The sequence below is a fragment of the Dermacentor albipictus genome, chromosome 8 (assembly GCF_038994185.2).
Source record: "Dermacentor albipictus isolate Rhodes 1998 colony chromosome 8, USDA_Dalb.pri_finalv2, whole genome shotgun sequence".
Classification (NCBI taxonomy): Eukaryota; Metazoa; Arthropoda; class Arachnida; order Ixodida; family Ixodidae; genus Dermacentor; species Dermacentor albipictus.
The window spans coordinates 56,099,802-56,221,697 of record NC_091828.1 but is presented as its reverse complement, the minus strand read 5'-3'; the positions used below and the strand labels follow the sequence as shown (position 1 = coordinate 56,221,697).

Below are 121,896 nucleotides of genomic sequence, written 5' to 3'. Positions count from 1 at the left end.
GCCCTGCTCTTCAATCTGGCCCTGCTGCCCCTGCCCGATCAACTCAAGCAGATCGAAGGCGTGGACCACGCGTTCTACGCCGACGATATTACGGTGTCCTCAGAGTCCTCTACGCGGACGCCTCGCTCCGAAAACGCAGCGACCGTGCAGCGGTGGTGGTTACATCAAAAGACAGACTGATCGTCAGCGCGTCCCTGAAGACAACAGACCCCGTAGTTGCCGAAGAAGCGGCTTGGCCCTCGCACTCGCACAGCCGAGCGTGGACACCGTAGTCACCGACTCCAAGGCAGCCTACAGACGCTTCCGCAGGGAGGTAATCTCGAGCAATAAAAAGAGCGCTAAACGACGGGACGAGTGAAAGGACACAGACAACTGCGCTGTGTCTGTGTCCTTTCACTCGTCCCGTCGTTTAGCGCTGTTTTTATTGCTCGTAATCATGAACCAACCAGCCCAAATGCGTACTCTTTTGAGGTAATCTCCTCCGCGGCCCGAGCCATTCTAGCCAAGCACAAGCCTCCGGGAAGAGCCATAATGCTCCTGTGGGTCCCGGCTCACTCGCAGGTAGCAGGCAACACCATCGCCGACTACCATGCCCGAGAAATGTCAATCCGGGCCGAGCCCGAGCTGCAAAAGGTACCGCACCCGGTTACCAGCTTTCGGGACATTACCCGGATGTACCGAGAGGAAAGGTGTAGACTGCCAGAACCGCACCCCAAGCTCACCAGCCAACAACAGACGATCCTGCGTCGAGCGCAGGCGGGATCGCTTGCGCATCCTGCACTCATGAACCGCATGTACCCTGTGGAATACGATATGCTCTGTCTTTTTTGCAGAAGAGAAAAGAGCACCCTGCCGCACGTCTTGGCAGAGTGCACAGAACTCAAGACCCTCCCTCCTCCGCTTCCCACCAACACCCCCAATCTCCAGCCCCTTGAGCGATGGGAGACCTTGTTATCCAGCTCCGCCCTACCGATTCAGCTCGCATTGACGGGCAGGCGCCAGGAGCTGCTGCGAACATATGGGTCTCGTAACTAGGGAACCACTCCGTCTGGTGCCTGCGTACACCACCGATTTATTTCGGGCCCAGTAAATGTTGCTTCATCATAATCATGCAATGTACGTTTTAGCTTCTAAACAAGAAGTAGCAGCAATTATAGACAATTTCGTTTCCGGTTCTAAGAATTTACAACAGCTTCCAAAGACTGCTGCATGCATGTTGATTTATGTACCTCTCAAAATTATCACTCCATGCCTACACTCACCACCATGTTGCCTCAAAGTGCCTGACCGAATGGCCAAAGAGATAGAAAGAGAAAACAAACGTTTAGGAATTGTAATCAGTGAGAGTCAGTTTTCACCCAAGGCAGCCCAACAACCATAACCACGATAAAGTTTTTGCAACTTTGCTACTTTTCTCATTCATTTCATGTTGCCCAGGGCTGCCTGCCTAAGCATTTCCCACTTATGCCCAAGACTGTCCTTGTCACATAATTATCTCCGACCGTATAGGTGCTGCCCTTTTTTTTCATCTTTAAATGCCTACACATTCTTTGGCAAGTAACTCAGCCCCGTCACGCGCAAAGTGTAATGCCTTTTAACTGCACAAACATCTTTGCAAATTTAAGACATTTAATCGTTAGAATAGTGTATATTTAGATTGTTTGTACCTTTTCAAGCTATAATGAACAATTTACGCCAAACAAACATTAAAAGACATTACCCATATAGATACATAGTGCTCCTTAGAAAAAGAAGGTGGTAGCCTATGGTCCAATGGGCCAACTATGGTCCAACTATGGGCCCTATGGTACAAATGGGCCAACTGAAATTTCGGGGTGGGCCAGCTTGTACGCTCCTGGTGGCCCAAGTTAGGTATGGGAGTGAGCGAACTTAGATTTGGTGCTGAGCTAACTTGAAGTCTGGATGTGGCACAACTTAAATTTGAAGGTGGGCCAACTGAAGATTTGGGTCTGAGCCAACTTCAAATTTGAGGGGGGGCGGGCGCGACTTAAATTTGCGAATATTCTTAAGCAGAATTAGACAATTATAGAGGAGTTTCTACGTTCCTTTTCTTTTTGAAATGCAAGGTAGTATGATAGCAGAATGCTACCCTGGTGCATTTATAATTTCTGGTGGTGCCTCTTTGCGAGCCATCGAAAACGGTTCAAGTCTCGTAAGTGATGACATGTCTCATTTAAACAGGTGCATGACCTAGTAGGTGCTCTTCTGCATTCCCTTATTTATGCATGAAAAAAGGCAAATCGGCACTCTAATAAACAAGGTTTAGCATTAGAGAAAGCATGTTTCATTACTTGGAAAAAAAGCGGCCGATCCCATCTCATGATGATTGTCGACGGTTCTGCATTCAGACTTGAATCAACATAGCGAGACAACGTATTACCACTGTGAAAACGAGTTATGTATAAAGCTCGTAGAGCAGCACGATTCCTCTTTCGCGACTCCCCAAGAACACCCAGCGCCATCAAGCGCCATCTGTACGAAGCCTGCACATAGCTTCCAAAATACCTGGCGCGCCGGTGCGTGCGAATGCTGAGAAACGCGTAAGCGGCAACAGTGCTCCTCTCTCGCGCTTCTTTCTAGACATACTGCACCATCTATTGGCATTTCTGAGAAATACGTGCGTGGCCTCCGAGACGAGAAGTGTAGCGCGCCGGTGCCTGCGAAGGCGGAGAATTGTTCCCTCGGTAACCGGTACACTCAGTAGTACGGACGTAGGGACCCAAGTTGACAAAGTGTTCAGGTTTGATTGCACTTTGCATCGGATAAGTTTAATGGATGTTTTTCGTCATTGTTGAACGGCATATTCCCAGTGGCACATGCCTAACTACCCAGGTTGGCGTCCAAGACGTTCTGTGGAGAGCGGCACGTACCTACCTAGTTCCGCATCTACAGTGAGCTATGTCGGAATAAAATATGTTCCTTGAAGAACGGTGTGTATGTCAACATACGGACAGGCGCAGTCACCCAAGTTTGTCCGATGGATGGTTTCGAATCCACAGCACAGCAGCCTGATGCGTTAGCCATTTGTGCACAGATTACCGAGTGAACCAGGAAGGTGAGATACAAACATACACGGAATACATATATGGATACACAGATACCAACATGCGCAGACCCCCAAGAAGTGTGCGAATACCCTAAAAATGCTATCCTATTAAAATCGCCAGTGTAGCTTTAGACAGTTTTGCACAAGTCTAGCTCGCTGACATGCACTTTGCCCTATATTTGAGGCAGAGTCATCCAGCACTCCGCTTTGAGGAAGCGCATATTCTAGTGACAATGATACATAAGGTGACGCAATCACATCGTCCACTTTCACCTACAAAAATGTCGTCCTAGACCGACGCTTTAATTGCAGAAGCAGGTCGTTATGACCAGGGCAGACAGCGCTCGCTCTACACAGTAATTCATTGGCATGCTCTTTGAAACGGGGTGGTGGCAAATGATAACTCAGCCTGCTTGAGAGACAGAGAGAGAGAAGAAACATCTTTGTGAATGTAGCTTCGGAGAGGCGCACTCATTACAGGATGCCCTGAGCTCGGGCCGCCTCCTTGGCCCTCGTGATGAGCCGTTACTAATCCTCGAGGTCAGAGCTGGCCAACGCTCTCGCCCAAACCTCGTTAATGCGATACGTATTTGGAGGCTTTAGTGGGGTCTGTACCCTACTATATGCCTAAGCGAAACGGCTTCTCCACATAAGCGGCATTGCGGAGAAAATGGCGTACGACCTACGATACGATTGCTGGTTGGGTCGCGGAATGTATTCACTTATAGAGCCAGGAAGAATATCTCCAGCTCTCTACGTAGGGACTTGTCTGGGGGACAGTATGTTCTGCGGGTTAGCTTGCAATGTTTTGTGATGTCTTGGTACGAGAATATAGGGTGCATGCTCTCTCACTCAGATTCTTAGGTGTCAGCTAGGCGGGTCAAATCTCGAGCTACGAAGTTGGCGATCTCGGGGGAATATTTTGTAAAAGTCCACATAGTGTACTATCCCTTTCGGCCACTGCTGCCTGGGTAAGGCGTCTCCTCCTCGCTCGTACAGCCGCATCCAATCAGCAGCGAACGAAATGGGCAGTCCACCAGGTCCATTGTTACAGAATAACACCCTCCCCTGGTTGCCTGGAATTCCTTGGTTAGCTAGTGGCCAAGTGGTCATCACTGGTCTCGTTGGCGGCCTTTGATTGATGATTCTGAGAGTGCTGGTATGTATTCTACCGTTAGCGAAGCTGCGACACGCTTGTGGAGAGTCGATCACTATGACTCCAACTTCTGTTTCGGAGAGCGCGAGGGCTATGGCCACCTTTTCGGCTTGAAGGGGATTGATTCGAGGGAAGGAAATGCAACTCCTATGTTGTTTGTTCGCGATTACCGCGACTGTTGTGGCTGCCTGTCCGCGGTAAAACGACGTATCCGTGTAGGCTGTAGAGCGTTGCCTCGTGTATTGCTTCAGTCCGGCGCCCGCTTCCCTTCGCTGCGCCTGGTGAACTGGGTGCATGTTGCGAGGTAGGGGAGGTACGGTAAGGTGGCGAGTGGATGTACGGGGCAGAGAGCCCCAGGCATGAGAGGATGGACCTCCACGTTTCTTTGACTACCACCGTTGACCGCTGGATGGACAGATGAGCCCCGATCAGCTCCTCGGCCGTATTGTTCGGTCCTAGCCAGAGTAGGTGCTCTGTGGACGCATATGTTGGCAGACCCATCGCCTGCTTGAGTTAATGAAATATGCTGTACACGCTTTATTTTCAAACCCCATTTTCCTGTACACCTTCATTTCCTTTTTATCTTCCTGAACCTTCTATATCTACGTTGTACCGCTACCGATACTTGTAACAGATCCGGTCGTATCAATATCTTCCCTCCTTTTTTTCAACCAAAACTAAATGTCCCTTGCTTCATGATGATGATAACGATTTATTGGCATTCCCTTCGGAATGGGGCGGTAACAAATAGTTACCTAGCCTGCTTAGCACATCTTCAAACAACACCTCTATCGGCCGCCCCTGCAAGGATGTGCGTTTTCTAGGAGAAAGCGTTATTTTTCGCGAATAACTAATCATAGAGGCCATCTCTCAAAACGTCCCGAAGAAATAGGCTGTCCCTAGCCTGACATCTCATTCAAGCCGTACCAATTTTTACGGTCGCAAACGCGTTGCAAATTGCATGCGAAAGTTAAAGTAAATGAGTAAATGATAACGCTAAAGATTTTGAGGTCTTTCTGGCGAGTAAAAACTGATGTACGCTAAAATTATTCCGTCGATTGGTATATTGTTGGAAGCCTATAGACTCAAATGACTCAGTTTTCAGCTCGTTGCCGCAACAGCTCTTGAAATGTCGGAAAGGTTCTTGCAATATCATAGTTTTTATATACAGGTCGCAGAATTCAGCGTGGTATACCTATGAACGTCGCTTCCCCTGCAGCAGCGCATCAAAGCGATAGGCCAGCGCTCCTGATCACCATAGACCTTAATCGCTGAAACCACGTCCGCAAGTATGGAAATTCGAGGTCGGCCGCATCTTTATTTCTTTCATCGCCGCAGCCTAATTTGGCGACTTTTCACCAGAAAGCATGTCACGAAATGCACGTCATTTAGTTACAGTTCTTGCCTTATTTCTTTCTAAGCACACTAAAGTTTTCGAGAAATATATTTGCTGAATCGTTTCATGAACTACGAACGCGCTTACAAACTTTAGCATATTAGATATAATGTATCTTAGAGAGCAAATTCAGATAACTTGTGTTTGAAGCTTGTTTCTTTCTAAAGAAGATTTATTACTGAGCAATATTTCTTGCCCCTGGAGCCATGTTCTGTGAAAACGTGTTTCTGCGACTCTACGTTGTTTGAAACATACTAGAAGAATGATTAGCGTTCAATGTTCGTAATTAAAATACACAAAAGTAGAAAACCACCAGCACTCGCAGACGTATTATTCGTGCAAAGCAATACAGTTTAAGCTACTTGACGCAGTTCAGTTGGGTTAAATAAAGCAACATTTTTGCGCCCATGGTCTTGGCGCAAATGAACGCTATGTGAATGATTGCAGAAGTGTGTTCGCGCAGTACGGACCTGTACTTTGAAAACTAAAATTATATTTTCAGTATGCGGCGTACGTGTCTAATCATTGGAAGTATTGCCATATTGTTTCACAAAATTTTAGAAATAATACAAGTGTTCATATTTTTCAACACGACGAATGCAGAGGAGTATATATGATTAAATCATGGGAAAAGACAACTGAGCCGGTTAATGTAGCTTGTCTTGCAAGAAGAGGCTATGACTCCAATGGCAGATGTTTTCTTTAGGTTACACTCACAAAGTTTTGCAAGACGTTGCCCTCGGCTACAGATATCACAATAGCTGTAGCATTCTGCTATTCTGTTCTTGACGCACCCTGTTGCAGAGTCAGGTCACGTCACCCTGATACAACTACTTGTTCATTTCTTTCGTACTTGTGGGAATGTGCGCCAGCCCTTATTTTAATGTTTTGGATCAATTGAAGAAACGTAGGAATGAAACCTGACGGTTTTCTAGAAACACTCTCTTATTAGAATTGCGTACTTCCTGTATCGCTACGGTGATTTTGTCGCGATCATACAACCACCCACCGAACGCCATAGAATTTTTTTTCCTCTGTCTAAATAAACCTCAGTTTTCCAGTCGGCAGTGCGTGAGTAGAGAAACGGCAGCTGAGCCTTCAATATGGTACCACTAAGCTACACATTTCTTCTTCTGCCATGGCGCCACAAGAAATGAGTAATTCGCGCTTGAATACTAATCTATCAATATCCCAGGAAGCTTAAATATGTACACGTTCTGAGCCGGCCTACTTTTGAAACGTTCATGACATTTAGATAAGACTTCATGGGCAATATCATTGTTACTTATTGCTCACATATTCATTACACCTCAGTTGCACTAATAATGGTGTAGTACACAAGATTTGATTGGTTCTACATTAGGCAGAATGTCTGCAATGATTGTCCTGAAACATAGCCAGGTTGAAGTACTACATGACTTTGACTCGAAGGCCACTCATTCAAAAAATTAATGCGTGAGCAATAAAAGAAAACAGGTGCTTAATGGCCCAGTCACTATCAAGAGTTTAGAAGGCCGAGGTTTTGCGAAAATGTTAAATTTTTCTACCCTGCTAGGCCAGTAGCCAGCAAAAATACGCAAAAGTGTTGCGCACTGTGGACCAGCTCATGCTGCAAATCCGAATACCACGCTTTGATTGCATAGCACGTGTTGTATAGTGTGCGGAAATATCAAGCTTTTCTCAGATTCTGCGGTCACTAAGCTTTCGACGCTGACTATACGTTCCGAAGGCAGTAGACTGCTTTCTGGCTGATAGGTGATGTGAGGAGCCGACCTCTTGATGATCCAATATTCGATCTTAGAATGGTAGAACTTTCATGCAAGGCCAGGCGACATTGCGACGCGGATTTAGCGATAGAAACTCAGCATGCTTTTACAGCGAAGCTCTATACCCCTACCGCCCAAGGAAATTTTTGTGTCGTTGTAAGCGAAAAACTCCCCATGCGTGGGCCGATCCCGGAGATAGTGCAATACTGGCCCGACCCTGGTGTTAAGCCGGAGACACACGGTCCGATTTCGTGTCCAATCCAGCGTCCGACGCACCGGAACGGCAGCGGGAACCGAGGTGTTTTGCCGTGCAGAAGCGCCGGATCGGACGTCCAGCGTGCGACAAGCTGGGCAGATTAGAGAGTTTTAGTTTAGGGGACGCAAGCGGCTTGCGTACGCAAGAACTAGGGCTCACGGTACTGTGCATGCGCAGACCCATACGTAGAGGTCGGCGCATGCGCAGTACCGTGGTTCCTAGCTCTTGTTTACGCAAGCCGCTTGCGTCCCCTAAACTAATGGCGTTTTAGAGCGCAGCTCTTTGGCGTCCGTTCCTGGGTTTCGCGTCGTCGTCGGCGTTGTCGTCGGCCTCGTAACCAGCTCCGCCCCCCTTTCATCCCCCCAGCGCTAGCAGCGACCGACTGATACCGCTGGATGCCGCTGACGCCGCTAGAGAGTCAAGATAACGTGACTGCATAGAACACCGTCGCCGCCATGCAGAAAGAGGAGGAAAGGGTCCCCCCCCCCCCTTGTTCTTGTGTGGCGGATAGGGTGCTCTTCAGTTGCCGACGCGCCGGTTATTTCACGTAGGCCCCGGCACGTCGACGAATACGTGACCACCTTCCCACGGCTAGACCTGGTTCTTAGCGCTGCGGAAGCGAGGGTATCATATTGTTTGTGTCGGCATCGGCGGCGTTGTCCCTGAAACCAACTCCGCAGCTGGGGTTGACTCACTATCGGCGTCAGCGGCATCAGTCAGTCGCTGCTATCTCTTCCCTCCTCCCTTTATCGTGTTGTCCGCTTGCTGCGCGCGCTTCTGCCCCCATCTTTTGCCGCTGGGTGTACACGCCGCCCCCCTCCCCCCTCTTCCTGCGAGTCTCCGGTTGTCAAAGCGCCGGCTCGAACTTAATTCCTTTCTTCGCTCCTCCTCCAATGCAACCCCTGTGCGGTGGCAATCAGAGAGCCAGATCGGTGGCGGCGGATCTGTATATGTGCACCGCCCGAGCCGAAATTGCCGCTGCCGTTCGCCCTATGCGGTGGCAATCAGAGAGCCAGATCGGTGGCGGCGGATCTGTATATGTGCACCGCCCAAGCCGAAATTGCCGCTGATACATGTGTTGCTCGATTTCTTTGCCTCAATCTATCGAAAAGGTGAAACAGCTTATTTGCTGCGCTCAAATTCCGCATTAGGAAGTAACGTAATCGTCGGTAATTTTTTTCACTGGTCGATTTGGAGCATGATTTTTTGCTCCGCGGCAACGAATCCGAATTTCACTGGTTGATCTGGAGCGGGTTCGCGCGTCCCACTGGTCGTTTCGAATCAACTCGCTCCGCGCCGGATCGCTCTCACTTGCTCCGCCGCCGAGACGCGGATTCGGGCGGAAATAGAACGCGTCACATGGCGTCACTTCCGTCTTCAAGCGAAATCGGTACCCGGTCGGTACGCACAACATTGTGTTGGGCATAGTTTGCGGAACCGGTTTGTGTCACGTGCACGCAGACTTCCTGTGTGATCTCCCGCGGAGCGTTCGTGCGCTCCACTGCCAGACTCGGATTGGTGAAAGCCGAGCGCTCGCTCGAGGATTCAGGCGGCTGCTCCAGATCGACCAGTGAAAAACGCCATAAAACTCTCTATTTTCATCGTCCGACGCGTCCGACAACCGCACCGTCGTCTGGCCGCAGCCAATGACAGCGCGGCTGGCATGTGACGTTCTCTGACGTTCCCACCACGGAGGCGGCGCTGGCCGGCTGGTTTCTCGCAGTCTTTTTTTTTTTCTTGCCTGCTGCAGTTTGTTTCCGGCACGATATAGTTACCAGTTCAGTAAAATTATCTCGAACGTATGCCTGGTATGCAAAGCAGCGCCTAGCACACTAGCGCTAAGCTACTGGCGAGATCGGGAGCCGCGACGCGAGGACATTTCGCGGGCAGGCATCACACACAAGGCTGCTCGCTTCGCTTGCACGTTTGCCCTTCGCAACGACTGCGTCGAGTAAACCGGTTGTATTTAATTACGGGTGACCTAAGTGTACAGTGTTAATTGTTTTGGCAAACATAAGCGCTCTTCAACGAGCTCGGGTTGGATCATAAGCGTCATCGGCCGCGGCGTCCGCCTAGCTAGGCCTACCGGCCCTATCGATGGCTCTTAGCGGAGTCGCCAGTGGACAACGCGCCGTCGTAAAGTGTGCTGTCACTCGCAGGGGCATAATTTGATTGGCAATGTTCGCGTAAAGTAAAGCAGTGTTGTGCAGAGTGGTTTATATTGCGTTTCTCGACGTGGATATGAACTCAAGCTGGGGAGCTGGATGTGGGCGGAGCTTACGCGCCGCTCATGCCCAACGTTGCTCATGCCGTAGCATGCAGCGCCGCACGTCGGATCAGACGCCGAATCGTAGCGTGTGTCTCCTGCTTTAAAAGCGCAAAACGTAGACGGGACACGAGACGAGAAGGCGACACCACAAGCGCTGACTTTCAACAACCGCTTTGGGATCGGCCCACGGCTTCCGGATGAGCCTTCCCCATACGTGGGCCGCCCCAAAATTAGTGCAATGCCAGGTCGACCCGCGGCGGAGGCGAAGCAGGCGTTAAGCACTCCTCATACGTGGGCCGATACCGAATATAGTGCGATGCCGCGCCGACCCGCGGCGGAGGTGCTGTTCGCCATTAAGGGGCCGACAGATTCAGCTTCCCTGGTCATCCTTCTTCACAGAGGGCAAGGGCACTGAGATTTTTTCTTTGGTAACACTGGTGATATACAAATACTGAAATGAAATTATTTTTACCGTGGTATTCCGGACAGACGGAGTGTACTGCACATGTTATATATCGCTGAACATTGTCATCATCACGTTCCGTGATACAGAGTCTGTGCATTTCATACTACGGATTCATATTCTACCTTTGGCCTGTCCCATGTGTCCTAACTTTTTAGGCATCAGATTAGATAGACGGTTGCTTCTTGACGTGTAGCCGAGGCTCCGAGAAGAAGACCCATGCAAAATAAAAATCTCGGAAGAAGTCGTTAGGTTTTTACAAGAAGGGGTGTATCCAGCATGCACTGCGTTCAGCGTTGCCGTAACAGACTTATATAATTCCTTTCCAAAAAATCAGCTTTTGAAGACAATCAAAGTTTGCCTGATGGATAACAATGAGTTAAAATTTAGGAGTAAGAGTTGCGTCCCGGTTCTGTCATTCCTCGAGCTCTTGGTATTTTATTCAAACTCCACATTCGTTTCTTGGGATAGTGAAGTTATGATTCCGAACCAGGGGTCTGCATTGGCTCTCAGGTGGCAGCAATTATTAGCGAGATTTTTCTCAGCAGTGTTGACCCGGCGCTCGAGAGCGTCTTGACGAGAACGTTGATGAAATGTTTCAGGTTTGTTGACACCTAGTTGATAATTAACCGCTCGCAAAACAATTCCAAAGATATTGGCGTTATTCTCGCTACATTTGATAAAGATGGAATGGGCCTCGGGTTTGCTCACGAGCTGCCGACTAATAATGAAATTCAAGTTTTGGATTTAAAGTTAAAATTAACGGCACGGCATATTTGTTGGCAATATAACTCCAGGAAAGCAAACCAATTTTAGATGACGCGTCGGCACACTAAAAACTATTGAAAAGATACATTGCTACGACAGGCTTAGGTTCCGCACTTAGAAAGTCATGCCACCACTTTACCAATCTTAGCTTTTCGCAACAACTAAATCGTCTAGAGAAGGCCGGTTATCCGAAATCCATTGTTGTATAATTATATGAAGGGCTAGTGAAGAAACAAAAATTTTGCTCTTCCACTCTGTGAATAAGAATAACCGGCGAAGCTCTATTGGGATGACGATATTGATAACTATATTGATTTATATTGAATGCTATAGGATTTCTATACTGATTGAATGAAGACACATACACATAAATTAGTGGGTTTTATTGTCTTTATCTTATTCGTTACCACAGTAACCATAGCTTTGTGCTCGTTTTCGTACACCGCGACCGGTTGTACATTTATAATAGACAAGTTCTTATAGTAGGTTACATCTATGCGCAACCGCGTGCTCGGCACATTCACGTCCGTATCGCACTCAATCCCAAACCCTTCCAACAAGAACGATACAATCCACTTGCCGTCAACGCGCTCTAGGTCATCACTAAAGTCGATGATTGATGGGTACACTATTGCGTTTTATTATGCTTTTCGACCCTCCAATGGGAGCGAAGGCGCACAACCATCCCACGTTTTCTATATGGCCATTAAGTTCGTGCGTCATAACATGATCCATCACATAACATTCAGAGCGACTGCCGTGACTGACAACATCACGCGGAAATGGTAATGCCCTTTATACATAGACGGAAGGTGATAACATACAGAGCAAGTGAAGCTACTTGTTCTTTCTTTTTTTACGCATGCGCATGGGGTTGCGCTGGAGGAGCTTTCGGCATACAGAGCCGCTATTTTGTAGCGATGCCTTACGCCGTATTCTATGCTATTCTTATCATCCACCACACACGGCCGCCTGATACCGTTGATAATGCGGGCAGACCGTCGCTCTGACCACTGGCCAAGCGGAAATAGCCTGAAAAAGCATAGAATCAGAAAAGGCATCGCTGCAAAATACCGGCCCAGGCGACACACGGACGGACAGATGGACGGTATAATCGGCTTGCCATATACATTTTCGCTGTAAAAAGCGAATAACCCCAGAAACAGATCGAAATGGCAAAAAAGTATGCAGTCATCCCTTATGTACATGAGATGGGGAATGGTTTAAAAAAGGCAGCCATGAGATAAGATGTCCAAGCGGCCTTTTCAGGTAAAAACTCGTTAAACAAGATATGCAATCATGTCAATAGACCTAAGCAGGCGTCCACGGCCGTGTGCACCATCAAGCACACGGGGCAGCTCGTGGCGTGCTCCGTAGGTGTTGTGTACGTCATGCGACTTTCGTGCCGGAAAACGTACTTTGTTCAGACGCGACGCTGCCTTAACATCCGCCTCCAGGAGCATCAAGGTGCTATCAAGAATTCAACGAGCTCGAATCTGGCCGCACATATTGTCGAATTTTCTAATTCAAACATATGTTTGAAAAAACTGAAATATTGTGTAAAAAAGTAAATCTAATCAACCGCAAGAGTGTAGAAGCTTAATTTAAGCGTGTCAACTCAGGATCATGCGTCAGCGAGACTTTTCTCTGCATGATAAAGAAACGAAGTTCTTAAAAATTTAATTATGGGGTTTAACGTGCCAAAACCACTTTCTGGTTATGAGGCACGCCGTAGTGTAGGACTCCGGAAATATCGACCCCCTGGGGATCTTTAACGTGCACCTAAATCTAAGTACACGGGTGTTTTCGCATTTCGCCCCCATCGAAATGCGGCCGCCGTGGCCGGGATTCGATCCCGCGACCTCGTGCTCAGCAGCCCAACACCATAGCCATTTAGCAACCACGGCGGGTAACGAAGTTTTTGAATGGCAAAATATGGTGACGCCCTTTCGCCACCGGCACACGTCACTTCGTCACATGATCCCATTCTTCGTATATTTAATCCCTTGTTCGAAAAAAAAAATAAACCAGTTGTTAGCCTGCGCTCGTATCGTGCACATGTTTTTGTCCTTTGTGGGGGAGGCCCTGCACTCCCCTGGGAATGTGTTCATCTTTAACAGACGCCTCCGGAACTGGGTTTGTAAATTAATTTAAATTCAGCGGTTATACTTACCAATACCACGATATGATTAGGAGGCACGCCATAGTGGGGCACATCAGAGTGATAATTAGGACCTTGGTTTCTTTAACGTGCATGTGCCCCACACAAATGCGGCTGCCGACGCCGGGGTCAAACGCGTGACGTCAAGATAAGCAGCGCAATGCCATAGCCACTAAGCTACCACTAAGCTATCAACTGTGTTTGTAATAGGATTTCGTGTAAAGGGCACGTGGACATTTTTTTTTATTTCTTAACGTGTACGGCCAATTCTATTGCTGGACACGTTCAACGGCCACTACACTCTATTTGTTGAAGTACGTGGGATTCCTGGAGCCCAGTTATGGAACTTGCTCTTATCAGTGTATCAGCAGCCGGCGGTTGATTCGGAAGCAACAATTGGAATTCTCGGCGTTGGCACCTGACGGCAGCGCAGTCCTCTCTCTCCCCCCTCCCATCCACGCACCCTTTAGAGTCGACCCCATTGTTACTGCAAATCGTCTGTCTTCTTTTCTTGCAAGATAAGGCCGAAACTTATCGTCCCTCTTCGACCGTATGCGTTCAATACCAGGCTGCGCAACGAAGGAACATACATGCCGGACGGTCTGCACCGTCACTGAAGAGCCTCTAGGATTGTCGTGGTGCTCCCGTGCTGCAGCGTTTACAAGCATTACAAAGGTATTTCGCGTATTACTGCACATGTCCCCACTGTTTGTTGTCGTGATGCGTTGTTTACTTCTTGCCTAATACTGCAACTTCGAAAGCTAATGCTTCCATGCCCTAAACGTAGTGTAGCGGGACGCGGAAGAGAAGCACGTTCCTTGTTCATTCTTTCTTGAATACAGTAAACGAAAACGTTCCCAGTAAATCAGGCTTTACATTAATAGGCAAACTTTAGTTTTTCGAGTTCTTAAAACTGCGCCTAACTCGCGCGTAGCGGACACATCTCCAGTAAACACTATTTTCTGCTCTTGAAATATATATGCTTGGACAACTCCGAAGACATGGGACGACGGTTCTTATTAAAGAAATTGATCCTCTTTTACAAACAAAAGCCGGTGTTGGCAAATTAGAAGTAAAGCCTCTATATTTAGCAAATTTTTAGTCACTTTAATGACATCTGCGACCTTCTTGGACACTTATAGGGAGTTTCAGTTACATATTAGTGACCAAATTATTCACACGCGTACTTGTTCATCTTTTTCTGCTGACCGCCATTTCACGGGCTAACAAATTATAAATGCTATCGCACAGCGCAAAAAAGCGTCTTCCTCTATTTGAAGTTTCTGGACTGTTATCGCTCGCTCTACATCATTTGCGTATGTTGTCGCCGAGCCTTGTGTAATCAGAGTGCGTGCGCAAAGAAAATAGTGATGTAGATTGTAGAACAGATGCGAGCACTAGCAGTTACGCAGGAAGGTTCATGGAGCGATGCATAAAGAGCCCGTGCATTTGATCTGCGTGCAGATGTCAGCGATCAATGCATGTGCTCGTCACTGTCGTTCTGCCCGGGTGCAGCTTGTCCTCGTTGGTACAGGGTCACCCAGTAAAGAGTTTATTGACTCACTCTTGTCGTCATTGCCTTGCGCCTCACCGTCACTACAACGTGTCGATGTCCATGAAGTGGACCCATTATACTGCCTCACGGGACTCTGGGTCAATTCAGTGCCTCACTTCCATTTTATCAGAAGATGGACATATACGCATCAATTTGAAGCTACTTCTCAAGGCACATGAAAGATGTTATATTATTGAGCCCCGTCTGGGTTCATCAAAGCTGTTTCTTTAGGCGAAGGAAAATATTGAAATATGGTACCTGTTTGGAACTGGTGCGTTGTTCAGCGATCAAATTACAATAACTGATTCGCCAACGCCGTAAATAACCTAAAACTATACGAAAAACATGAAACACATCTTTGAATTACAGAAAATGATTATTACCTATATCATCATCATCATTCAGTGACTTGTTGCTAGAGCTAAAGTGTTGACCATGTGTTAGGCCGCAACCTGGCGACTTCGACTCAAAAAAAGGTTACCAACACTAGTAATAACGTGCAGGCTACTTTCAATGTTGACAAGATCTAGCTAGAATTTTCCCGAGCGTGTGCCTTCTAGATAAATTTTTAACTGTGCTTAATAGGTTTGCAGGCCAGGCCAGGATTGTAAGCGAAAATTTTGCCCAATTTCTTATGCTTAATTGACCAGCGATGCGAGCTCTGAGACACGTGTTTATATGGTTAGAATTACCCAATCCTCGAATTGAAACATATCTCGTACCATTGCCTTCATTTGAGAGAAAGTATGCTTGATTATTATAAGTAAGAAATAACCTGAACGAGACTTGTTCCAATCGGCGTTATGGCAGCATTAACGTATACTCTATATTTCAAGCATCCATGCATCTAAAGATTTGCATTTGAGCTTTCAAGTCGCCACCGGCTCACTTTTCTTTTGACGGCAGTATTGTTCGTCCGATGCATGGAAACTTCAGCCACGCTCGCTAAGACAACATTTTGTCCGTCTGCAATGACACTTCAGCTGCATTTTCGAACATATAATGAAGTGCTTTGAACACACCGGCAAGGTCAAACTATGACTACCAGTTACATCTGCTTTTCATTTGTATTGGTGGTTTCTAAATGGAAGTAGCCTGCGCATATCAAATATTCCACAATGGGACAGGCCTTTGGAAATCAGGGTTTTGCCACAGAACTTTGAGTACTTCGATGTTGTGTTCTCTTACATGTGACTTCCGTCTTCCCTAAGTCATTCCGGCGCAGTATAACTCCACAATATTCCAATGTGTTTTTACTCCAATCTCCAGACGTCAAATTTACGTCAGCGCCGATGGAAGCATCGATCGGTGACTCGCTTCATTAAAAGTTTTCCTTGTTTATAGGAGGTCGCCTTTATTTGCCTTGAAAGCGAATGGCCTTGCCTACCTTGACAGGTTTTCGTTGTCTAATTGGCTGAAAAAAATGTGAGGAGCACACGGAAGTAGAGACGGTTTCGGTGGGGCCGAGTTAGCGCAGGGCCAGTAGATAACCCGATGAGGAGGCTGGCTGTGGTACCTCCGTCGGCTATTGGCCCTCGTCCCCTTGCCTAGCATGTCAGCGTAGAAAATCGTCGCAGCGTGCAACCGAAGGTTAAAAATGCCGCTAAAACGGACTCTCAGCGACAAAGAATTGATAAAGCCACGTCGCATACGTTGCGAAAGAGCCCGACAACTTTACACTTTCACGCCCAAATTTTTGTTATACACATTTCATTCTCCTCGGGACCTCCAAGTAGCCAGTTACAGAACGATCAGTAACTGAAGAGAAGGAATAATCTATTCCTTTCGTAACGGGGCAGTCTCCATCTATTACGAATAAAATGCAGTTTTGTTCGGCATACGAATGCCACTTTTATCTTTTAGCCGGTAAGTTTTCGTGGTTTTGGGACGTCGCGTGACAGGCAGGTGAAGTGGGTGCAGCCCAAAAACATTTTCAGCACTCGCTGGAAGCTCATGGTGAGAGAGGCGTATAATCGCAAAGAAATGTTTCTCTTTTAATTGGTTTAGGTTACCTCGCGTGACAAACAGGCAAAGTGGTGGTGTCGCGAAATATTTTAACCTATTGCGGAGAGCTTATTGCATAAGTGGAATAGAAAAAGTTTTGAATAGTTTTACGTAATAGCGGTCCGGAAAACGTTGAAAGCCATAGTTATGCTATTTGACTATTACACTGTCGACATCGTTATTATGCCACTGTCAAGCGTCGATATAGTGGTCATAATGAAGATTGTGCATCAACGTTCTTGCACAATACATATATTCTGTTCAAAAGTTTAGTACACGTGTAAGAAGATAAAGAAATTGAAGCAGCAGTGACAGAAATGTGGACGAGAGCCCGTGCTCGGTAGTGAAGGTGTATAGCCAGTGGAAAAAATGAAAGCCTTTGTGAATTCGGCCTCTAGACTCGTATTCACGAAACCGATATTGCATAAGATACACTCATTAGAACAGCTCCCAGCCAATCGTAGTGTTCGACGTTACAGAGAACGCGGGAAAACAATGACGAACAGCGTTTAACTCGTAAAATACATACCAATTCACTAGTAGAGCCAAATTTATCTAGCTTTCATTTCGGAAACTAACGCTGCTTGCAACTGGCCGGTCGCCTTCACTAAATATGAAGTTAGTTACACAACTGGCAGGTATCTGCGGTTCCGAACCCGTCTAATGTAAGAATATTTTTTTAATAAAGGCCTTGATCTTCATATGCTAAAGTACGCACAGCTTTCTGAAGCTTTACCACTGAAGTTTGTAACTATAATTTTAATTGTTTCCTTCAGCCGTGTATCGGAAGACAATATAAGAGTGGTATCAACAGTACAATCAGCCAGCTGGCCTGGAATGTATGCACATTCACTAATGTGGTCTTTCCCCTTCTCCTGCGGCATCTTTGTGCCTTACGAAAACGCATCAGCGCATGATATACACACGCTTCCATGGACATTGTTCCTCGCAAAATTTCGGTACCGCTGAGGCAATGTAGAAGACATGCCCTTAAAGAGGAAACGGGCCGGTCAATGCATTTTGTCTCGTAATGGCCCAGACAAATGTCATGCAAAACTTAACATAGCCGCTACAGAGCTAATGCCACCATAATTAACTTCCCATTGAACAACCGGGCTACAATTTCGCGAATTTGGTTGCAAATATTACGTGGCAAAGTCGGTCCTACCTGGTCATGCAATGCATCGGGAAAACACCTGGCCTGTTGAAAACAGTATGCTTTAGTGCTAAGGTGTACCTATTGCAAGATGAGCTAAAATTCGCAAGGCGCGCGATTTAAGGCACGAGGATCAAAGTTCGGATAAATGGGGACTGTATCACGTCCAAGTAGCTACGATACCGTACTTGCGAGTACTGCACATGTAGGTACAGGAACAGGTCTGTAAGCTGCAATGAAGGCTTGGGTAATGTTGCTCCTTTCATACGCGCGGCAGGAAATCTGCCCAGTCGTGCCGCTGCTTTGATGAAAGGCTTCCAAAGCATACTCCTAAAACTTATAGCCCTGCGTCTGGTCACTCGAGTTATCGCATCTGTGCTTGTGGAACCGATGCCTGTCGTACACGTTGGTAAACTTACTTGGAAAAAATTTCCGCGCGAATTCACAAGGACAAGAGGGAGACATAGGCACACGAAGCGCTTAATTCAACAATTTATTCTCAGTAAATTCGCACGCTTGTATTACCAAGTGTTGTTACGCATCACTATACTACTATAAACGGCACGTTTCCCTTTGCAAGAAAATCTCCTCATGAGAACACCGACAAACACTTCGCTTACGCACATTCCGCTACTACTTCAGACAGCTTCGGCTTCTATGGCCTTCAGTGTCGTGCCACATGACTGAGTGTTCATGAGATGCATATTTTCTGAAAACAGGTTGCAAAAATTGTAGAAAAATGTTCAGCCTATAGCGTGAATATTTATGACACGCCAGGAGAGTCGTCGTAATTACGATGATTATTTGGTTATGGATATTGAGGCCTTATGGATGATGCGTTATGTCACTAGAAAATTTAACTGTCCCTTAAGAGAAGACGCAGTAGCTATCATTCAGATTACGGCCTTATGATGCAAGAAGAAACAGCGTGAACAGTGATACAGATTGACATTTCAACTTTCTCGTAATACGTGGCAGTGCATTTTCTAACATAAGATTTTTTTGCTATAATTTCCATCCGAAAGTTTTCTATGAGATTGGCTTTCAATAGCAGATTATTGCGTTTTCATTCAGTTCTGCTTTTAAAATTTTTTTCTCATCGTCACCAGCCGGTACACCAAAAGTAAATAGCGTTTTCATACGTAGAGAGAGTGACCCAAAAGGCTACTATTTTTTTTAAAGCGTTACCTTAGTGTTTTCGCGGAATGGCTCACTCTTAAGACAACGAGGCGCAGCCACATTTCTGGCTGCGCTGATGAGTTTTGCCAATTCTTAAATTTCAGGCCGTGCTTTCAATATAGGCAAATATCCCTTCAAACAGGGTTTCAGTGCATCATTTGGCCAAGAAATAAAAACTAATGTGCACATAAACTTGTAAAGGTCGCAGAAATTTGCCACTAGGCGACTTGCATGTCAGACTTACATGTGTAGCCTTAACTGCCAGGGATCTGTCAGTTTTTTTTTAGATCATACAGGTGTAATAGATTAGTGTATTTATTTTATCGATTATGCATGCGCTGGTGCAATTACCTGCATTTCTCCAGTTTATACTTCGCTACTACCAGGTCGCCATTGTTCTTCTTGACAGGCTTTTTCACGTTTCTTACTTAAAAATAGCAGATAATTGTCATTTGGTGTAGCACACGGCATCCTGCGCACTACGTCTGTGTCATGTTCATGTGTATCTTGATTAAAATGTTTCTTAATGAAGGTGATTAATACTGGCATTTGAATAATTGTTTTGTAGGCACTACCAAGCTATGTTTTCTCATGTTTAGGCTGTCCATGCTTTAGTCCACATTTTCTTTTCTCCAGCCTCCATTTTTACCCGACTCGCACTGAAGTATACGCTAACAGACGTATACTGATATTTCAATTACTGAATCGCGAATTCTTCGTTCTCATGAAACCTTCCCGCCTTCCTTGCATGGTGTAAGAACGTTGGTACTTAAAAGTGCAGTGTTTTATTTATACAGTTCATTGCGTTTTATTGCCATGACTGCTACAATTTCGTTAGTGAATTACGTTAATGATGCCCCTTAGTAAAATCGATCCTGCTCCGCATTTTATATTTAACGAGCAAAAAAACAGTGCACCTGTAAATGTCACCATCACTCTGTACGCTCCGTTCTTCATCAAAACACCTTATTTTGCTAGCATTATCCCTGTTATTTTTTATCATTGCACAAACAACTCTGCTAAGGGAGTTTAATTGGAGATGGCTCGCATGTTTAGAACGGTTGCCCGGTTCCATATCTTTAATCCATGCGGGGCAACCTCTGTATGCCTCAGATTGGCCACGTCAAATACTGTCACGATAACGTCAGGCTTGCGGTAAGTGCCAAATCCTCCCCTAGTATTGGATGGTGCAAAAGGTAAATCACAAAGACAAGAAAAGTGAGCGTCACGTCACACTCACCTCATTTCGCAATAGAGTTTCCCACAGTTACCAGAGGGAACTCCACCCACCCTGGTTTCTCAGTGGCTATGGTGCTGCGCCGCTGAGCACGAGGTCGCGGGATTCAATACCGGCCACGGCGGCTTCAACTCGATGGGGGCGAAATACGCAAACAGCCGTGTACATAGATTAAGGTACACGTTAAAGAACCCCAGGTTGTCCAAATTTCCGGAGTTCCTCACTACGGCATGCCTCGTAATCAGATCGTGGTTTCGGCTCATAAAACCCCATAATTTAATTTAAATAATTTAGAGGGAACTCTGGCGCTGCGATCAGTGGCGTAGCTAGGCCGTCTGGCATCCGGGGCCCATAGGTCTTCTGTCACCCCCCCCCCCCCCCGCTATAGTCGAGGAAGGCGAGGATATCAACAAGTTTCGGGTGTCTTCAGACGTATACGACACCCCCCCCCCCTCCCACTGGCCCCTTGCACCCGGGGCCCACGGCCCCCCGGCCCCCCCTGTTGCTACGCCACTGGCTGCGATCTTTTTGCCACCATAATGATGCGTAGTATACGGATTTGTCTGACATCCGTGCTTTGGGCTTCAGACATTCTTGTGGCTTCGTTTATTACGCTCCCTCTGGGCCTAAGTTGGCCTAGATGTCAAAGCGAAATATACTTTTTTGATAAACGACTTTTAATTTTTTATAATAGACTTTCTTCACAATTTTAAAAATGTTTGTTTAGTTGTTTGTAACACACTACATTTACAAAAATTATTACTTTTTCAAAGTCACGAAGCTATTTAAAGCCAGAAGGACGAGCTGTAGGCAAATCCATTTACTACCCAACATTCCCGTACTGCATGAACGGCCCTGATTGCAGCTCTCGTAGACACTAGCGCCAGAGTTTCATCTCTGGTAATTGTGTGAAACTGCACACCTTTCGCCATCCGCCCTGCCTCCTCTGCCGGCTACGCCCCCCTTTCCCCAGACCACTCGTCCGCCTTATCTTTGCTTCGGCGGCCGATCGCCGGTTAGCCAGCGCAGCCGCCCAGCCTCACTGCTCGAGTGTCGCTACGCGGAGCGCTGGCTTCTGCGTGTTATTGGACAGTTTTAGAATAGCGCTTGCACTCAAACGTACGCGGATTACGTACGTAAAGGAATAGTGCTATCCTCTCTGTGCGTGTTCAGTACGTTATTTGGTTTCAGTGGCTTACGAGCGCTATGATAACATACGTTATCTGGCGAGTTTAACGAACCTGTTGTTTACGCATGCTAAGAAATAGAGTTGTAGAACATGGAGGAGTAGGGGGGGGGGGGGGGGCAGCATCCATGGCTCCCACCTCAGCGTGAATTCTCGTCATCGCTGCGCTCCCACGTTCTTTGATCACCATTAACTATAGAAATAAGCTCTCCCTTCCTCTAAACTCACCTGAACGTTAGTCTATGAGTGCATAGCACGTTCCATTTCTGCGATCATTCGGCAGTTCCGACGTCCGTAAGCATAACGACAAAGCAATGATAGGATGGTTCCTAATGAATCGTGTTGGCTAGTGCTGCATGGCGTGCGTACTCGCCAGTCGTCGTAGGTAGTGAAAAGAATCGAATTCTAAATAGTTGAGCGTGAGAACTAACCTAAGGAGCGATAAGTAAACTTCAGGAGCGTGCCCTTGGGGATTGATTGCGAGGGATCTATAAACGGCTTCAATTCCTTCACTCATGGGAATGTTGGTGTAAATGGCAGAAACATCCAAAGTGACTAGAATAGCGCGGTTGGGAAGGATTTAGTTGGCGTTGATGCAGTGAATAATTCGAAGGAAGTGTGGCGTGTCTTGAACGAAAGACGGGAGGGTGGTGGGTATGTTGGACAGGTGGTGATTTAAGAATTTAGATAGTGACTCAGTAGGCGTGTTATTAGACACAATAGGCCGACCTGGGATCTCTGCTGCAAATATTTTTTTCACCGGAAGTTTATGTATTTTAGGAAGAAGATAAAAGCCGCCTGCTGTTTTGTTCTTGGGCATCATGAAGCGATATTCAGATTGCGTGATTAGTTCCCTGGACAGGAGCTCTTCTATTGTGTTCATCACAATATTGCTGTAATCTTAAGTTGGGTTAGAGTCGAGTTTTCTGTAATGGGTGTAGTTGCTCAGTTGCTTAGAGGCCTCATTCTTGTACTTTTCAATAGGCCAGATTACGATGCTGCCGCCTTTGTCTTCTGGTTTTATTACAATATCATTCCTTTTCACAAGTTCTTTAAGGACTAGGTGTTGAGCGGGGGTCAAATTTTTGCGTTTCCGGCAATGCCGCGTTGACTCTAGAATTTCCTTTAATATCAGTTTTATGTATAAATCCAGGTCTTCCCCCTATTCGGTGTCCACGTGCTAGGTGGTCTAAGAGAGTCTCTGTCTTGTTTTCCTACATCTGGTCTATCGAAAAAGAACTCCTTGATGCGCATGCGTCGTGAAAACACTGTTATATTTTTGTGGAGTTCGTATTCGTTTACTGCGTTGTTAGTCGCACAAAACGTTAGATCACGTCTCAGGAGATCAACTTCTTCGGGGCTGAGACTCTGGGATATGTCTACTACATTGCTGCAGTGCTCTGGATGCTCGCCTGTAGGACTGTCGGTAGAGCTACGTGCTGCAGGTCTTACATTAGTTTCTTTGGGTGGATCTGCAGCTCTAATATCTTTGGGTTGGTATTTATCTAGTAATTCTTCCTCCTTAGTTCGGACGAATTGTTGAAGCCTCTAAATATTGTTACGTGTGGAAGGACACAGACGAAAGATGCTATTTACACGCTATTTACACTGGAGCCAGGCAGCCAGGCTGACACTCGCTCGTGCCAAGGGCACCGACCAACTTCGTCGTTTTCGCGGCGGCTCGTCTCTTGAGCATCGCTCGATGATATCGTAATAATATAAAGCGTGAATATAAGAATATTCCTAATATGTAGAAAACAATAGGAAACTCTTTATATGAGTGCGGTCCTTTTCCAACGGGCATAGAGCTCGTATTGCTACGCTTCGAGGTTGCTACATTCTCCCCTAGAGCAGATTCACCTTTACGCTACATCTCTGAGGCTGCAGTGTCTTCCACTGTCCTCAGTGATGTAGGCTGGTAATGTCCGTAATTTAAAGATGTAGTAGCATTCGCGCTGTTCCGGCTCACGATTGTTGCGAAAACCGGACTGTAGTAGAGTTACTGAGATTTGGTCAAAATCATGTTTCGGCAAACGTAGGCGCCTTGATAAAGACAAGTTCGGTAGCGAAGGGGTGTGACAGTGTTTTTGGTTAGTAAAGCGCAAGCAAAATCACGTGTCAGTTTGTCAAATGTATTCTTGCCCATGGATGTTGCAGTGCAAGCTTAATACCGCATAATTTTGGGCACCCTTGCGATTGTTGTGATGATGGCTGCTTCTTTTTTTATGATATTACCTGCGCAGAAGTGAAGGTCCCATATATGCCTTAGTGTGCTGCTGTCGATTTAAGAGCTGTCTCCAATGGAGTCAAGTGAAGTTCTTCGCGCAGGCACGTCTTCAACTCATCGTGTGTTTCCGGTGAGACAACCATTTGTTTTTAGAGAGGGCATATTAGTTTTATTCGGTTCAGTTTATCAGAACGCCTTATGCCTTCATTGCAGGACTGTATGTGGCATGGCATATGCATGCCACATCCTGTTTATGGGATGCTACCTCAAGATGAGAAACCAAACTGTGAAGTAGCGTTGGTGGTCTGGAGACCTCAGCCTCAGCAGGGCCGGAAAGGCAGATCTTGGTTCTCGCGCGGCAAGACGGCCAGCTGCGATGAGTCATGGCGCTCGTTCCGGCACTGGGCGGTGCTCTGCAGCATCGAAGGGGACAGAAATTTTTTGCTCGACGCCGTAGAGAAAAACGGAGTACTTGTCGGACGCATGCAAAACCATGATTCCAACGTCAAACCACACGAAAAGGTAAACAATTTGGAGCTCGTTTTTGAAAGCACAATAGTTTTGTCGCACGCTTACGCCTAAATGGGTTATAATACAGTATATTTTTGCAACGCTGGAGAAAATATCATTTGAAAGCATTCAAGACAAGGCGTCGAAACGGAACGTCTTTTGTTCTGCTTTTACTTTCGTTCTGCTGAAAAGAGTTTCTGTTTTGGTTCTGCTCCGCAACGAAAGAAAAAGATCCGTCACTGTTTATAACGGTTTCGGTTCACATGCAGAAATTTTTTGAAGTACCGATGAAGAATCCAGTAGTAATAATAATAAAAATATTAAAATATTAGTAAAAATAGATCATGCTCAGTGCTTGGCACTGCCAGTGCACGTAGCGGCAGCCTTCTTCAGTGGAGTGCTCGGGTGGCTATCGCTCGCACTATCCCTGCCTGAGGTACGCGCTTATGCGGACCCCTGAAGCTGGCGCTAATTCTGACGTTGCCTGACATTGGTTGTTTCGGATTGCCGACTGTTCCCTTGAGCCTAAAAGCGATGAAAAATATTTCACTTTCACTCCGAAACAAAATAATAAATAACGTTCCGGTTCTTTTCTTCTTTCCGGTCAAAAATGTCCTTTTGTTTCGTCTTTGTATTCGTTCCGTTCCGACACATTGATTGAAGATGGCATATAAAGTGACTTTAGGGGGTCAATAAATGCGAATCGCAGTGGCAGTGTAGTTTTTACGTCCCAATATTGTGCGTAGCCATAGCCATAAATCCTGCATTCGTCTTGATCTAACATCACTACTCACTCTTTGTGATATTGTAAAGCGCCCCTCACCAGGCCACATAGCAAATTTCGGTTATACGCTGGAAGTTGTTACGAGCCATCTACAGGGCGTTCTGCCACATGATTTTTTGAAATTGGTTCGTTGATAGCCGAGATAGAAATATTTGGGTGCCGCGAACCCATGATTTCAGGAGGCGAGGGCCAAGAGAGACAGACGCTCTCTCCACTTGCCCAGTCTAGCCTCAACGCCACCTGGAGGAGTTGCTGGCCTTCGCAAGCGACATTCTTTCCCTGCGTTCTCCTATATCGGAGCACGAGGATCGCGTGACGCATACGCCTTCATTGCTTTTTGTTGCGTTTGTCTCATTTCGTGGGGCACACAATCTTGCGCGCTGTGCACGAGAACACCTAACTAGCAGCATAAATTAGCGCTACGCGAATACTGACGCGCACACAGGCGGATAATAGAGCATGATCGCGCGCTGGAACACGCTAGAAAATGACATACTAGCGTTGTCTGCGCGCGCGGCTCCACGATGTGGAAACAAGCAGACAACACGGAAGTACATCTCTCTTGCTGCGGTGCGAAGTAAAACAAGAACACGCAGACATTCGGTTTTCTATTTTTATGCGAAGCATATTACGAGAGCTCAACCCAGCTCCTCAGGCGCGGCGGTGTCGCCTTGAAACCACGTGACACCGTGACGTCACGACAGAGGAGAAGTGGCTTTGGCTCAACTCTTGCAAGACGGGCTGGGTGGGAATCGAACCAGGGTCTCCGGAGTGTGGGACGGAGACGCTACCACTGAGCCACGAGTACGATGCTTCAAAGCGGTACAAAAGCGCCTCTAGTGAATGCGGTGTTGCCTTAGAAACGAGCTGTTTCTAAGGCGTGCGTCTCTTGCTCAGGCGCACATTTCGTTGCCGCACCGAACGCTGCTTTGCTCGACGCTCACCGCGTCCAATGCGGGGCGCGTAGTCGCTGCCCTGTAGCCCATTGTCTTACACCCCTTGGCGGGTCGACGGGAACGCTGTCGCGTTCCACTCTTGAAGGCGAAGCAGTAATGCATGAGTTGTTTCTTCGTCTAGCCGAACCAAATATAGCCAAGCAACAGCAGTTCACCAGGCTAAACAGTGGTTCAACAACTAAAATAAAGGCTAGTAAGTATGCTTCGCATCCTGGGCTTAACCTTGCCTAAGCCACAGCCATTTTTATGCGAAGCATATTACGAGGGCTCAACCCAGCTCCTCAGGCGCGGCGGTGTCGCCTTGAATACCACGTGACACGGTGACGTCACGACAGAGGAGAAGTGGCTTTGGCTCAACTCTTGCAAGATGGGCTGGGTGGGAATCGAACCAGGGTCTCCGGAGTGTGAGACGGAGACGCTACCACTGAGCCACGAGTACGATGCTTCAAAGCGGTACAAAAGCGCCTCTAGTGAATGCGGTGTTGCCTTAGAAACGAGCAGTTTCTAAGGCTCAGGCGTGCGTCGCTTGCTCAGGCGCACATTTCGTTGCCGCGCCGAACGCTGCGTTGCTCGACGCTCACCGCGTCCAATGCGGGGTGTCCAAGGCGAAGCAGAGTAACGCATGAGTTGTTTCTTCGTCTAGCCGAACCAAATATAGCCAAGCAACAGCAGTTCACCAAGCTAAACAGTGGTTCAACAACTAAAATAAAGGCTATTATACTTCGCATCCTGGGCTTAACCTTACCTAAGCCACAGCCATTTTTTTTAAATTTCTCTAGACTTTATTTCGTCTATTGAAGCAACCGATTACACAAATAACAGACGTTTCCTTGAAGTCCAAAAACTCCTACTTTAAAACCAGCCGCCAGCAACAACACCCGCACGTGACATCACTGCACTAACCCTTTAAAACTAATACGCCGAGGATGACGAGGCCGCCTTTGACGAAGATAGGTCCTCCTATCGAAACGTTGGCTAGCCTTTCTGAGGCACCTTTATACCAAGATGGCAAACTTTATACCACAAGATGTTTCCTTGAATAATTCTCGAAGTCATGGGTCACTACGAGCGACGTCACAGCAGTGCGATGTACGTAAGCGCACTTGTGTGGTATATGTCGACTCCGGTTGGCAGCACAATGCCCGCGAGGAGAAGGGCAAACGACGGCGTTTGGTTTGAACTTTCAGCTCTCTCCTCGACGCGTAGCAATGTAACAATTAGCAGGCACGATCGTTAGCGCGCATTGTATGGAATGCGCTCGCTCAAGATGGCCAGAGCTGGCGAGGCAATACAGACCTTTGGTCACCTCATTTCCAATGCCATGCACGTATTCGTCACTGGATACTCAGGACATGACTGCCGGTTTAATCAAAGGATACGAAAACCTCAGCTCACCCCCTTGCAGCGAAATTGAAGACAAAGAGAACGTCCTTTTCCGTAGCAAAGCACGCTTGGCACAAAATACTGCATAGGTGTATTGTGAATAGGGCAATGCCTCTTTGAAATTTCGTCATGACCATATATAGATTTTGTGGTTATGTTTAGAAAATTTTAGAAAAGCCTCACAGTTCAATACCACCCTCTTTTTTCGGACCAAGAAGCCTGATATACTTTCTTACAAAAGACGGCACATTGCGTAAACAGAACGGGAAGCACTTCTTGTGCTTGGTTATAGTTAATGCGGTGCGCATAAAGTCCACCATAAAGCGTATACGTATAAGTGTAAACAGATGAGTTAAATCCTCCAGTTATCCCCAGCGCGTGTACCTGATCATGAGAACCCGAAAAAAACCTCGCCTGCGTCCCATTCTTGAAGAGAGGACTAGCTCTCGCTACTTTCTGAACAGCGGGCTGACGCACGGTCATTCATCAGCTGGTCGTTGACGTGACCGATTTGGCGATCGCATTTGACCACATGCCGAAGCGCGTGCACCCATGCACACACATTCAAAGCTTCTAAAAAGCGTGGAATTCGTTGTTTCTCATACGACCTGCCCTTCGAAACACTACACGTTTGTGTTGTTCTTCTATCAGCTGTGTCACGGTACTCTCACTATACAAATTCGTCGACTTCAGTATTACCAAAACTTCGACCAGCTGGTGCAGGTTAATTCCGATAAAAGCGTTAAAAAACTAGCGTGAAGAACAGGAAGGCATGAGTGTGCCATCAAAAAACGTTTTCTGGAATTGAGAAAACTACACATAATTGATTGTAAAGAACTTCACATTGGAAGAACATCGTCAAAACCCATCACTGCGACCGTAATGCGTTCGCATTGAATCAATATAGCGACTCAACGCATTGCCGTCATCGACACGAGTTATTATGAGGTGCGTACTCCAGGGGGGGTGCTCTTTCGCGCTTTGCTAAGAACACTCGGCGCCATCTAACGCCGCCGCCGCAAAGCCTGCGCGTGGCCTCCCAAGTGCATGGCGCGCCGGTGCGTGCGAACGCTGAGGAACAGGTCAAGGTGCCGCCGGGTTAATCTCTCGCCTTTCTTTTTGGACACGCTGCGCCATCTAGCGACACTTCATAGAAGTCCAAGCTTGGCCTCCGAGATAAAAAGCGTGGCGCGGGGCTGCCTACAAATGCCGAGAATTGTTCCCTCGCTTGCCACAAACTCAGTGGCACATAATCGCAGGCACATACTGAGAGACTGAAGTTGGCGAGACGTTCATGAAGAGTGACACGTGCCCAGTGTATTCACGGCACAGCTCGCTAAAGCGTCGGTGTCAAAGGCTTTCATTGAAAGGGGCAAAAACCCAGTGCATTTGTGGCGCTGCCTGGTAATGCTCCTGGTCTCTGTCCTTGAGGAAACCTTGTGTCCTGCATTCCGTTACACTCAGCATCGGAGAAATTTAAAGCGTCTTTTTCGCCATTGCAGAGCGGCACATCGCCAGTGGCACATATGTGTTACCCAAGTCGGCGTCAAAGATGTTGACTGAAGAGAGAGAGAGAGAGAGAATCAACTTTTGTGCTGAGCCCTTAGTGATGGTTGGTGCGCGCTGGCACCAGATGGGGTGGAACCTTCTTCTCAGGTCCCATGTGTGTCCAGCAGTTCCTGGCCCCTAGCCGCCAGCGCGAGCTGGGTCGGTAGGTCGGGGCTGGACAACAAGGTCTGCCATCGCTCGGGGGGGTTGGGGCTGGGGAGGGTGGGGGGTAGGGATGGTGGGGGTTCTTGAGCTTAGTGCACTCTGCAAGGATGTGTGCTAGAGTGCCTTTTGACCGTCTGCAAAAAGGGCATGAAGTGTCATGCTCTGTTGGGAACATCTTATGCAAGAGCACGGGATGCGCTAGCGACCCCGCTTGCGTGCGTCGCACGATCGTTTGCTGAATTCGGTTGAGTTGCGGATGCCGACGGGGAAGCCTACATCTGCCGCTTCTGTACATTTGCGTGATTTCTTTGTAGCTTGTCACGGGGTGCGGTAGCCCTGGCTCGTCCTCGGCCCGGATCGACAGTTCTCGAGCATAGTGGTCGGCGATTACGTTGCCTTCCACTTGCGAGTGAGCCGGGACCCACACGAGCTCAACGGCCCGCCCCGGTGATTTGCATTTGTTAAGGAGCGCTAGTACCACGGAAGAGATGTTCCCCTTGCGGTAGCTTGCGTAGGCGGTCTGGGAGTCTGTGACAACGGTCCTCACTCCTGGTTGTGCGAGTGCGAGGGCCACGGCCACTTCTGCTTCGGCTGTATTCGTCGTCCGTATCGACGCGCCTGTGACCAGTTTATCGATGGTGGTGACGACCGCCCTTGCTCTGGTTCCGTGCTTGGGAAGTGAGGCGTCCGCGTAGAGGACCTCGGGGTCCTCTTCCAGCTGTCGAGCCAGTGCCTTGGCCCGCGCAGAGCGTCTCTCATTGTTCCTCCCCGGCTGCATGTTCCGGGGGAGGGGCTTGGTCTTAATAATGTCTCTGCACGTTGTGGGGAGCGGCTCCATTGTTGGTAGCTGTTCAATTTTCCATCCTATCTTGCTTAGGACGGCCCGACCGTGCTCTGTCCGGCTCAGCCTTACCCTCTGGTGGGGTAGGTGTGCTTCCACCAGCTCTTGCACCGTGTTGTGGGCACCCATTTCCAGCAGCTTCTGCGTTGACGAGTAGACTGGGATGCCCATGGCGAGTTTTACTACTTTCCTTATCGTCGTTTTCAGCGTTTCGCGGTTCACCTTCGCAAGCTGGAGGTACGGGGCGGAGTACGTTACGCGTGACACGACGAATGCCTGCACCAGGCGCAGTGCGTGTTCTTCTTTGATTCCTCTGTTCCGGTTGGTGACTCTCCGGATCATGCTCAGGACTTGCTCGGATGTGGTCTTGATTTTGTTGACGGCTGCGTGCGCCTTGCCGTCACTGCGCAACAGCAGGCCCAGTATCCGGATCTGCTGCGTTGGTTTGATCTCTGTCCCGTCGATGGTGATGATTATGTTCGGCGGCGGCTCTTTGGTTTTCCGGGCTGTACCATGAGCAGCTCCGATTTCTGTGGAGCGCAGCTCAGGCCACAGGTCCTGGAATACTCGTGGACGGTCGTTGCCGCTCTCTGCAAGGCTTCCTCCGCCCAGGCATCGGAACCCGCGCGGTTCGTCCACACCGTTATATCGTCGGCATAGAACGCGTGGTCCACGCCCTCGATCTGATTGAGTAGTTCGGGCAGGGGCAGGGGCAGGGGCAATCATGTATGGATTCCGCCAGCACCTGAGCACCCAAGACGTCTTGATCCAATTACACGAACTGGTGATTAAAAGAGCAACGAGGCACGCGCCCCGGGGTATACTGGCTCTGGACCTCAAAGGGGCCTTCGACAACGTGTCCCACGCCAGCGTGCTCGAGAACCTGCGCAAGACGGGGTGTGGCCGCAAGACCTACGGCTATATCAAAGATTTCCTAACCAATAGAACAGCAACTATCCGGATAGGAAATGAGCGGTCAGAGCCTGTGGAGCTCGGAGACAGGGGTACCCCACAGGGGTGTGTCCTGTTGACTGAAGAGAGGCACGCAACTGCTGGCACGTAGCCAGTGATCCAAGTTAGCATCAAAGAGGTTCATTTGCATGGTAGATATCACGTGTGTTCATGGCACATATATTCATTTGGTTCACTTGAGTGGCACATATCGAGTGCACCACCACTGAGAAACTAGTTTCCAAAGAAAAAGGATATTGTTGATCCCTCTTTCATACGAATCGGTAGAGCACGAAAGTGAAACGTGTCTTCACAGAAGGTGTTGCATGTTTGCTTCGTGAACTCACGGTCCACTGCAGCCAAAGGTGCACGATTTGTAGATCGGCGGCCATGTTGCAGGTTCGCTTGCCATGAAGCGCCCTGTTGGCAAGCGGCGACCAGCTGCCGAGTAATTTCGGCCGTGGTACGAGAATTTGGTGAGGCACTGTAGTGTCTTGGGCAGCCGCTTGAGTTGCGACGGGCTCACCTTCAGGAATGCGATTGGCAGTATTCGCAGCGTGCTCTGCGAACAAGCAAAATCATTCTGCTTCACGCTGGCGTGTCTCTTGCTTCTCCAAAGCGAGATTCGCCCGTCGACGTCGTTGCCTTTCTGTGCCGTTTAGCGTAGTGGTTTTCATAGTTGGTGGTATCGCAAGCGATACAGTAGACGGCATGTAAACACTGCTGATGCATGGTGAAGCTGCACTTCGCAAGCGTCGAGGCGTAACAGGCTAAATCGAATGCGAAAGACAAATGTGCCCAAACATGTGCCTGTGTACCTAAACAGCGTCGTCACCTGAGCAGAAGGCCTACACCGTCTACACCAGGCTACACTGCGTTGGAACCTCCGCTGCCCTGAGGCTACCGAAGCGCTCACTGTCGGCGCTCCTTACTCTCACGGCTACTAGATGGCGGCACCACCCCTGTCTTTTCCGGCCCGGCCGAAGTTCATCGACCCTTCACGCTTCCCGGAGGCCGAATTGTTCAACGGGCGACCGAGTATAGGTATCTGGGCGTCATCCTCTGCACACAGCCTTACTACACTGCTACCCACGAAGATCACCTGCGTACAGCGTCAAAGCGGGCCCGCAGTGTCGGTGGAGTATGTGGGGCTCCAACCGCTACATCACGGTTCGCGAGCTCTGGAAGGCGGTACACGTCCCTACCCTCAACTTTGTCAACGCCATCGTTTGCATGTTGTCGTCGACTCGGGAGTGGTTGGAGTGAGGCCAGCGGGCCGTCGGGCGCCTGGGAACGTAGCCAGCAGCATCTGTAGGGCATGCGGCGAGGAGGACAAGAGCATTGAACACGTAGTGCTGCGATGCAAGATCTTCTTCCAGATGACGCCACCTTACCTCACGCACTGGGATTTCGATCCGCCGATGATGCCACGTCAGGCTACGGGGGGGGGGGGGGGGGGGGGGGGGAAGTGCTGCTGGCTGCAGCGAGCGTGACGAAAAGACGGCTGAACCGAATGAACCAACTCTCTCTCTCTCTTACAACGTTATCGTTTTTCTTCTTTCCTTTCTCTTTTATCTATTATTTTTTCTTTCTTGTTTTCCTTTGGCCTGAGCAGTTTGGAATACTCACCCGTTACAAAGGGTACGTCCACAAGTTCAGTTCAGTTAGAGTTACCACAGTTCACGCGTTCGCACCAACGCTATATCCGTTACAGGAAGTTCGTGGTATACTCCACTATAAAACACTTTAGTGTTAAATCTCGTAAAGGGGAATAAGAGATGCACGGTACCACACAGAGATAACGAAAGAAATTGTGAACACAAATTGCTTGGTAGAACTGTTCCCTTTGCCAAAGCAGCATCGTAGGGCGCATGCTAACACACAAGTAAACGCATTATCACAAATGTTAATTACGCACACGCAGGAGATATGCCCGTAGCGCACTACACGTTTTCGAGGCGCACGCTTTTCCGAATCCATAATATCCTAGGGATGTACAAAAATACGGCTGCAGAGAATTACTCCCAAACAGCGCAACTGGTTGAAAGCTGTACTGTTTTCTAAGCCCTAATATGTCCTTGTAGTGTACAGAATAAAGAAGAAAGACCACTGCACCCACACCGGAAATCATACGCCTAGTTCAGCCATAGCGTACAGCAGCCGTATTACATTTTCGAGCATTTGTTTAAGAAAATTTTTTGCAATGGCTTTATCTACTCCACATGCGCGTAGTCTCGCACACAGATTTTTCACACCCGCCGTGGTTGCTCAGTGGCTATGGTGTTGGGCTGCTGAGCACGAGGTCGCGGGATCGAATCCCGGCCACGGCGGCCGCATTTCGATGGGGGCGAAATGCGAAAACACCCGTGTGCTTAGATTTAGGTGCACGTTAAAGAACCCCAGGTGGTCAAAATTTCCGGAGTCCTCCACCACGGCGTGCCTCATAATCAGAAACTGGTTTTGGCATGTAAAAACCCCAAATATTAATTAATACAGATTTTTCATAGGACTCCCCTAATTTTGCTAAAATTTAATTTTGGTGGCATTTATAGTTGTACCTGCGCAACACGCAAAATTGGTCATCACACCTAAAACAGATCATAGCGCTCTGCAGCGTATATTAAATTATGGGGCTTTAGGTGCCCAAACCACTTCCTGATTATGAGGCACGCCGTAGTGGAAGACTACGGAAATTTCGACCACTTGGGGTTCTTTATTTTGCACCTAACTCTAATAATACGGGTGTTTTCGCATTTCGCCCCCATCAAAACGCGGCCGCCGTGGCCAGAATTTGATCCCGTGACCTCGTGCTCAGCAGCCCAGCACCATAGTCACTGAGCAACCACGGCGGGTTATGAAGCGTATGTACACGTAATTTATTGAAAAGGCCGCAATCACCCACTAATTTCCTACTTTGCCTGAACATCATCTGTAACCCGGACCTTACATTCAGCGAACATAAACAATTAATTATTTATCTCGGGTCACCTGGAAATATATTACGAACCTCGCGAAAAGAATTAAAATAAGAAAAATGAGACTTTAGCTGTTAATTGCAACGCTATTTCTTGATACACAAACGCTAAAATGTCACTGGCCATTACAATTAGGATATTTTTGACATAGCATAAACTTGGTCTTGCGTAGAGCTTGCTTGGTAAATAAAGAAACATAGCCTATACCTCAGAGTTACAGATGCAAACACTTGTTTAAGATTTTTTTTTTTTGCGAAAGCTTCATTTGATCCAGAAGCAATTGACTTCACATACTGATTTTTCGTATTGGTCCTCTACTTTCGCTAAGTGGGGTGTTGGTGGCATTTGTAGTTATGCCAGGGCTACGGGCTAAATACTGCTGAATACGGGCTAAATCATGGGAATTGGTATTCTACGTTTTTAATGCTTCTAGTCGCTTTAACAGATTATCAGTAAAAACAGACAAACAATGGTAGATTCAAGGCTATATCATACACTCTTTGCATGTTAACGGTTATGTTTACCTTTAGTTGCAAGTAACCTATAACATAAAGCTTACTAGGTTATGGAACCAACTTCATATTTGTGTTTTTGTTGATTTCCATCGCGGCTAGAGGTTACACGCGACGAAGCGGCTAAATTGAAGGTTACTGCAACGCCAAATTACTTGTAACCCCTTGATTGTAACTTAACACAAAACGTGTAATTCGTGGCTAAGGGGACCTATTGCATAGATTAAAAGTTTGCTGGTTATTCTATCGTACTGCGATCCTGATATGACAATTTCGGCCAGGGCTAACGTGTGAAATATGGTGTGCAGCCGCGGGACGGAGGCAGGTTGGACTAAATTAAGATGTTATTGGTGCCAGTCGTACTGTTTGTTTTTGCAATATATATAAAAAAAAGTTGAAATCTTGCACGAGCGCATGCCCAGTTACCCATAAGTTACCCAGCAGCAACTCAGTGGTCAATAATATGTATACATACGTGCCATTATAATGTAAAAGCAGGCCACAGAATCCCTGAACATACATCGGAGAATATTCTGGCAAACGATGCTGTGGCATAAATTATAGCTACGGTTCAGTGTGGTGGAAAAGCCCCCACTACCATTGCTGGCTTCGAGGCTGTGGTATGAAACCTACCAGCACAAAAGCTAAACGCGGATGCATTATGGTGATTGAATATACATTTGTGCCCAATATTTTTTTTTCCATTTCCTTGCGTATCAATGCTTCCTGTAGTCGGGTTTGTTATATCTTCTCCTGGAACACGACACCCTTTAACAGCAGGACGCGGACTGAAGGGCCCACGCAGGCGCGCGCTGGAATACTGTAGAAGCTCTACGACCGACACAACAAAAGTGCCGAGCAGGCCCAATAACTATTCTGTAGGGGAGAAAAATGATTTCTACACTGCAACAGAATGTATATGCCACTGTGTTTTTTTCTTTTTTTTTCTTTCGAAAGCATCAGATAGGGTGGTTCCTAAACTGCAGCAAATTCCGGTTCCTGAGAGAACGCCCGACACGCACCACTTTTGCCCGCTCACTAAGACGCGAGGAAGCCACTGCTACTTTCACATGACAACGCGCAACAGCCGCTCCAGGAAGGTCTCGTGGAGAGATAAACGGGCGCTCACGGTATAAAGCAACAATGGCGGCCGGCCAAATGAGCAGAGATTACATTTACGAATACAAAAGAATAGCAACATATTTCAACTATAGAATATTGGAATCTTGATATGCGGTTATGTGACAAAATCCTCCAAATGACCCACTCAATAACCCAGTGGCCCTCAGTCGCCAGCAACTGCGGAGAAGCTGAGCAAGGTGGCGATCAGACTTGTAACGCAATAGAGGGTGCTAAGAATCTCTGCGTCCGGACAGGCCGCCAATGGAAACTGACCCTTGCAACGTTTAACACTCGAACCCTCTCGAGTGAGGCTAGCTTAGCAGGACTCTTTCATGAACTCTCAGACATTGTTTGGGATATCATCGGCCTTAGTGAGATTAGAAGAACTGGTGATGCTTATACATTGCTTAAGAACGGACATATCCTCCGCTACAGATGTCTGCTAGATAAGAAGCAATATGCGGTAGGATTCTTAACACATAAGGACATAGCGGGCAACATTGACGAATTCGACAGCATTAATTAGAGGGCAGCTGTAATCGTAATCAAACTTAATAAGATGTATGTAATAAAGGTAGTACAAGCCTACGCTCCAACATCCAGTCACGATGATGAGGAAGTAGATCAGTTTTATGAAGATGTTCAATTAACGATGAAAAAAGTGCAAACTCAGTACGCTGTAGTAATTGACGAGTTGAATGCAAAAGTGTCGAAAAAGCAGGCCGGTGAACAAGCAATTGGCAACCTCGGCGTCGATTGTAGGAGCGCTAGAGGCGAGATGCTGGCAGAATGCGCAGAAAGGAATAAGCTTCGAATAATGAACATCTTCAGGATGCGTAGCAACAGAAAGTAGACCTGGAAAAGCCTTAATTGTGAAACAACAAATACATTTGACTTCATGCTTTCTGCTGATCCCAGCATAGTGCAGGATGTGGAAGTGATAGGTAGCGTAAAGTGCAGTTATCACAGGTTAGTGAGAGCCAGGACTCACCTTAATTTGAACAGAGAAAGAGCTAAGTTCGTCAAGAAGTAACAGATCAACCTAGAGGCAATAAGGGTTAAAGCAGACAAATTGAGGCTCGTACTTGCAAACAAATATGCAGCCTTAGAACAGAGAGATGACGATGACATAGAGCTAATGAATGAAACAGTAACTAGGCTGGCTTCAGAGGCATCAATTGTAGTGAACGGCAAGGCACCAAGGCAACCAGCGGGCAAGCTCTCCCAAGTAACAAAGGACTTAATAAAGACACGACAAAGAATGAAAGTATCCAACTCAAGAGATAAGATAGAATTTGTGGAAATGTCAAAACTGATCAACAAGGCGAAAGTAAGTGATATTCGAAACCGTAACGTGAGAAAGGCTGAAGAGGCCGTAAAAAATTCACGCAGCCTGAAATCAGTGAGAAGGAAATTAGCATAGGAGAAACCAAGATGTATGCACTGAAAGATAAGCAGGGTAATATCATAAGCAATCTCGAAGATATAGTAAAAGAAGCGGAATAATTCTATAGTGGCCTGTACAACCCTGTATACTCCGATGAGTCAGGATACCACTATTAGAAACAGTAATGACCAGGATACAGAAACTCATCCTATAACTAGCGATGACGTCAGAAGGGCCTTGCAAAATTTGAGACGAGGAAAAGCGGCTAGAGACGATGGACTAACAGTCGATTTAATCACAGATGGAGGAGACATAACGCTTGGAAAACTGGCGGCTCTTTATACGAAGTGTCTATCGACTGCAAGGGTCCCTGAAAAGTGGAAGAATGCAAACATTATACAAATCCATAAAAAAGGTGATGTTAAAGGAGTGAAAATTTATAGGCCCACTAGCTTACTCCCAGTATTATACAAAAGATTTACCAAAATACTCTCCGATAGAATAAGGGCAACACTGGAGTTTAGTCAACCAAGGGAACATGTTGGCTTCAGGAAGGGATACTCGAAATGGATCACATCCATGTCATTAATCAGGTTATCGAGAAATCCGCAGACTACAATGAGCCTCTCTTATGGCTTTCATAGATTACGAAAATACATTTGATTCAGTGGAGATACTAGCAGTTATAGAGACACTAGGTAATCAAGGAGTACAGAACGCTTACATAAATGCCTTGGAAAATATCTACAGAGGTTCTACAGCTACCTTAATTCTACAGAAAAGCAGGAAGATACCTATAAAGAAAGGGGTCAGACAGGGAGACACAATTTCTGCAATGCTATTCACTGCATGTTTGGAAGAAGAATTCAAGCTATTAAACTGTGAAGGCTTAGGAGTAAGGATCAACGGCGAATATCACAGCAACCTTCGTTTTGCCGATAACATTGCTCTATTTAGCAACAATGCAGACTAGTTACAACCCATAATTGAGCATTTTAACAGAGTGAGTGTAAATGTTAGATTGAAGCTTAATATGCAGAAGACAAGACAGGCAAAGCAACAAGAGTTCAGGATCGCCAGTCAGCCTCTAGAGTCTGTGAAGGAGTAGGTTTACCTAGGTCAATTAATCACAGAGAACCCTGATCATGAGAAGGAAATTCATAGAAGAATAAGTATGGATTTGATGGCGTACGGCACACATTATCAGCTCCTTATTGGAAGCTTACCTTTATAATTGAAAAAGAAGGTGTACAATCAGTGCATTTCGCCAGTGCTGACATTTGGGGCACAGACTTGGAGACTGACAAAGAAGCTTGAGAACAAGTTAAGGACTGCGAATTGAGCGATGCAACGAGGATTGCTAGGAATAACGTTAGGAGAAAGAAAGAGAGCGGTTTAGACCAGACAGCATACGGGTGTAGACGATATTATAATTGACATCAAGGAAAAAATGGAGCTGGGCAGGTCAGGTAATGCGTCGGTTAGATAACCGTTGGACCGTTAGGGTTACAGAATGTGTACCAAACAAAGGGAAACGCAGTCGAGGATGGCAGAAGACTAGGTGGAGCGATGAAATTAGGAAATTCGGGGACGCTACTTCGAATCGGTTGGCGCAGGACAGGGTTAATTGGAGATCGCAGAGAGAGGCCTTCGTCCTGTAGTGGATATAAAACAGGCTGATGACGACGATGATGATGACACTTTCACGGCACTGCAGCGTGATTGTTATATTTAGTTGCGCTCTATAGATAGATACTATAATCAAACGCGCTTCAGCTTCAGCCAAACGTGAGCGCAGTCATACCTCCTCTGCGTTGTGTAGCTCTCAAGAAGCATGCCGGGAAGAGTATCGCCCGCGCAGTCTTTTGTAACGGTCGTGTCGCGCTTTGTTTCGTCGCTCTAATTACGCTTTAACGCTCTCCTATTTGGTGGCGTAGGCTTATCAATCGTGTTATGTGCCTCAGCCGCTTGTGACGCGTGGTACAGTTACCAAGAAGACCCCTAAAGGTGCGCGAGCCGCTGAAAAGAAGCCATGTCGCCATAGACGCGGCAACCTAAAGTTTGCCCGCGCGGCACCAGCGCCGAATGCTCCCCTAGCGGACCGATGGAAGTTTCGAGGGTCGTCGCTGCGCTGGCGCGCGCCCGTATTCTGTACGGCGGGAGCGCTCGTGCGCGTGGTTTTTGCGATTCCGAATGCGACCTCATCAGCCAGTAAAGGTGGCACGCAATACTGATGTGTTGCCGATTGCCACAGTAGCCTCGAAAACACGAAAGGTCCTACGCCGCCCGTGAAGTTCTACAGATTTCCTGGGAAGTGGTACGAGAAGGACAGACGACAAGCATGGATAACTGCAGTGCGCGGCCGAGTCAAGTAAGTCTCATACTTTCGCATTCGCGTGTAATACCTTGAAAGCGGAATAGTCATATGCCTGTTTTTAGTGCATGGCCGTTTGTTTAGTAGTGTCGCGTTGATGAATTGTGGTGGCATCCGCCGTTTGTTAGCGGTAAATGCATGCGTGTTGCGCCGCTAAGCTCTACGACGCGTGCTCGATTCCCAGCCACGGCGGCCGCATTTCGAAAGGGGCAAAATGCATGAACACCCTTATTACCGTGTGCTTTGATTTTTGTGCACGTTAAAGAACCCCCAGGGGTTAAAATTATTGCTGAGACTCCCCATTACAGCGGGCCTCATAATGATATCGTGGTTGTGGCATGGTTTTGGCACTTAGAACCCCCGAATTCATTTGATTGCACTGTGCCTTCCCTTGCGATCGGCATGGACGAGCTCAAGAGAATTATTTCCCTTTTCCAAACGCGGCAACTTAAATTACTAGTTGTGCAGGTAACGAAAGGGGCCACGCGCTACTTTTGTGTGGTAGCAGACCGTATTTAATGCAAGCCGCGGTCGTCGCGTGCGTCGGGAAGCGGCAGATCGGAAAGCAGCCGCTCGAGACGTGCGCGTTATGTTTGTTGTTTGCCCATGCTTTCTAAGTATCTTAGTGTGCAAGTATGATAACTTGTAGTGGTACCACTCTTGTAGAATAATATATGCACACAATCACAGAAACGTTACCTTTGCAAACATATTATTGGGAGTAATTTAATCCCCACAACAAATAGGCACACACACTGTTTCATTTATACGCGATGCAGATGGAAGCGGCGCCAAACAGACCAATGGCAATCACAACAGTCTTCTCAGCAGTCAGTACCACCGGGACATCTGCTTTCGTACTGCAGCGACGCAGCTCTTGAGCAGCAGCAAGACACGTGTGAGACTCCAGAATATGCCTTTGTGAAGTGACGGAACCGTCAAGAAGCAGCCCAATGGATCTGCAGTGATCGAGTAGTATGACAACAGAAGCTCCTGCTGCCAGTGTGACTTATGTTGTAATTGAAATAAAAGTGGCTAAATTTCTGAACATGGTGCGTACCTCTAACTCGACGTCGTCTACGATCTTGTCGGATACCTGTGACATGCACTTGGCTTTCACTCTCACATCACCGTCCACAATTTGTTCAACGCCGTACACGTTCGGAAGCAGACGCTCCCCTATCGTGAGGTTGCCGCCACGAAAAAAAAGCTGTCGGCGTCGGCAACCTTCTTGAAACCGCACGGCAATCTTTTCATCGCTGTTGCGCAAGCAGGCGATCTGCCGCCGTCGAAAACGGAGCGCCGTGAGAACGAGCAGCGAAGAAAAGCGCGGACGGCACAACGTAAACGAAGCGGAGACTACGCCACGACGCGACCGCGCTGCTTGACGTTTCCACTTTGGGGCGCTGTCAGGAGAGGCGCAGTAGCGCCGCCTGACCATGGTTTTCTCGTCTATGGAGCAGCAAAATGTTTGGCGCGCTGCATGGCCGCTGCTAGGAGACGCATGGCCGATGGACAGTGGTAAAAGTTCTTCGCGTACTTAAAGGTGGTGAGCGTCGCTTTTGTTGTGCCGGGTTAACAAATGCCGAAGACAGCAATAAATGTGATGTAGATGAGCAATGCTACCTTCAATTATTTATTTGCTAGTTTGTGCGTGTCGTACCTTTTACCGTGAATTCATGCTCGTGCTTGAGTGAGTGAGTGAGTGAGTGAGAGAACTTTATTTGGAATCCGGCGATTGGGAGGCCCGGGCCTCGGGCCGCCTAGATGGCCACTGGGAGCTGCTGCTCCCGTGCGGCTTCCTTGGCTCGCTGGACGGCCCAAAGTTGGTCTTGGAGTTCTGAGCTGAGCAGCACGGCCGACCACCGCGACCGTAGATTTTCTGGGGAGACTGCCATTTTATTTTGGTGTATTTCACATCCCCACAACATGTGTTGAAGAGTGGCTCTAACAGACTTGCATAGCTTGCACATATCGCTCTCGTATATTTCGGGGTAGAAAGTTTTTAGTTGCACGGGACTCGTATAAGTTTCTGTTTGTAGTCGCCTCCAAGTAACGGACTCAGCTCTGTTCAGTTTAGTGTGAGGCGGTGGTAATACCCGCCTCCGATTTTGATAGAATTTGGTAATATCACTAAATCTTGTTAATATATGTTTTTCCCTCCAGATTTCATCCTCCGCTTTCTCCTAACCGATGGAAGTCACTCTTTGCTCAGCTCGGCGAGTAAGACCTCGAGCTTCGCGGTGTGCTACCTCGTTGAGGTTGACTGCGGGAATGTCTGGAGTCGTATGCGCTGGGAACCAGATCAATTGCCTGCCGTTCTTCTCTGCATTGGAGAACTTTGCTTCATTGACTCTGATGATGTGCCATGCCTCAGGAGAGATCCTACCTTTTGCATAATTTCTAATGGCCGCTTGAGAATCGCTAATGATGTACTGAGCATTCGTGGAGACCAATGCTAGTGCAATGGCTACCTCTTCTGCGGTCTCGGAATGTTTGGTATTAACTGATACGCTTGTAAGGGGTTTTTGGGTGTGATCTACGATTACTGCTACATAGCTGTTTCTGTCTGGGTATTCAGCCGCGTCTACGAAGATTGCTCTGTCGTCTGACCCAAAGCTTCGGATAATTTTCTCTGCTCTACTCTTGCGTCTGCCATCGTTGTAACCTGGATGCATGTTCTTGGGTATATTTGGTACTAGGAGTTTGTCGCGAATTTCTCTCGTTATCGTCCTCTTCTCCCCGTATAGATTGTGATAATTCATTCCTAGTTTGCTTAGTATATGCCGTCCCGTTTTGGTTTTGGTTAGTCGCTCTGCTTGAGATGTTTGTTGTGCTTCTATGAGTTCGTCCAGTGTGTTGTGGAGTCCTAACTTTAGCAAGAGATCCGTGCTCGTACTGATGGGAACCCCTAGCGCTAGTTTGTATGCTTTTTTTATCATGTTGTTAATTTTACGTTTTTCAGCTGCAAACCAATTGTGGAAGGCTGCTATGTATGTGATCTGACTGATTACGAATGATTGTATCAGCCGTATGATACTTTCTTCCTTCATACCTTGGTGCTTGTTAGTAATTCGTTTGGTTAATCTATTTATTTATTTATTTATTTCAGATACCCTCATGGCCCAGAGGGCATTATTGAGGGGAGTGGTACACACATTTCAATAAATTTGTACAAAAGGAGACAACGCATATATATAAAACATATATATATATACCGGAACAAATACATAATTCACTACCCAGAACATGAAGCGAGTTCAAAATTTATACAATTACCAAAAAACGCTAAGTCACGCACAGAAAAGTCGAAAATCGCAAAAATTAAAAAAACGCCACCATTAGCACAAACATGAACACAGCAAATCTGGGGGGAAAATACAGAAGGATGCGCATGATAACGAGAAAAATGCAAATGGAACCAAAGCTATGGCAAGCAATAATATGTTGATAATTTCTTCTTAAATTCATCAAAATCTTTCGAAAGTGCAATATCACATGGTAGCTGATTCCAGTCCAATGATGTTTTTGGAATTGAAAGAATTCCTGCAGGATGTTGTACGGCACTGTGAAACACCAACTTTGCATGGATGATCTAAGCGGGATGAAACATATGTTGGCGGCGTGAGTAATGTATCTTTAAGGGTGGAATTCATGTGGTAAATTTTAAAAAACAGACACAGGCGTGATATTTTTCTGCGCGTTGAGAGAGGGGTTAGTGACAATGTGTTTTTCATTTCTGTGACGCTGGACAAACGATCATAGTTACGAAAGATGAAACGGGCTGCTCTGTTCTGTACGGCTTCGAGGGCGTCGATAAGAGAGTTAGTGAAAGGGTCCCATACTGAATTAGCGTATTCTAATTTGGAGCGGACAAGCGATTTGTACAGAAGAAGTTTAATAGGTGTCGGGGCTAAGGAAAAATTCCGTTTCAGATATCCAAGCATGCGGTTAGCGGACGCGATGATAGAAATGATATGTGCCTTCCAAGCTAGGTTTGACGTTATGATGACACCGAGGTATTTGTAAGATGTTACCGGTGTTAGCAGGGAGGAACAAATAGTGTAGGGAGCGGGGCACGGATTGACGCGACGCGAAAAACGCATTACTTTGCATTTAGTATCGTTAAGTGTCATCTTCCATTGTGAACACCAGTTAGATATAGTAGCTAAGTCTTCCTGGAGTAGTACAGTGTCATTAGTATTTTTTATTTCCCGATAAACCACACAGTCATCCGCAAAAAGTCGCACTGTGGATGTTACGTTGTTAGGTAAGTCATTAATATATACCAGAAAGAGCAAGGGACCGATAACAGAACCTTGTGGGACGCCTGAGGTCACAGATACCGGTGATGAGTTAATGCCGTTAGCGTGCACGTATTGGAACCTGTTAGACAAAAAGCATTCAATCCATCGTAGTACATTTTGGTCGATGTTAAGTTTACTTAGTTTGTGAAGAAGCAAGCTGTGAGAGACTTTGTCGAATGCTTTGGAAAAATCTAAATAGATGCAGTCAACCTCACTGCCACGATCAAGTATGAAGTTAATATCATTTGTAAAATTTATTAGCTGTGTTTCACAAGAAAAGTGTTTTCTAAATCCATGCTGCGCATGAGTAAAAAAGGATGATGACTCAAGAAAGTTTGCTAGGGATGACAAGATTACATGTTCCATTATCTTGCAAGGAATGCTGGTTAGTGATACTGGCCGATAGTTGAGTGATAGGTGCTTGTCGCCTGATTTATGGAGTGGAACTACCTTAGCCAATTTCCAGTCGTCTGGGACGTCACAAGTTTGAAGGGATTGCTCAAATATTTTCGATAGTATGATGGAAGAATATACTTTAGTGTTTTTCAGGATTTTAGTGCTGATATTATCGGGACCACATGAAGAGGATAACTTTAAACGATCTATGATACTTATAATGCCTTCAAAGTCAAAACGAATGGGATCCATAGGAAATATGATATCGGGAGTATAGTCAGGTGGTGATGCGCTAAAAGGGACAGAAAATGCATTAGCAAAAGTCTCGTTAAGTACATTAGCACTATCACTGTTAGGGATGGGATTTGAATGAGAATCCAGGAGAGAGATTGATGGCTGATCTGACCCATTAACAACGTTCCAGAATTTTTTAGTGTCAGTTAAAAGAAATGATGGCAGTGTGACATTAAAGAAATGTTGTTTAGCATCTTTTAACGATTTTTTATAAGTGCCAACTGCGGCTCTTAGAGCTGACCAATGCTCCGATCTTCCGGACGACCGCGCCCTGACATATAACCGCCTTTTTCTGTTCCCGAGGCGTTTTAAAGAACGAGTGAACCATGGGGACCTACGATTAGTCGTGATTATTTTACGAGGGACGTGCAATTCGATTAAATCATGCAGGTTTTCTTTAAACATGCACCAGTTGTCGTTAACAGATCGTTCGGCAAATGCCAGGACGAAATCGTCGAGAAAGAACTGGAGGCCATCATTAATTGCAGAAAAATTTGCTTTAGCATAATTGTAAATGGTTTTCGTTTTATTTGGCGTTTTATTCGACGGTAAATTCAACGTGACGTGCAGTAAACAATGATCACTTAAGCCTGGCAAGTATTTTACCTCGGAAACAAAATCTGGGGCGCTCGTTAGCAAAAGGTCTAATACGTTAGAACTGGTAGCTGTCGTCCTTGTCGGCTGAGTAACCATTTGTGTTAGCGAGAAGAAGGAGCAGAGGGCTGAAAAACTTGCCGACTCGGAAGATCCGTCACCGTCCACTGCAGGGCTAGACCAGTTAATGTTCGGGAAGTTGAAATCACCAAAAATAAAGATAGGACGACCAGGAAACTTTGTTTGAATTATGTTCAGAATATCATGAAGGTCGTTAGAAAAGCCGACGGGCGTAGATGGTGCGCGGTAGCATGCACAAAATAATAGAGCTTTATGGTTAATTGTTACCTGTAGACATTTGAACTCCAGTGTAGTACCAACACTAACTTCAAAGCATTCTAGATTGTCGGACACAGCGATTAATACACCACCGCCGCGACCAAAAGAACGGTCACAGCGAAATACACGGTAACACTTTTCCGTTGAAAATATTTCATTATTATCTACAGTTTCATTGAGCCAAGTTTCTGTCAGTACAATGATGTCGGCTGCTGTAGTATCGGCCGTGCAAGATAAACTATCACGATTGCCAATGACACTGCGTATGTTAGTAAAAAGAACTGAGACGTTATGTGGTGCTTGCGCAGGTCGGTGCTCATGTTCGTTGAGCTATCTAGGAGACAAAGGACCAGAATTATTTACAACAAGTTTTTCATCTTTTTCTCGAACGCTATCAGTTATAGGGCAGTAGGTATAGCATTTTTTCTTCAGAATAAGCTTATTAAAACGAAGACTAAACGGTTCACCGGGCTCAGTTTGCTTTGCGAATTCAGCAAGCTTTTTCCGTGCATGCCTGGTGTCCGGAGCAAAATCTTCATTAATCGAGAAATCGGACTCTTTTAGCTTGCTTTTTGCGCCCATGACCTGTTCTTTAGTTTTGTAGTGCGTGAATTTCACAATTATTGGTCGCTTTTTCCCCGTTACAGCCTTACCGATCCTGTGCGCGCGTTCAATGTCCAGTTCGGCTAAGGTTAAGGACATGTTCTTTTGAACAATACCTCTTATTTTTTCCTCGGATTCTGCCCATGTTTCATTGGGTCCCTCTGGAACATTATAAAATACAATATTGTTTCTACGAGACCTATCCTCAAGGTCATTTAAACGGATTTTTAGTATCTCATTTTGAGCTAATGCTCTTTCAGCACTTTCGTTCACTGTGGTCATGTCCTCCCGAACTGCGTCGAGCAACTGCAATTTATTTTCAACAGCGTTAAGGCGGGCGGAGATTTCTGTAATGTTTTTACTTAGTTCCTTCTGATTTGCTGTAAGGCTTTGCAGGGAATCAATTATGCGCGCCTGTCCTTGTTCTATGTTGGCGGAACGGTCCCGAAGATCATGAAGCAGTGTTAAAACAGAACTGTCATCACCTGAAGCTTTCGCGGATTTATTAGAATTCGGCCCGGGATTCAGCTCGACATCCCCGGACAGCAACGTTTTCATCACGCAAAAACACTCATGCACATGGTTCAAAAGCAGCTGTGGGCATGGGAACACGACAAGGAACGCGTTATCTGAGCGTTTAGAAGATGTGTAACAAACCTGAAACAGGCAGAAGCGGAAGATGTTTGTCAGCCGCATTGTAGCGTTGTTCCCATGCCCACTGAACTGCTGCGGACGGTGCCAGTAGTTTAAGTAGAGCGGGGGCGTTGATGTCGATGGTGATGCAGTAGACCGTCCAGGGAGAGTCACAGGAACTGGCGCTGGCGTGGCAACTCGTGGATCGCCGGAGGATGCGTCACTTGGCGCTGGGTTTTCAGTGTGCAACACGTGTGGCAAAGCGCCATTGCAGCACCGATAAGGCGCCGCAGCGGTGCTTGGGCTGGATGCTGTCACGAGCTGAAACAGGCAGAAGCGGAAGATGTTTGTCAGCCGCATTGTAGCGTTGTTCCCATGCCCACTGAACTGCTGCGGACGGTGCCAGTAGTTTAAGTAGAGCGGGGGCGTTGATGTCGATGGTGATGCAGTAGACCGTCCAGGGAGAGTCACAGGAACTGGCGCTGGCGTGGCAACTCGTGGTGTTTGTTACCTTTGGCAATCTCATGGTGTTTGTTACCTTTGTGTCTAACTTCTTTACGGTTTCCCTATTTGTGCCTTTGTTCTCGATTACCAGACCCAGCACTTTGAGCTGGTTGACTATTGGGATATTCCGCCCGTTCTTGGTGTGTAGCCTGATTTCCTCATGAGCCTTGTTTCTGTCGTATCCCTTGGGAGGCCTGCCTCTAAGTGTGGGGCGGTACAATAGAAGTTCAGATTTCTCTGCAGAGCATGTGAGGCCTGTTCCTTTGAGTTGTTCTTCTACTGTGTTAATTCCTGTCTGGAGTCGTTGTTCTATTGATCCGTCGCTGCCATCACAGGTCCAGATAGTAATATCGTCCGCGTAGATTGTGTGATTCAGGGACTCTATGTGATTTAATTTTTCGGGAAGTCCCATCAAGACGAGATTAAACAGCATCGGCGAGATGACAGCGCCTTGCGGCGTGCCGGCTCCCCCTATGTCGATCTCGGGCGACTTGAGCCCTCCGACGGAGATGACTGCTTTCCTATCTGATAGGAAGCTCTTGATGTAGTTATACGTCCGTTGCCCTAGTCCTAGTCGTTCGATGTTTTCCAATATGGTTGCGTGGTTGGCATTATCGAAAGCTTTTTTAAGATCAAGGCCCAAGATGGCCCTTGTCGAGCGCGTGTTATAATCGATTATCTGATGCTTAAGTTGGAGCATCGCATCTTGTGTCGAAAGATTTTTGCGAAATCCTATCATTGTATCTGGGTATATGTTATTATCCTCTAAGAAGTTGTCTACTCTGTTTAAAATTACATGTTCCATTAATTTTCCGATGCAGGATGTTAGGGAGATTGGTCTGAGGTTGTCTATCTCAAGCTTCCTACCAGGTTTTGGAATAAGCGTTATCGTCGCTTTCTTCCATTGAGCTGGCACTTCTCCCTTTACCCAACACTCATTTATGTATAATGTTAGTTTGGCTATCGATTCATCATCCAGGTTCCTGAGAGTCTTGTTGGTTATACCGTCCGGGCCAGGGGCGGATTTGGTATTTAACTTTTGTAAGACCGCGCGGATTTCTGCCTCCGTGAGTTCCTCGTCTAATTTTGCGTTTGTATTCCCGTTGTAGCTAGGATAGATGCAAGGGGGTGCCTGTTTTAAGTATTTCTGCTGTAATTCATTGAGAAATTCCTCTTCTGTACCCTCATATGCGTGTATCAACTTATTAATGGCTTGCATGTGATTTTTCTTGTTATTGTCATGGTCAAGCAGGAACCTGAGCATGTGCCAGGTTTTGCCGGTGCTTAATTGTCCGTCCATGGAATTACATATCTCGTCCCATTGTTGTTTGGTCAATTGCTTAGCATGTTCTTCTATTTTTTTGTTGAGGAGTGCTATGCGCTTTCTTAACTTTCTGTTATGCTTCTGACCGCTAAGTCTATTCTGAAGCGACTGCTTAGCTTCCAACATGTGGAGAAGTCTGCTGTCGCATTTATCCAAGTTAGATTCAGGTGGTGCTATTTTTGTGGCAGCTTTGACGTCATCACTGAGCTCCTTAGTCCATTGTTCTATGTCTGCAATTGATCGTTGATGTGTCTTCTCTCGCGTCCTACTAAATAGTTCCCAGTCTACTAATTTGATCTGTCGTTCCTTGGGTCTATTCGGCCCTTCTCTGACGTGTAACTCCAATATGCGGTGGTCACTACCCAAATCTTCCAGTGTGTTGTGCCACGTCGCATTTTCAATATTCTTGGTAAAAGTTAGGTCTGGGGTTGTGTCCCTGTTTAGCGCCGTGCCTACTCTGGTTGGAGTGGCGGGGTCTGTGACAAGCGTGAGGCCTAATTCTTGCGAGTCGTTCCATAAGTCCCTTCCTTTTGCTCTGGTATATAAGTATCCCCACGTGGTGTGTGGGGCATTAAAGTCTCCTCCTATAACTACCGGATTTTCTCCAGCCAGTCTGAGTGTTTTCTGGAATAGGTTCTTGAATTTGTGTTTATGTAGCATGGGGTTACTATAAATATTGAGAATAAATAAGCTACGTCCTGTCTTTTTTTGTGGGATGAGTTCCAAGAGAATATTGTCAATGTGCGTTATGCCTGTGTTGTGCTGCATGCAAGTTATGTTTCTTTTTACCAGCGTAGTTAATGCCCTGGTGTCCCCTTCGGCATAGCCAAAAGATCTGTATCCTGCTAGCTTTGCAATCCCGTGTGTTTCCTGCAGAATTATGACGTCCGGTGTATCCTTGTCTTTCAAATACTGCTGCAAAACTGACTTTTTGTTTTCGTAACTTCTACAATTCCACTGCCATATCCTGAACCCTTCTTTAGCGCGCCTCATTTCGGGTGCGACCATGGGAGGGAGACGGGAGGTTGGAGAGAAGCTGATCTTATATAATTATGTGGTTGTGAAGTGGGTAAGGATTGTGGTGCTTCTGACGCAACAGAGGGGAGTCCATTACCTGGTGACTGGTTTGACTCTAGGATGTCTAATCTACTCATAACTGCTGCTATTGCCTTAGCCATTTCATTCATAATTTCGTCCCGTTTTTCATTTGACTTCTGTATTTCTGCTAGGCTCTTTTGAATATCGGCTAATGCTTTATCTACCACTGCGTTATCCTGTTTATCACTGATGGCTTGGGCCTTGCGTTTGAGTGGAGGGGGCTCATCCCCTTCGTCCATCTTATTGTCCGGGATTTCAAATGGCTCTTTCGTGCTCGCGTGTGGAGTGGAAGTTACCGGACTTATTTGGTTTTTTCCTTCCTTGAGAATTTTGATTTCATCGCTCATACGTGCTAGCAAAATCCTCAACTGCGCGTTCTCGTGTTTTAGTTGCGTGATCTCGTTATTAATGGCAGTCTCCCCACCAGCCCCCGGGCGCACGCCGTCGACCACGTCTGCCCAGCTCACCGTGTTAGTCTGGTTTGCTGAAGAGGATGGCCTAGTTCTGGACATGGATCTGGATCGTGTCCCCGGTGTCCTGGGGCCGGACCGGGATAAGGATCTGGTGGTGGATGGAGACCTTGTTCTCGATCTGGAGCGTCGTTCCCTGGCGTTTAGGAGGCCAGGCGTTCCGCGAGACTCTGCTCTGTCTTCTCTTGAGATAGCGTCTTCATGTTCTTGTCATTCTCGTTGCAGTCTGTGCCATTGTCTCTGTTTAACGATGAAGGGCTTTTTGAATTTGGCTTTGCACGCCTTGTCTGCTGTCGGATGGTCCTCGCCGCATAACTGACATTTAGGTTGGCACCTGTGGTCTTTATCTGGGTTTGATGTTCCACATCCCGCACAAATCTTGTTGTCAGGGTTGGGACATACATCTCCTCTGTGTCCAAGTCTGTTGCATTGGTGACAGAAGTCCACTTGTTTCCTGTACAGGGAGAAAGGGAGTAGCGCTGCCCTGTATCGGACATACGTGGGCACTTTGTGTCCTTCAAAGAGCACAATCACTGTGGTAGTATTACTGAGTCTCTTTGCTGCTATCGCCGTTGGGTTTTTACTCGTAACCACCGCTGCTGTGACGTCTCTTGGGCCCTCGTCGAGTGGGATTCCTCTGATGACTCCTTTGGCCGTCATGTCAGGCGCTGTCTCGTAAGCATTGGTCTCGTAAAACTTGTCTTGAATCTTGATATGTGCTACTTCCTGATATTTGTTTGCACGCTCTTGATCCGAGGTACTGACGATGAGGATATTTTGATAATTGTTGGGGCAGACAATGTCCTCCTCCCTTTCGTCTCGAGGAATACCTGCCGCATCTTGTACCGCAGCTGTGAGGGGAACTATACCGTGCTCAGATAATTTGAGTCCTCCACGCGGTCTGATCACAATCTTGAAATCCCCTCTTGGCAAATGTGGCATTCTGCTTGCCTTGCGTATGTGCTCTAGCCTGCCTTTCCATGGGTTATTGTTGCCCTTGTCGAGCCGCGTCGGTGACAAGGTGCTCTCGCGATGTTGGGAGGTTCGCCGGTCTGATCTTCTGTGTCTGACCTCCTTCCATCCCTTGCTTGTATCCATTTCTTCCTGGGATATGCTGCGCCCCTCTACGGTGACTTCCATCATTGAGAAAATGATCGGCAATTGTTGAGGAAGCCGGCCCCGGCGCGTGGCCTCGCGGCTCTCCCGCCACGAGGTCCGGCCAAAATATTGTCGTAGAGGCTTGGAAAATGGGAATCCCACCTGGTTTTCGGTATCCACTTGTTCCTGGGAACGAGCTGAGTCCGTTGGCGTGCAATAGCGGGTGGCTTTTTGGCGATTTGCGCTAGAAGAACATTCGTGGAATACGGAGTCGACGTGATGTGCAGCCGCTCCCTCCGGCTTCTTCTTCTTCTTCCATGCTCGTGCTTGCGCTACTGAAATTTATTCAAGCAAACTATCTGCTCGGTTCCTAAGCACAGTTATTTTTTTTGTATCTGTATCAGTGGTTATTCCTAAAGCTCGAGTATATGTTCCACTTTTGTGCGCAAGCACAGCATTAGACCTCATGCACGGGACTGGTGTTTTGTGCTGATATGGTCATATGTTTACAAATGAATTGTAACCTATCCTTAACTAAAGAACATTGATTGGAGTAATTCAATTTGCAATCACCTGATATCGCGTTTTTACTGTTAAACTGTCCCATTCTTGCGGTGTTGTTCTTTGTACGGGAGCGGAGTACGAACTGACGTTAGAATTTCTTTGCATTAATTAGTTTGAATTATTAATAATTTTCAAATAATTATTCTTGAATTTTTATTGCTACCGAAATTTTCTTGATAGAGCATGTTCAAATTTTGTGGTTCTATTTTATATATTCTGTGGTAATGTTTTATCTATTTGTGGTTTATTTATGCCTGTTTCATTAGATGTTGATAGTTGTTTACAGTGCGACTTGAACAAGCAACTATGAGATTGTTAGATTAGTACTCTGTCCTTGTAGGCCCAGCAAGGAGATCGGAGAATTAGCAACTCACATACTGGCCACAGGCGGACATGATTGTGCTCTCTACAAAGCTGAGATTGTCTTCCTTATGATAGTATTTAGACATATTATACCCAAACCTACAACATTTATTTCTATTTGCATCATTGCTGGTGCTGCTGTAGAAATAAACGTGTGCTGCCACGCAGAGCTGTGTTCGAAGGCTTCTTCATTATTGCTTCATGGCCATGAAGAAAAAACAAGAGAGCAAGAAACGGTGCATTTTGGTTGTGAAGGGTAAATGTTGAATTACATTGCTTTGTACTTGCAAATAAAGTAACCATTACATTTTGAATAAATATTTTGTGTCAGCTTCTCTTTTCAAGCTGCTACACAGATCATTTCCATAATGTGGGTTCTGCTGCCTTATACCTCCAAAAATTCGTTTTGATACAGGCACTTTTGCCAGCAGAAATGTGCAGTAATTTTAACGTGTGCCACCCTCGCATACGTGCTTTCCACTTTTTAAGATGTGATTATTAGAAATCTCACTATAATATCTCGACGGCATCATACTGCTTGCAGAAAGCTTTCTTTCAACGTGGACCACAGAAAAGAAATGTGTTGCGGTTCCAACCTTTGTACTGCGTATTCACCTCTACAAAAGCAGCACACGTATTTCACCAATTATTCTGTCTTTTGCACATTTAATCCTGAAATTACCAAGTATATGTGCCAGCTCATTTAAAAAGATGAACTTTTATGATGCGTCGTGCCTTCTTTACTAATTGTAGCAAGCTGCGCTGTGTAAATGAGCTGCGCTGAAGGAGTAGCAAGGTGGCAAAGGTGATTAATAGACTGGTCCGGACTGTCTCTGAATATCAAAAATATAAAATTTGAGTTGAAATGTTGATTTCTGCTGAACAAGCTTATAGAAATCGCCACAGCATTTCAAAATTAATCGTTAGTAGGAACATGCCAATACCTGACTGATTATCGTGTAAATAACCAATTGTGGTTAACGGCAGAGCAGTTAAGTCAACATTCCATTTCCGGTTGCGGGAAGCATTCTGCCGCAGATACTCTCCAGAACACATACTGGAAACATGCCATAAAATGTATTGCTGTTCCAGTTGAGATGTTCATGTACCGAATGTTGCTGCAGAGCGTTCACAAATAATAACTAAATCAGCAACGCACTTCATTGCAGATACTGACTTCCAATTTCTGGAAAGTCGTGCCATGCACAATTTATAGTAAATTGGTATGCTTTCAGTACTTGCTGGTTTCAACACACTATGACATCTCCCCTAAAGAAATGAAAAAAAAAACATTTAGTCAAACTTTGTCTCTAAACAATTTTATTGCCTATCGCGCAAAGTCTGATTTCTGTCGCCGCTTTCAGTACTGGCTGGTTTTAATATAAGAGTGCATCTTGAAACAATATTTCTTTCATGGACAAGTTGATACTCATCTTTCCTTTACAAGATTCCGCTTCATTGTTATGACAGCTCTTAATGTTAAGAATCTGTATAGATCTCCCAGATTTATAATACTGTCTCATTGTGCAGGCATCTCAATCAATGTCATATTGACAAATACTTAGAATCCTGTGCACAAGCCAGCCAAATGTTGCCCTGTCTCAAAAAAAAGAGACATTGAAAGAGCGTAGGTTATGGCGTGTTGGTAGTCCATAACTGAGGTTTCTAGCGCACGGAAAGAGACGAGAGACAGAGGCAAGTCGCGGACACAGCGCCTTGCCTCTGTTGACACAGATATATTGTTTCTAAATTTTTCCTAGCCTTGAAGCTGGGTATATTTGTTTGCCTTTTTTTAAATTTTGGGCGTCTGTTTGTCGCTGCCAAGTCGGGTATCACCACATGTACATTTTTCCCAAATAAATAAAAATTCACTTGATATATTCAGAGCTAGATAGTCTTGTCCTTCTTCATGTCCCGTCTTTTCGCGTTTTTTTCCGAAAATGAACTCGACGGCTTGGAGGGTCATTGACCTGGGCGCAATCTGGGTTGCTGCGTGTCAGTGACAGCCATACGTGAAGGTAGAGCCTTTTCTTGAAACAGTGCAGCTTAGGCCGCTCGTGACGATTCAGAGAGTAGAGGTTACCGTAAGCGTAGTTCCTGTAGGTGGTCCAATGATGCCAGCATCAGCCCCATGAGTTCGCATGATGGATTTCGGGAAATGGAGAAAATAAACATATAAAAGTTATTCTCGGCTTATGTAAGATTATTTTCAAACATCCCCTGAGGAACATGCTCCTTAAAAGGCGACGCACCTATTCTAAAGTGATCCTCAAGTTAAAGACAACAGTCTAGGACAAGCGGCTATATCCTGAACTGATGTTTACAGTGCTACAAGTGCTACTGTAATGTGCGGTGAATTTAAGCGGTGACAGTGACCGACTGTTATTGTGCATCAGTGCTCTATTTTTTTCTTTCTCTATCTCTATTTTCCTTTACCTTTACGTCCCCTCCCTCTCTCCGAAGCGTAGGGTAGCAAACCGAATCTTCCCCTCTGGTTAACGTCCCTGCCTTTCCCCTTTCTTCTCTCTCTCCGTGTGTATGAAGTTAAAAAATACTGCGTATTTCTGGGCCCCTTTATAGGTTTGAAAGCAACTGCCCACCACGAGTGTTAGGTTTTCATAACATTTGGGTTATTTCATAGTACGTGTCCCAGGTGATTCGTAGTATTTATTTGAGAGACTGGCCCATGCACCGGTTTTTTGAAGAGAATATTACATGAGATGAGCTACATTTCACGGTAGGCCCCTCTACCAAGGGCACAAGATCACTGTGATTTGAATAGATGCATTACAAAACTATGCAATGTAATTGTTCGTTTATGCTGAAAGTCAGTGCGGACTTATACAAATGAGCCGTGCATATTACGTACTCTGTGAATACTAAGTCCAAAGGAAGAGACGGTATTGTTAACTACTTCTTCTAAACATACGTGGTTTCGTGTACTTCAGAGGCTGTTGTTCATGTTTATAGAGTGGTACCTCCTGAATACTTGCTCTCCTGGCCACAAGTATTTACAGTAGAAATTGTGAAGTACAGGCCAGTTTACTGACACCAATGACAGTACCAGGTTTTAATAAAGGTCAGCCACGAAATTATGCCAGCGGCGAAAGTAATACTGAGGCTCTGTCGCAAATAGGCTTTGTATTCTGCCCATAGGAGTTCGCAATCTCGCACATATCATCACGTTGAGTTACAAGAATGCTCAGCAGAGCTCCAACCGTCGATTATACTGCCTCAGCCCATTACTGAAACTGCAATTACCCAAAACTGATTCGCCACGTGACGCAACATTGTTGTGTTGGCTGTGGATAGGAGCAACCTTCACAAACTCCCATAGCTATCGCATTGGAATGGCAGAAACACCCATGTGCGCTAAGAGCAAGCGCGAAGAGACCATCGACTCACCTGTGTGCCACCGTTCTCGCTTCGATAAACAACACTAGACTCCTCAGTGTTGCTTGAATAAACTGTAGGATGGGACATTTACCTAAGCAAAGGTCTTGGGAGCCTGGCCTCCCAGTTCATCAGCCCAGAAAGCCATTTGAGATCTTCTAAAATTCCCGAAGGCTACAGACTTGAGTGCCCTATTTGTATCCGCCGCACCAGGATAGTGCATGTCAAAGTGCCATCAGGAGTCACGCTTTCTCTCTCTCTCTCTCTCTTTCTTTTTCTCCCTCCTCCCCCTCCCGACTTCTAGGGTAGCAAATTGGGTAGAGTCAGATTAAACTTACTGCTTTCCTTTCTGCCTTCTCTCTCTCTCTCTCTCTCTCTACGCATCGAAGAGATCGAATTTTATGAATCAAGACACCCCAGCAAAAACTTTATTACAAGTATGAGCTCTATGTATGCTTTCCGATCACGCAATATTTGAAGTTAAGTCGTGATAATTTCTCTTTCAGCTGCCACTAGGCGTTCACAAGCGTAATTTCATCGACATATCAGAAGCCTACGCCACCATTTCAACACCAGGAAAGTACGATAAGATAGAAAACAACTGCCAAAAATGGGTAGTTGATTTTCTAAGACTACTGCGGATAAAGATGCCACCGCAAATAAGAACAATTCAAGAGCTTATCCCACGTGCTCGTCTTCTGGCCCAGATAAAGGTAAGAATTTCGCTTGGATATGAAGTGCTGTATTACACATCACTGCTTTTCCCACGAACAATGTGGACCTCTTTTGGGCAACAATTCATCTTTCACGCTTTAGTGATCTTTTCTTGAGAATCTCAATTCAGCAGCGTTTAGTGAGACCATATCCGATACGCAAACGTTCCTTTATATGTTGTCCCTATATCGTGAGGTTTTTAATGTTCCATCATTAATATTACACGTGATTGAAGGGTTTATGAATGGACACATTAAAAAAAGTATTATTTGTGGTACTCTCAGGCGCTGTACTGATTTCGGAGATTAGCATGCACTTTCAGTCAAGTAGCTTCAACAGACAGAACATTTATTAAAAGAAGTTGCGCGCGAAAGCCGCAAAAGATTTAAAATTTCATTTCCTATAATTTATTTTAACCACGCTGTCGACGCGTTGTGAGGTCATAGCAGGATGCACATACGCAATGCCGTATGGAAAATTCACGACAAGAATAACTTTTATGAGAATGACATAAAAACCGGGAGACACAACTTTGTTTACCTTTTGCTTGTTGCACAAAGGTCACTACTACTAATGATATATTTATTTGTAAGAATCCTAGTTCCTGACTACACGAACAAGCAAGTACCACACACAGCGAATGAGGGAAAATTTCGCAACGAGGGTGAATGCGAACAATTCGTTACGCACGCGAAATACACAAGTTAATGTTAGCAGAAAGTATGACTCGTTCGTTGGTTAATGTTACCCGGCTCACACGTGGGCAGAAATTTCAAGCTACTAGGCCAGGCATTCGATGAGCTGGTGGATCTGAAAAAATTCGAGAGCTTCCTGCAGGCATCCCAAAGCAAGGAAACGTTTGTGTGACGAGCAAACATTTTGTAACATTTGATGATGCTAGGGTAGGAAACAGATAAAATAGGCAATGTAAAAAGAAACATAGTGGCGCGGCCTATAACTAAGCAGCTGCCGTGCGGGCTGCTAGGCTAGCCAGCGTAGCAGGACTCTTTGAGGCAATATTAGACGTTGTTTGGGATATCGTTGGCCTTAGTTAGGTTAGAAAAACTGGCGAAGCTTATACAGTGCTCACAAATGGCCACGTCCTGTGCTATAGAGGACTACCAGATAAGAAGCACTTGGCAGTAGGATTCCTAATTCATAAGGACATAGTGGGGCAACATTGCGGAATTTGACAGCATTATTGAGAGGGTAGCAGTAGTCGTAATCATACTTAATTAGAGGCATAGAATGAAGTTAGTACAAACCTGCGCTCCAACCGCCAGTGACGATGATGCAGAAATAGAACAGTTTCATGAAGATGTTGAATTAACGATGCAAAAAGAGCAAACTCAGTATACTGTAGCCATGAGCTACTTCAATGCAAAAGTGGGGAAAAGCAGCCTGGTGTACAAGCAATTGGCAACTACGGCGTGGATTCTAGAAATACTCGAGGAGACCTGTTGGTTGAATTCGCAGAAACGAATGAACTGAGAATAATGAACACCTTTTTCGGTAAGCGTGGCAACAGAAAGTGGACCTGGAAATGCTCTAATGGTCAAACAAGAAATGAAATTGATTTCATACTTTCTGCCCATCCCAGCATAATGCGGGATGTAAAAGTGTTAGGTAGGTAAAGTGCAGTGATACTAGCTTAGTGAGGGCTACCATTCACCTCAGTTGGAAGAAAGAAAAAGTAAACTTGGTCAAGAAGAAACATGCCAACCTAGACCCAGTAAGGGTAAAAGCATACAAATTCAGGTTGGCACTTTCAAACGAATTTGGAGCCTTAGAACAGAGAGATGAAAATGACATAGAGGCAATGAATGAAACCATGACTAGGCTGGCTTGAGAAGCAGCAATTGAAGTGGGAGGTAAGGCCCCAAGGCAACCAGTAGGTAAGCTCTCTTAAGTAGCCAAGCACCTAAAACAAACAACAAAGAATGAAAGTGTCCAACTGAAGAAATCAGATAGCATTCCCGGAACTGTTAAACCTAATCTACAAGGAGAAAATAAGGATATTCGAAATTATAGAGATAGAAAAACTGAGACTAGGCATCGGACAGACTAAGATGTATATACTGAAAGATATACAGGTTAATATGGGCAGAAATCTCGAACGTATAGTAAAAGCAGCGGAGAACTATATACTGACCTGTAGAGTACCCAATGAAGCCACGACACCTCCATTCAAAGTAGTAATGAACAAGTAGACAGGCTCCTTCTTTAAGTACCGATGGTGTTAGAAGGGCCTTGCAAGATATGAAACGAGGGAAAGCGGCAGGAGAAGAAAGACTACCAGTCGATTTAATCAAAGACGGTGGAGAGATAATGCTTGAAAAACTAGCTGCACTTTATACGAACTGTCTATCGACTTAAAAGGTTCCAGAGAACTTGAAAAATGCCAACATTAATCCACAAAAAGGGGGACGGCAAAAAATTTAAAAATATTGGGCCCGTTAGATTACTTACAATATTATATAAAATATTCACCAATATAATCTTATATGGAATAAGAGCAACACTAGACTTTAGTCAACCAAGGGACAGGCAGGCTAGAGGAAGGGATACTCTACGATAGATCACATTCATGTCATCAATCAGGTAATCGAGAAATCCGTGGTGTACAATCAGTCTCTTTATATGGCTTTCATAGATTACGAAAAGGCATTTGATCCAGTAGAGATACCAGCAGTCATAGAGGCATTACATATTCAAGGAGTACAGACCGCTTACGTAAATATCCTGGAAACTATCTACCGAAATTCCACAGCTACCTTAATTCTCCAGAAGTAAACTAGAATGGTAATATAACGGCGCCAGAAAAGGAGACACAATCTCTCCAATGTTATTCACTGCTTGCCTGGAAGAAATATTCAAGCTATTAAACTGGGAAGGCTTAAGAGCAAGGATTGACGGCGAATAACTCAGCAACCTTCAATTTGCCGATGATAGTGTTCTATTAAGCAACACAGCAGACGAGTTTCAACAAATGATTGAAGACCTTAAGAGACACAGTGTAAGAGTTGTGTTGAAAGTTAGTATGAAGAAAAAGATAATGACGAATAGCCGGGCAAAGGAATCAGAGCTCAGGATCGCCAGTCAGCCTCTAGAGTCTCTGAAGAAGTACGTTTACCTAGGTCAAATAATCGCACAAAACCCTGATCCCGAGAAGGAAATTCATAGAAGAATAAAAATGGCTTGGATCGCACACGGCAGACACTGTTAGCTCCTGACTGGAAGCTTACCATTATCATGGAAAAGGAAGGTATACAATCAGTGCATTTTAGCGGTGCTAACATATGGGACACAGACTTGGTATCTGACAAAGAAGCTTCAGACCAAATTAAGGATCGCACAAAGATCGATGGTACGAAGAATGCTAGGCATAACCTCGAGAGGCAGAAAGAGAGCTGTTTGGATCAGAGACCAAACGTGTATAGCCGACATTCTAATTGACATTAAGAGAAAAAATGGCTTTGGGCAAGTCATGTTATACGCCGGTCAGATAACTGTTGGAATATGCGGGCTACAGAATGGGTATCAAGAGAAAGCAAGCGCAGTAGAAGAAGGCAGAAGGCTACAGGGTGCGATGAAATTAGCAAATTCGCAAGTGCTAATCGGAATCGGTTAGCACATGACATAGTTAATTGGAGATCGCAGGGAGAGGCCTTCGTCCTGCGGTAGACATAAAATAGGCTGATGATGATCATGATTAAGAAATTTACGTACAATTAAACTTTTAAGGTACTGAAATGTACAGGCAGTGCTAAACTAAACGACTATCCTGCGAATATTGTGAACTGTTGCCGCAATATTAGACTGCAGAATAATAGTACTAAATCTATTTAACTTTCTTTTTCTCACACAACGGCTGCTAATTCACCGCTACTTTTTAATTTCAGAAGAATTTTTCACAGTGGTAGCCTTGTGTGTCTTAGTGTGATATTAGAGAAGCCGCGAAATTTTCGTAACCACATGCCTTTTTTTAACAAGAGAGCACAATGTAATGCACAATGCACAATGTTCGCAGAGTTTTTATTTGAGAGGGTCATTTCAACTGAGTTTTCATTCACACGCAATGCTTTTTTTAGGAGGGGGAATGCGTACCGCGCGCATTTGCCCGTCTTGAAGACAGCACAAAACTGAGGCATTTCGCCTTATTACAGCTATGAGCTGCACGTAAGATTCATCTCCGGTGCTTGCTCTTTCAGGAATTTTGTAGGTTCAGAAGCAAATAAGTATTCGCTTTTTTCACTTCTACTGCACATGTACACGCTAAAGCCCAGCGAAAGATCTTAGTTCCCATCAATACTAACATGCAGTTTCTTTACTCTAGTTTCCCACATTTCGGTTCTTACAGTGACTGTTCCGAAGACTTAGGTCTATGTTATACTTACGACCAATTTTTCAGTCACGTTACAAAGACATTTTATGGAATCATGTATTAAGAACTTATCTGACTTCACAGAATCATGTATTAAGAACTTATCTGACTTTACATGATTTAGGTCACTAATGTCTACATTTCCTCACTTGATATAATAATTGCACTGCTGACTGATGATGACAATTAATGTTCTCATTTATTGAAATAGATTCCCTGACTGCCGGCTGACTTCAGAAATCCGCTATTCCTTCAAAAATATCCACATCCCATAGCTTCCTCGTTATACTAGCTGGGGCTCTCTTTCTCAGTCTGCTAACTCGGGGGCTTCCCTCTGTATGCATAACCCATCTTTTGTAACGGTTATCGGCAACATACAGCAACAAAATCTGAATTACAACAATGTTCGCGGCAGAACCATGGCAAGACGAAAGCGAAATTCGGTGGAATCATGGCATCATTTGCAAATTAATTTTTTCTATTAGGTGCGTACCTGATATGCATACGGCCTTAATGTTAGGCCTGTCAGCAGCAGGTTGATTGTGACGTACACTTTCTAGTCATGCACTGAAAGTATCACACAATTTGCAGACGTGCTCCTTCAAAGTCTTGACAGCTCGATTTATGAGTGTCTTCCTGCTGCCTTAATCTGCTCCTATATCTGCTTACCAGAGTGTTTTGGCGAAAATGTACCGTGGTCGTTGCTTTGGTCTGTGCATCCATTTCCAGTTTTATGTGCGTTTTCTATGGTATGTAGCTAATTCGTAATTTGTATAGTAGCTAAGGTTTCTAGCACGTCACGTTATAAGTACTGTGTGCTAAAAGGTCATTCAAATATTGCATTGATCAAATGCTTGGAAACATCTTCCCGAAGAGTTTCTTGAATGTGTGTGATGTTTTTCTGCCTCGTTATTCTTCCCTGGCATATGCCACGTTTTCAGAATGCGACTGCTGCAGTCTGCTTTAGTGCGCCTATTCATAAGGTGTCGAGTTTTCTATTTATTTTGCATGAACATGAGAATTTATAGATGGGAGCGCGGCAAGATCACCAGTCTACAGTTGCCTAACTGTGTAACCCAACAGTGTGTTCCCTCATATTCTCTACTTCCAAGAATGCCTGATTATAGAAACACCATAGCTGTCTATTTAAAAAGGAATGGGGTGTTGACTCCTGGGCTGAAGTAATTTTCTACAGGTACTTATACTATGTTATTGTTATTATTATTATTATTATTATTATTATTATTATAATATACCCTAGCAATGCACTAACACCCTTTTGCACATACAAAATAATACGGCGCGTTCACTTTTAATTATGTTCATAATACGAAACAACACTTGTACAAAAAAAGAATGTTTATTTATTTCGAGACTTCATAATGTACAGGGAGTATTTAATTAGTAAATGGTTTTCTAAGCTATGTACTACTGGGAGGTTATTTCAGTTTATCGAAAACGCCAGCATGCGTGGGGCGTAATGTTTTCCATGGTTAAAACAGTTTTCAGTTAGGAAACTCGGCACAGCATATATTGCACGTTCAACGACAGGGATATACTAATAATATTTTATCGTCAAAGCAGTGCACATACATACGTTTCATCTTTTTGCAGCAAAAAAGGAGAGAATTTCAAGGAGACACCGGAAAGCCTGCAAGTCCCTCGTCTTCTACTTTTCTTTGAAGACAAACCCAGGTTGCAGAAGCGCGTTGAAGGAAAACGAGGCTTCAAAATCCCTGACATTTCCCCTCACCTTCTACGGCAGTGTCATCTGATGTTCTGTGTCCAAATACGATAAACATAAAATAACGTGAGTTGGGTCCGCATGACTATTTGTACTAATATTAAAGAATACATGCAAAATAATGTGAGTGGCTACAGAAGCATTTTTAGGGCAGAAAAGTTTGGACATCCTACAATTTTTAGGTTTGTTCTACTCATATTCTCTCTGACACGACGCGTGCGTTCATTTCACTCATACGCCCTCCTTTCGTTGTTACGGAGAGGGGAAGCTTCTTTTCGATAGCTGGGGCCACGTAATTATCCGATTACAGAAAAGTGCAAAGGCTGTCTGAATTTTCATGGCGGCACGCACGCGAAGCCTGGAACCAGGACGCGCAGCTGAATTCATCACCATCCCGCGAAGTTTTGCCACTACAGAACGCAGCCGTACGTACTGACTTGGAGAGAAGAACGCTACAAGACAGGCCCACTTACTTGGTAACAGGTCTGTTTCATTGACGGATAATGAACAGTTCAATTTTCTATATTCTACGAGGGACGATGACTTTCTTTGCGCACTCGTTTCTGATAAATATACCTTGTTTCCAACTAATGCTGCTAATGTTTATCTTGAATGAAAACATTTGCAGTGGTAAAATATTTTAGTATTTTACACACATATGCAGAATAAAAGTGTCCGAAGATTCGTGGAACTGCCAAACAAGCAGAAAAGCCTACAAGAAAATCAGGCATTTGACTCGTACGCCTTAGCGTAGCTTTCTTTCTTTGCAACCTCACCGCCCGTGGGTTTTGCATCGCTGCTACATATGTGGTGTTTCACAATATATATATATATATATATATATATATATATATATATATATATATATATATATATATATATATATATATATATATATATATAGGGTGTTTCACCGAACACTCAGATTTTTTTCAAGGTTGCATGTGGCAGATAGCTCGATTCTAGTTTATGAGCTGCTCTACTCCAAGCGGCGGACACTATCTGCACAAAAAGTTGAAATCCAAAATCGACTAATAAACAAGAATCCACTAAGTAACTTATTACCTAATTATCTTATAACCCATATGGCGATTTATCAATTCTAGCAGTGGACTTCGCAAGGTTGATCCACGGAGCGAATTCTCACAACGACACCAGTTTAGAGATATATGTGCCTGAACTTTGGGGAGAAATACATTGGCGTTCCAGTTACTTGTCTCCTTCAGTGCATGAAACGACCTTTTGTTAACAAATTAACTGCAACGCCAATGTATTTCTCCTCAAAGTTCGGGAATTTATATCTCGAAACTGGTGCCACCTTAAAAATTCGTTCCAAGGGGATCCGCCTTGCAAATACATGGCTGGAATTTGTAAATTGCAATATGGGCCATAACGTAATAAGTTAAAAACTTAATTAGAAAATGTTTATTAGTTGGCCGATTTTGGATCTGATTTTCTGGGTAAGTATTGTCCGCTGCTTCCAGTAGGCCAGCTCATGAACTAGAATTGTGTTAACTGCCACAGGGAACTTTTAAATATTTTTGAAAGTGCTCGCTGAAACACCCTGTATATGCATATTAAAAGTGCGAGCACACGCAAGAAAGTAAATATTGACATTTGGTTTTAATGTTACGGCCGGGGTCCAACCATTATCAAAAGTGCGATTGCAAACACTCAGATATTAATCTATCTATTTTTTCTCTAAGGACGACGCACATTTAAAGAAAATGCACCGCGCCATGAACACCAACACTCGCACAATATAAGCCTTGAAGCGGTCTGCGCTGGACGCATGAAAGAAGACGAAGGAAGGTGCTAGGGGGAAGTGAGAAGGGAGAAGTTGGAATAAAATGGCGGACGACACCCGTCTCACTTAGATGATGTCATTTCTGTTGCCGTTCTAGTTAGGAACGCTACATTTTGGCGCAGCCGACAGTTTTCGAAGACCAGCGATGCGGGTGACGTTTTTCGTCGACCAGGCGTCATCAGAGTCTGTTGTGTTCACCCGATACCAAGTGCACGGTGAGCCAGCGACGGACCTTCCTCTTGAAGTTAGTTCTACCGCGCTGATCAACGTGGTACTGCAACAAGCTGCAATCAGCCGCCAAGCCCTCGTGCAAACAGGATCGGTGACAGTGAATCTACAACTGCAGACACTGAGCGAACTCGTTCTGGAACCCATACGACGTGGCACCCTCAAAGAGGAAACGCCTGCCGGGAAGGTGAGCCTAGACTTGAGTGTTATGGAACTGCAAAGGAACATTATACAACAGATCGAAATAATGAGAACTTTCGTCCAAGCGCTTAGTCGAGAGCAGTCAGCACGAAGTATTGTTGAACCAGATGTTTTTGAAGGAAAATCGCAAAATGCACACTACTGGCTGTGTTTTTTCGAGTACGCCTGTGACAAGAATCTGTGGCACTCCGACGACACAAAGATTTTGCATATGCGCCGCTATTTGGGCGGTATAGCCAGAAAATGGTATGACGTGCAACTCATGGATTATGGAACAACATGTTGGGAACTGTGGAAAAGCAACTTTTTAGGAGCTTTCGAAGGCAACGCAGTAGAAAGATGGGATGCGGCGCTGCGGTTCAGTTATACAGGTGGCTCTCTGCTTGAGTACTGTCTTGAGAAGCGTCGCCTGTTGTATTCTGCAGAACCGAAGCTGTCGTCTTCTGCTGTTGTAGCTTTGATAACGCAAGGGTTGTGTATCGAGATCCGTTGTCATGTCCAGCTCAAAGGTCCAAGAACGTTTGATGACCTTCTGAACTTTCTACAGACCTCAGTGCCAAGAATTACATCGAGAAGACAGCCAGATGGTAGAACAGAGCAACTTGATTCCAATCTAGAGTCGTTGCCGTCAACTGAATGTGAACACAGCTTCATAAACAAATCTCTGGGAAGCGTAAATCATGACTGTGAGGATGGTGAAGAACTAATTACCGCAGTTCACGGCAACCTACTTCCGCATAATCTGTCTACCGTGCATCACAAGCCCCAGAAAAAGAGCTTCAGTGAGACAGTATATTTGGTGTCGTCAAGCTTATTGTACGCCCCCATTAAGGTAGATGGCATTGAAGTGAAGGCTCTCGTTGACAGTGGAGCTTCGGTATCTATTATCAACAAGACTCGAGTGGATGCCAGTCGTCTGCACGCTGGTAGAACATTGCGTGTCCAAGCCTACGATGGGTCAGTGACCATGCATAGCGAATGGGTAACCCTGGCTATTGAATTTCAAGGAAATGCTATTACCAGTGACGTATTGGCCATTCCCAATGTCACCTACGATTTTCTTTTGTCCCGTCCAGACATGAAAAAACCTAAGATGAACCTCTATTGGGATGACAAGGTAATGGCCGAAGACACGATAAGAACAGAAGACCCTGGTGAAGAACCTAGTGTATCAAGGCTAATTTTTCACCACGAAGACATCAAGACTAAGTACCCAGAGCTTATATGCATAGGAAGCTACCCTCCAGCAATGAAATCCCATGTCGTTCCTTTCGAGCTCGCAGATAAAACAGTGGTTCGTAGAACCCCCTATAATATGTCCAGAGATAAAAAGGTGTGGCTGAAAAAGGAGTTGCAAGAAATGTTAGACGCAGGTATCATCCGGCCTTCTGTATCCCCATTTGCTTCTCCTATCACTATTGCACCTAAAGAAGACGGGACATTCCGCCTCTGCACAGACTACCGGGCTCTCAATCGTCAAACTGAATTGATACCTTATCCAATGCCGAGAATCGACGACATCATTGACGAAACCGGTGGTTGCCATTGGTTTTCACGAATAGATCTCTGCAAGGGCTTTTGGCAGATTCCACTAAGTGAAGAAACGAAGAAGTACACCGCGTTCATAACCCCATTTGACTTGTTTGAGTACAACCGCCTACCATTTGGTTGGAAAAACTCCCCTGCGTGGTTTCAGAAGATTATGACGGACATTCTGAAACCTTACCTGGGCACATTTTGCAATGTGTACATCGACGACATCATCATCTACTCAAAGACAAAGGACGAACACCGTAGTCATCTTTCAAAAGTTCTTCATGCCCTCAGTCTTGCCCAACTCAAAGTCAACTTCAAGAAAAGTGCGTTCTTTCAAGATACCGTAGTATTTCTTGGCAGGGTGTTTGATGGACAGACTAAAAGCACCAAGCAAGAATCGGTAGAGAGAATCTCCAAGCTGGTAAAGCCTTATGATGTGCACTCCCTGCGCGTTTTTCTTGGCCTTGCAGGACACTTCCGGGCGTTTATCAAAGACTACGCACTGAGAACAAGGTGCCTCACACGTTTAACTCAGAAAGACGTGCCTTTTCATTGGGACGAGAAGTGCGAAGCTGTCTATCGTGAGCTTGTAAAACTAATATCGTCGGACCCCATCTTGCGAATACCGGATTTTTCCTTGCCTTTCGTGCTGAACACGGACGCATCACATTATGCTACCGGTGCAGTTCTATACCAGAAGCCATCCAAACAAGCTGATCAAACCAAACACTACGTCGTGGGGTACTACAGCTATACCCTGAAACCCGCCGAAATCAATTACTGTACCACAGAAAAGGAAGCTCTGGCCGTCTTAAAAGCTGTGCAGTACTTTCGTACTTACCTGGAAGGTGCCAAATTCATACTTTTCACGGACCATCAAGCATTGACTCAACTTCTGAGCATGGCCCAGCCAAGAGGCCGCATTGCTAGATGGGTGAACTATCTGCAACAATTTGATTTCGTAATTTCGCACCGTCCTGGCCCACTCCTCACTGACGCTGACGCACTATCAAGATTACTTGTACAGGAATCAAGCAATAATCCAGATACAATCAATCATATTAAGCTATGGGAAGGTACAGAAGAGCTCCAGTTTATCAATGGAAGGTATCACGTACCACCAACTATGATTCCATGGATTCTTCATCTATACCACGACACCCCTGAATCGGGTGGACATGATGGCTTCTGGCGCACTTATAAGAAATTGCTCATGAGATTCACATGGCCGGGCATGAAAAACGACATCAGCCATTACATCCGCACATGCCACCTCTGCCAGGTGAACAAAGTTAAATTCAAGCAATCGACAGACGTTATGACAAACCCTGAATATTCAAGCATCCCGTTCGAAGTAATTCATTTGGACTTCGCGGAGCTCAAAAAGAAGGGGGAAGGAGTCAAGCGAACGCAAGCTTTCTTGCTCTCCATAGATGAGTGCACACGGACGATTGCGGCTAACGCTGGCAAAGAAGACGCAAACAGCGTAATAGACCTCCTCAAAGCTGAGTGTTTTAAACACACAAAGACGCTCGTCTGCGACAACGGGCCGGCTTTTCGGAGTGCCAAATTATCAAAGTGGGCCCAGGAGCACGGCATCATGATAAAGTATTCTTCTCCATACCACCCGGCAGCAAACGGCGTAGCGGAACGTGCCATACGAGACATCAAACAGTATCTGAAGATGTATCCAGACTTTGCCGGTGGCTGGAAGTGCTGTCTCGAGGCCGCTGTGAAGCATCACAACAGATCATACACCACGAGTTTAGGCTGCAGCCCTCATTTTGTAACTTCAGGTACAGCGCCCATACTTCCTGCAGATCGTGAGCTAGGTCTCCTAGAGAACCTCGAACTTGCGGAAGTAAGGAAAACTGTCAAAGAACAGGAGATCTACAAGCGCCGCATGAAGCGAAACTTTGATAAAAGGCACAGTAGCGAGATACCGGACATACAGCCTGGAGACTATGTCCTTGTAAGAAAAGGAGCTGTGCCCTCAAATTCAAAATATTGCGGACCATTTCAAGTTATTAAGACTGCATGCCAGCATGGAATATTGAAGAATGTCTGGTACACCGGAGCCTCGGGCCAAACGGAGTGCGCCGCTATTGGAAACGTATTCAAGTATTACCCCAGGAGGTGTAATTAAAAGAAATCCGGAAGAGTGAAGCGGTCTGCGCTGGACGCATGAAAGAAGACGAAGGAAGGTGCTAGGGGGAAGTGAGAAGGGAGAAGTTGGAATAAAATGGCGGACGACACCCGTCTCACTTAGATGATGTCATTTCTGTTGCCGTTCTAGTTAGGAACGCTACAAGCCTGTTGCATAGTGTAAAGTTCTACGAAAACTCGCCAGGCGAGGGTCATCCATCGTCAAAGAAACCGTAGCTCGCCGATGGTTAACCCTAGGTGATGTGCTGGTATTTTTGACAATGTAAGCGTGTTCGGCGTAACAAATATAAGACGGCAAGACGGAGCCAGTGAAATTCACTGTAGAGAGGTCGCAGGCTGGCATAGAGCATGCGAAGGATCGCAGCTGCCAGAAGAATGTTTCTCTTCTTCTTCGTTTGACGCGTTACTGCAACTTTTGTGAGACATGTATATATCGTTATGCCAGCTCCAGCAAATCGTTTTATGTAGCACCGACAATGCAGTGCCAGCGAGTGCATATTGTTTTGCGTACTCATTCAATAAATCACAACATAAAACCTGTACATGCAACGTCAGCTCATAAGAATATTTGAAGCCAAGATACATCAATAAAACAGTGCAAGATATTCACAGGCTTTATTATTTTTTTTATATTTCTCATATTGGGGCTATAGCCCTGTGCTGGGTCAGTAAATCATCCTTTATTCACTTATGGCCTTTATTAGATAGCATGATGGCATTGTGACACCAGTCTGACCGCGGGCAAGGGAAAATAAAGCTTATCTGTACTTATACAAGTGTCGCGTTTATTTGTGTACAACCCTCACGCCACCGGTCTTCAATCAACAAGCACCGTACATCGCCTTTCTCCTCGTGACAACACTGCATCGACGTCTTCCACAGTGCGCCAACACGATTTGTTGTTTGCATATTTGAAATGTCTGTGAACAGTGTATTACATGACATCAAAGTTATAGGACCTCTGTGGTGCATAAATATCAACACTGCAAGTGATGACAAATTACATAGGATAAAAATAAACAGAATCATGCACATCGCATTTATTAGCATAGCATTTACTTAACGACTTTGACAATGCTCCTCTTCGCAAAAATACAAACTGCGTATTGAATGCGCATAACGTTTTTGTGATTCTTTTGTAATAGACAAATTGTGATTAACCGCTTAAGTGGTGAATGCGTCAAGAGCCTGTCTCCGAGTCCAAGAAAGAAATCGATGTTCTTGTTCCTGCATTGCAGCAATTATGCGTTGGGCACAAAGTGTTTTTCCCTCTTTTCCTTTTGGCCCGGGTGTGTTTTCTTTTCATGGTCTTGTTGGTGCTAACTTAGTGATCTGTATAAAAGACTCAGCAAGATGATAAGCCCGCAGTTATTAGCGCAGTGTGTCTGTGTGTGGTTCTTTCTTTGTACCCCGACTTGTAGCGCTGCTTTTTTTTCTGTGAGCGATGAATACGACTGTCCAAATTGAAGTACTCACAAAGGAAATCGTAAATACCCATTTGCACCCTTTTATTCACCGTAATTTCTGGCTTTACTGAGGAGGAGAGAGGAGATAGATGGGCTTGTACCAACATATGCTGTATATGTCAACGTGCGCAGGGTGCGCGAAATATAGCGACGCTTGCACTGTTTTTTCGCTACGCCTTTGCAAGCGAAGCTGGTATTGACTCACAGGTTTCGGTGACCATGTGGTCATGCCGAAACCCAGTTGCTCCCAGAGAAGAGCAGCTGCGGCAAAGCGCAGTTTGATGAGTTGAGAGCTGAGCGGGCGCAGGAGCGTGAGTCATTAGCAAGGATTTCAGCTGCACAGGCGCGCGCTCACGCTACGCGAGCAACCGATCAAAGCCGTTTCATTTCAGCCGGGGAGGGAAAGGGCATGAAAGGGTGTCACGCGCACTGCTCACCCCCGCCCCCCCCCCGTCAGCTTCGCTTCCGTTCAGTTCAGTTTCGGTATACGGAGGGGACGGTCACGCATTGCGAGGTCCGCTGAGGAATGGGCAGCGTTTCACGAGCGGCGGCAAGAACTGGCTGGGAAAGGGCTCGCCGTAGGCGCGCCAATCCAGCCGTTAGAGCTGTCCAAGCCAATGCAATCCGACTGCAACGAGAAGAGCCCGAGCCGAGGGAGCGGGAGGCCAAAGCGATTCGGCATCTTTACGTGAGGGTTACCTATCCGTGACGAAGGTCAAGTGCACGGAGGACGAACTTCGCTTACCCCCATTTTCCGGTAGGTGAAGGTTGGTAATTTTTTTATTTCATTCTCTCGACTTCCTATTAATCTCAGGTCATTTCGAAGCACTGTCCCGTCTTCCGATGGTGTCTCATGAGCACTTTCGCACTTTTAGCGTAATACCATCCCGTTAGTCACCCCCGCGCGCAATGCATCTCGAGCTGTCTTCACTGCAGCAAGCGTAAAACGCAGAAATGTTGTCGCTACGCAAGCAACAAATTGAACATAAAAAATTGCACCGTTTAAAAGCAACTGTCTAGTCTTTCTTTTTTATGCGAAGCATATTACGAGAGCTCAACCCAGCTCCTCAGGCGCGGCGGTGTCGCCTTGAAACCACGTGACACCGTGACGTCACGACAGAGGAGAAGTGGCTTTGGCTCAACTCTTGCAAGACGGGCTGGGTGGGAATCGAACCAGGGTCTCCGGAGTGTGGGACGGAGACGCTACCACTGAGCCACGAGTACGATACTTCAAAGCGGTACAAAAGCGCCTCTAGTGAATGCGGTGTTGCCTTAGAAACGAGCTGTTTCTAAGGCGTGCGTCTCTTGCTCAGGCGCACATTTCGTTGCCGCGCCGAACGCTGCTTTGCTCGACGCTCACCGCGTCCAATGCGGGGCGCGTAGTCGCTGCCCTGTAGCCCATTGTCTTACACCCCTTGGCGGGTCGACGGGAACGCTGTCGCGTTCCACTCTTGAAGGCGAAGCAGTAATGCATGAGTTGTTTCTTCGTCTAGCCGAACCAAATATAGCCAAGCAACAGCAGTTCACCAGGCTAAACAGTGGTTCAACAACTAAAATAAAGGCTAGTATGCTTCGCATCCTGGGCTTAATCTTACCTAAGCCACAGCCATTTTTTGTCATTCTTTTGAAGGCATTCCTCATTGGCGACCATGGTTCTTCAGTTAAGAAAAATAGACACTTCCCCCTCCCTACCTACCTCACGCTTTCCCTAGAAAAAAGGTGCTCACAGACGTCACCAGAGTGCGTGGTCGTACGTTGTATTTTCCTTAAATTTGTGCATTAAGTATACGTGACCGCTCGCTGTTTACAATATAGCATGGTCTCTGTTACGTGACTTAGAAAACTGTGATATCGAAACGCTTTCGTTTTGTTGTGGGAAACATCAACGTGTACATAGTATCTACGCATTTTTCATTGCATTGAAGTTTTTTAGCTTCATATTCACCTTCCAATTATCGCTATCTGGCGCGAGTAGACACTCTATTGGGCCTGAAACCTTCATATCTTCGGCATACATATTAATCACCTTGCATCTTCGACTCAGTTTCGCTTCCCGTAGCAACAGACGTTGTCATTTTCTCTCCCTACACACAACACGCATTGCAATACCTGCCCATCTTCACTTATTCTTGGAAACGTTTTTAGCGCGCAACAAGCACGTGAGACTAAAATGTATGATACGAAGACGTCGTACCTTTTAGTAATGTGTTCTTTTTTTTGGGCGCTAAAATGTTATTATCGTCCACCAACATGCCTAAGCATATCTTTTTCTTTTTTGAATTCTACAGGAACATCAGCTATCCATATTTGTCATGCTCTCAATCCTGAACTTTCAGTTCTTCTCGCGTTTTCTATTTGTCTTTTTATCGTGGCGGATAGGGAAGTGAGCGTCGGTAATACCTTAACATTGTGAAATGTTGATGTAAAGCCTAAAAGTCTTAATGCTTTCCTTTAGGCTGATTGGACAAGACCTTTCTTTTTATACGTAAATTTATTCAAACCATTGAATGTGTTGCGTGATAACAACGTTCTGGCGTTCCAAATGCACCAAACAGCGCTCATAAACCTTGATGCTAAATATTGTCGCAAACTAACATAGTTTTGTTTTCTCATAATTCCATTGCCTTTGTTGCTGGGGTTCGAGTGGCAGTCGTTTCTCACGACAACGGTTGAGCATTCAGTCAGTCTATGTTTTCTTCAATACGTGTATCAGTAACTTATATTGCGACTGTCAATTAGTTGGCTTCAATTCTAGTCCGAATAGGTGACTATCTTCGCCATTAGGCGCGCTGTTGGCTGAAGAAAGGTCAACTGGGTCTTCTGCATAAGAATACCAGGAATATGCCGTGTTGGTGTCGAGATAGGCGCCTAATTACACATGGCACCAGATAGCCGAATCTCTCACCTGCTCTTAGCGTGCTCCACCGTCACGAGTAGTGACCTATATGAAATTTCCGATAAGTACATACCCGCATAGGCATAGCCGCCCTTACTTTTTTTCTTTCATTTTTTGTATTAGGCGCTGCGTTACTTTTCTAACTAAAAACTTTTGACGGGGCCAGCAAAGAAGCCCCTTGTCAAGGTTATCTGCCCAGCATATCGTTCTACTTCAGCCTGGCTTCAGTGGTCAGGTGAAAGACGAAAGACTGAGACGCAGGAGGTACCCGCTACCCCATTCAATTTTCTGCAGCTTTCGACCTCTCCTGTTATAAAAATATTGAATTGGTTGGTTAGTCACGGCGACTTGAATTAGCTTATTTGGGTGTAATGTGAACATCGCCTTTGAATACTATGTTTATCTGCTAGGGCGTACGCCGTAATTTATAAAGAACGTGCTGTTTCGCACCTCAGTGCTGCTTCATTAAAGAGTGGTATAAATAGGTAAGCGCAAAGATGCCCGTGCTTTCCCTGCTACGTCTTCTTTTCCTCCCATTCTATTCAACTAAGGATATTTACTTGACTTTCTAACATGCGATCGCTGCCTAGGTAATCATTAAACTTCCACACTGTCCTAGCCTCTACGCACAGCAATTTCTAACTTTGTCGACAGAGAACTTAACACGGTAGCATAACTGAGCTGCACCGCTGAGGCCAAACTGCCTCATGGACACAAATACATACAATGTGTGAATTGTTTGAAAGAACGGACGGGGCCCTCATAGCAATTCTAATGACATAATAAATCACTTTAGGTCATGGCATTTTGTTTCGCTGCATGCTTCACAGTTGATGCTACTTCTCTACAAGATCCACTTAGCTGCATATTGAATGGCTCTTCGTCAATCTGGAATCCAACACAAGAATGCTAGTACAAACCGAATAGCTCTTTTGTGTCATTTAGAGCTCTATCATAGTACTAATGCAAAAACTTTCTACCTATGGCGAGACTGCATTAATTGTGACCCAAGATGCACGTGGGCTTTAAGTATGGTTTGCAGAAGAACGTTGTGCAGTACGGTTTAAGTATGGTTTGTTTAAGAACGTTGTGGAGTTAAACGCAAAAACAGATCGACTGACGGAATTTCTTGTTATGATACAGGAAATTAACAAGAAAATTGGGCATCTTGAGGCTATATTCCAGCACCAGGCTGAAAAATTGATCGAGTATGAAAATCGAAGCCGGCGTAACAATTTGTTGGTTTTTGGAATCTCGGAGGAAAGCGGTGACTCAGAGGCGAATTTGAGGGCAACTGTCATTGATGAACTGTTTCATGAAAAACTGGGGGTTCAAGTTAAAACTGTCAAAAGAATTCATCGCATTGGCAAGAAAAACAGTCAACGACCGAGACCAGTTATCATGAAGTTTTATGATACCATAGAAAAGGAGCAGGTATTGAAGAACTGCAAAAAACTTAAAGGAAAGTCAGTTAGTATCAGCAATGATTATGCAAAGGAAACAGTAGATGTGCGACGAAAGTTGTGGGCGAGCGCTTCTGCCGAAAGGGCGAAGGGCGCGAAGGTATTCTTGATTGACGACAAGCTCAAGGTAAACGATAAGCTTTACGTATGGAACCAAGAAAACAACGCACGTTCCCTTCTAAACCACCGAAATAAAAATAAGCACCGCACACAAAGGACAGATGACACGCATGGTGATTCTGGTCCCTCAAGCAGTCCCAGCGATTCCCCATGTACTTCAACCCTTTCATAGCTCCGAATCTTGTCACTGAATGCACGCAGTATTGTTAATAAGGTAACTGAGTTAGAATACGTGTTGCTCACAGAGACCCCTCATGTGCTAGTAGTAAGCGAAACATGGTTGAACAGCAATGTACCTAGCCAATGTATAGTGCCACCCAACTACCGAATGTTTAGATGGGATAGAGACACTCACGGTGGAGGCGTTGCGATTATTGTTAAACAGCACATTGATGTTGTAATGATTGAATGTATAATTCCTGAGACAGTATGGTGCAAAATTACTTACGCAAACACTGTATATCTTGTTGGCGCAATATATAGGCCACCTGCCACTGCACCCGAGTGTTTAGATGAGCTGAATGATTTCCTATGCAATCATTTGGACCGTAACACCAGACTAATAATGACCGGGGACTTTAATCTACCTAATATTAACTGGGACAGTTTACTACCTGGGCACGTAGAAATTTCTAGTAGTGAAAAGCTGCTTCAAATAATGATCTCGCACAATCTGAAGCAAATCGTGAAAGAAAACACGAGGGTAACGCCTGAATCTCAGTCATTGTTGGACTTGGTGTTTCTTCCAAATAAAATAGACGACTATACAGTGTCTGTGGATGATGGCCTGTCAGATCACAAGATGGTTCTTGTACACATAGTGTCGAGCGCAAGCACTCGTTCCCAGCCGCTTATACCTGTGAAAGTTAAGGACTATAGTCGGGCAGACGACACATCTATTCTCGATTTTTTAGAATTATCATTTAATCAATTTGAACTTGCCTGCGATTGTGAATCGGTTGACGAACTGTGGCAGCGCCTCAAGAAAATTGTAAGACATTGCGTTGATAGTTTCATCCCAACTCGACTAAATATATAAAACGACGGAACCCTTGGATTAATCGACATATCATTCATATTAAGCGTAAAATAAAGCGTTTACGCAAAAGGCAAGGTGTCTCCACCGAGGTATCGAAATTGCGAAGGGCACTGAAAACGGCTCTGAAGGAATCAAAAGAGCAGTTCTTTAACCAAACATTACCTAATTTTATGAAAACATCACCACAAAAATTCTGGCTTTATCTGAATGATAAAAAAGAACAAATAAACAAGATCCAAGTTAACAATGTAATAGTAACGCAAAAAGCAAATATTGCAGGTCATTTTAATAATTTCTTCCAATCAGTTTTTTCAGCGCCTAGCAGCGATTGCGCAGTCGCTTGTCTGCCGTCTTCCTTTTCATGTGGGATGGAAAATCTTGTCGTCACTCAAGCAGGCATGTTTAACCAACTACTACTTTTAGATTCTAAGAAGGCTAGCGGGCCGGATGGAATACCAACCCAATTTCTAAAGCGATACGCCGAGTGGGTATCATTTTTCTTAAATAATATCTTTGTTAAGTCATTGCAAACTCACTCGTTGCCACAAGACTGGCGTTGCGCAGTCATAACTAATGTTCTTAAAAACGTTAACCGATCGCTAATAAATAACTATCGCCCAGTTTCCCTGACTAGCGTCTGTTGTAAAGTCTTAGAGCATATCATAAGTAAGCATATTCTCGTTTTTCTTGAAAATAACGACTTTTTTTATCAGCACCAACATGGTTTCCGAAAGGGACTTTCTACAGTAACCCAGCTCGTAGAAACTATTCATAATTTTACTTCAGCTATAGACGCCCAAGAACAAATGGACGTCATCTGCGTAGACTTTGCGAAAGCCTTCGACAAAGTTTCGCACAATAAATTACTTTTCAAGTTACAAAAAGCAGGAATAAATGACACTATTCTAAAATGGATTGAAGCCTACCTACACAATCGCAGGCAGGTTGTGCGTGTGGAAGAGTGCTTGTCCCCTGCGTTAGAAGTGCTTTCTGTTGTTCCCCAGGGGTCTGTTCTGGCCCCATTGCTGTTCCTGGTTTACATTAACGACATTACAGAGATTGTCGAGTTCCCTGTGAAATTGAAGCTTTTTGGTGACGACTGTTTAATTTATTCTACGGTAACACACATTCACGACCAAATCAGAATTAACCTGGTTCTTCATTCCCTTCACCTTTGGTGTGAAAAACGGGACATGGAAATCAATTACAACAAATCGACTTTTACACATGTTACTAACAAAAAAAGTGTGGCACCATTCTTTTATAATATTGCAAGCAACAAACTTAGAAATGTAGATACATTCAAGTATTTAGGGAACACAATTACACCTAACTTAGACTGGCGTAAACATATCGATAACCTGTGCTCGACGGCTTCACAAAAACTGTATTCACTGAAGAAAAAGCTGGAACATGCAACGAAAGATGCTAAATTAATTGCTTATAAAACTCTCATACGTCCATCTTTAGAATACGCTTGCGTTGTCTGGAGCCCCCACCAAAAAGTCTTAATACACAAACTAGAAAGAATTCAGAGAATGGCTGCTCGTCTTATTGCTTCAAGGTATCGAAGAACTGACTCGGTAACAACAATTCTGCGTTCGTGTGGGCTTGAGTTGCTGGAAACCCGAAGGAAGAAAGCCAGACTTAAGATTTTTTTTCAGATACTTCAAAGGGCTCTGAAGATAAAAAAGGAAACATATGTCCTGTTCCCTGCAAATCGCAGTGAGAGAATAAACCACAGCAGAGCCGTCAAACCTTATAACACACGTGTTGATGTTTTTCGTTATTCTTTTTTTCCGGACGTGATTGAAATGTGGAATGCCTTACCTGATGTTGTTGTCGATCAGACGGATGTGCACAAATTTGAATGTTTGATTGATATTTTGTATCGTGAACACCCAACCTGATGCTATGAAATGTAAAATTTGCTTGTGTTGTACTATTTTCCCTCCCTGTAACAACCCTCAAGCGAGGGTTAACAGTATTAATAAAGAGAAAGAAGAAAGAAAGAGCAATTGCGCCAAAGAAGACTGAAACCATCCTAAAGGCATATTATGCAGCTTCTGCTGCATCTGTTAGTTTGAGACCACCATAAAAATAAAATAACACCGACCTTTCCTTTGGAAATGGTGGCCACTCCTTTAATTGTTTCGTCGCTGCTTTCGCTCTGTACATCGGTGGCACAAGGCTTTTGTGGCTCTGCGTTTATGCCATTGTCCTTGAATACGAAGCGCAGATCCTTGATCACTTCTTTAAGAAACTCCTCCGACATAGCCGCATTCATGGCTTTGAAGCGCTGTAAAAAGCGTACGTACTTTTACTTAAACCTTAAACGACACACTAATAAAAAAATGTTTTGAGCTTCAAAAACCAAAACGAAGATACGTTGCTAGGCGTCAACTTCTTTGGTGTAATCACGTTCCTGTATACAACAGCTGGCGGTATGTTCACATATATATAAGGAGGGAACCAGTTCAAGATAGACCCTTGCTTTGGTCGTGCACTAAAGGTCAATTTCGAAGAGACGTTAACTGTTTCGGCTATTATTTCATTGTCGCTACTGGACGTCTCTTGGCTGCTCGAGCACAAGTTCTGTGGCTGGCACAAAACAGGTGCGCGAAGGAACATAATGTGCTTACAGTGCATGTCAGAACGCTGAACTCTGTATCCCGTAAGCCAATTAATAAGAGTTCCTTTCCTGTGAGAGCTTAGAATATGAATCTTTCAAAGGTGCTCATATAGACTTGCATGGAGACTTGTCACATAACCGTGACCATTGTACGCTACAGACGCATCACGACCTCTGCACATGGATTTTCATAAATTTACGAAGCTGTCTGCTCGAAATATATTTGTATTTAGTGTAAAAAGCAATCGTATCTCTTTATTCCTACCTTAGCATTGGATAGTGATAGGAAAATTTTATATTCCTTAATTCTGGCGTACAGTGTGACTTTCTCAACTAAATTGTGAGTAATAAAGGCGCGAGTGTTAATGGCCCCGTGTCGTAGAAAATCCGGCGTCGACGTCGTTGTCCGCGAGCGAAATTGCCGCATGTATTTAAGTATATGTATATCCCACGCACTGCTACATAACATGCGGTATATGCGGATTATATTGCCACAAGATTCTATCACTAACGTTGCTCAAATCTTGTCTTACATTCCCAGCAAAGTTATTCCTCTGAATTTTGAGAATGGCAGCCCCCATCCAAATGTCATGAAACAAAACACCAGCAGCGCATTCATTTTATGTTAAAACTTCTCACGCTTAACAATGAAAAGTACGAAGCAACAGCAGAAACCTGAAGGTGATGTAATTTTTCTGGCGCGGCTAACCTTTACCTCCGGGATCGGCCCACGCAAGACGCCGTGTTTCTACTAGAAAGCTCACCTTTGTGCATAACGTTCGCCGCCAGCACTTCCCGGTAAACATTACAGTTACAAAGCTTAAGTTGCCAAGAAGCTTGAGAAGCATATCAGGAATCTTGGAATGCTATCGCGTTGCACTCTTAAAGGCGATAGCTTAAACGTCCTCCAAATTTTTATAGTTGGTGAGGTAGCGCATGACAAAGTAGTGAGACAGCACGAGAAACAAAATTTTCTTCTGTCTGCCATCATTGTGTCTGCCCTAACGGAGGCAGAGGTTTATGTAGTGGCACAGCCATTCAAATATAAAAGTCACAGGCCTGCGCGGCACACGCAGCACAGTCACAGATTAAGCTGGACCAGCGGCTCCATAGGAGCTCCATTTTCGACAGCACACACAACAGGGTCTCCGCGGCGAAGTCTCTTGGCGTCGTTTTCAAGAGAACAGTCTCAACTTTCTACCCGGCATCGACGACCAGCTGCGGCTTGTCCTGCTCAGCTGTCTGCTGATCCCAATGTCACCTGGTTGCAGTCGCAGGCGTAGCTCTACCATTTGCTTATTCAGCAGCGGTTCCTACCTTGCGAGGAGGTGCCATGACATCAACCGAAGAGTAAACACATTTAAACAGACGACGTGGGGGACATGGCCCACTCCGTGACCCGTGGCATGATACGTTGCTGCTGATGATGATAATTATGGTTTATTGGATTCCCCTTCAAAACAGGCTGGTAACAAATAGTCACATACTCTGCTTAAGTTAACTAGGTCCAGTTACATGCAGCATGCTCAAGGAAGAATGGGGCAAACTAACAGGGACGAAAGCATAACCGTGTTTTTCTATCTCCTCCCTGTTCGTTTACGCAATTCTTCCTTGAGTGTGGATTACCAACACGCCCAACAGTCAGTACTTCTAAATACAGCAAGCAACTTCTATTTCCGACTGCTACATTTCGGGACACGCGTTGTGGTTGCTCAGTGGTTATGGTGTTGGGCTGCTGAGCATGGAGGTCACAGGATCGAATCCTGGCCACGGTGGTCGCATTTCGATGGGGAAACAACCGCGTACTAAGATTTAGGTGCACGTTAAAGAACCCTCGGTGGTCGAGATTTTCGGAATCCTCCACTACGGTACGCCTCATAATCGGAAAGTGGTTTTCGCATGTAAAACCCCATAATGTAACATGTCGGAATATCTGGTGAAATGTAACGGAACTGCAAAGCTTTTGCGTATCGATGCTACGTGGCGCGCATGTTCCATCGCGTGTCAAATGGCATGAGGCAATGGGGATGATAGTCATGATTTAATGGCATTCCCTTTGAAAGTGGATGCTGATAGTCACCTAGTCTGCTTGAATTAATCAATTATGCCATACATATTTTTCATTACACCAATATTTATACATCTCCGTGAGTGAGTGAAATAACTTTATTAGGTCCAGAGAAGACGCAGGGGAGGCCTCGCGCTACTCGGCTTGTCCCACGTAGGGACCGCCAAGCCGAGCTTGAGGGACTGATCGCGAGCACTCTCGACTGGCGACTCGCAGTCTGGAATTAGAGTCGACTATGGAGACGGCGAATGCCTCTTGTTGGACATACGCCGTGGCATCCACGAAACTCGCCTCAATGTGGTTGTTTCGAACATGCTCGAATAGAGCTGTACCCCTGGCCCGACGTCTGCCGACGTTGTTTGAGGGTGGCATATTGCGGGGAATGGGCGCGATGTGCATTTAAGAGCTGGTGTGGCTGGGAATCCGCACGGCGTCGGGGCACTGTTCCACCAGTTTGAGGCTCATCTCGTCGAGTATCTTGCGGCCCGCCGGGGTGCTGGATACCTTGAGCAGCTGTGAGCACTCTTGCGCCTCGAATATTCCTTCAAGCGTATTCTGGACTCCGAGTTTGAGCAGGCTTGCAGTGTGAGTACTTACAGGTAAGCCGAGGGCAAGCTTAAACACCTTTCTGATGAGGTAATTGAGCTTGTTCCTCTCTGAAACATGCCAGTTTGGCATGGACGCCGCATTTGAAAGGTGGGAGAGCACAGAAGCATATATAATGCGGATCAGATTGTCTTCTTTAATTCCCCGGTACCTGTTGGCCCTCCTTCTGATGAGACCGAGAGCACTCTGCGTCTTGGCGGTGATCTTTCTGAGTGGGGTTCCATTGGCACCTTCGACGACGCAGTGATTACTTCCCAGGTATAAAGTCTTGTTGCCCCACTTGAGCTCCCCTATGTTCTTGACAAAAGAGAGGTCTGAGCTTGTGTCCCGGCATGTGGAGTTGCCTCTCCTAGTGGGGGAATCCTTATCGGTGATAAGCGTCAACTCCACTTCCATCCCAGTCTGCCACAGCTCGCGTCCCTTGGGCGTGTCATAGGTCTACTCTACACCCTGTGTCGGGCGTTGAAATCCCCGACGACGACAAGGGGGTGGCCACCGGCCACTCTGACGGCCCTCTTGAGGAGAGAGTTTACCCTCGCCCCGCGTTAGCTGGGGCTGCAGTATACGTTGAGGATAGAGAGGCTGTGTGTTCTGAGGTCCATTTTGGGTGCGTTCATGAGGATTTCGGCCATGAAGTACTCGATGCCTCCACTACCTGAGGTGAGGTCGAAAACAGGCCATTGTACCATATGTTGACGTGGGTAGCAACTCCCCTAACTCCTGAATGCGATGACACTACCAGATGACCCGCGAGTTTGATAGGGGTACTAGTGGCAACTTCCTGAATACCGATGATTTGTGGCTTAGCTGCGAGAGTTCTTAAATACTGCTGCAGAAGCGGTTTCTTGTTGGGAAACTCTCTGCAGTTCTATTGCCAGATACCAAAGTTCTCGCCCGCACTGTTCATGTCTAGGCTCAGAGGAGGGTTGAGTGGGCCTAAGAATCGCGTCCTGCGCTATTACATAGCGTCATGCTGCGACCTGCGAAGGAGCTGGGCTGGGTTCTCTCCTGGCATCGACCTCCTCCAGCTTGCTTATGCGTTTACTGAGTTCACCTAAGCCCATTTTGGGGTGCGCTATAGCTTCCTCGACCTTCACTAAGCTAGCCTGCATGCTGGCGAAGGCATTGTAGAGTGCCGAGAGCATTTTTATAGCCTCGTCTTCCTGTCTCTTCTCTACCGCTCGACGCGGAGCCAAAGCGGATTGCGGCGAAAGGGTGACAACGCGAGCTTCATAATCTCCACCAACTCCACAGCTAGCCAGCTCATTTCTTGCTTGACCTGCGCGTTTTCGTTTCTCAACTGCTCGTTAACTTGTCGCAACTCCCCGAGCTCGTTTGCGAGGTGCGAATCGTGAGGCAGGTCGTCACCTCTTGGGGCCTCACGTTCCCCTCAAACCTTGTTGGTCCAGGAGAGCCTCAACTTCATGCTTCGAAGGGCGGTGGGCATGCGATAGCCGGACCTGGTCCCCCTGGCGTGTCGGGCCCCGGCCTGAAGCTGGAGCGAGGTCGAGAACCGGAGCGCCCCCGGGAAAAGGCCCGTCTTCTGGACCCATGGCGGGAGCTGGAATGTGCCCTGGAAGCAGCGTGGCCCCTGGATAAGGAACGACCTCTCGAGCGGTCCATGGATTGGGAGCGCCTTCTGGGCTGAAGTGCTGCGGTTGACGAAGCCTGCAACTCGTCCGCGGTGTCCGAGCGCCGCTGAGGGGACCCGCCATCTTGGCGCACTCAATGCGACGGCGATGCACGATGTATGGGATCTTGAACCTTTGAGCACAGTCCTTACTAGCCATGAGATGCTGGCGACCACAAAGTTTACACTTAGGGGTACACTGATGCTGCTCATCGGGACTAGGGTCACTACAGTCACGGCAAATCGCATGACGGGGAGTGGGGCACACGTCGGTGCGATGGCCGAGCCAGCCGCACGAATAGCACACGTTAATTTGCTTGCGGTAGAGCGAGCACTGCATGAGTAACGGTCCATACCTGACAAAGTTCGCTACACGATGCCCGTCGAATGCGACAATGACTGTGCCGGTCTGGGCTATTCTGTTTGCTGCTAGTTGAAGTGTATTATTGGTGTTGACTATCTTAGCATCGATGACGTGAAGGCCATATTGAAGGGGGATGTTGCGGATTACCGCTTGCACATTGACTGCGGGGCTGTCTCGTGGGCAGTGAGCTCATATACCTTGCCCGAGATGAGTATCTGCCTCATCCGAAGGTAGCGGCTTGCATTCTCGCGCATGGAGAACACTGGCAATCAAATGTTTTGCTGTAGATTCGGGCATCGAGTATCTTGGCATAGATCTTCCTGACTGACGCGAGCTATGGTGAGTATTGCATCAGCCAACGCCAATCTTCAGCGCCAATCTTGAAAAGATTGAGTCCACCTCGTGTCCTAATCACGGTCTTGATATCATCTTGAGGAAGTTAGGGCATCCTTCCCGCTCGTAGTACCTTGGATTTCAGCGCAGCGTCGCCTAATTTGCCACGGTGTGCCCCTGGCTGTGACGTTGGCGCACTAGTGTCAGCCGTGCACGTTTTAGCGGCAACCCTTCTGGACCCCGCGGACTGCCAACCACATTTTCATCATCATCATCATCATCAGCAGCAGCAGCAGCAGCAGCAGCAGCAGCAGCAGCCTGGTTACGCCCACTGCAGGGCTAAAACCTCTCCCATACTTCTCCAACTACACCGGTCATGTACTAATTGTGGTCATGTCGTCCCTGCAAACTTCTTTATCTCATCCGCCCACCTAACCTTCTGCCTACCCCTGCTATGCTTCCCGTCCCTTGAAATCCAGTCCGTAACCCTTAATCAACATCGGTTATCTTCCCTCCTCCTTAGATGTCCTGCCCATGCCATTTCTTTTTCTTGATTTAAACTAAGATATCATACACTCGCGTTTGCTCCCTCACCCAATCTGTTCTTTTCTTATCCCTTAACGTTACACCTATCATTCTTCTTTCCATAGCTTGTTGCGTCGTCCTCAATTTAAGTAGAACCTTTTTCGTAAGCCTCCAAGTTTCTCCAAGCCCCGTACGTGACTACTGGTAAGACACAGCTGTTACACAATTTTCTCTTGAGGGATAATGGCAACCTACTGTTCAGGATTTCAGAATGCCTGCCAAACGCACCCCAGCCCATTCTTATTCTTCTGATTATTTCAGTCTCATGATCGGATCCGCGGTCACTACCTGTTTTAATGAGATATATACCTTACCACATCCAGTGCCTCGCTACCTATCGTAAACTGGTGTTATCTTCTGAGACGGTTAACCTTTACTGTAGTTTTCTGCAGGTTAATTTTTAGACCCACCCTTCTGCTTTGCCTCTCCAGGTCAGTGAGCAGGCATTGCAATTGGTCCCCTGAGTTACTAAGCAATGCAATGTCATCGAATCGCAAGTTACTAAGGTATTCTCCAAAACTCTTATCCCCAGTTCTTCCCAATCCAGGTCTCTGAATACCTCCTATAAACACGCTGTGAATAGCATTGGAGAGACCTTATCTCCCTGCCTGACGCCTTTCTTTTTTGGGATTTTGTTGCTTTCTTCATAGCCGCTATAGATATCTTTCAGTATTTTTACATATGACTCGTCTACTCCCTTATTCCGTAATGCCTCCATGACTGCTGAGGTTTCGACAGAATCCAATGCTTTCTCGTAATCAATGAAAGCTAAATACAAGGGTTGCTTATATTCCGCACATTTGTCTTTCACCTACTTGATAGTGTGAATATGGTCTATTGTTGAGTAGCCTTTACGGAATCCTGCTTGCTCTTTTGCTTGGCAGAAGTCTAAGGATTTCCTGATTCTATTAGCGATTACCATAGTAAATATTTTGTAGGCAACGGACAGTAAGCTGATCGGTCTATAATTTTTCAACTCCTTGGCGTCCCCTTTTTTATGGATTAGGGTTATATTAGCGTTCTTCCAAGATTCCGGTACGCTCGAGGTCATGAGGCATTGCGTATACAGGGTGGCCAGTTTTTCTAGAACAATCTGCCCACCATCTGACAACAAATGTGCTGTTACCTGATCCTCCCCAGCTGCCTTCCCCCTTTGCATAGCTCCCAACGCTTTCTTTACTTCCTGCGGCTTTACTTGTGGGATTTCAAGTTCCCCTAGACTATTCTCTCTTTCATGATCGTCGCGGGTGCCACTGGTACTGCATAAATCTATGTATAACTTCTCAGCCACTTGAACTATCTCATCCATACAAGTAATTATATTGCCGGATTTGTCTCTTAATGCATACATGTGATTCTTGCTAATTCCTAGTTTCTTCTTCACTGTTTTTAGCCTTCCTCCATTCCTGAGAGCATGTTCAATTCTATCCATATTATACTTCCTTATGTCAGCTGTCTTACGCTTGTTGATTAACTTAGAAAGTTCTGCCAGTTCTATTCTAGCTGTAGGGTTAGAAGCTTTCATACATTGGCGTTTCTTGATCCGATCTTTCGTCTCCTGCGATAGCTTACTGGTATCCTGTCTAATGGAGTTACCACTGACTTCTGTTGCACACTACTTATTGATGCCGGTAAGATCGTCGTTCATTGCTTCAACACTAAGGTCCTCTTCCTGAGTTAAAGCCGAATACCTGTTCTGTAGCTTGATCCGGAATTCCTCTATTTTTCCTAGTACTGCTAACTAATTGATCGGCTTCTTATGTACCAGTTTCTTCCGTTCCCACCTCAGGTCTAGGCTAATTCGAGTTGTTACCATCCTATGGTCACTGCAGCGCAACGTGCAGAGCACGTCCACATCCTGTATGATGCCAGGGTTAGCGCAGACTGTAAAGTCTATTTCATTTCTAGCCTCGCCATTCGGGCTTCTCCACTGCACGTCCACTTTCGGCTATCCCGCTTGTGGAAGAAAGTATTCAATGTCCGCATATTATTCTGTTCTGCAAAGTCTACTAACAGCTATCCCCTGCTATTCCTAGTGCCTATGCTATATTCCCCCACTGACTTGTCTCGAGCCTGCTTCTTGCCTACCTTCGCATTGAAGTCGCCCATCAGTATAGTGTATTTTGTTTTGACTTTACCCATCGCCAATTCCACATCTTCATAGAAGCTTGCGACTTCCTGGTCATCATGACTAGATGTAGGGGACATTTTTCATATGCCAATTATATTTTTCTTCCTAAAGCTTTCTCTATCTACCTTCTACTACTACCTATGTAATTGCTCCATGGTGTGTCACCCCGTGTAATAATATGCAACCGCAATGCAAAGGACGCTTGTATCTCGCGTCGCAAGGCACGGCAACTGACACAAAACGATGTTCATGATGAGAATCTTTTATTGACAGCCCTTTTGAAACGCGGCGGTCGCATAGTCGCCTAGCCCGCTTGATTTAATCAGGTAGAAAATATAAATTTTTTCTAGCATTCTTTCATACATGTATCTCCTTTAACTCCTTTTTCGTCCTCAAACCTATTTTAACTGCCATGTCATTGCAACTGCAATTCGAAATGTGCACGTATGGACACTACGCAGCGCGCATGTCTCATCGCGCAGGGATTTGACATGCGTTAGGACGCCTTTAAAGCAATGTTTTCTGTTGCATGCTAGCAAGCACTGGAGTGGATCAGTGCTAGAGTAGCTGACTCCCACGCAGCGGGCCCGGGCTCGATCACGGCGTAAACAGGGTATTTTCTCCATTACTTGTGGTTGCTGCTACGTGTACCGGACGTACGCCAACTAGAACGGCTGTTGCAATGAGCCCATAACAGCTTCCGCTGTAGTAACTGGCCCACGAGCGGAAGTTCTGCCAGATATATGAAATTCCATATGTTCACGTTGCCTGTGAAAGCCCTTGTCAGTGTAATCCACTTAAGCTGCGACTTGCGGAAATTCACGCACCAAGAATCTCCATCTCATATTTCACTTGCAACCTTGGCCACTGCGTGGTCCCTCAGATATTTCAAATCTGCTATAGAGTTGCTATGTGTGCTTGGCAATTTTACTTTGGAAGCATATTTTTTCTAAACTCTGAAAATACTACGTGTGCCATATTCAATTATTCCTGTAAAATCAGAACGGCTAAAAACAATTACACGCCAGGAAATAGACAACGCGTAGCGCTTCGTAGTATTCTGCGTAATGAGGTCTGATTTTCTGGTACATTTGGTTCAGAGCCGACGTCTGCATACTGGCACAAACGGCGACCCTGCAGTTCGCTTAGGACAAACTGTTTGCTCGGTAAAGAGCTCCAGTTCATTTGCTTCTGCGGAGATCTACACTTTATGTAAGCCTGAAACATTTTCACTGTCAAAAAAAGTGTGGTGCCCAAAAATTCAGGGGCTTCGGAGAGACCGCCTTTCAAGAAGCCGCAATTTTTTTTTTCTTTCAACCAGTCTCTCGGTGTCACCATTCGCCGCAGGTTATAGGTGCCGTCAAGGGCCCCACTTTCACGAGTGATGTGGTGCCTGAGCGAAGAAAGGCTCAGGTACAGTTTGGCATAGCGGCACGGTGTCTACGGCAAAATGATGCTTCGCTACTTGAGTCATCTGTGAAGTGCAGCGAAAAAGGGAACTATTTTTCTATAATTAAACATTACTTTTGCTCGAACGAGGTGTTAGATCGCCAATATGGATTGTTTGCCAATCGCAAGCTGATGTCAAGCGTACCTTCTCCTCACACTTTTTTTCGTCTACCATTACGTTCACGTAATCATTCATACCCGTTTTTCATTGTGCAGTAATAAAAGGCTATTGACTTTGCACTTATTGATGCCAGGAAACACATGCTTACCAGTCCAGCAATGCACTGTACGTCAATGGGCACATGTATCTTCAGTTCTTTCAACAATGTCACCACCCAGCTGTTGTAGGTTCTGGCTTCTCGTTCCACTTCTCCCTGCGGTGCGATCTTTGTAAATGCTTTGAAAACATCCCCGCTTGGCAGGATCATTTCGCAGATCTTCACCTATAGAAATAAAAACGCTCATGTGCATGAGACCCTTCTCAACAAGCACTACCAAGCGTACACCCTAAGCCCAATAAACGATCGTGTGCATGATGTGCGCGCTGTTGATGATAAGAAGAATCCACCGTTAAGTGCTCCATGAGAAAATTCGTTTTTTTTTTTCTTTTCGAAAGCGCAGAACTTATTACAACAACGCAGGACATCTCTAGCTTCACGTCAGTATAGAACGATCACAATTCGCTGTAACTATATAAAACAATATGACCATTAATGTTATTTGTCTCTTTTGTTTCAAAGCAAATATATTTCTTTCACTCCTTCGCCAGTTTTGGCGGTCTGTGCTTGGTGGTCGGCGCTCGGACCTTCAACGCCTACACGAATGCGCTGATGCGATATGCGCGTGCTCTAGGGCAATCATGTTGCAGCGCGCGCTTGTTATTTAGCTCCAAGAGTAAATATATCGGATTAAAAACCTTAGATGCGAATGTAGTTCTCACAAACCTATTAATGCTAAATATGTCACTTGCAACGGTGAAATAAGTGTTTCATAAAGTTTCACTATTCACGCCGGGCTGTTGTGGACGTTCTGAACAAAAAATTACAAGGCCATTCCGCCCTGCGAAGCTGGATGACCAGCGGAGCTGCAAACGTAGTCTTGAGAAAACTTGTGGTAAAGAATTTATTGCATCACTAATTCTTACTTAGTATCGACGGTCACGATGGCTTTGTGCTCGCTATGATATACACTGATCGGCATACTCGCAACTGCGAACATACTCTGTGATTATGTCAAATCGATGAACCTACGCCGCTTGGTGGTCGATTGCGCTGGATAGGTGTCGCATCGCAAGCGACGTCTGCAAAACGAAGCGCGTAAACCACTCCCTTTTCGGTCACGACACATCCACACTCAAACCACCGACAAATACCCAGGGGTAGTGTCATCGCAACACCGGCAAAGTGAATAGCCATGAAAATTACGGGGCTATGAGTAATTGTATCTTTTGCCTCCTTACCGCTACAAAGGTACAATACCGCACATTCTGCGTGCTTGTCGTTTCGATGCACAAAGAGAAGTCCTCAGCACCACGCTCGACAGGATTCACAACCGCCCCCTTAGGTAAACATAATTCTTGGACTCTGGTCCCAGCTGACGTCGGCTCGAACTGCTTTAAAAGCGCTAGTGTGGTTTTTAAAGGAAACAGGCCTCATTGAAAAACCATAGAATGTGCCAACTGATGAGTTCCTTGTTTATCTTCCCTTGCTTTCTTATCTTTCCTGCCCTTACCCTATCCCTCTGTGTAGTATCCAACCGGACACTTAATCTGGTTGACCTCTCTACCTTTCACCTCTTGTTTTTATTCCTTCCTTCCTTCCTTTCCGTTGTATGAGCCATTGCCTACGGCGGTGTGAGGCATTGATGATAACAGTTTTCGACATGCTGTTCAGTATGTTGTATGCACGATTAAACAGAATGTAAGCAATGTTCGCTTGACTATGCTGAGTGCTTGTAGCCTCTGCATTACGGGGCTACAGCCATTGCATTTTTTTCCTTGGAACGGGGGTGTGAGTCATTGGTGCTGATTGTTTTTGTATGCGTACACAAAGATTCTATGGTACCCTAGCCATATAAAGCTACGCTCTAATCGGTAATGGGTGACATTGTCGCACACGTGCTCTTCTAACATCATCCATCCTTGCAGAATGTGCCGTCGCGTGACATCGTTGAGCTTTGTAGCGTATGATTGTTTAGGTGTTGAAGTTGATCGCTTGGCTAGCGCTGTAGCACCCCCCCCCCCTCCCCGTTTAACCACTGAAGGTAAGGGCTCCAACAGCTTTTTGTGGCAGCATAGTCAAAGCTATGGAGCCGTAGCACACTTCTAATGCTGTGCGCCTCCATCTAGTTCGTGAATGTGAACATCTGTAGACTGCGCAGCGTAAGACAAAACATACCATGTATTCTTGCTTTCCCTTCTAAACATATTTTTCGTTATCAATAAAAATACTCAGGGCCATTTTACTATGCGAAGGTGGATGATCTGCGGGGCAGTATATAAGGTGACAAATTATATTGATTTAAATAAAGACACACACCACATGAATGATGACGAGGCATTACTACATGAACAGAAGGTAATTCGCAATGCCACACGCGTAGCTCCATATAGCTGAAGCGGTGACTCTGAGATTGTTGCAGACAAGAACTTATCCAAGTCCAAACTTTATTGACAAGCTATATCCAGAAAGAGAGGTAACAATCAAATGCGAGAAGTCTAATGACATCATTACTCTGGATCACATGCTTTGGCAGTGTCCTGTGGCTTTCACAGACTGTGACAAGGAGAGAGACTGGTGGCGGCGAGTCCTACACAGCGGAGTTCTTTTGATGTGAAAAGACGTGGGAGCCGCATGCGCCAACATAAGGGACATTCAGGACAACATTCAGGGCATTAATAAAGTTCACCCTGCCATACCATACCATGCCACATGAATTGTCATTTTCTACCGTCTTTATTATTTGATCAATAAGGTAAATATAGCTCGGTGGTCGCTATGGTATACTCGGCGTTAGCAGCCTCCCGCCCCCTTCGCGCACATTCCCGCTTCTGCTCACGCCGTCGCTCTTCGTGAGCATCCTGTTCTTCCTCGGTCTGCACAATACGCGGCCGGTACATGACACCACCGGAACACAAATGAGATAACACGCCTATGCAGTGCGTGACGTCGCCAGCCAAGGAGACACATCATCGATTCTAACTGGCGCCTGGTAATTTCTTAACTTCATCACCCTACTTAGCTTTCTGCCGCACTCGACTGCGCTTCCCTTCTCTTGGCACTCGTTTTGTAATCCTAATGGCCCACCGGTTATCTAACCTACGCGCTACATGCTACATGGTCTGCCCAGCTCAATCTTTTTCTCTTAAGGTCGAGTAGAATATCGGCTGTCCCCGTTCGCTCTCTAATCTATACCACTCTCTTCCTGTATCTGAACGTTACGTATAACAGTCTTCGTTCCATCGCTCTTCGAGCGGTCCCTAATTTGTTCTCAAGCTTTTTTGTCAATCTGTTTCTGCCCCATATGTTAGCACCGGCAGAATGCATTGACTTTACACCTTTATTTTCAGTGATAGCGAGAAGCTTCTAGTCAGGATATAACAATGGCTGCCATACGCACTCCAACCCATTTTTATTGTGCTGTGAATTTCCTTCTCATGATCAGGGTCCCCTGTGAGTAATTAACCTACGTAAACGGACTCCTTCGCATACTCTAGAGGCTGACTGGCGGTCCTGAACTCTTATTCCCTTGCCAGGCTATTTATAGGTATCTTTGTCTTCTGCATATCAATCTTGAACCCCACTCTTGCACTCTCTCTGTTAAGGTCCGCAATCCTTTGTTTTACCACGCCCCCAGTTTACCGTATGGCTATTTTGAGTTTGCCGTTGTCGTTTTATTTTATTAATTAATATTTCGTTAATAGGTAGACTTCATTATAGCGCCATGTACGGACGACTCGCAGTTGGTGAGTGGAGAGGGTACACCGGCAATACGCTTTTGCTTTGCATCGAGGCTAGGGCATTTTTGGTCTAGGCTTTCGGTACCCGCCGTGGTTGCTCAGTGGCTATGGTGCTAGGCTGCTGAGCACGAGGTCGCGGGATCGCATCCCGGCCACGGCGGCCACATTTCTATGGGCGCGAAATGCGAAAACACCCGTGTACTTAGATTTAGGTACACGTTAAAAACCCCAGGTGGTCAAAATTTCCTACGGCGTGCCTCATAATCAGAAAGTGGTTTTGGCACGCAAAACCCCATAACTTTTTCCAAGCCTTCGGTATACACGCACCCAGTGATCCGCTGCAAACTAGCATATAATAGGTTTTCTGTAAAAGCCCTGCACAAAACTGGTTTCCATTTCTTGCTCTTCCTTGTTTTCTGGCCCTCTCATGTCCATATTTGCTTTTCCTGGTCCTATAAACATAGATCGCGCCACTGGGTTTGATCAAACAGCAGCGATTGCCCGTAAGCTCATTTGAATTCATTGGAACCAAATCGAGACAGTGGTGTGTTGCGGCACCTTTCATTGGCAGCATACGATTACGGCGCCACGCCAGCGCAAATCCGCACTGGTTGCAATGACCAGCCGCCTTCATACCGGCAACCTGGTCTCTGAAAGCTGGCAGCCTGCCAACAGTGAAAGCGCAACTGCAATTACAAAAAGTACTTTAAAAAGGCACCGCTGATTTCATAAGTAATACGGCCGGCTGGGTTGTATTTTTGGTCGTTCACTGTCGCGGATGTTCTCAATTTCGCGAGATATTGCGTAAGCATGTACAGGAGAGAATGTTACTGGAGGTTAGCGATGACAGAGTTTGCCGGGGTTGCAGAGGTCGACAGAGGTTGTTCGGGGTTGCCATCACTTTCGAAAAAGTTTTGCTTGTAGCATCAGACACGCTTACGTCTAATCGATAGTGTTCTTTCCATTGTTCGAAAATAGCGTGCCCGGAATACCGACACGTCTCCTGCGAACCACTCGAAATCTTACGAAAGTTTTTGTATCCCCGAAAGCGGAAAACCAAGAACTCCAACCTTGTATCACATGAAATTGATCAAGCAGGTTGTTTCCTTTACGCCGGACTTGTAATTGAACAGTTCTGGTCTGGTCCGCGGTTTCTCAAAAAAAAAAAAATATATGAACGCTTTCTTGAGTAAGAGTACTTCCTACGCTCCTATGCTATAGAAAACATTGTACCTTTCCCTAGGACATTATTGCAAAGCACTGCACGTGCTTGTACATGTAGTCCAAAAGCGTGCGACTAAGCGTAAACTCAGAGGACACATTGAAGTAACGTGTTCTAGAAAAGAGCTCCGCTAGCAATTACAGCTATTCTTCCTTCACGCTCAATAATACGTTATATTACAATGTTCGCTTATGATAAAGATTATAAATCTCCTATTGAACTTGGCGCCATTTTACCTATAGCATTGATATAGCAAGAGGGCCCATGCGAAAGGCATACAAAAAAGCAACAATGCTCATGCTTTGAAAGCGCTCGTAATACCAAAACTGAAAACGCCGGCAAAACCTCAATTTCGATAATTGTAGTAACACTATGGAAGCGCCGCCCATGTTATTGTGGCTCCACTGTAAAAGAAAGTTGTCGCTGTACTGGTTGTACGGTACTGTATTGGCTGCACTGAATAGATGCCCTGGTTAGCGGCTTTGTTCTCCACGGAATTATGCAATAAAACAACAAGCACTACCTAAATATTCTGACTGCAACAAATGTGCTCCTCGAAGTTCATCATTACTTTATTACAACGAACACATTTTCATCTCTGATTTCGTAATCGCCTACACAATGCAAAAGGTTCAAAGCTTGACAGAAGTGGCACACAGAACAAGTGCTCGGTCATCATCCGACGCACTTCAGCTACGCACACGGAACAAAAAAGAGCACGCCCCCTTCATTAAAGCTGGCAGCCTTGTGTCACACAGTCGCAAGACAAACTTTTTCTCGGCTCCAATCTGACGAATTATATATTGGCGCATGACTAATGAAAACCTGACGACACCTTATGTGAACAGCTTCAGACCAGAGCAGCAGTACGTTAATTTGTTTCTTTTTAGCGAATGAGAATAGTCAACTTCAAGTTTTAGCAACTACTGACAGTTCAATTAAAAAATTACTTTTCAATGTTACGCCACTTACGTTGACCTGCATGTCATGAAATGGCTTGTTATTTTACGTGTTAACGCTGCCATGTTTTATGAATGTTTCTTTGTATCCCCCTCAATGTAATAGCCCGAATGGGACTCTTAAGATTTAAACAATAATTTGGTTAGGATGAACTATCACAGACGAATGAAGAAACAGCATTCGACAGTGCTACCTTTATGTGCTACAGCTGTAAGGTATAATAACAGAGCTCAAGAATGGCATCATAGATCACCTATACCGGAGGCCTGATACAGTTTCCATGCGTGATAACATGGTGGTAAAACTTTACAGCAGATAATTAAACCGTACAAGACGTGAGTACCGGTATTCACAGCGCTGTGTGCTCAGTTGTCTTAATAACTTCCAAGTCAGCAACAAATTAGGCAAATCTTACGTGCCGTGGGAAACGATGTTGTGCGTAACATTTTGCAGGTAGCTGACTTTCAAGCACCGTTTGGCGTTCTTCGAAGAGTTACTAGACGAACCAACGCGATCCCGTGTGTGACGAGAGCAGCACGACAAAGACGATTGAATCACGGCGATGTCTCTACGTGTTTTTTCTCTTTTACTGCGGGAAGAAACGTTACAACCTGCTCCGTTCTTGGACACTAGTCGATCTCGAAAGCGGTAGAATGTTGAGTGGCGTTTTTGTGTTGGTCTGCTGCGAAGAAAGGACAGGCGAATATGGAGCGATGGTGAAAGTGGTGGTGCCTCACCAATCGGTTCAAAGCGTTTTGTGCCACGAGCGAAGAATGGTGACCCGTGATGCAAGGGAAATGGCCAAAAAGTCTGTGGTCGAACGGAAATTGCGCGCGCACATGTGCTCTAGTTCGCGCTACGCGACATGACGCACGCGCCAGTCGTCTCGAAGAGCAAGCTGGCGTTTGCACGACAGAAGCAAGCGTCGGGTCGTCGCCTAAAGGCTCGAGCGTTGGGCTGCTCTGTTTAGCGCCAGAGGTCCTTATTCCAACATCAAGCACCTGAACTTCCTTTTCCCGAATGAGGAGAGACAGCAACCTACCTACCTGTATGAAAGTGCCCGGGATGACGCAAAAAAAAAGTTGGCGCTAAAAAAATGTGTATGCAATTTTGTGGCTGCAATGCTGCAACGTACGTACCTATACTTTTCACGCCACAGTAAAGCTGCCCATAGGCCATGCAGCGAGGATCATCATTTTCGCATCACCGGCGAACGAGAGGTGGAGTTATTCATCTCTAGGCCTCTTAATGTCTTGGAAATCTGTGAGAAAGTCATGCACTCGGCGCGTGTACGGCTTCATTTATGTACATTCGCAAAGCATTGGAATGCTTGTGCTAACATGAGAGAGTGAAATGTGCTTTCCTTCTTTGTGGAAATTTCATACCACTACAGAACAATATTAGGTTTGCTCTTTAATTTTAACAGTCGTTGTAGGTTCATTCCTGGGCCAATGAGAAAGTTCTGGTTGGCTGCAGCTGCAATCACCCTTCATCCATGTCGCTTAGACTATTAAGCTATCTTCGTATTCCACCATAATCTTCCAATTTATTTTAGATTCCTGCATTAATTATTTTTCTATTCTGAAAGACGTTGTCGCCAAACTTCCACTTCATAGTGGTCTACTCGTTCTGAAAACCGATATTTAATCTGACAAACATCTAAGTAATCAGCATTATTTCTCATCGCATTGAACCTCGTCGTATACATACCAGGCCTCCTTCTCGCCTCCACCGCTCCATCTCGAAAGCAGGCACGTAGCACAGACTCATCAGGACGGCACCATTTTTGTGGAATGCCTCGTACCTAAGTCTCAAAGCTTCGTCAAACACGAAGACAATGGACCAGCGTACATCCATGGCAACATCTCCTGTGTGGGCGGATACGGTGAACACGTGACCCTTTGCGCAGCCGCATTCCTTCTCACACCCCAACGATATCCGCAGGTATACCGAACACCTCTCCTCGCCTGCAGATGTCATCCTCGAGTGGACTTCTTTCTTCGTTGTAGGCTTTGCTCATCACCAGCTCTGCGAAACGCCGTGTCAACAGCACAATTATCATCACCCGGACAAATAGGTAAGGTGATAAAGCCCGAAAAAAGCTCTGGAAACATCAGGGCTGGGGATAAGCCTATCTGCATTCCGTATGGCTCAGTCCGAACCACATTCTACGAGAGCCCCTTCCCGTGTCACTCCTCCTCTACGTCGTCACCCCTCGTCCCACTACCATGCGGCTGACCACAGCCACCCAAACTTGGGACCAGCTATAGTGACGAACGGCTGCGAAGTAACGCTCGATGAGCCTTTGGTTATTGACAGAAGCAACGAACACGACGTCCCCATGTAGTCTCAGTCAGAGGCATACGGGCTATACCTTACATGCAGTTGTCATACAAAACACAGGTTACATGGCGCACACTCAATGCTGCAAGCTCCAATGCCCTGGGCAATGATAAAAAATCTTGCCTCGCCATCCAAGGACGTGCTTTGTCAAGTGCGCCACGGGAATCGTACCGCGCAGCCGAACGACATTTAAAGGGCCCCTGAAACGGTTCGGACAAATTTTGTAGGCGCGTAGGATACAGGTTAAGTAGAACACTCGCACCACAATTTAAGTGAAGCGTTACGTATTAATGGAGCTACAAGCGATTAGAAGTTACCCTCCTCTCCAGCCATGCTTTTCCTCCTCAACTCGTTCGCCTAGCGAGCGGGGCTAAGCTCCGCCTTCACTGGTCCTGTGTCACGATGCGACGTAACATCGTCCACTTCCGGTTGTTTTGGAGCCCGCCCCCGCCCGCGCGAAACCTCTCCGCTAGCCACTTGGCTGTCGACCCCAAGCGAGAGCTATCGAAGCAGCGTGCGTTGCGAGCATTCTGTCGTAGCACCGGACGTGTCTGGTATTCCGTTAACCACAGGAAAGCTGGTCATTTCGGCAAATGACTTTAGGCATAAACTCATGCTGATGAAGCAACTTTGGCGTAGTCGTACATGAGTGGCCTGATCGGTCTGCACGGTCCAGACACTTGTTGGCGCAGCGCTTAACCAGCCAAACAAAGCGCTAATATTGCTCTAACCAAGTGTAAAACATTTTAAACATTTATAAAAACAACGTGTTGATGATTACACTCCCGCGAAAAATACGCACCCAAAGAAGAATACGCTTCGTTGCTGCTACTGTGTATTGTTGAGCTCTATGCCACCAGGTGGCTGCACCATGCAGACCATTCACATTTGCCCTTCTGCTCATCTCGGCTCATCCCGTTACGGCACAGTCAAGCGGCCAGACCCTGTCCCCTTGCGCTTACGTTTGCCCTAATACGGGACTCTCGAAACTCTATTGCGTTAGTAATCTTCCGGTGTAAAGTGACGGCCACAAACGCGCAAATCCTGGCGCCGATCGGATGGCGGCAGTCCGATGCGTAGCAGCCAGTTCGCTCGTACGCTGCCTTGCAGAGGGACACGATGTCGCAGCTTGACATATTACCAGTCGCTACGTTTGCAGTCGACAAGGCAACAAAGTCGAATCATAGTGCTCGCGAAAAGACTGAGACCAACTCTGACCGCGGAGCTCTCGTCAAAATGGAGTACGTTGTAACACAAGCAGACGACACTTGCTGGGTGCCGGAAGTGCTTAAGTGTACTGAAATATTGTTCTCGTGCATTCTCTTTATGTTATTTTCTTTTTATAAAAAACAAATGAACTAACATTCCAACTATTACGAAGATCATTTGTTTACCATAATGTTGGAAAAATTATCGATCACGCGCCCTGGTGAGCCAATCGGATAGCTCGCCCCACTGACGTCATATGGGTGATTTCGGTCATATGTGTAGGGGCGGCTTAAAATTCCACCGAGCAGTGTACTGCGATCGGCAGCGATGTGCATTTTTAAAACCTTATAATAAATTACACGCTTTACGGAGAGCACTTAGATGTGTCAATTAATGATCAGAAGGACCTACTCTAACGACTCAGTACGTTTGTAGAAAATCGTCAAAAGCGTTTCAGGGTCCCTTTAAGGTAAAGGCGTGGGTAGCGCGTTCACTTTTCACGAACGTAGTGCTTCTCCCTCCAAATAGCTACAACGTCACAGTTATGTGCATCACCGAAAATTTAGCATAAAAGACATGTAAAAGCTAGACTCACGCACGGGCAGCGCTGGCTAACAATCTATGATGATGATAATGAAAGCTCGCATTTATGGCGCGTATCTACTAAGCGTATAGGCCATAAATTGGGCAGGAGGTCGATTAAGGGAAACTGCTATGCTAAGCGGACGAATGAACGACCTAAAACAGAACAAAAAAACCGAAAAAAATCTAATGACAATACTCAAGAAAGCATTGAGCCTGACTGAAACAAAACTATAGATGACTGAATCTTTATTGAAGAAACCGCGAGCGCTTAATGAAAATGTACATGTGCAACAGGAAGCACATCCCACCAAAGCGACTTAACAGCCATGATAACGAAAAGACTAAACTTGTCACGCAAGGTTAAAGAAGCAAATGCGTAACATTATTTCGCTAATAATTAACCCGCACATCTCTCCCAGCCAACCGACAACGAAACCTGGGGCGTTTTCGACATATTTGTGTGCGTGTCCTCACATCCATTAAAGCGGCCAAGCAAAAAACACTACAATCGGATGCACAATGTAGTGGAGCGAGGACCCTTCTTTAGCGCTCGACATGATACGCCCTAATATCATGCTAGCCTGTGATTAGCGCGTCTGGTTGGATATTGCGCCCTGTTCATGTTAGCGTGATAGGCCTCTAAGGTTACTGTTTTATTCACGTCGACGTGCCTGTCTTAAACTGCCTTGTTACACAACACGGGGTATCGCGATGCTTTGTGTAGTGTGCAACACCGTTTAAGCATAGGTCCTAAGTATTTCACTTTTGTTTCTGTGCCTTGTCATTCTGAATTTTGCACCTGCTGCAATTTCTATTATGTAGGGACCGTTGTACGACGGAGGCATCTGGTAAACCAAATTTGCGGTGAATTGGACGAATAGGCTTCTGTGTTTGTCAATGCAGTCTGCTTTCTTTTTAAGAATAACCCTTGACCTGAGGTATCACGCGAGCGCAACTTCATCGAAGTATCTAGGGGTGGGGGGGGGGAGAGGGGGCAAGTGATGCTCATCATCAGTTATTAAACATCATCAGTTATTATCTAAGTTGATGCAAAGCATTTATCCCGTGCACGTGGCTCAAAGGCCGAACGATTTCACGTATTCCCGGGGAAACACTCAGTCGAGGACCGCCAAATTCACTCGCTGTCACGCTGTGACCACGTACAACTGGAGCTACAGGCGGTCACAGACGAGACGCTAAACGCGCCACCAAATTCCTTTTCGATGAAGTGCTTTTCAAAGCATGCATGTGCGTTCCGAAAGCTTCAGTCCTCCGAACGGCGCCGCTTGATCTCAACGTCCTGTTCAGTGGCCTTTCCCTCAGCGTGCCGCTGTTCGTTGGTCGCGCATCGCTTTTATTGTAGCTCGTGCACCACGGTCACACGTATCTCGTCGGCCCGCCGCTTCGCCTACTACCTTGCTGCTTCTGCACCCATCGTATACCTCTTCCGTCTCTGCACAGCATTTGCGTTCTTACACTCGTCTTCAGCTTGATAATTTTGAGGGCTCATTGTGTCAGCGAGCAGAGGCCCACGCGCCACATAACGCATCTAGCACAACCGGGCAGGTGTATCTATGGCACGCACTCGTATCGGTGACTGGAAGGAGGAGAGGAGGCGCCAAGTCAGTAGAGGTTAGCATCGGGCGTGTGGGAAATGCGGCTTAAGCGCGTGGAGCAAGGAGTGGCGAGAGTAGCGGCCAGTTAGCAGGCCGCTACTCTCAGGTCGCCGACAGTAATATTTACGAGAAAACGTGTGTGGGAAGCGTTACGTGCTTCGCATTATTATCAGCAGAGCCTTGCCTTCAATTATGTGGTTCGGATGCTTGTTTTGTGCTTCTTTTTATTGAAACATGTGATGTTCTGCATGTACGCGCGATTCCAACGATATTGATCCCTTTAGCTAAGTGCTTCAAACTTGCGTCCCCGCCGCTGAGGGGTCGGCCCGGTATTGCATTACCTCCGGGAGCGGCCCACATTTTTACGCTCAGATCGACACGAAAAATGCCGACCAACGAGAGGCTAACAGCTTCTTTGTAACTGAGCGCTACCGATACAGGACAAAGAGAGTGGGGACACACGACGCTGTTGTGTACAGTAGTAGTAGTAATAGTAGCGGTTCAATGTGGGAAATGACGCTTATTTCTGCAGCGCAATAGGGAGCACGGCGCAGCGTCAAGAGAAGTGGGAAATAAACACGCGAAGAAGGGAACAAAGGGACAAGCAGCAGTAGTCTTCTCTGTTCATGGATGAAGCCGATGATGAAGGCAGTGGCCGGCGGGTTGCGTGCGCTTATCGGTAAGCTGTGATTCTCTTCGCCTCCACGAATTCCAAGAGGCTGTTGAGAGTTCGGATGGGAGGGGTGCAGAAACAGGAGGTCACTGGTTTTTGCAGCAAGTAGGCCCTGTTTCCTGTAGACAATGATGACCCTTCAGCGTTCCTGTGCCAGCGCAGGGCAGGCACCAAGAAGGTGGTCAAGGTTCTCGGTATCGCCGCAACGTCCGCAGGTCGGTGAGGTGGAGCGTCCTTTGTCTTGTAACCACACCACCGTTCAGGCGCTGCCCGTGCGGAGTCGAAGTAGCGTCGAGCGTGCCCATCCTGGTAAGGCGACCCTCCAGAAGTGGCCTGGGGCCCTTGCCGTTGGCCATTTGGGCATCCGGGTGGATGGTTGTAAGTAGTTTTTTCAGGCGCTGCCTCGAAAAATCAGAGGCAGCTACTGCTTGTGTGAGCGGCACTTCAGGATAGGGGGCTGCTTTGACAATAAAGGTGTCTGCTTCGTCATTATCGGCTATTCTCAGGTGGGAAAGCAGCCAGAGAAAGAAGATGGAGAACTCAGCAGCAGCCAAAGCTGAGAACTTGGAGATGAGCCAGGCCCCAGGTAAGCACTGATCAGCGGGGGTTAATGATCATGGGCACTGGCTTCTAGTCGCAGAGCACTGCCACCCGTTGCCCAGGAGGATCCTCAGCCAGGACGTCGGCACCTAGATGGAGCCACGCTAGTTGTGTCGCGATGGTGCAGGCTCCGGTGGCCGATCCGTTCGTCAGGACTGATCCATCTGTGAAGACCAGCAGCCTTCCTTCCAGCTGCTAATGGAGCTTGCAGGCTGCAGCCTGCTACACTACATCATCTGGTGCCCGTTGTTCAGACGCCCCATTGAACGAGAGGTGGACGTCCGCTGGTCATTGCGGTGGTGAGGGCAGGGCGACTGCCATAGGTGAGTCTGTGCTCACCTGCTGATACAGCAGGCACCAGCCTCCCTTCCGTGACGACGGTTGGCTGCGGAGTCTGGTCAGTAGGGCTCCGCCATCCGGAGCACGATGAAGGCGGTCGATGAGCCCCAGGGCTCGTTCGAGCATCCTCAGCCAGAGTGGCCATTCACCAGCGTCTTCCAGTGCTGCAGGAACCCGTGAGTGCATCGGGATCCCCAGGATGCTCCTGATCCCCAGGATGCTCTCCACAGTCCTTCCAGCTACTCTCCTCGCTGGTGTGAGGTTGACCAACCGGAGGGCATACAGCAACAAGAATGTTACTACGGCCTGATTCAGCCGGATCGCCAATTAATTGTATCAACCACGGCCACGTTGCTGCAGCTTGCTGACAGCTCCGTGCACCCGGCGCACCTTGGAAGTGGCGGCAATGGCTGCAGGAATCCATGTAAGCTGGTGGTCAATGACGAGGCCTAGGTAAGTGACTATCTGTTTTCAAGGAAGGTTCCGGCCAGGAATATTCAGCAGCTTTGTGTAGCGTCGAGTTGAGGCCAATGTCTTATGTCGGTAGCGTTGGTTTTAGCCAATATGAAAAACCACCAATTCGACCAATTTGCCATACTTCTAAAGATTCAAATATCATGTGCTGCATTGCTTCTGTCTCGCAATTTTTTAGGCTATGATCGTTTGGTACACCCTGCAGCTACACGCGCAACAAAATTCTCCGTTATGTTGTAATGCTTATACTGAGTTAAAAAAGAAGTTTCCCTGCTAGCTTTGTCATATCACTGAAAAGAATTATTTTTACTCAACTTGGCGCAAGGCATTTGAAAAGTGAATTTTACACTCATGCAAGAAGGCTTAGATACGCAAGGAATAAAAGAGTACTTGATTTCTAACAAAAAGATTTCTGTCAAATTTCCCTATTATAGAAAAGAGTGCTCTCCCAACGGGATTCCATTCTTGGAACCGTATATCCGATGCGTACCGTAATCATAAACAGCGGGCCAAAGACACATTCCGGTTGCGGCAGGTTAATACGCTACTTCAGGCGGAATATCTACATCGCAACTACCATCGAAGGTAGAAAACGAGTGTCTGTCTACCTTCGCAACTGCCCGTCATCGTCGACCACCTACCCCGCTCCCTCCATCCCCTCCGCTTACAACCCTGCAGCCCTTCGCATCACTCATCGCCGATCCCATCGCACAAGCCGTAGCCACCGCATATCGCCGAACACCTTGCGCTCACGTGGCACACCAAGGACGGAATGCCGGTGTCACAGCCGCTACCCCATACCGGTGTAAGTCAGCCACTCCTCAGTCCAATTCTCCTCTTATCACTCTTCTCTTTCCTCCCCGCGCAACTCTTCTGAAACGAGCTAAGCGCGGCTATCGTAGGGTTCCATTCGAAACATTAGCTGCCTAGAACAAACAGTCACCCCCACCTCTGTCACCTCCATCGACGATGGCGACCTCCGATGCTGGCCCTCCATCTCACTCCTTGCTCCATCTGACACTTTCTTGTGCTCCGTGTGGTCGGGCGGGTACATTGTATGGTTTATCTAGTATTAATAGGGCGGCTGCCCAACTTCCGCCGTGGCGGCTTCAACAGAACTCGTGATTCTTTGGTGCCCCTGAAACATTTCTGCGGTGGCAGCATCGTCACCAGCACGTACCTATGTCCATCCCTATTCTAGCCCATAACTCAACATTAGATTCGTAACTATGTTCTCGTGAGGGGCGCTTACCGAAAATAAGTATTTCGAATGTATTTCGAATGTAAATAAGTATTTCGTTTATGTAGGAGCGCATACGTTCGCATCCTGCATGATTGAACCTTTTCGCGCCGAACCGGTAACCGTTATTTCCATTGGTTGAAGTTTGGTTCGGGTTCAGGCCCATTCTAAGATATCCGTTGGAGTTCGGTTGAACGACATAAAAAGCACCGACGAATTTGATACTCAAATGTACAAGTACGATAAGGCAATGGCTTAGCATTTGCAGTACACTGGCTCACCACTTGCAGTGAACTGAGCGTTCTAAGTGCAACTGACGCTAAGTGAAATGTTAAGCTTCAGGCAAGAAAAGACAACACTGAATGTGACGCAAGTAACATGGTCAGATGAAAACGACGTAACATGCATTAGACAATAAAAGCGGGAAACTGATCTTCTAGTCCACACGGAGAAGTCTAGTCGGACGACCAACAAATTCGAACGGCACGCGTTGCTGCATTACATAATTGCGTAATGCAGAAAGGAGTCAAGATAGGAAGAAACTTTTTTATTGGCGCCAGTATCTAAGGCATAAGGATAGGAAGAAACTGGCAGCCCTGAACGTGCTCCAGTAAACTGGCCGACTAAGACACAGATAACTTATTTATACATTTCAAAAAGTATGATACGGATAGTGGTTTTCGGCAAAGCTACATGCTGTTGTACGCGATCACTATCATTAGTAAAGGTCTTGGGCCCTTAGCTCGAAGAAAAAAGTCACATTTTCGCCCCACAGGCGCAGTAATGATTGCGATACCTAATTATTAGACAGTTATAAGAAGGAAGATTAGACCTATCAGCTACATAAACTGCTGTGAACATTCGCTTAGTAACAAAATTGACGAACACGCTGTCACGCCCACACAGGCAAAGATGAACGCATCTTACTCGTGATGACCACGAACACTCGCTGTGAAAATGCCAGTGTGATAAAGAGCGGTAGCAGGCGCGAGTAAATTTCACTCTCGCTTCAAGCGAACTAGGAGCGCGAGAACACAGCTCCTACGAAGCAATCAGCTATCCGAAGTAGGCTAACCAAGTGCAGATTGCCTGCAAGATAGCATGCGCAAGATACGACGCTTAAGCTTCGCATTTAAGTGTGGAACGCGATGGCATTTAAAGACCACTGACTGCTTGCCACGCTTCCCGGCAACAGCAGCTTATGTAACCTTAACGTTTTCCTTGAAACGCTGGCAGATAACGCTGTGCACCAAGACGAGCTTTCTCGTTCTCTTTAAATTGGTAAGCATTTCTACGCGAATAGAAATAGATAACTGTCCGTCGCGTAAGAAGATAGCGTTCGAGATAGCGCCCGCAGGTCATGGCTTTCGCTTCTCTAAACGGTTCGGACGCCGGCACGGTGAAAGCCCGTATTCACAATGAAATATTTCGGCTAGGACTTGTGACACTAGACGCCACCTTGTCACTTTACTAAACATATAACACTTTAGTGACGAGTGTCGCCTACAGGCAATATACGAGGAGAAGAAACTGCAATAAAGAATGGCCCAGCAGTTTTTGTATTGGTAGCCTCAGGTGGTTTTCTTCGAGGATTGAGATTAACGTGAGGCTGGGTCCGATATTCAGGACGTTTGACAAAGTCGTAGGTATTTACATAAGTACAAGAAAATGCAAAGAAATACAAAGAAATGCAAAGAAGTACAGAAACTTTCATAAAGTGGTAGTCGCCCTTTTCACCGACGCTGATTAGACGGTCATACTGAGCGCTTCATACTAAGCGGTTTATACGCCAGTTTGCGCTGCTGACAGGTGACAGCCATATGATGGCTAATTGCTGAAACCTTTCATGAACGAGGCACTCCCGCGCTGGCCATAACTCATCCGTGTCGAGAACCGTCCGGACGAGGCCGTCGGCCCTTTCATCATAATTGTGCGAGCCGTGACAGGGGGGTGTCGCGGGGCGTACGGCCGATCACAACAGTGTGATACATCGAGCCGTGGCGTGGGCCGCCTATATTTGCCCGCAAGCGGGACATCGCTTTGTGTCGGGGTCCAGGGGAGGAAGACCGTTGAATTCTGGCGTTGCGAGGTCGAGGGCGATGACGAGTCACGGTCGTCAAAAATTTGGAGTATGCGGGCCGCTTCCCATGAGACGCAACCGCGCGCGAAGCCCCGGATTGCCGCCTGCGAGTCGCTGATCGCGGTGGCAGCGTTCGGCACCGCGGCAGTGCCATCGCTATTGTAGCTTCTTCAGCCGCCTCCGTGTGTCCCGTGGTAACCGTAGCGCTCGCGAGGCACTTAACCTTGCGGTCTACAACCGCGATCACCTGTGCGCTTCTCCCTTCTTTATACTGCGCGGCGTCTACGTACACCGCCTTGTTCTTGTTGCGAAACTTCTTTAGAAGGTCGCTTGCTCGTTCGTTGCCTCTCCCGACGTGGTGCGTCGGGCGCACGTTCTTGGAAAGTGGCGGGATGATCAGGTGGTTGCGGACCGAGGCAAGAAATACGAGAAAAATATACAAGAAAAAGCATTTCTTTTTTCTTGCCGCTGAGTTTCGGTATTGAGTGCACAGTTGTCGGCTAAATGTCTTCGGCCAGCTGACAGACTGCAGGCGTCACTTTAGGCTTGGAGCCGAGACTCTTGACGAGGAACAAGTTTCGCACGCGACACCCTTTCTTTAGAAAGCACGGTCAGAGGAGACGGGCCGATGCAAGCTGTCCGACTGCAGCGCCGTCACACGCATTATTCAAAGTAAATGAAATCTACACGTATGGTTCACATATGACGATAGCTATCTATACAAATTCCAAACGAAGAGATGACTTGGAGTGCCCCCCACATATAGTTTTATGCTTGCTGTTTCCTCCCCAGTGCTAGAAACGTTGAAGCACAATATCTCTCTTTTGTTAATTATGCGTATGCTCTGTGTGCTGCCCCTTTAGATGGAAAATAAGCATTTATTCCCTGATAGAGGGATAATTAACAAAAGCGGCTAGCCAAAGGTGAAGAACACGTGCGAGCGAAACGTTTCTTTCTTTTTTTTTTTTTAATTTGGCCCCAGGCCCTCATACGATAAAAAAAAATCGAGTGCATCACGGCGTTTCTCGAATTCCATTCCTGGCGTTCTAATGCAGAGGACGAAGACACAGGCACAGGCCCCGACCCCCATTACCACATTGCAATAAGGGCGGTATGAAGAAGGACTTCCTGCATATATTAGGCCAAACTTACGTTACCGAGGTCTGGGTGATCAAAATTGTTGCGGCGACCCCCATATGCTCCCGAAAGTTAAACCATTATTCTCAATTCACGCTCATTTGCATAGGGTAATGCAAGTCGGAAGGATGACTCACCAATACGACTGGACACGCTAAATTATCCGCACTTTGTCGCAGTCTGTAGTGCAGTCACTTGGCTGAATGAATTGGTTGAACTGCGATTCCTTTATCGCGTAGGCATCCGTGCAAGGTGCTCTTCCGTGGATTATCTATTGAACTTGAGACCCCCGCTAGCCAGCGTATCGCAAACACGGAGTGCAAAATAGAAACGGCCGCTATCGAACTTGACCAAAGCAAAAACCAAGCAGATAAGAAGACAAAAATGTGAACTACAAGGTTCAACACTTTGGATTTATCACGTCCTTTAGGGTTGTCACGAGAACGATAAGATTTAGCGTCCGAGAAGGTCAAGGAACGATGGGAAGTGGTGGGGTATTTACATTTCACAAGAAGCTTTGACTCGTGTACCGTAGTACCGGCGCATTATTCGACAGGCTGACCCTTTGAGTGTTATTCGTGATTGCTCACCGTTAGCGAATGAGCATAAGTCCGCATCTTCCGTTCCCAACAGTTTTGGTAGCATTTTGACAGCAGCGAATAAAAAGCACGTTTGAACGAAATAATATTATGATGCCGGCTAATAACCGTGCTCGAAAAGCTAACCTGAAGTTCTCCCCTACGGTGTGCTTCTTAAAAATTATATGGCATGCACTACGTGAACCCTGTTGTATGTATGTTCTGGAATGCACGTGAGTGCCAACGATTGCACTGGAATCTACGCCGGGTAATGTATAAATCGTCGAGGTGCTTTACCCGCGATTTCGACGATCGAAGCATGTGCTGGTCACTATCATTCTGGACGAGGGTAACATGTTTTTGTGGGCATAGGTTCCTCCACTAAAGAGCTAGTTTTGTTACTCGCCGTTGGGTCATGGCCTAATTAATGTGAGAGCTACCAAAGCTTCCTTCAGACAACATTAAAAGACAATATAACATTTGTGTCAGCCATACCTGTTGAAACTAAGATGCGACATTCTTAAACCATTTGAGACGTGTAAATGCACCTAAAATGCAAGGCCGAAAGAAAGCACAACACACACGTAGCACATGCATTGCTAATTCCTGCCATTTCGTTTGTCCTTCTATCATATGCGTATTCACAAGTCTACAAATGCTGAACCAAATCGCTCAACTAGCTACATTGCTTAAACCAATTCAATTAATATTTTGGTTAATGTACACTCAGGAATTCGGGCGGTGATTAGACAGATTCTTGCAGAACTTCATCTGACCAAACACGAGAGAAAGAAGTGATGCTGGTACGGACATACAAGTTCTGTAGTCAGTGGAATATGTTAGCTGGACAAACTGATGCAAGCGTTGCATAGCGACATGAATTGAACCTGGGGAGCAAGCTGAAGTTCATGACCTGCAAATTTTCTGCCAAATATTTGCAATGTCAGACATCTTCGCCAAAGGTGATGAAAGGACTGCTGGCATCTAGACCAGGTTCTTGCTAAGGTCGTAGCACCAGGAACTCGTATTACACTGGAGGACAAAATAAAGCAGCCACTGTTCCGCCTGACGCAGTATTCTCGCTTGTTGCCTAATCCAAGAAGGACAGAAAAAGAGTGGGGTATGCCGCCTTCCAACCCTAATCACAAGCAAAGTAAAAGTAAACTTGGAAATCGAAACAACCGCACTATTCTGGGAAGAAATGCGAGAAGTAAAAACGTATGACGACACGCAAGAGTGCAGAAATGTCTGCACATTGGCCTAGCACATATTAGCCTTATATTATTATTGCACCTGAAGGAAGCTTTGCTAAAAAAAGAGCAACAGTGCTTGAAGCTGAGAAACTGCATGCCATCATCATAATGAAATCAGCTTTTGGCATAACTGGCAGAAGCTACGTTAATGTGTTCAGGCGTCAATGACCAGGAAAATAAGCTCCACCAAATAGGAAGTAGACTAAACAAGACATTCGCTTGAGCTTTGACAAAGTGTTATCAGGCATTTCTGCTTTCATGGTCTCAGCAATAAAATAAGGTCGCATAATGCAATATTGCTTATGCTGTAATTGGCTTGTATTGTGTATAGTCGAGCGCGCAGAGTCGAGCGAAAACGAAACCTTTCGACCACCCGTACTACTGAAGGGTAGCGTCAAAATTATATTTTTTCTTAGAATCGAACAGAAGATGACAAGTAGCACTTTCTTCCATCTTATAAGCTAATGAAATGATATTTTTAATACGAATAGTTGAGTACAAGTGACATAAATTATGATGAGGAGTGTCTTCGTCATCGGGCCAGTACCGGAATGTCGCTGGGAGGTCTCAAATCGTGTCATGCATGTACCTGAAATTCTCGGTTGCTAAAACTGTGTGCGCGATTATATTGATGCCTTAGACGTCCTAGAGCAATGCTTTATGCCTTTAACTTGACGTCATAGTAACCTTTAGGGCCCCTTTAACATACAGGCTGACATCCTTCTGACGAAACAGTCTTTACGACTTCTCAGCGTCGTCGCGTGGATGCGAAGACGAGCGTAGTGGCTTCCCGGTGACACGGTGCTTTTTCTCTGCGACTCGCCGCTCCCTCTCCACCGGTCAGAGTCACTGCTCCTGAGGAACGCTGGTTTCGTCGTCCAGCGGCGCTTAGCAGGCGTTCTGCCCAGGAATGGTATTCTGTAAGAGTCCACCTAGTGGACTGTCCTCTCCGGCCGCTGCTGATTGAATGCAGCTGTTCGAGTGAGGGGGACACGAGCGGCCATAGCAAATCAGGAACGGCCGAAATGGACCGTCCACTAGGTCGACTCTTACAGAATACCTCACTGCGTCGTCACCCACCGCACTTGTTGACATGTCACCCGCCTCTTCCGCTTCTGCCATCGATGTTGCCGTTGAAACAGTGGAAATATCATCTCGCGTCTACACGCGGTCACCCTCTTTCACGCTATATCCCACGCCTTCGTACTGCGCGTCTGTCGCCGTACTCGCTGATACTGCTGATACTTCCTCGGTTGAAACCGATAGAGGCGCTGGCTTTTGTCTGTGGCTGACATCCTTTATCGCCACTTGTTTTTCTGTCTCGGCGCCTATGGTCGCGTTCCCGGCAGCTGTGCCGCTTCATGTTCGTCGATTATCAACTCGCTGTTTTCTGCCTTTCCTGGGAAAGCGGGTCGAGCATATGACCTTGCACATTCTGCCTCTTCCTGCCTATAGTCACGGCACTTGTGGCATTTCCGCACTTTATAGTGACGGCGGGTGAGCCCTGTAGCATGACAGCGCAAGAAAATGGGCGCTCGACTTGCGCTGTTAGATTTCCGATGTGCATTTGGTGTGGGATGCTTTCAAGGCTTACCGCGTCGCTTAGAATTAGACGCACAGCCCGCGATGTTAGAGAGTTTTAGCAGAGCGTTTACGGTCCGCTCCGCTCAGACCGGCCTATCACAACAATTGTCACGCAAGCGCTCAACAAAACGCTACCGGGAACACTGACGCGCGTGCGCACAGCACACAAAGCGGCAGCGGAACGTGGGACGCTGACCACGTTCCGCTTGGAACCTGATTTAGCGGTGCGTCAGGGGGCGTGTAGATGCTTTCGTAATCGTTTTACCGCTAAGCTGAGAGCACGTCAGTGGCGTCTCTGGGAGACACGCTTGTTAGATAAGCGAAATCAATGCATTCTATGCAGCCACCGGTGCGCGTGAAACGTGTGCGGAGCGGAGCGCAAGCAAACGCTCTGCTAAAACTGTCTGTTGAGTGAGCGTTCACGACGCCGCCCGCCATCCACTTGTCGCAAGCGACCTCCTGCGAGAATTCATCTCACTATGTCGTTGCTCGCGTTTAACGCCCACATATGCACTTTCAGTCGCGCCTCCTGCCTCTGTGGTTGAATAACAAAACAGGTCCCACTTTTGATGAGAAAGGGTTTGGCTTCTAGCAGCTACGTTTTTGCTTCCTAAGTGCGGAATTTCCCTATCCAGATGGTGACATTTGGTAAATTTCTATGCCACCAACCTGCTCAATAATACCAGCGCCTCTTATTGGTTGACGAAATCCTCTTTTCTTGGTACGGGCGTCTTGCCATGTAGTAATGAAGAACAGCGACATCCTTTAGTCCTTCTGTGGGCATTACACGAATAATTATCCTGTGATCGTTGGGCGCGTCAGAGAAGGAGGATCGACCGCCACCGTCGGCCGCTGTCACTGCACGTGAGGAACCAGCCACGTTGCTTCCGCACGTGCAGGTGACCAGTAGCAAAAAGAGGCCTAAACAGCCACGCCTGCGAAACATAAATATGTCTCAACGATATGGATGTGTTCTAGCAACGGTACAAAACAAGCCTCAAGCGAGAACACTTTCTGTCAAGGCTTTGTGAAAAGATTTGGCGAGAATGGAATGAAAGTCACCTCTAGGAAGTCACGTAGAGCCGACTTAGAGCCTTGTACACATCAGGAAATTTTAGGCTTTCGTCAAAATTTAATGCTAAGCACGTCACATTCCCGATACGATAGGGTGATCACTGGATGCGCCTTTCGATAGGATGTTCTTTCGATGACCGAAATGCAGCCAATCTCTGCGGTTCTGTTGTGTTTCTTTGGGATGTTGTGCTGCGTGGGGCTGTGTTTTATCTGTCAGCCCCACGCAACGTGCAGCATAGATAGATATAACACATCCCGACACAACAGACTTAACCAATCGAAAAAAGGGGGTGGTAAATATCAAGGGAGTCATTGTCTTCAATAACAATCAATTAATTTGAGGGATGAAGAACGAAGCGCCACTTGAGGTAGGTCATTTTCTATATTTTTGCGCAAGATATCCACAGCTGCTCCTTTCGCCCTACGCATTCCTGCGCTACGGTACGTCATTTTCGTCATTGATCATGCCATATATATAACTAACAGCTTTAGAAAATTTTGAGCTTGCACATAGGCCTAACTAGTAAATTATGTGCGGACCATTGCGATGGGAAGCCCGCAAAAGCACAAGTCACTAGGAAGATATAATGAGCAAGACAGCACAAAATTGCTTGCTTTTGTTTGTTCAATGAGAGGGTACACAGTGACTATTTGTGCTGGTGTGCCCCTCGACCAAGCGCGTTAACTAGCGTCTGACACGCCCACCGCTTCACAAGCGGAGGCGCTTATCGCTTGTTTTACGCTCATTGTAAATGCAAGGTCTTCCCAAATAGGTTGCGAAGCTTCGGGCAAAAAGCAGTTCAGAAGAAATTGTCGCAGACATCAGCAAGCGTGGTTATGGAAGCAGCGACTGAAGCGTGACTATGTTTGGAGGGAGCAAATATTGCGAAAGAAAAACGCGTTTTTTTAATTAAAACGAGATACAGGCAGATTCATTCAACGAAAATATAATCCCTTATCAAATTTATATATGCGTGATGAGTAAAGAAAATAACTTTATTTTATTTTATCCTTGTTAATAAATACATTACTTCAGCGCCCATCGTAAGAGGGGGCGTTGTCGCTGCTATTGCTTGCAAAGAAATGTAGCTCTTCATGTATTCAGAAAGGCGTGCTCGTGTAGTTCACCTTTTACAATACGCACCCCTAACATGTTGTGCTCTTTTGCTTGTCAACTTTTGTCTTACTTGCGGGTAGCTTTATAGTTTCTCGACCTGTACAATCAAAAGTAGTGAGTTGCGACCGCCAGATAATTGCTTACTTTAATTGTTCTGGTGCGACTGTGCAGATCAACGGGTTTGGCGTCTGACAATAGACCAAGCACTCTACAGCTAAAGCTTTCGTCGACCTCCAAAGAAAATATGTTCTGTTTAGGGGTGCGATTCCGACACTCGTATGGTTGACCTTTCCTTTTTTTTTTTGCATCGCTTTCCGCACTGGATGCTCGAAACTCCAGTGAAGTCGAATGGTGGGGCATTTAAATATACAGTTCTATTGGCCGACCACCAAAACGAATTTCGCGCCTTCGAGAAGAAAACGTCACTTCTCTTTTGAACGGATATGGCGTCACATTGTTTTTTCTTCCGCCGGAAGTGGTCTCTCCTCGTACAGATGGCGCTAAGCCCCATGAACCGCCGGCGAACCACCATGTTTTGAACGCATGGGCTACTATTGAAGCTTCGCTACCAAGTATATTTACCTTGGTAAATGCATGGTTCTGTAGGGAGCATATAGGAGAACTCAAACAAGTTTAGCACGCAACTCTGCTACTTGTTGGCGCATTTACTTTTCCTCATTCACATTAATGACCTGCCTAATAAAATCAGCAGTTCTGTTCGTTTATTTGCCGACCACTGCGTAATTTACGGGAAGATAACTAATTATTCCGATATCTGTCCATAAGAATCACATCTAGATAACGTAACAACCTGGTCTTCTGCTGGCACATAAATCTTAACGCATCAAAATGTAAATCCTCGAGAATCTCACATAAGCAAGTAACTTTTTCCAATTGCTACCTCAACATCTCACTAGAATTGGTATCTTGTAATAAGTACCTCAGAGTGCACATTACAAATATTCTCCCATGGAAGTGACATATTTAACAGATTATATCCACAGCTATTCGCATGCTGGGCTACCTCAAGCGCAGTGTTTCGTTGGCACTTTCTTCTCTAAAGCAACACCTACATCCTTATCTAGAATACGTATCATCTATATGGGACCCTCATCAATGAACACTAATTAACACCTTAGAATCTGTACAAAATCGTTCCGTTTGTTTTATTCTTCACAATTGCCAGTGCACAGCAAGCGTAACTAGCATGAAACTTGCCCAAAACATATGTCCCCTTACAAAACGAGAACGAATCTCTCGACTTTGTTCACTCCATAAAGTATACCATTGAATTCACACACTCAAATAACGCTATAACGAACCAACCTCATTTACTTCTGCACGCTTGAACCATCGTCATGAAGATAACACCACATCCCACAGAATGTCTACGTATGGCAACTCGTCTCAGCCAAAAAACATGCAAGGCTAGAATCCCCTGCCAGATCCACTAGTCTGCATTACTAACACCGATGACTTCCGTAAGGCTCACTAACGCTCTCCAGTATACCGTGATTTGAACGCAGAGCGAAGCAGCTCCGTTTCTCCTCACCAGTACTGTTCATAAGTTATCTCCATCGTACTATCTATCTAATCCACAAGCAATGTGCTTTGTATTATGCTCTATTTTCTAGCAATATGTGCTTATCGTCACGCTGTAGCTTTCGCTATGTATATAACCAATGCATATTCCGTCTGTATTACCTGTCTGTATTATTATGAAGCGCTTGTTGTGTTGCACTAACTTCCGTTACTTTCACATTGCACTGTGCGTTGTCTTAGTATTGTTTTTTTATTGTTATTCCTATCTATTATCCCCTACCCTCTGTAATGCTTCATGTAAGCCCTGAGGGTACTATAAGTAAATCAAATTAAATATCTAAATAAATGAATGAATCAATCATGTTGTGAACTGGATCATGCCATTTTGATTGCTTTCTTTTGCTTCCTTATAATGGGGACAATATTTAGTTGAATTTAATCATCCTTGTTTTGAAATATCAGTACACTTGCGTTCCGTCTAGATTTTTTTTTATCTCGTAGGGTGTAGAGCACAGTGTATTTGCAGCATAGACAACGTAGCCTTTGTTTTTGTGAAATTCGCAAATGATGTGCTAGTTTGTTCGCGTAAATTCTCGGGGAACCCGCCTACTGCTAGAAAAGCATACAAGGCACTGGAAACAAGGGTTGATCTGCTTAACATGTGAAAATATATATTTCAAAAGAGAAGTGCACTTACATAGTCATATTTTCTTCGTTCTGTTCTTTATTTTCACAGCTCATTCACTAATGGCGAAATTTTTTAGCATCCGTGTGAGCTGAAAGTTTACGCCTAAATAAATAGGGAAAAAAAAAGAAAATTAATGGTGAGTTTTGCTATCCCTCAGCACACTAATTTCTGGTCGATTACTGCACACTTCAGTTGCTGTCATTTTATTTCAATACAATAAAAACTTGTTTGAAATTTAATATATTTCTTTCCAATAACATGACGACGCACAATGCTGCACCAAACAGTCCATCAATTACCCTTGGGAAAAAGCCACATATCTTTGAGGAGCAAAAAAAAAATAGTCTAGACCACTGTGCATTTAGGCACGCCTTTCTCTTTGAAAAAAAAAATACATGGCTTCAGAAATACTCCTCTCATTGATTTCTCTCGTCGTTTTCTCTCGTAATACGGGCAACTCACGACTGTCTAGGGAACGTTTTAGCAGCGAGTCTCCATCATTCAAATAGTTTTTTAATCGCGGCAATGTCATTGTGAAGCACTTGCCTTTGTATTTCTTCGTAGTTTCAATCCGATTCCACGATGTCGTGCCACTCTTGAAATTTGTGCTTCGCGGTAGCTCCGAACAATTCTAATCCGCTTTCCCTTGTTGCCACGTGGGGCTGGGGTCAAACTCGCAGCGCTACTTCCGCTCGAACGTCGGGTCATCCGTCTGTCGCCTAAGCACCACCTAGGAGAAACCTGAGAACAATGCTGACCTGTTTTTAATGTCGCAGAGACCAACTGATTCTGCCAGAACCCATCCTAAAGAAGCTTCAGCTTGGCCTCAACTCCTACGCCGCCTATTGAAATACATGTGCATAAATGCCCTTCTAACACCTTTGCCGATTTAATTCAAGTGTGCTGCATTTGACAAAAGAAGCAAAATTTTAGTGCCTGTTAGAAGCAGAATATTCTTTGATTGGCCTGAATCTTAAAATAAATCTCCGGAAACCAGTTAGCTTAACCAGTGTGCGCTGCTGCGATTGTGCGAGACGATGGAAGAATGAGAAGAGACCTGCCGCTGTGCCTTCCCCTTTTCTTCCATATATGGCTCGCCGAATCATACCGCGATAATATGTTGCCAAGCCTCTGCACACGTGTTTCTATTTGCGCCCAACATTGACTGGGGCGAGAGGCGCCGCATGCTTTGCGTTGAGGCGCGCGACGGTGAAAAAAAAAAAACAAATATCGGCGCAGCGACGGAACCAGATAAGGCCCATAAAGGTCGCACCGTTCGAAACTCCTGGAGATTCGTCTCGGCGGCGTTCTTCGTACTGCTTCGCGCGCTGCTGTGTGCGACCGGACCGCCCAAATGGTGCATATAATTGGACATGAAATGTATTTATGCCTCGAGAATAGGTGCCTTTCTTTCTCTAGTTTATTTCATTTTACTGATTTTTAATGCCTTTCGGTGACTTCACATGCATTGCAGCCGAAGTGTCCGCTTTCATTCTTCTATGTGATCGTGCGGTTCCCCTTGGAGAACAGATATTTTTATTGTTCTTCAAGCTGTATGTATCCCTCGTGTGAATTTTAGCGCATATAGTTTTTCATCAGTAGGTCTTGCGAAGCTCAGCCGGAAAAAAACATATAAACGTCCTGCTTGCCGCTTCAAACAAATAAAATATATCGGCCTCATCCGGCGCCCTGTACTCACAATTACGCGAACTACTCTGACAGAAAAAGTAAAAAAAAAGATATACTGCAGAGCAACATGCCGTTCATGTTTCCGTCTTCCTCGCGTAACCGAGAGCGGAGTAATTGGCATGTTTTTTTGTTTTTTTTTTATTGCGGACGGCACTTGGGAGCCGAAAACAGGTAGCGAATATATATGCTGATCTTTGGCCCCTAAGTGGTGTGAAATTTGATGTCCAGTCCATGCTAAGCAACAACAAAATTCAGTGCCCTTCCACGCTGTGAAGGATGAGCAGCAAAGCTGTGTATGTGGGCCCCTCATTGGCGAACTGCAACTCCACCGCGGGTCGGCCCGGTATTGTGCTATCTTCGGGATCGGCCTTGTCACGAAACTTAAACCTCGCTCGCCGATCCGGCGGCCAGGCGCAAGCCGACGGAGCAAAGGGGTCCGCTTTACGCTTCGCCCTGGCCTACAAGCGAGAGGTGTTGTACAACATTTATTTATTCAGCCCGTCGGCAATCACGAAGCAACTCGTTGAAGGAGGATAACAAATCATTTAATCATCCACAGAACTGATCGAGGACAATAAGGGAGCAAAGAATTTAACAGAGGAACGAATGAAATTGGCGAAACCCACACACAATTCGATACGCGACCAGAGCACACAATAACCAGGCAGCGGGTACAACAAAACAAACAAATGAGTTTTAGAGGCACACGAGTCATTGCGAGTTAATAGAAAAAAGAAGAGGACAAGCCGGCGGACAGACCATATCGGAACGCGGCGAAAAATGGGGACACCTCGGGTGGCAGTTGTTGCGGCGATGGCTCGAAAGCGGCGGGCCCGGTGCGATGAAGCGCGCGCCTCGCCGGTAGGAATTCGGCCTCGCAGGCCGCGAAGACTCACGCATCCTTTTTCGCTGCCTGTTCCCAACCGACTGTGTCCCTTCTCACCGAACTGCCAACGAGCCGGCGGAAGACGCTGGTCAAAGACAGTGCTGTGCCCAGCGGCTATTTACGGGCGTTTTGCTCGGCGCCACCGAAGACAGCATGCGCTTTATCGATTTATGGCCCGGCCGTCTCCGCGATCCCGACCAGCGGAAGCGACCGAACAGTGGACACAGAGCGCACAACTTATGAATATGCGCTTCACGCTTGTGTCGTCACCGCCGCGGCTGGGCCTGGGATAGTAATACTTTCGGGATTTTTTTCTACATGCGGACCCGATAGTGGGGATAGTAGCGCTGAACACCTTCGCTGTTATGTGGATATGGCATTGCGCTGCTAAACTCGAGCTCACGGCTCCATACAAGGTCGCGGAATCGGATTCGTAATTCTGTTTAGGTGCATGTTGAGGAATCCGAGATGGTGCGAACTGAACAGGGTGCTTCATAAGCATGTCGCCAGACGCAAAAGTCTAGAATTCGTTGAATTAAAAAAGAACAAGAAAAAGCAAGAATTAAGGTGGCTGCGTCCTTCGGCTTCTTTCTTGGGGTGTATACGGAAGAAATAATTCTCGAGTCTGGTTACCGTGAAAAACATGTTTCGCTTATCTTCTATCTCATACCTTCAATTTAATGCCGTTGCTGTCTTTAGGTCCGCTAAACTAAGCCGCTTCTGCAATATAAACGGCTGCTTTCCGTTATCTGGTGCACTATCATAAGAACAACACCGAAGCATTTAAAGGAACGGCATGCTTCACATACACGTAAACATATTTGTAGATCTGCCGTGTTCGTTGAAGATAAGTGTTGTACAACATTGGGCACCCTATTCTAATGGGTTAAAGTCTTGCAGACAAGGTCAGACTGTCAAAAGAATGTTTTCCTTGCCTGAATCAACTTTGCAGATTTCCAGGCTGTCCGAAAATGGGGCGTTTATATTGAATGACAGCTGGGAAATGGTTCACCTGAACCGATTAGCACCCGTGCGTTAATTGTCTCAGGAACTGCTGCGCCTCGGCGCAACAGCCACGACTCTCCAGCAGCACAATCATTCAGACTGGGGGCTCAATCCCATCGCTCGTGATCCGTTGTCAAGATTGGAGTCCGGCATGAATTCGAAGGTAGCTGGCCCATGCCGTCGTCCAACTTATCCACGCTGAGGACGTTGATGAAGGGAAGAACTGCTTCTCATCGAGAACGAGGAATAAGGGTTTATTTACAGTATTTAAATCTGTCTAACATGACTGCTTGAGAAAAAGAGTGTCAGTCCAACATGACCGCACGAGAGAAGTGTCAGTATAACATGACTGCTCAAGAGAAGTGTGTCAGTCTAACATTCGCACCACAGCAGTTTTTATACACTCGGTCCTCCTGCGACACAAGGTGACGCGAACGTTCGTTTACTCACTGTCAACTTGCCGCCGCCCCGCAGAACAGCTTACGCACACATAGGCATACACATTCCAATGTCCGGCGCCGACGTCCGAGGGGCGCCGTTCCGGGAAACTCGGAGCCAATGGTGGGTAGCTCGTTGTCTTGCGTCCCGATCGGGCTTGTGGGAAGCAGCAAAAAACGGCTTTCCCGCGGCAGCTTGCTCATGCATAGCAGACCAGGTCCGCGCTGCAGAGCTCGGGCACAATAGTTCGCCCGCCGAACGCATTTAGTCACAACGGCGATGGGGCTGGAGGATGGAGGCGGTTTTCAGCACAAAGCCCGCTTCTTCGAACGCATGCTAGCTGCAGAGACGGAGAGTGGGGTTGCGCGTCTTGTCCCCCAGTCGTAATTGGGTGGCAATTTTGCCTTGCAGCTCGCCATTCTTAACAGAGTCCTCATTTGCATCGGCCCCTCACCTTCGAGGCTTCAAAAGTGCTGTTATTCCTTACATTCGAACGCAAACGGCTATTCAATAATGTTTAATAGTGAATTCTCAAGTAGAATACGATCTGAATACCAAATACCATTCGATTAGACAATATGTTTCTACTACAAGCCACGGAGATTACTTTGGTAAAGTCGTCCCGGCCTTCCCGGTTGAGTATGAGTACATAGACAATATCTTGTCGCTAACACTGTTCTCCATATTAACATCCAATATTTGCCTTGATTCCTTTTCTTGTAAAGTCTATTGGTTGACCAGGTGCTGGTGCAGCTTTTAAAAGAAACAAGCTTGTTCCGGACAGGAGTTCTCACTATTTCAATCAGTGTATTTATAATGTTTTCTCATTCTTCTTTTGCATATCTGCCTATGTAAACAAACAGATATCTGGAGATATCTGTGTACCCTCAGATTTACCTAGAAGTACATTGGTCATTTGCATCTTTTCGCGCCGCGCAGTTATTGAACCTTGTTTATTTTAGTATAATATTGTTTTCTTTGATCATTGTCCCTGATCAATATTCCACCAACAAGAAACGCGCGTCAAATGATACGATATCAATAACGTTTTCCTACGTAGCTTCCTGTTGCAGACAGGCGGCCTCTGAGCAAACATTACGTGTTACATTTCGAAAACAATGTCAAAAACAGCAGTTCACCTGGCTAAACCTACAATTAGTACTTGCCGACAATAGTCGCAGGCGCGTCACTCCAAATAAAACCATAAAAAAATTTTACTGCACAGACTTCTTGCAAGAAAAACTGGGCGTCCGCCAGCGTCCGCGCAACAAAGGCGCGCTCGCTAGCAGACGATGCACTTCACAACGAAGACAAAATTGAAGAAGTAGTGTATTAGAACACATGCCTGAAATATATATACGTGGCAACATTGTGTTAATCAAAATTTTCAGTGGAAGTAAAGCACTATTATAAGAACGGCCGGACGAGACCAGTCTCGGGGCCAGCAGCGAAATTACGTTGAATATGCGGCGAAGCGCCTCTCCACCCCTATTCAGTTCGCTCGCAGCCCACATTTTTCCACACGTGGTGCCTCAGCGGGAGAGCGCCGTTCGGCCCACTGAACCCTAGTCTAGTACACTCCAGCCCAAACCCAGTGCTCGACCGCTGCGCCGCCATGCGCCGCCCGCGCCTACCACGTTTCTCGGGACTTTTTCGCCGAAGCGCCACGGCACGCACCCTAGATCATTCGAGGTATTTCGTTTTACGTCTCTGACTGTGCCTGGACGCGCAGTCTGCTCGGCCCAGCCCGCATTCACAGAGCTTAGGCGGCGTCGGTAAGTTTTAATTTGAAATGCGTGAGCGTTGCTGCGCTTACCCAAACAGAAAACCCTCCCTCCGTACGTCCCGTAATAAGACGACCGCTTCCGAGAGAACGCCCGCAGCAGCGAGCAGAATTTGCCTTTGCGCTGCCTTTCGCTTCAACGCCAATGATACGGCGAGAACACACAGCGCTGGCACTGCTCTCAGAAATCGCTCTGCAACTTTCGCAGATCGCTTTCAAGTTCCGGGCGCGCGCGCCTCTTCAACACTAGTGTTGAATCCCAATGGGAGATCCAGGTCAAGTTTTCGGCTTTGTACGGAGCAATCCTGTTCCAATGGCAGAATGAGAGCGTGAGTTGTATGTTCCAACGGCAGAGGGGGACCAGCCACCGTTTCCGGATCGTTTCCAATGGGTGCCCTCGCACATAGGTATCATAAGCAACGAGATGGCAGACAGTCTCGCCCATAGAGCGTTGTCTAGGAATCCATTGAGAAAAATGCCTCAAGAGGATAAGAGACTCTTCAGAGAAGTGGTGCCGTGCCACTTAAGTTCTTTGTGGAGCTCACCTCACAAGCCATGTGTGATCAAGGGTTTCGAGAGAAACCAAGACACTTTACTGCTCCGCATTCGCACGGGCTCTGCTCGTACCCCTGCGTGTATGTATAAGATTGGCCTGGCGTTGTCTCCATAAAGTTCTACGAGTGCTGTGTGCGGTGACATAGAACATTACCTTATGTGCTGTACTCTGTATAACGCGGAAAGGAGTGTGTTATTCGGGTCCCTCAAGAAGACAGGAGTTTCTCACAGTTCTCTTCAGGACATCGTTTTTCCCGCGCGGGAGCCAGTTGTGCAAAAAGGAGGTTTCTCGCCTTCTTTTAAGTTACCTGCAGGACACGGATTTGGCCTCCACATGGTGAACGTAGGAGTGACCATTTGTAATTGTGAGGTCTGTGTATGATTTTTGTGATTTATTTATTTGAAGTGTCGCTACTGTGGAGCAATTGCCGGCAGCGACTGCAAGGCTAATCCCACCAGTAGCCTACAGCCCTTCAACTCAACTCAACTCCGGATCGCTCTGCATAGGAAAAATATTTGCTCCGCCGGAATCGGGAGATTTGACCAGAAGTCCGCGTGACGTATTTCCTTCACCCGCCTCCGCTTCCTTTCACGGTTGCCTGTTTCCACTCGTGAGTAGCTATGGACGACATGGAAAACACGGACGCTACGTCGTGCTGCACGTTTTTGTTCCTGCTCCCGGACAGTGACAGCTCCTACTCACACACTATAGGTTCCCGAGTGGAGCGATGATTCTTCCTACACGGAATAAAAACGCGCAGGATACCAGGGTGATCCTCATGATGGTGGTGATGGGGATGAGGCCTACCCGATGCGCCTCTACACTCTTAAACAAATGTACACCCTTTGGGCCTTATCTTGTTACACAACAATAATCGTCATCTGTCTTGTCAGCATTTCCTTCCTTTAACGCTGCGAGCCCGGTGCTTCCAAGCCACGAACGGCATGCGCATTATCAGCATGACATAGCATTCTCGACAGGATAGTACCGAGCCCAGCGGTTTTCAAGAAAAGAAACGCTGCAACACAGATGACGATTATTGTTGTGTGGAAAATATACACCTCAAAGAGTATACATTTGTCTAAGAATGTAGTCTACCGCCCTCTCGCATGATTTTCGTGTACGAATTGCCCCCGCTGGAATGTGCGCATTCAATTCGTAGATTTGACGAGATGGATCTCACTCGGAACGACGCACACCGTTCGTGATCCGGTCGAGTGCTTACGATATGCCATTGGAATTCAACGTAAGTAAGCGGCCAGAACACAGCGCGCGAACCTATGAGCAGTCTTGCACTCTTTGTGGGCATCGCAGATCGCTTTAAAGGTGCGGCCCGCACGGCCGTGCCGCACGAAGCCGCCGCCTGAGTACGTTCACGGTTCATATTGGTCCGACGCGGATGGACAAGGCCAGGTACGTACTGTTGTGTACTACAGGGTAGCGTGTCGTACTGCTGCCAAGTTGTAGCGACGCCTGTTTATCGAAGCCTGACCGACGTTAATATTGTGTAGCGTGGCGTTGTCGGCGGGCTGCAGGCATCCGGAAGACCTTGTCGACCGGGAAAGGACGAGACGATTTCAAGTGCGAAACTTGCACGGTTTATTCAAAGGCTGGTGAAAGATAATGAGAAGAGAATAAAGTGTAGAAATGTGCAGAGTCTGGTTTGTCGATGGGCGCCTGGCCTCCGCTTATACCAAGCCTTCTGCAAGGAGAAGGGCGTCCCGCCTCCGTTTATACCAAGCCGCAGGTCCGGGAATTGTAGACGCTTGTCCTTCTCTTTTGTGCGTTGATAGTTCGTGGAAGTTCCCCTGTAGAGCTTGACAGTTCGAGAAAAGGGTCCCTCTAAAGTCGCACACAGACACAAAGGGCCTGTAAACACTGAGATGCTTCCGCCAGACCGGCATACACTCGATACAACCATGGTAAATTAGGAAGCCACACTTCGTTTCGATGAGGCATGGTGAGCGAAAGTCCTTTCTGCACCGGGTGCTGGACGGCAACCGCAACAGTACTTAGGGGGGGGGGGGGAGGGGAGGGCACCCCACTGCGAAATTAAGTGCGTTAACCCTCTTCCCTGCTCACGCCACCACTTTTCACGCACATTCGTAATGCGCCGACAAATCATTCTATTCGGCGGTCAACATTTCGCTGCTTTTTACAGCGAAAGCTGTGTATGACTTACCTTCCGTAGTTTTTTCGGCGTCCGTCAAGGGAAAAATTCATTACGTAGACGACCCTCGTGACTGTGGAAAAAGGGTTGAAGCTCAATGGCACATCCCCCTATGGCTCGGGAACCTGTAAGGCACCCTTCGGGACCTTCGGGATGGCCCCCCGTATGGGGAGCGCTTAACGCCTGCTTCACCTCCGCCAC

General features: G+C 46.2%; 1 protein-coding gene and 1 long non-coding RNA gene across 2 annotated transcripts; one reads left to right on the top strand and one right to left on the bottom strand.

Moving 5' to 3' along the window:
* Positions 1-13,597: 13,597 nt before the first annotated feature.
* Positions 13,598-62,944, top strand: LOC135921734 (uncharacterized). The gene is made up of 5 exons (XR_010570598.2): positions 13,598-13,977; positions 23,863-23,976; positions 24,060-24,368; positions 55,841-56,047; positions 62,047-62,944. It is a non-coding gene; the product is annotated as an uncharacterized lncRNA (long non-coding RNA).
* On the bottom strand, positions 24,127-113,272 carry LOC135921733 (uncharacterized). Its single transcript, XM_065456034.2, has 5 exons — positions 113,178-113,272; positions 94,747-95,064; positions 87,166-87,339; positions 77,215-77,397; positions 24,127-24,259 (listed from the first exon to the last, which is right to left on the bottom strand). The coding sequence occupies exons 2-5, from the start codon at positions 95,014-95,016 to the stop codon at positions 24,167-24,169; spliced, it is 720 nt and encodes a 239-aa protein (XP_065312106.2). The 5' UTR covers positions 95,017-95,064; positions 113,178-113,272; the 3' UTR covers positions 24,127-24,166.
* Between the last annotated feature and the right edge of the window lie 8,624 nt (positions 113,273-121,896).

Coding starts and splice junctions, on each gene's coding strand:
- LOC135921733 (XM_065456034.2), bottom strand. CDS start 95,016: ATGACATCTGCAGGCGAGGAGAGGTGTTCGGTATACCTGCGGATATCG. Junction 87,340..94,746: donor GGAGGCGAGAAGGAGGCCTG/GTATGTATACGA, acceptor TTATTTCTATAG/GTGAAGATCTGCGAAATGAT. Junction 77,398..87,165: donor TACAGTGCATTGCTGGACTG/GTAAGCATGTGT, acceptor CGCTTTTTACAG/CGCTTCAAAGCCATGAATGC.